A 128,090-nucleotide genomic window follows, 5' to 3' on the forward strand; every position below is an offset into this window, starting at 1 on the left:
AACTACAACCAATTCAATCCCATTTGAACCCAAACCATCCTAACCTGTGTACAATATTTATGTTCACTAATTTTGCAGATAAAATCTTATTCCCATCATTTTAGTCCAACAAACAAGGGAATCATTGATTAAGTTGGTGGATTGGGTATAGAGATATACAAAATAAATTGATTATATATATATTATATATATATATATTTAAATCCACTAGGAAATGGATCATGCATAAGGTGATCATTTTTCAATTCAATTGGATTTTCATCCTTATAGTTTTCTTTCTTAATAGAATAATATATTATTGCAACAAGGGCCAAATGTTGTTTTAGAAAGAAAAAAAAAACTTTAACATCTTACTTGGACTTGCAAAGCTGCAAGTCCAGTGAGAGGGGCCTCGTTAAAGTTCAATTTGCAAAACCGAAGTTTAAGGTCATGGTAGCAAATGAGACTTTCATGTATTTCTAATAATTGGAAAATACCATATATTTGGGATTTGGTATTGTCATACTAGTCGATGGGATATGCTTGAAAGTCTACTTTACTTTGGACTTTGGTTTTGGAACCTGGACTTGAGGACCAGATTGGAGCTACTTAGTATGTTTTTTCAGGCCACCCATTTAGGTGGTACTTATGTGTCAAGGAACTCATCTTTTCTACTAAATATTTTTTTTATATTTTTTATTAATTAATTTTTTTAACTTACTATATTGAAAAAAACTAGTTTTAGTATATTTTTTAATCAATATCTTCAAAAATACTTGAAATTACATGTATTTGTTACAAATTCATTATTTATGCATACACTCTTATAAATGATTTCTTATTATATGTCTACTCTTAATGTCACAAATCACTTGATATTTTTTTCAAACAAGTACTTGATTAAAAAAATTTATATGCACGGTCTTATAAATAGATGAAATTGTATCTTATTCGTGCGAATCTTCTATCTACGTGTATATCTTTATAATTATTATTTTTAGATCTTGTTGAGGTAAGGGTGTTTCAATTATTTCAATTATAAATAATTTATTTTTTTTCAAGGTCAGCATGTTAACAATAGGATAAAAATGTAATATATATATATATATATAAAGATGTATACGTGAATAGTAATTTATGAGGATTTATATAATTTTAGATGCTTATAAGTGTACCGCTGAAAATAAATAAATAAAAAAAGCTTTAACATATTTGGGCAAGCCTATTCCAGCCTCTATTCCTATTACTCACTGTCGCCGAGCTCCGCGGTCCTTCCTCAGCCGCTAAGCAAGCCCTCGATTTCAAGCACTCAAGGCCCCAACTTGCCGCTATCTCCCTCCCTCTCGAGCTGTTTCCAGGTTTTCCCCCTTTTCTATGCCTTTCTTTATTCTATCTTTTGTTTGATCGAGTTCCTCCATTTGTATTCTTATTTTCAATCTGCGAAAATTTAAATTTCCGGTTCTTTCGCATCAAGTTTAGATTTTTATGGTGCAATGAGATCAGACATGCGGTCTCCATTGATCGGGGTATTACACGAATCGCAAAACTTAAAGCTTTCTTCTCGAATCTGGGATGTTGGGGGCACGGGGAGTTGGGGGTGGGGGTGGGGGGGTTGTGGATCCTTGTTATTAATGAAGTGGAATCGAGTACAAGTTCCTGCTTTCTGTTCTTATGGTAGTATTTTATTTATACGTTGCTGGTATAGGCCTCTACATGGTGGCTGTAGAGAGGTAGGCACAGAATCGGGAACGGATGGTGGCCGAGGGCTTGAAGGGTATGGATGGTGCGTCTGGCCAATCTGGCGAGGATGTTTGAACTGTGACAGATGAATGCTCGAGATGCTTTCTCGTTGTTTGGGAAAGAACATTGATGATTTCCCACCAATAAAAAAAAAGAGGGAACGTCCATGGCAAAAAAATCTTCTGATGACTTTTTGGTGATCGTTGCGTTGAGGTTGTTTTGTTAGCATTGTGAACCAATGTTGAAAAATTCAGTGACTTCTTTGATATTCATAGTATTTGTTAGTAGTTTTGTTTTCTCAAAATGTAGTATTAGATGCCTTCTTTTTGGTATTGGTTTGCATGCCAGACTTTGGGGTCTTTTTGGGGGTGAGATATCCAGAATAGGATTCTAATTAGGGTATTCAGCTCCCTTCGGGCTCGGGAAACATTAGGAGCATGTTTAAGATCCTGGTGTGGTCAGGTAGAAGGTTTCTAGGGAAACTGGAGTCAACTGATCCTCAAATGTGGGATTCATGACTCCTGTCAATTCTTGTCATTTACTTAATATCTATCTTCAAGTTACTTGCGGGACATTCCTATGGAAGGGAAAAGGTTAGAGGTTTGTTGTATGTAGTAGAAGTGAGATGAAGTGCATCTAGCTTTAAAAGATGTTCGGGAGATAAACACGGCTATGCCGACAAAATGACAAGGAAGTTTGGAGAACTATAGGAAAGGTGGTGCCATTGGAGAGTGTGATTATGATTGGATTTGTAAAGGATACTGTGTCAGAATATACACTCTATAAGTAGTCTTATATTCATTGGAAAGGTTGGAAGGTTGGGAGCCTTATCTGGTTGGTGCTAGTCTTTTAGCGAGTAAATTGAAGATGATGGGGTGTTGGAGGGGGTTTTTGGTCGAACATCCTTGAGGGTGTCGCTCCACATCTCTTTTCTTGCTTTGACAAAGCAGACTCCAGTTGTAATCATTTTGAAGCAAGAACATATGACAAGGCTTTGGTGCCTTCCAACAAAGAAATGTCAATGAAGGTGAATACAGAGACATTTTGCATCTGTTCATTATCACATAGGATTTCCTTGAGTTACTGAAAGTAGAAAACAAGGATATTGAGATCTTAATGAAGGGAAACTTGTCACTGAAGTGTTCTGTTGCTTTCCTCATGCTAATAGATGTTTTATTCACAGTTGTAAAATTTATTTTGGGGCTTAAAAGGATGTATCAGCAATATTAATCGATATAAAGTATAGTTTCTCTGCCTAGATTTTTTTGGGGCGGCACTCAGGGGCAGTGTACTTGCACTATGCAGGATGGACATATGTAGCTTATTCTTCATATGCAGTTGTTTTCTTGGTGCACAAGGCAGATTGTTATAGCAACAAAACATTCCACTCTGAGACCAGGTTCTCTGGGCTAGCAATTCATGTAGTGGAGGTTATTAGGCACTGAAAGAGAAACGTTAAATGGGTCCTCATTCTCTTTGTAACCTGATGGGAAGCTTGGGTAGGAAAAAAATTTTGCAGATTTTTTATTTCAAAGAGTGGAGTATTATTTTCAGAAATCTGACAAAATGTGGAATCACACATATGCTGGACAGTGTATTCTAATATGGTTTGAGGTTCAAAACGATTCATAGGTTAATCGTGATCATGATATTTTTCACTTCTTCAGCTGTTGTTTGCTGCTATTCTAGTGACTTTTGTCGGTCTCTTGAATGTAGGGATGTTGACCTATAATACTTCTTTCTCATATTGCTCTTTCAATATACTCCCAAGTCACAATTAGTTCTTTTGAGCATATTATTGTGTAATGAACTAGTAATTGCAGGCTGGATGTTCATAACAATATATGATCGTATGAGTCTGCACACTCTAACTGCTACTTGTTTGTATAAGTATATCATTAATCTTTACTTTTGTTCTGGAACATATCTGTTCAAATGAGAAAGTGGGTCATATAGATGCATGCTTCATTATTCAAAGACTTGGCATGGGAACAGACACATGTTTGTATGATCTCACCGCAATTCGCAAAGTCATGACTGCGAATTGTAACTCTTTCAATTTCCCTTCCAATCTGTTGCTTGTCTAGTGTGGGGCTTCCTCACATTGACATGTATCTCTTTAAGCTCTTATTACTATATAATGTTATTTTTTACATAGTATTTTGTGCCTCGATGTTATCACCATTAGTTAACATATTGTATATTGAGGTTCTGGACTCTTGCTGTCTCATATGTTTTGTCTTTATCCTACATGTTTAATTTCATTGTGTATGATATGTAGGCGTCAGTGTCTGGATTTAATTTGCCTAGCTGTTGATTTCCTCGCCATCTTATGCAAGGTACTTAAGCTTCATGGATTACCATCTAAGCGGAGTTGTACCTATAAGAGCAGAAGTGTGAAGATCTACTGTTGTTGATCCAAAGTTGTCTATTGATGCCTGAATGCTGGAAGTTTTTGAGAACACTCTGAAATGCCTTGAAAGATGTACAACATTGAAATCATTGCAGCAAATACACGCTCAGGTTTTTTTGAACGGTCTTAGCCATGAAAATTATGTGGCAGTCAAACTTGTATCTTTTTGCAGTAGAACACTGGGAAATATAAGTTATGCCCGCATGATATTTGATAGCCTCATAATATCTGCAAATGTTTTCCTTTGGACAGCCATGATTACATCTTATTCAAATTATCAAACTGAGGCAACCAGAGAGGCTATTTTGATCTATAAAATGATGCATCAACATGGACCTCATCCGAACCATTTCACCATGTCGTCTGTACTTAAGGCATGCTCGTTTCTAAGGGCCATAAGCGAAGGTAATCAAATTCATGCTCATTTAACTAAACTTGGATTTAATTCGTCCATTTACGTGCAAACAACATTGTTGGACATGTATGCAAATTTTGACTGGATTCACGAAGCAAGAAAGTTACTTTGGAATATGGCCGCAAGTAATGTTGTGTCATGTAATGCAATGATTGCATGCTATGCCAAGGTTGGTGACGTCCAAGCTGCTCGAGAAGTTTTTGATAAGATGTCTCATAGGGATTTGATCTCATGGAATGCCATGATATCTGGTTATGCGGGTCATGGAAATACATTGACTGCTAGGGAACTTTTTGATCAGATGCGGGAGAAAGGAATTAATTCTTGGAATGCGTTGCTTGCTGGGTATTCTCATAAAGGAGAATGGTATGAAGCTATAGAACTCTTCAGGGCTATGTGCTTGGGGCCTGTCAAACCCAATCATGTTACTATGGCTATATTGATGTCTGCTTGTGGTCAACTGGGAGCTTTAAAAATATCAAGACATATTCATGGATTCTTAACCAAAAACTGCATTGACATGAATTGTTACGTGTTCAATTCTTTAGTTGATATGTATGCTAAATGTGGCAGTGTCGATGAAGCTTATAGAGTGTTTTCTGAGATGCCTGTCAAGGATGTGGTGTCATACAATGTGATGATTGCGGGCTTTGCCAATCATGGACATAGTGAAGATGCCCTCAAGCTTTTTCCCGGGATGCTGGAAGAAGGGATCCAGCCTGATGCAGTCACCTTTCTGGGCATCTTAACTGCATGCAGTCATGCTGGGCTTATAGATGTAGGTTGCCAGTTCTTTGACTGCATGAGCAAGGACTATAGAGTGGAGCCATCAGTTGACCACCATGCATGCATGGTCGATCTATATGGTCGAGCAGGATTAATTGAAGAGGCGTATGACTTGGTAAAGACCATGATGGTAGAACCGCATGCAGGTGTCTGGGGAGCCCTGCTCAATGCTTGCAGGGCATATTGCCGTACCAAGGTCGGCGAAATTGCAGCAAGGGAACTATTTAGAATTGAGCCAGGAAATCCTGGTAATTATGTTCTCCTATCTAATATGTACGCTAGGGCTCGTATGTGGGATGGTGTTACAGAGGTTAGAGGCTTGATGCGAAGAAAGGGGGTTTCTAAAACAGCAGGATGCAGTTGGATTGAGGTGAATGATGCAGTTCATAAATTCTTAATGGGCGACGCAACTCATCCACAGCGCGAGGATATCTATGCAGTATTGAGGCATCTGTCTTTACTTTTGATCTAGGAAGGAGGTAAATATATTCAAAGTTCAAGGTGACTAGCAAGGTACGGAACTGAGTTCATTGGTTATTTACCTGATTTTCTGATGCAGCTGTATATTAGTGATTAGTTTGTAAGGAACTAGCAACTAATAATTTTTGGAATCTGGCTTGCAGTCTTTGTAAGAGTATAGGCATTTTTCACACTGAACTGTGATATTTTGGTTGCTGTTAAACAGGATTACAGCCACAAAATGTGATCGGTTATATCCAAAGCAACCTTCAGCATTCTTTCTTATCAGAAACAGGTTATATATGTGGGAGAAAAAACTTCTGAATTTCATAGATGGGCAGGATGAATAATGGCACCAGCCAGTATCCTCATGAAGAAAATGTATAGGGGTTATTTGGATCTGTGTTGTAGATAATGCAGCTCATCTGTTTCAACTTTAGCTATCAGAATGAGAAATGAGTTCCGAGGGGTGGTACAAGAAATCACAGCAATGAGCAGTCTAATAGAAATCTTAGGGAAATCATGCAAAAGCTCTGGAAGGAGTCTTCTAGTCAATCTTGATGGATGGGGTAACAAAAGACTCATTAAGCAAACTCTGGAAGACAGAATTGATTCGATATTGACAGTCTTTTTAGGCACCAAAGGTCTCGTACTCTGATGTTGAGCTATCCCGTGATTATTTCAAGTAAGAAGTGAACATATTCTTAGCAACCTCCAAACAACATAAACTGTGGTCTTTATTCTCACTACCTACCTTCGAGAAGAGCATTCATTTAGTTGGTTGACATGGCTCTATATGTTCGTGGGAGATTTATGAGGGTAGCTTTGTGGCCTATCCAAACTGGTGCTGGGTGCCATCAGGGCTGGTAAAAGAGCAACTGCCTGATAACTTTTAGAAGTGTTGGCAGACCAATGGCAAATAGCGACAGTAGGACAACAATTCCATGCAGACTATGATAATAAATAAGGCTACTGATGGGTTGGCCTGGGTTTGAGCCTAAAAACTTTAATTTTTGAAGGACTCGACATAAGAGTGTAAAATTAGATTTTATTTTAGCCTGTAAACATTCATTGATTCATACTGTTAGATGCTCTATGGGAATATTTTGGAAACCACAATGCTCTATGAACGCTGTGACTTCATATATTGCTGCACAAATGTAAACCACCCTGGTTTAAATGGTAATGAACTCTACATTAGTGTCATATGGCAATGCTAAGTATCTTTTCATACATAGAGAGAAAACCAATAGATAGTTTAACTACTAGTTTTGCTGTTAAGATTATCTGGCAGTGACTCATTTAATAAAGTCTAAAGATTTAACAAAAATTAAAGATTTCCTATTTACTGTATTTTTCATTGAAACATAGCGAGAGCTTCCTTAAAAAAAAAACACTCTGTGCTTTGCCTCGACAGAATAATCATCTGATTTCTTAGGACATGGCTTAAGACATCAATGTTACACTATGTGAAGCAAAAAAACAGTGTTTGTTAACGCACTTTTTGTTTCCTAGACTGATTAAGTGTAGGTTCCTTCAATTTTATAGTTCTACCAATGTAACGTTTGCTCAGATTAATGATTTGAAAAAATCATGAAAATGATGCTTGCATTTAATAATGAGTTTCCATTTAACCAATGTTCCCAGCATGAAATTCAACAGGTCCAAAAATTCAGGATATATCATGTATAAAATGTGCTTAAAACATTAAATATTTAGTTGACATTAGCATCACTAATCAATTTATACATTCACAATATATTTCAGCATATTGTCAACCGAGCAGGGGCCATAAGATGGTTGGACATTCGCAATATGTTTAAGCTACAAAATACTATAGCTTTGGGAATATTTTGGAAACCATATTTCAGTGTCACTTTAGAGAAAGTTTTAAAGGAAGTCGACAACCCTAGGATCGATTAAATACGTTCAGCTGCACCTAAATCAAGGATAGATTCAATTCTATTTGGATTGCTACACACCTACTGCAGCCAAGCATGGATAGTTAAACTGCCAATTTACTGTTAAATATATTAAACAATCACCATCTAAAATATTAAAGAACATTAGTTTATTTTCTTTATAGGAAAACCTACAAAGAAAATATTCATGTGCTTTCTCCTCAACAAAATAAGTATTTGATTTTTGTTGCGTATTTGATCTCCTAATGCTTTCTTGAAACATTGTTGGCTGGGAGCAACGTAGGCTTGCGCAAATGAATGATTAAAATAACAATAAGAGTGCATCTTGCAATTCGATAATTACGAAAGGCTTGCCAAACTCTCCATTAACCCATTAAACAACTGCTGTTAAACAAGAAATTAAGCAAAAATCCAATAGTTCATGCGAGCATATCTATAATATACTCAATCCATCATATAATTAGTAAGCCATTTGTAATGTAACTTTATCGAAGTACATATCTACATTTGCAGTAAATTTGAAGTTTAGAATACCATGAAGGTGAAGGTGGGATGTCAACTTTAAGTCGAAATCAGAAAATGAACAGGTGCCCGCTAGAAATTGCACGCAACCAATCTTCTTTAGATACATAAATGCATGTTTGGCTTCCTGAGAGTAATACATAAAGTGGGTCCTCATGGCTCACTCCCCTGACCAGCAACCAAATATCAAGAATGCTATAGACTTCAGTTAAAAATGATTTTGAGGGGATTAACATATTCAGAGATAATCAAAAAAAATTATTATTATTTTTTTACTTAGGCAAAAGGGGTAGGGGGGAGGAAGGGACCAGCCCACCCCCGCGTAGCAGCCCCCACTGGGCTCCCGCCCTGCCAGAAGAATGTTTGTTGCGGGTAGACATCCTCCCCACCCGAAGGTGAGTACGTCACATATGGCACCACTCAGGTATAGGGGAAAGAAAAGCATAACTGCCAACAAGCCATCCGGGCGTGGGGCATCCGGTCTCCGAATTTAATCGACGTCCGTGCGTTTCGAATCCGGATAACTTGGGTAGGATTATTGTCCCGTTACTATCGAGCTATCATCTTGGTGGCTCAAAATATAAAAATTATCGGAAATATAAAAGAACCCACCACTTGGATTTTGACAAATTTAACACTGCAGTAATTTAGTTAAAAAAGAACAAACGCAAGACATTCCTTTCAGTTGCTCTTTTGTTCGGGCCCAAAACTCCAATGAGTTTGAAAGTGGATTGGGACCATCACTGCCGGACATTGAATGCTCGAGCTTTAGCTGGGGTTGGTACTGCCTGAATTATTATTGGTGGCATCCGTCCAAAAATTGAGGCCCAACTCCCACGGGCTCTCCACAGTACCTTCACATGAGTTTAGAAACAAACGCAAGCAAAAATTAAACTTATAGTTTTATAATCCAAATAACTGTGTACCAACCATTCTAGCTACATTGATCTTGAGAGCAGGTTGATCTTTAGTTATATATGGCTTGATTTACTGAAAATTTTACCAAATCAAAGCCGGACTTGGTGGTTTATTTTGCAGGCTAGGGGGAGTCATATTACACCAAATAATTTTTTCTCTTGTTAGAAGAGAAAAATATTTAATTTCAATTTTAATTCTATGATTCTAAAAACATTACAAACTAGACTTCTTTTGTTATATTTGTTAATGCCGATTTTTTCTTCATTTTCTCCTTCAACTCTCCTTGCTTAATTATAATTTTGAACATGGCTGGTTGAACTATCAATCTTGCTAGGGGTGGCAATATATATCCTGACCTGTCAACTTGACCCACAAATCATTATTTAATCTGTTTGAAACCTGCTTAACCTATTTAATCCGACCCGCTTAACTTGTTTAATCTATTTAAATCAATTTAAACCGTTTAAAACCCATCTAACTCATTTAACTTGTTTAATAAATAGGTTATGTGAATCAAGTTAGGTTACCTATTTAATAAACAAATCGGATTTAGATTTGAAATTGTGACTTGTTTAATAAATATGTAGAGTTTGGATTGATAAATTTTTGATCCGACCTGCATCCAACCCAACCCATATCTGATCCAATCCAATCCGATTGCTACTCCTAAATCTTGAACTTCATGTTTAAATCATCGTAAGCAGATTTAAGTTTGAATTGCTATACGTTTTTTAGATCTAATTGACTTTCCATGTTTCAATAATCTTGACGATGTACACGAAGGCAGCATGTACTTTCCTATTTTTCTTTTGCTCAAGTAGAAGTTTAGTTTTTTCTCTAATCATCCTTATATTGTGTAAATGTAGCCAACAAGGATGACAAGCGGAGCAAGCAAGATGGTAGGAATGACATCTTCTAGTGAGAAAAAAAATGATTTTGAAAACTACAAAAACTACTCATTTTAGCTTTTTCTAAATTATTAAGTTTAAATAATAGAAAGAGTAATAGGACCAGGGCAAGTGAAAGCCAATTAATTATTGAACAAAATCTCAATTAATAATGTAATTAGATAATTTATAAACAATTATATTTTTCTATAATGTAACTATTATGATCGATACTAACTAAAATATACTAACATTCACATATAACAATTATCGAGTGCTGGTTCCGATAATACTATCTCTTATCATCTGAGAACAAAATGAGATTTCGATTTTGATTCGAGCCAACTTCAAGAATTAGATGGATATGGAATAGAAAAAAATAAGAATCAGCCTCTCATGGTATTAAAAAATCCACGTGTAACAGCCATAAAGACATTATTTGATCATATAAACTTAAAAAAACAACAATATAGCATTAATGTAGTAAAATAGCGATTGTTTAAAAATATTAAGTTGATATCATCTAGATGCAAAATATCTAGACTGCTATTACAAACTTACACATGTTAATAAAGCCATCTCATTCTCTACCTAAAAATGAATGAAGTCATCTCAGAAATTCTACCAATAGATTTTTAAAAAGCTTTTTTTTTTTTTGTCACAATAAACTATTTCAAGGTCCTTCCACCTTCTCCTCCTCCTCCTCCTCCCTGTTTCTCTCTGCGCGTGCGTGCGGATGTAAGTTCTGAGCTCCTCCTCGAGGACCTCCATTGTCCGATCGGCGTCTCACCCGTACTTCCCGCGTATGGGCTCGTGCATGTCGTCCCAGTCGCCAGGAACGCCCGCGGCAGCGGCGTACGGCGGGACCAAGGCCGTGGCCTCTGCCTCCGCCGCTTCCTCTTCCGCATTCGATTGGAAGAACTGCAGGGGGTGGAGGAGCGAGAAGAAGAGGAGAAAAGAGGAGGAGAGGAATGGAGGAGGAGCAATTGGTGGCGAGCTCTCAGATCGGTGGTTGGCGAGCTCCGGCGGTGGGGGGCTGCTGGAGGAGGATATCCACCGAGTGCCCGGCCGGAAGTTCCTCAACGGGGCCACCGAGGTCGCCTGCCTCTTCACCCAGCAAGGGAAGAAGGGCTTCAACCAGGACGCCATGCTTGTCTGGGAGGTACCAAATACTGGACTTGATAAACTTTTCTAGAGCTTAAAATTAATTGTACTTCTGATCGTGGCAATGCGTGAATGTCCCCTGATGATGGTTTGGCTGGGGGAAAAAGAGGATTTTTAGGATTTGATAGCTCCTTTCAATTAAACCCGGTCTACCCATTCACAAATAGCTCATGTAAAAGAAACAAATTTTAAATAGCAGGAATTGATTCTTACCATTTGTTTTCTGTTGATGGAGTTTTTGAGTGAAAAGGAACGATATTTATTTCGATTAAACCCAAGATTGCCCATTTGAGGATGTAGCATTGTTGTTGATAATGGAGCGTTTCATTGGTTCCAGGTTATTGTGTGGAAGAGTGCAACTATCTATGGAGCATGACCGGTTTTCCACTTAATCGTCAAACTTATTACATGCCATCATGCGATCATTTCTCTCGTGCCTTACATATTCCCCAATAATTTCATCTCCTTTAAATGTTTCTTTAGGTGCTTTTATCTTCTTTTTTTTATGCATAACAGTTTAATTCATGTGATGCTTTATTAATCCAGCAGAAATGTAAGGATCACATAGCACTACAGAGATACCCGTGCAGGTTATCCAGTTTTAATGCATTAAGACCTCTTTCCTAATATAATCCTGAGGTTATGATTATGTCATAACTAACTGGATTTTGAATATTTGGAATTGCCCAGGTGTACTTTAATCGTACACTTTTTTCATAGCTGGGTTGGATGACATCAACTTCAGCTAGATTTCTTGTTTTCCAAGGGGAGGAGAGTTGTTTTGGTGGCCCTAAAAGCATTGATCTTGAGTTTTAATGACCCATGTCGAGCTTCTCCATCAGTTGGAATTCTTTCCGTTTGAATTCTCATTGTTTTAAATTAGGAAAACCAAAGAACATCAAACAATAATATTCTAAATTTACTTGTTTCAGATTTCTACTAATTTTATACCATTAACTTGTTCTGGAAAATACTGACAATGTGATTGTTAAGCTGAAGGTTGTGATTTGCGACTAGAAGAACCTCCGGCGAACAGTTTCAAAATATCCTTACAAACCCACCGTGTCGCTACTTGCTATTAAGCTGTCATCTTTTATTTCATAAGCTTTAGCTACCTCTACATTTTGTGAACTATCAGCAACTATTTATATTTAAAATTGATGCAACTAGAAAGTTAATATGTATTTGTTCAGAACTTTTAAAACAAAAGCAAGAAATATAATATTATATAAATATATCATAGTATGTTCTTCTTATTAATTAAAACAATTAGCTACAACATATGTTTTGAATATCTTAGATTATTTCATATTCTTCTATTATAATGGTTTCTCTTCCTCTGAACTTTTATTATTTTATTATCATTATTATGTTCAATTACATTGCACATGCTTACTAGTTTGTAATAAAAGTGAATATTGTTAAGAATTTTATAATTACTTTACTTAAAGTAGGTCTGTTACTAACTTCTCTTGATGCACATTCTGATTTTTCAGAAGTAGAAAATGTTACTTTCATTCAAGTCGGCATTTGATGGTCCTAAGTGGAGACATGCAATGGGTGAAATGAAACCAACATTAGTGGGAATTCTGTAATGTGTAATCACTGTTTCTTTTATTTTTTTTTATATATTGCAATATGAGAACTCTATTATAATTAAATATTGTGATTGACAGAATACATATAGGAGAGCTTTAACATTATTGCATTTGGAGAAATTGTACATCTATAGATTAATAGATCAGGTAGCTTCATAGTGAATAGATTTGTGAATGGAGTTGTAACTGTATAATCTATTTGCTGAAGACTTCTATAGGTTAATAGGTGAGGTAGCTTCATAGTGAATAAGCTTGCGAAGAGAGCTGTAATTTCTAACCATACAATCTATTTGTGGAAGATTAATTAGTGAAGTAGTACCTGAGGAGATTTGCAGTAATTATCGGTTCTTATATACACAAGCTTGTAGCTATATATCACTTGTTTCATTTTGTTTCTCTATCATGTCTTTCTCCTTTCTGTTGATGTATTTTAACAGTCTATCATTCAGTAATGATTTCTTCTTTAAATATATTGTTCATTCTTGACACCCATTTGAACAAAAAAAAAGGAGCAAACTATTGGGTCTCAGGATCCTTAAAATCATGAATCAGAAGGGACCTAGTGTCGAATTCGTTGTTTTATCTCAGTTAGTGGCTATAGAATAATTAATTGATAATTGTATCTAGTTGATAATTCTTTTAACTGGACGTGGATATTCTTTGTTTTATCTCATTACATTGTCTGTCTTTCTTGTGATACATCAATACCCATCTTTTAAACTTTTTTCCAAACTCATGCCTGTCAAATCATGCATTCAAATTGGTAGATCTGATTGTATTCTGAAAACTAGTCTTCTAGTCCATCTTTGCAACTCAATAAACAACGGCGTGCTGTGATTGTAGAATTTTGCTTCAAGAAGTGACACCATCTTCTGTGGAGTCTTTGACGGTCATGGTCCTTTTGGTCATCTGGTTGCCAGGAAAGTCAGAGATTCTCTTCCTCTCAAGTTGTGCGCCGAATGGATTGGTAATGTTAGTGGCCACAACAGCCCTTCCCAAAATGGGTTTCTGCCTGGGAGTGCGAACTTTGAAGAGACAACATCTGTTATCATTGATGATGAGTGGGCTGAACCCGTAGATGCTGATGAGAATGAAAAGCTACCCGAGATGTATCTTACACTGAAACAGTCTCTTTTGAAGGCTTCCAGGTTGATGGATAAAGAGTTGAAAGTTCAACCAAGAATCGATTGTTTCTGTAGTGGGACTACTGCTGTCACAATAGTAAAGCAGGTGATAACCCTTCTAATGACAGTTTGTTTCCTATTTAGAAGTGTTTGAGAACCTCCCATCTTCCACTTTCCGTGTTCACTTTGTGAAACCATAACAATGTCGCCAATTCTGTGAAATATTAGAAAATTTATTCATACTTAAGAGTTTTTTTTCAAGGGAATAAAAGTATTTTATGGAAAAACAAACCTGTACATACAGGATTTCCAAACTAATTCAACATAGCCGACTGCAAAGGATGTTTTGTTTTGCGTTAACCAAAGTACAGCTGATATAGTTTGCATGACTTGCATTTCTTCAGGGACAGGATCTTGTAGTTGGAAATGTTGGGGATTCCAGAGCAATAATGGGTAGACGAGATGAAGACAACAATTTGGTTGCTGTACAATTGACTATCGACTTGAAGCCCAATCTTCCTAGTATGTTTTTCTTTTGTTCCATGATTGTTAAAGACATCTTTTCCCCAGTTGTGTAAGAGCTTTTAAGATATCAGACATGCTAATTTGCGGATTAACATCATGACATGCTGAAATCCTGCTTCTTCTTCAGCTCATACTGCTGAGGCTGCATGTGCCTACTTGAAACTTTAGTCCTGAAAATTCCATTTACTTCTTGAAGGGCTAGATTGCATCCAGTCTCGTACAAGCAAACCAACCATCTGCGATTATATTCTGAAAGTGAGCAAGTTAAAACAAGGTGTGGAAGTAATAATCTTTTCATTTTCAAACTATCTGACTGTTGGTCCAGAAAAAGTATTTTGTGACTATTCTTCCTGATGGATAGTTAAAAATTTTATCACTTATGAGACGAGCCGTAAGATTCTGATCATGGTCAGTTCAAAGTCTTAAACAGAGTAAAGGCTTATATGAAGGCTATATAATGAAGGGAAGTGACTCAACACCTAATTATTGCCACAAAAGGAAAGCAGGGCAAGCCCTTGCTTGTTGAAAATCAATAGGTTGACAGTGGATGACCATGCTGATTAAGCAAGTCTGACTTCAGGAAGGCATGCGCCTGTTTTATAAGTAATTAAATCAGTAAAGAGATGACAAAAGCTTGAGGTAGGTAGTATAAAGCCTTCTATCAACAAGGCAAATAATGGGTCAATTGTCTTTCTCCAACGATGATGACATTTGCTTTGGATAGAAAAACTTTGCTTTCTAAGATTGTGGGAGATGGCACCTTAGAAGGAGACATTATTATCTTTAATTTTCAAGCCTGTTCATTGGCTCCGGTTGTATTTTGATTCCCCTGGTACTTGTAACTGTAAACAGCAAAAATGTTACATTATCTTGATGCCCTCTAATTCTCACATATCACTTCCTGGCTTCTAACTCAGCATTTATGCGGAAACAGGCCAACTTGATTCCTAAGTAAGATCCTATTTCAAAATATCTTTAAATCTTGTTTATTGGACTTCCAAGAGGTACAAAAGAGCAGAAGGGTTGATGTGAGCGGCACTGCATTTTTAATGATCAGATCCTTGAGGCGTGTCTACTCAATTTTTTGCAAACCATTTCCGAGAAAATTAAGCAGTTAGCAAAGTCTGTTTAGTTTTGAATTTTAACAATCCACTGCATTTCATGATTTTGCCTCCTTTCCTTAAAATCTGCCCTTTTATATAATGGTTACTGTGTACAGAGGAAGCTTCCAGAATCCAACAATGCAAAGGAAGAGTTTTCGCCTTGCAGGATGAACCAGAGGTCGCACGTGTATGGTTACCCAACAGTGACTCACCTGGCTTGGCTATGGCCAGAGCTTTTGGAGACTTCTGCCTTAAAGATTATGGCTTGATATCTATTCCTGATGTCTCCTATCACCATCTTACTGAGAAAGACGAATTTATAGTTCTTGCCACTGACGGGGTACTTTCTCTCCTTATAGCTTAGAAACTTCAATCTGTAGCAAGTTATAGAATGAGCTTGATTTTGTGCATCTGTACCAAGTTTTAGGACAATTTATTCATGCTAGTGTGTTAGGTTCATATCAAGCTATGGTGTGAGCAGACTAAATGAGGGCATGTACCATAATCTGAAAGTTGAGCTTTCATATGGCCTCACTGCCTGGCCTAAGTTTCAACCTCACATTATTATAAATTAAGGAAATGTGGGATCTTGCACATAAGGTATCAGACTTTCATTATAATTTCTTATGTACTTGACTGATATTATAATTGGTAAATAGAATTGTAAAACAATTTTATGTTTTTTGAGACTGGTTTCTTTGTTCATTATTGTGGCTTTGTCAGTTGAAGAGGCATATTTTACTTGACACCACTGTATACCTGGTGTATACTCCCCATTAACAGGGCCCAAGCTGGCTTAATTTCTTTATTCTTGATCATCTAATTTTCACAACTTTTCTGAAGTTCTCCCAAGTTTTTTGTGAAGTATGTACATTTTTAATTTAAGGGATATATATATATATATGCAAAAGAATCCTTTATTCAACTGCTGGATTACTGAAAAAAAAATTACAGTTCTTTATATGTTAATGCAAATTATGGTTGAATGGATATCTTGCTATTTGCTGGTTTTCCTACATAGGAATGCTTAAACTTCCCTGCCTATTGAGGCTCTCATTATTTCCTGGCATGAGTTGTAGGAGTGCGTAACCAACATCCTCCCTTTTATACTTATGACTGTCAATGATGCTTAGCCGCGTTTATTTTTGGAGCATGAGTTTTCTTCAAACTTGATGTCATCAGAGCTTTTGGTCCACAGGTTTGGGATGTTCTCTCAAACAAGGAAGTTGTAGACATCGTGGCCTCTGCACCAACTCGTACAACTGCAGCTAGAGCTGTCGTTGATTGTGCAGTCCGAGCTTGGAGACTTAAATTTCCTACATCAAAAATTGATGACTGTGCTGTTGTCTGTCTCTTCCTAGACCCCCAACTTCCATTCAGTCAAACTCAGGAAAATAACTCCAGGAAGGCACCACCTACTGAACCCGTAGAGACGACAGCCTTGGTCTCAACTGATCTAGATGTGAATGGTCAGGAAGGAATATCTGGATCAGTCTCTGGTGGGTCACAGATTTCTTCAGTCGAACGTTTGAATACTCTGTATGACGCCCGCGAGATTGTCGCAGTTTCTGGGGAGCCCAAAAAAATTAAGGTTCCTGAGAGGTGCCAATCAACAGTGAGCCTGTCTGATTGTATGTCAACCACTGAGGAGGAATGGTCTGCACTAGAAGGTGTGACTAGGGTGAACTCCCTGATGAATCTTCCACGATTCTTATCTGGCAATAAAAGGTTAAGTATTTGGAGAAAGCGGTTTTAGGATCAAATCGACAATAGAGGAGGCAAACCAGTAAACTTGGAGCTGGAATTGGAAGAAACCATGCTGCATGACCTCAGACCGTCTCTGAGACCTTCTGGTGTTTCTATTGTTAAAAACATATATCTGGTTGAGTTTCAACTCATTCGAGTAAGATAGCATGAAAATTTGTGTCTTAGTTCTTTTCTTTTTTCTTTTTTTTTTTCGGGTAACATCAAGTATCTGCTATTTCAGTGTTTGTAGAACAGTGAATTAGAGATGTGCTGTTATTATGTTGGATTATTGTGAGGCGGGCTGCAATTCAGGGGTTTGTTAACTTGTATAGATTTTTTTTTTGTTCAGAAGTGGCCTTTGAATTATGTCCTATAACCTTGCCCGAACTGTATACTACCATCAATGTAGAAATTTTGTGCTGTATTCGCCATGTTTTTTTTCTTTCCCTTTCTACAGTAAGGTGTTTTCTGAGACTTTGCTGATTTAGGGCTGTAGTAACTGGTTAAGCTTGTTGCTGAAATCACTATTTCTCTATTGATGTTAAATGAGAACCTCTCTCTCGCATTTCGTTCTCCAAGATTTCAACATATATTTATAAACTAGTTTTTGTAGCCATGAAGGCCAAAGAAATAGATTCCAAATCAGAAATTGTGTTGAAAGACATACGGAATATTTGGAACAAAAACTACTACTTAAAATTCAGATATTTCCAGTTATAACATAAGAGATTTTGCTCTACATAGTCTGGAAATATGCAAATTATTTAGGATTTGGATGTTTTCATTTACATATCCCAAGATCAAGATAAACTTTCTTTTTTCTTTTTTGTTGATTGCTCAAAATGATAAGTTTTTCTGTGAACATCACATGGATGCTTAGCTTTAACGAACCCATGACCTTTTTAGTTGGAAAAATTATTCAATGACATCAATTAATACAATGTGTAGTCTGACCTTCTAAATTTGTCTGCCATGTTTCAAAATTCCCCTCGGACAAATGCTTGGGTAGTTGGGTATAACCATTGCTTGATTTAACACGGAATCATGCCCTTGTAACTCCCCAAAAAAACAACTCTGGAAAAATTCCAAGCCCTATTTTCTCTGTTAACCAATAATCAATATATGCCAAATTTCGTCGTGCCATGATCAAAATTGAAACCATCCAAGATTAATAAGACCATGAACTACATGGAATTTGCATGGTGTATCAACATAAAGGTCAGCTTAGGGTTTGTGGACTTGTGCCTCAGAGCTATGACCATCAGAATTTTGTTAAGATTAATGGATCATGCAACGGGCCATCTTATTTGTTTTTACTTAATCTACTTATTGGAGTCCTACAATACTACAACACCTGTTTCTGCACCCTCTTTTCCTGTCCATCATTTCAACCCAACTTTCTGGAATGACCATCAGAAGCATGGTAAAAATGTTCTCAGAAACTTTGGAAATTTATGAATCAGTTTGAGCTCAACTGTTCAAATTATTCCCAGTCTATTTCCAAGCAATAAAATCATTAATAAATTTTTGCAAAAGCAAATCATGGATTTTATGAATTAAGCACAAAGTATTTTGACTTACATATAAAAGTCTCATGGAATGCACAAATGAACAATAACACCATCAATCGGCCGAAGTGGTTGTGTTGCTGATGGGGCAACAGTGGTTTCAAACCCTAGATATGGCCTTAGCAAGGTGAAGCACATGCCACTGGACAAGTTGAAACTAATGGAAGTGATGGTGCTGCGATTTGTTGTTGTTGCCTTTGTCACGCTTGTTCGACAAAATGACTATGTAGATATCAAGTCTTCCTTCTTTAGTTTTTATTTTAAAATTTTCTCTAATTTTTAATCACCTGAATTCTTTATAAATAAGCTTACACCGGAATACCGAACCATGTTTAGAAGAACTCCTCTTTTAATCAAGTGTCATCCAAATATTTTTCTGTTGTTTGATGGGTATCTTATAGACAAGTTCATTAGATTCCAATTTTTTTCTAGTAAGTCCTAAGCTTGACTTTATATCAGTTGAACTGGATGGATAGGCTTAGTGAGATGCTTGCTTTCTCTAAAAGGGACCTGAACCGCATTTAGAAATTGTGGTGTTTAGATTGAGAGTAATCCAAGTTTGAATCCTCAATTTAGCCAAGCAAAAAGATGGGATATAACTCATGTCAATTTATGAAAAACCCTATAAGAGGCTTTGATCAAATGAAATGATATAAAGACTCATACCTACCACTGGCCTGCTTTCTTCTATTGTAGGGGAAAAAATTCCTGCACGAGCTTCTTTTTCATTTACCCTTGCATAACCGCAGTATTATTATAATGCCTGAGCTTCGATTCATACAGCAGGATGCTTTTATTTCCAGGTCCCATCTTTACTTTGGCCCAAAACTTGTGATACTTATTATTAGTCACCTTTCGAGTTTTGAAAACCAAGTTGATGCTTTTACTATTAACCAGACTTCAAAAGCTTAGGTGCGCATTGCATGCATCTTTGTTCGATGTTCTATCCACTGTCTGTCATTATTGGTATTACTACAAGCTCATTTTCCTAGTTAAATCAGAGTATATTAATTAGGTTAATCTAACGACCCTGGTTATTTGTTGTATCTCTTCACAATTTCCTTTGTTCCTTAATTTATTTCCTGGGAAAGATAGTTAGAAATAAAAAGAATCCAACAGATTAACATACTAGAGAAGTCCTATAAGCTTAAATCAATGAACTGAAACAAATAACGGAGACTGCTTTGCAACATAGATCTCATCAGGATTAGACTCCGACCACGAACAGATTCTAGTTTGATCTTCCCTCATGTAAACCAAGATTATGTTTTTTCCTTCAACTCAACCTCTCTTACCCTTCTAAGTTTCCTCATGTCTGCCTTTCCTCCCTTGTTAAATACAATTACAGGCAAAGTCAGCCAAACCGTATCGAACCACCTGGTTCAGTCCATGCTGAGCCAATCCGGCAGGAAACCGTGCAAGTTGTCCTATTGAATTCAGGACTGGTTCCAAACCAGTCGCAAACCGGCCGAAACCATTCGGAACTGACTAGCTTCGTTCGAAATCGGTGTGAACCATCTAATTCCGTTCGAAATTGGTGCAGATGACCTCACACGTAAAGTAGAATTCATAGACATATCAGATTCTGAGTCGTATACTAGATACTAGATTTTATTACCCATAGCCATATACAGTCTATGATCCATATGGATACGAATATGGATATGGTGCGTCTGAGGCATCGTCTTTCAGTGGCTACTACCCTAAGCAGGCCAAAGCCTCTTACGGGTTGGATTTTGCTGCTGGTTGATTCGAATGAGCCCTTTCACAGCTGTATTATCAGCTAAAGGACATCTCTCAGAGTCAGAGCTTTAATGAGATATCTGAGAGTACTTATAACTCAGAGCGCGTTCCTTATGGGATGAACATATAAGACTATAATGCAGTTTAGTTAGAGGAATGGGCTAATGTGCCTCCTAACTATGTTAATGATTTGGATATCTACAAAAGGCATCACCACTCGACGATATTTTAGATATTGGTATGTATGTTATACTTTAGATATATATAATTGATTGTATTATTTTATATTTTTTACCTCACTAGTTAATTTTAGGATATTTCACGTTGCTTCTTGTTTATGCAATATCTCACTAACCATTTTATGTTTTGTATTACTTTAAAATAATAAGATGCATCATTTAGCTTAAATCGAGATCATAGAAATATGAAAAAATGCCAAAAAAAATTAAATTAGACTTAAAATTATTGAAAAAAGTTGAAAAAAATGATTATCAATTAATTAAATTTGAAAAACTTAAAAAAAAAATTAGACGTGCCGGTACCGAACCTGTACCATACCGACCCATCCTTTGACCAATACAGATCTTGGTACCAGTTCGGTGAACCTTGATTACAAGTGTTGATTTATATATATATAATAGAGCATAGACCTAATGATACATTATGTGCGACCCCTACTATAATGGTAATAATTGTGAATGCATGCATTTTGCGAAGGAGGAATCTCCCGTGGGGAGACCCCACTAAGAAATGGGAGAAGGAGAATTGAAAGCCCCATCATTCTCCCATTCTCATCCACACCACCTTTTCCCTTCATCTATACCTCCTCCGCTGAACTTTTGTTAATAAAATCCAAAGGCAATGGTGATGGCCACGCCAATCTTTTTCCCGTTCTTTCACTACTAAGCCCACAAATTAATGTGGTGTCACAATCAACTTGATACAAAGGCATCTTAAACATGATCTCCAATCCTTAGGCCCCTGCCTTCTACCACCAATGATACCCACTAGAACTCTTCTGCTCTGCTTTTGATTTAAAATTCCGGAAGATGACTCCGCAGGAAAAGTACATGAGCAATCGTCACATTAGCGTGCGATGCGATGAGGTCCTAAAAGGCAAGATAACTTTATTAAATCAAGTTGAGGGATAAGGGAATCTTGTTAAGTTGTATTTTTTTTGTTCTTGAAAACGATTAAATCTTGGGAGGGAGGATCCCTAAGGCCTGCTTTTGCTGGTTGATGGGAGGCACTGGGGCTATAATAAATGCAAGTGGCGGCAAAGGAGTAGGTTCCGGTTGTTTTTGTGTTTGTAGTTTAAATTGAAAATTTTCAACTTACTTAATGACTTATTTATAGTTTAGAATTCAGATTTTTTAATAATCCCAATGTTGCATCAACCGGGAGAGAGTTACCAAGATAAGAAACCATTCAAAAGAAAGTAGCTGTTATTAGGAATAACATCTGGCTACCCTAACAGGGACAACATTTCTATGCTTCTTCTACAGACCATGATGAGCATTGAGAGGATTCTGTGCCCCTGACTCCGATCCAAAGTCTCCAATGCGAAATCTCATTCCATATTGGAGAAGATCAATTGGGTGTTGAGAGGATTCTGCATCCTTGATTCTTATTGATTTTCCCAATTTTCCAGCATGATGACCCTTCCACCCTAGAGAATCTCTATGTTGTATCCAAATACTTTCCTTTCATGTTGTCAATCTTTCATTATTTAGTTTCTCTACTTGTGAGCTATTGCTTTCTTTATGTATATTTTTTTTGTTGCATATCTTGTCTTATGAAACAATTTAAATTCTTTTACTAAAGCAAAGCCGAACCTTATTTTCTAAATCGACCTATTTCTATTGATCGATCTAATCGGTTTGGCATGCATGCGACCCCATCAGCCACTAAATTAGCTTCCCAAGAAACAATATCTTACTCGATCACTTTTGACTTTTATGTGCAATTCCTTTTAAATTCACTCTCCAAGTATCTCACTTATTCTCTTCTTGGAAGAGGGAAATAGAATCGAGACAATGTACATTAATAATAATAATAATAATAATAATACTTTTTTAATGCAATTAGATTCTTTTGTCCTTAGCTCGTTAGGAATTGCTAAATGATAACTTATGTACATGAAAATAATAAGGGATAGCTAGGTAATCCTACAACCATATGCGAACCTCTCTACTGCACCTCGTCCATGTTCTAAACCTACCTTCTTCATTGTTGCAATGCATTATCTATAATTTATTTATACATTATTGTTATATTTTTAACACATATTTATGTTTTGATGGTAACATCGAATTAGAAATAATGATTATAAGCAATCTAGCATCATCAATAAAAACAGTATCATTTAGATATCCTAGGTTTTCAAAGTTTAAAAAAGCATGTTTGAGATATTATGAGAGATTATTTGACTAGATGCATGAAATTCTAGGCATATTTTAGATATTAAGATATCAGCCTCAGGTGGAATAAATCAAACAATTAAAAAAAAATGAACCTGTGTTGATTTATAGTACTCAAAATGGCAACTTAGAGGCATTTTTATTTCCTGCTATTTGCTTTTAGACACCAAAGAATGAAAACTAAGAAGACTGGGAGATATGTTTCGGACACCCTTAGTTTTTAGTTGTTGTTTGTAGTATTTTTAAATTACTAAAATTTTTAACTTCCGAAGAGAAAACAGAAAACCGTGGGTTTGTCTGCTTTCCTTTTCCACCTAAAGTGAAAAGTCCATGTGGCATTTCGTGGAGAAATAAAAAATAACTGTGACATTACCAAGCAGGCCCTTAGTACTTTAACACTATGATGTTTACTTTGTTTAAGGTTACATTCAAGCAACATTATATTTTGATCTTTTCTGTTTTTTTTTTTTTTACTTATTTGTTCTATAAGAAAAGTCTCCTGTCTAATTCTATCATCGATTTATTACTAGTATTCATATGTTTTATTTTTCTATCCAAAAGACCCATTCTGAGAAAAACAACTAAGGTAACCACAAAATTTTGTGTAAATCTTTCGTCTGAGGCACAATGGGTTTTCCAACATGACAGTCAAAAGTTAATGGTGCAGAATCTACAAGACTGTAACATGAATTCTGATGGTTTTATCACTTTCTATAGAAGCCTTGTTGTGTCCTGAGTGCTTGGGATTGCACCGTTGATACATCCATATTCTACCCATGCTTCTCTCTTGTCCCCTCGCCTTGGAATTTGGGAGATGGCCTCCATGGCTTTTCTAGGAAGGTGTCGGAAATTGGAGCAGAATGGTTGTGGAGAATGATGAGATGGATTGAGTGGAGAGGGGATGGCTTTCATGGAGCAAGTTTGAAGGTACTAACGAGACCGTTCATTGAAGGGAGTAAAGCTGGGGAAGCTCTTGCGAAGATTCTTTCAGAAATCCCACCTGGGTTTCCTTTAAATAACACCCTCTCTATCTATTCCATCAGAAGTCAAACCTGACAAGAAGAGTAGTACTACAGTTTGTTTTAAAGTTTCCTACAGATATGGCTTGGGAGAAGTTCATTCATTGGACTGTCAGGTAATGACATGAAGATGACAAGGAGGACTCTCTTTATGTAAATTTCTATGTCCACTTCATCAGGCTAATTCCGCTTTGCTTTTTGTTAATATAGCACCACCCTTTGGCGCCCGTATGTTCTCGAGTGCGTTCCCTTTTCCTGCCTTCAACTCCACTCCCCTGCGCCCCCCTCTCACTGAGTTCCCTTTTTTTTTTTTTGTATAATTATTCTTTTAGCATGCTTGCCTTTACCGATTTAAGGTATTGTCTTGGGTGAGCGAGTGGGGTGGGGAGCAAAGTTAGGGAATGGGAGCTGGGAGAAGTAAGGTGAGGAAGGACTGGTGATTGAGAGAGAGAGAGAGAGAGAGAGAGAGAGAGAGAGAGATTCTCTCTGAAAAGGGTGGACTTTTGAGAATGTCAAATCAGTGAGTTTAATGTGATGGAGGTAAAACTTAACCAAGAGAGGAGCTTTTTTCTTTGTCAATTTATTTGTTTCGGCATTTTTCTTCTTAGCTCCATATATTTCTCCAACCTTTGCTTCATTTCATCTGTCTCCTTCTATGTTTCATTAGCTTATTCTTGTGCTGCTTGCTCCCATGAATTCCTCCCTTTTCCATTTCCTGATCTGGCCAGAGCGGAGGAGCAGCAGCAGTTCCCTTGCTATTTTAGCAATGAGAAGCCTCCGATTTCCACAAGTTATAATAAGATCTCTCCCACTTCTTGTTAGCTGGTTGATATTTGAGGCAGAGATGTCAGGCGCAACTCCTTTTTGAAGGCAATTTAGATAGGATTGCCAAATTAAAAAAAAGAAAGGCTATTTAGATACAAAGAGAACCTTAAAGGCTATCTAGATACAAAGAGAACCTTTTCTTCTTCTTCTTCTTCTTCACCATCAATTATTGAGAGGGGGAATAAAAGGGAGAAGAACGGGATTTGGATATGTATATTTTTTAAATGAAAGAATCCCCAGTGAAGAAAGGGATCTAAGTGGATGCGATTATGTGGTGATGATGATGACCTCATGAAGTTTCCTCATCTAGGGGGAGTGAGTCTGAGGCATTTCATCCATTTGGCCAGATGGGCTCTCTCTTGGGCTGCAAATATAGCATTTCTTTGGTCGTACCACGATGCCTTGGCTTCACACTGATGTGAGCGAGCAAGGGGGAGAGAAGCAGTGATGACAGTGGCTGGATTACTTGGTGTGGTGTGCCCAATTGCCTTGCAACACTGCGTTTGCAAAGAGAGAGAGAGAAATATATAAAGAGAGCGATGGAGGTAGGGGACCTTCGGACTCTTGAGGAGGGAGGGGTATGGGGAATGGGGATTGCTTGCTCTAAAAGTCCAATTCTCCTGACAACAAGGGAGGGGGGCTGCAAGAAAGTTATCTCAAAGCCATCAATCAAGATCCCACAAGGAGACAAAACAATAGATGGTTGGAGTTGGGTGCGTGTAGTCTCTATTCAGCCATTAAAAGCTTTGCGTGTATAAATTCAGTGGGGGGAGAGAGAGAGAGAGAGAGAGAGAGAGTGAAAGGAATAAAGAGGATAAGAGAGAGAGAATTGTCCATGCTGTTATACCAGATTGGATTTTTTGATGCCTTCCTCCCTCATTTTAGTATTAGGAGCATCTTTTAGATCTCTGAGCCCTGTGTTTTAGTCAGGCTTCTTACTCTCCCTCCCCCTCTCTTTTTCCTTTCCATGCACAGACCCTCTGCCTCTCCTTTCATGTATTGCTGTTGCATGATTCTATCCACCCTCCTTTATTTCTCTCCTCTTCCTGGGTTCCACCTCTTTATTACTCCGAGCCTTTTGTATTTCGCCCTACCTGTACCACCTACTACAACCCCTCTAAACCCTTATAATGTTTTAGATTCCTCGCCCATTCATTTAGCCCCTCCATCATTCCTAAGCTGACAACAAATCAGCCCTCAACGCAAGGGCACAGAAGTCCATCCAAATCCCCAAGGCCATAAGAAAGGAGACAAGAAAAGCATAAAACCCTTTCCCCTTCCCCCCCACTCCCCTGCCACATTACTCTATACACATACAGAGAGAGAGAGAGAGAGAGAGAGAGAGAGAGAGAGAGAGAGAAGGGGTTTGCTGTATAGTGAATCTACATAGGAAAGCTGCCACTTCCTGCTGCTCCTGCTACCACTACTATCACTCCATACTCTGTTTATTGGCAGATGATGTCCTGTCAAGGAAGCTGCATCTCGAGATGTTGTATTAAAGTGAGGGAATGCAAACCCACCAATTCCAATCACTCCACCCTTCCCTCACTCTCTTGTCCTCCTCTTCTCACTCTAAATCAATACTCTTCTCCGTTTCTCTCTTGGCCTCCTTATCCTCTCCTCACCATCACAGCCATCTAGAGATGCTCAGCTCATTGAAGTCCCATGAAGAAGGTGATCAAGAGGACCCCGACCCCCATAACCATCACCACCAGCAGCGCTCCAATCCTCACCAACCCAACCCCCCACATGGCCTCATCTCGCTCTCGGCCCATGCCCGCCAGCTCCTAATCAGCTGCGCCGAGCGCATCCACTGCGGCGACCTCCCCACTGCCCGCCGCACGGCCTCCCTGCTCTCCGCAGCTGCCTCGCCCTACGGCGATTCCGCCGATCGCCTCACCCACCAATTTGCTCGCGCCCTCTCCCTCCGGCTCGACAGCCCTTCCCGCCTCGCCTCTCCCTCACCCTCCGCCGCCTCCTCCTCCTCCGAGGCCCTACAGTCCTCCTACCTGTCGCTCAACCAGGTCACCCCATTCCTCCGCTTCGCTCACCTCACCGCCAACCAGGCCATCCTCGAGGCTCTTGACGGCTGCCGCCGCATCCACATCCTCGACTTCGACACCTCTCACGGGGTGCAGTGGCCCCCTCTCCTTCAGGCCATCGCCGAGCGCTCCAATGCCGACGGCCCCCCGTCCATCCGCATCACCGGCACCGGGACCGACCTCGGCGTCCTTCGCCGAACCGGCGACCGCCTTCAGACCTTCGCTCACTCATTAGGCCTCCAATTCCAATTTCATCCCCTCCTCCTCCCCATCAGTAGCACTAACAGCAGTAGCCCCAGCAGCAGTACCAGCACCAGCATTCTATCTACTACTACTACTACTACTACTAATCTCACCTCTTCTTCCTTCCAACTCCATCCTGGCGAGACCCTTGCAGTGAATTGTGTGCTGTTCCTGCATAAGCTCCTCCAGGACCAGGACAGCCGCAGCGAGGATGACGGCTCGCGAGAACTGAGGGCCTTCCTTCAAGCTGTGAAGGCCCTGAACCCAGCAGCGGTGACCGTGGCCGAGAGGGAGGCGAGCCATAATTCACCGATTTTCTTGCAGAGGTTCATGGAGGCGCTGGACTACTACACGGTGGTGTTCGAGTCCTTGGAAGCGACGCTGCCTCCCCGGAGCCAGGAGCGGCTGGCGGTGGAGCAGGTGTGGCTCGGGCGGGAGATCGAGGACATCATCGCCCGTGAAGGGGAGGGGAGGAGGGAGCGGCATGAGCGGATCGCGCGCTGGGAGGGCCTGATAAGGGGTGCTGGATTTTCGAACCTTCCCCTCAGCCCCTTCGCCCTCTCGCAGGCGAAGCTGCTGCTCCGACTGCACTACCCGTCCGAAGGCTATCAGCTTCAGATGGCGGGGGACTCCATCTTCCTTGGTTGGCAGAACAAGGCACTATTCTCAGTCTCATCTTGGCGCTAGTGCAACAACCATAGAGAGGATTAAAAAAAAAAGAAAGAAATTAAGAAAAGAAAGAAAGACAGTGGAACAACCCTAGTGAATTGATTAATAATTAAGCTCTTTCCTTTTCCTTTGGATGGGCTTGTTTCCTGACTTATGGTGTGTTTTCAAGGACGTTAGCAAAGGCCCGAATAGAGAAGGGGACATAGGTAAGTATGGGGGCATCCTTTATTATGTGATCTTAGCTTGCTGTAAACTCTAACCCTAGTTTGTTCTATAGTCTGCTGGAAGGAGAGGAGAAGAGGAGAAGAGAGGGGAGGTGGTGCACGTTGCATGGGAAATTTTGGAAGTGGTGAACAAAAAAGAAAGGCCATATCTTCTCTCACCATGGCTCTTCTCTTTTCTTGCTACCTTCTTGCTTCCCAAAGCTAAGTCCCTTCCTTGACTGTTCCCATCTGCTCCCTTTCCTTTTTTAAAAAAAAATTATGTTAATATAAACTACCTAGGGCTGTTGCTTACTGTTTGTTTCCTGCTCACAAATTGTTTCTTCTTTCTGCTACTCTGCATATGTATTGCTTCTTATATTCTTGAAATGGATGTGCTTTCGGATGTTTAATTGTTATATTTTATGAAAAGTCTTATAGTAAGACAGTCCATTCTTATTTTTATTGGTCGTGGGGATTGCGTGGCTTTTGCTTCTGGCTGTGGTTCATCTCTTTGTATAGTTTATGATAATGGATGACTCACCTTCATTTATTTTTGTTCATGGGTCCTTTTGCTTGCTTGGCGTTTAGTTGCATTCGCTTGCCTGTTGGTGCTTGATGCAGTGATTTATTATTATTAATCATGTTTGTTCGCTGCTAGCTATGATTAAAGAATTGTTCTAGAGTGGCTTTTATAAGGGCTAGTTGGGTTCTAAGGGAGTAATCATCTCATAGGCTCTTCCACCCTGCAAAAGGACACCCTTGGGTTTGAAATATGCTCTCTTGTCTTGTGCTCCCAGGAAGGGGGGTTTTGTTCTTGTTTTCTGTGCTCATGCCCGAGATATGCTTGTTAGTTGTCTTTTGGGGTGTATCATTCCCCCATTCCCCCATTCCCACCCCCTTAATCCTGCCTCTTGTCCCCTCAAACAAAATCATGGGATTTCTCAAAATCTAACCTTTGGTGACCACCTTGCCCCCCTTTCCTAACAAAACATTCCCTTTTAGAAGCCCCTTTCCTTGGGATCTTGCATGCCTGCTTGGTTCCTCAACAAGGACCCATGATTTCTTTGCTGCCATTGATAACATCCCTCTCTCAAACCACCCCCACTCCCCACAGAAAACACACACACACGCACACACTGAGCTATTGCTGAAGTAAACAGCTGATCTGCCTCCACCTAAGCTTTAGTTGTATTATTGCAAGAGCAACTCATTTTGATCTTTTAATTTACTTGAACATGTCTCCAATAGCCCAAGTCCTTGAAATATTTCATTATGAAAGAAGTTGTGAAGCATTTTGATTCCAACCATATATACATATATAATGCGCCAATAAGTTTCTTTCTTGAACATTTTTTATCTATAATATTATGATATCTTTTCTATTTTTACTTTCACCTATTTAGTTAAAATTATAAGTTGCAGTTGAAGTATGAAAATGAATATACCCATGAAAATTTATATGGTCCACTAGCTACCTTGCTAAATTAGTTTTAGAGGAATAAAGGCCTCCGTGGATGTTGTAGAAGTTTTCTATATGGTATGCATGATTCACCCAAGTAAGTTGCCAGTCTCTGCAAAGTTCTGAAAGCCCAGGAGATGCAGATGGATAGTATTTAAATATGATCACATTTTATTCTTTTTATTCTATCTACTTATTTGAACACTTGAAATAGAGATGAAGACCAGCTACTTTCTCAAAGTAATATTGTTCATGACAAAGGAATTCTTTTACATGGTAGCATAAGTATCAAGTGCCAACATTTTTTTCGGAGTAGTAAATCTCTCATAATATGATCTCATTCCATGACAAAGAAGTAAGAAAGCGTCTAAACCAATTGCAAGTAGCAATGGAACTGCCAGATGGATCGATTGCATCGAGAGAGTATTTATTAATGACATGATACGAGAAAAGAATATGATATGGCACAAGAAACCCACAGGTGCCTTTCCCTTCAAAGCAAAATGATAGGAATATACACATTCAAATATATATATATATATATATATATATATATATATATATATATATATATATATATATTGTATGTATATGTGTGTGTATGTACACATGTATTCATAGACATGCATGCATACACAAACACGTACTTTTCATGAGTAAAAAAAAAAAAATAATATAGCCCATTCACTGGATGTACAGATATATGAATGCTATTTATCAGAGTTATATATGTAGTCTTCTGGGGGGATGAACTATATGTTGTCATTCTGCATTGCATGAGTGTAGATGAAGCAAAGAGGTAGCTTGGCAGATTGGATAAAATGCAAAATGGTGCCAGTGTCATTTATTGCAATGATAGATGAAAACGGGAGACATCAGAATGTCAAGATCTGTCAAAGAGATCCTCCATTTATTTTCTTAATGATTGAATGCTCAGAAATGATAAATTTATGGGATCATCTGCCGATCTACAGGGGCATCTGATTTCCTTTTCCTTTTTTTTTGTGTGTGTAGAGAATAGGAATCGAAGCATATATTTTGTACCACAGATTCTGATTCATTATTGCTGTGTGATAGTCACGACCAGTAATTAATGTCCAAGGAACGGCCAAAATTCACACAATGGTTGTTTCCACTTTTTTATAGTTGTTTCTTGCAATGCTAACCTGAAACTTTGTCATCTAAGAATGAAATGAAGTGCCAGTCCCATGTATATATAATACTCCATCCAACAAATGGATTTTAACTGTTGTGACACTTGACGTCAGTCACAATTACGACTAAAGGAAAGTTGCAAGACATATCATAGTTCCATGCTTTTCTAGGTCTAACACTATATTAATTTCCTTTCCCTCATCCAATCGCCTCTACCCTCGATCAGTAGTTCAGCGAATTCAAATGGCAATAAAAAGGATCTCATCTCCCTTATCCAACCTCCTCTACCCTCAGTAGTTCAGCCAGTTCAAAAAGCAATAAGAAGAATCTCAGGCAGATTTTCTTCCGGAATGTCTGACTTGGGATCATCTGGTGATCTTCTAGCTTTTTTTTGTTTTTAATGAATCCGATCTAGACCAGTAGAAGTCATGGTAGGTGTGAAACCCCTACCCCTCTCCCTCCTCTCCTCTCTCTCTCTCTCTCTCTCTCTCTCTGTACCCAACAGCTGACTGGGAGAATCCATCCATTCAACTCGGGAAGGACAAGCAGCTTGCAACCAATGCATCTCATCTTGGTACCACGCATGCTTTTCAAATCATGTGGGCTCAACTCATATTCATAAAAAAGATAGCTAGATTGCTAGATATAGCTTCCTGTCACCAACCCTTAGCCAAGCACTACTTTCAGGCAACCATGTCACTATTCACAGCTGTGGGGGTACTGGGTGGTGGATGGAACCATATATATCACATAGATTGCTTCCAGGAGAGAGCATCACATATATAAGTCATGAGTGAAGACTGATATGAGATCGCTCGTGGATCGGGAGTACAAGAAGAGATGCTTTCATTCATTGGACAAAAGAGATTCTGAAAGGCCATATAGATGGAGTGAAGTGTTAGGGATTAACGCTAATATTTGTATTTGATGGAGTTATAAGGTGGGTGGAGATCAAAGAGATCAACTTTATTATATATGTAGTAGTGAGCTGTGCAAGCTTGAGTCTGTGAATGGAAATATTCTCTTAAACAATGTGGAAATAGTCGAAGATTACTGACTCCAGCAAGCAGGGGAACATGGGGAAGGCGAGTGCCTGGTAAGACTGATGGGAAAATCTTATATCTTGTTGTGGCAAAAGAGGGTGGGTTTTGTTGAGGAGAGGGGTTGTAGAGGTTAGGGTTGTGTAGGAAGGAGTGGGGTAAAGAAAGAGTATGAGCTGGTAGGTGCAGGTTTGGATTGCTAATAGATAAAAAGAAGCCACAGGCATTTATTTTGGGACACATGACCCGTAGTACCCTTGTTCCATCAGTGAGCAATCCTACTCAAATGATTCAGAGATAGAGATAGAGATAGATAGAGAGAGAGCGTTTGAGCAAGCTAACAAGTCTACATAGGCAACGTATACAAGTTCTTGTATGCAGAATATTCTTCTTTCATGTCCCCTGGTGGGTTTTGGAGTATACAGTTAACCAGTCTCCCCAGCACCAAGGAAAGTCTAAGCTACAAGTGTTAGATAGTTTACTGTCTAACAAGCTGCACGAAGGAAAAAGCTGTCAATTAAGATAAACTATGAGAGAACTGGACAAGTTGATATTGCTCATGTGTAATAGAGATGTAAGAAGATCACACTGATAGTCTCAATATGAACGAAACGATGAGTAAAAGAAACTCATAGATCGAACCAAATTTATTGGGTTTTTTTTGGCCGCATCGATCAATTGTTGCTGTAAGAAGATATATATATGGAGTACGCAAGAATGGCCTCAAAAATATGCATGTTATCCCGAATGATAAGGAAATAAGTGAACACCAACCGCAAATATTTATACCTTGAATGAAGAGTTGATGTGTTATTTTCTGTTTCACAAATCTTAAGCTGTCCATGCAAACATATCTGCCAAACCAGTCTACTGGAGGCTTCGATTCACCAATCTGAAGCTTTCACCCAGATGGCCTCGGGTGAATGAGCACCTGCTAATCTATGAAGAGATTGAGAAACTAATTTGGATGATCTCATCAGTACTATTAAGTAGAGGATAAAGAAAGCAGCAGCGCGTTTGGAATTTCTAATCGCTGCTAACATTGTCAGGACTTACAAAACCCAGCTCAGGTATCAACAAGAAATTTATGGTGACCCCAATTGGATTAGTCACTATCTCGAAATCTTATGCAATCTCCTACGTGATTTGGTTCTAAACTTAAGGTTGAATGCTAAGTTGAACTGGTGCTTTAAAAATTTAGGAAGTAGAGTCAGCCTTTTTTTTTAAACTTTCAGCATATAATTATCACAGGAATTAAGGGAAGACAGAATCTTTGGAGAAGGGTGGTTTGTTGGTTCCTTTTCAGGGGATTAAAAAAAAAAAAAAAGACAAGGAGAGGGAGGACGGGGGGGAATAGCTCTGTCATCAGTCACGTCAGACATTAAACAATGGCAGGGAGTGGCATTTCCATCCATCATTTCCATAGAAATATACAACCATCAAAGCACCTCTCCCCCCCTATCTTATTTAAAATCAGTAGTACCAGTCTCCATGGCATATAAAAGCCACCCATCCACACCATCCAAATTGTTAGGAAAGACCCCTTCACTAGATGAAAACTTTCCTATCTTTGTGTGAGTAGAATGAGAATACCACAATAATTAATCAATGTAAGAACCACCAAAAAAACAAACCACAAGAAAGAGACAAGAATTTTTAGGTGGAAAACCCTCCAATATGAGGGGAAAAAACCACCGGACCTAAGTCCACCACAAACCTCCACTATCAACAATAATGGGCTTACAAAGTATCTTCTCTAGGCTAAGCTAGAGGATCACATACATCAAGGATCTCTTCCTTGGATCACAAACAAAGAGTTTATATGAAAAAGAGTTTAGGCTCCAATAATAAAATGAGAACAATCTCACCGAGTGTAGGTTTGCACAAGGTTCTTCTTCCTCTTGAAATGCCTTGAATAAGATCTTCACCTCCTCCTTGAGATGGATTCCACAAGCACTTCTCCCAAGACGGCTACCTTCTTTTGTTACCTTTATTGATGATCATTCTAGAAAGGTATGGGCTTTTGCTTTGAAATCCAAGGATCAAGTCTTGGATATATTTAAACACTTTCATGTCATGATTGAAAGAGAGACAGGCAAGAAGCTAAAGTGCATCAGGGCAGATAATGGAGGTGAGTACAGAGGGCCATTTGAAAAATATTGCAAAGACTATGGCATTAAGCTCCAAAAGACAGTTCCTAAAACACCGCAAGAAAATGGAGTTGCAGAGAGAATGAATAGAACAATTGTAGAGAGAATCAGATGTATGCTCTCTCATGCAAAGTTGCCAAAACCATTTTGGGGTGAAGCTATGAGGACTGCAGTGGATTTGATCAACCTTTCTCCATCGGCTCCTTTGGATGGTGATGTGCCAGAAAGAGTTTGGACAGGAAAAGATGTATCCTACAGTCATTTGAAGGTGTTTGGATGCAAGACATTTGTTCACATTCCAAAAGATGAAAGGTCTAAGCTTGATGGAAAGTCTAAAGAATGTATTTTCTTAGGTTATGGCCATGAAGAATTTGGATACAGGTTGTGGGATCCAAAAGACAAAAAGGTGATCAGGAGTAGAGATGTTGTCTTCTTTGAAGATCAGTTTATTGAAGACTTTGGAAAGCAAGAGAAGCCGAAGTATTTGAACAGTTCTCCAATTAATCTTGATCCAGTTCCTCCACCTATGGTCCATGATGATGATAGGGGAGATGTGCAGGATGACAGTGAGCATAGTGATACAGGTGCTAGTGAGGGTTCTATAGGTGATAATGGTCACAGTGAAGCTTCAGAATATGGTGAACTATCAAGTCAGTCTGAAATGACAGAACCAGAGGTCAGAAGGTCTACTAGACAGCACAGAGCATCATCTAGATATCCTGCTTCAGAGTATGTTTTTCTTACAGATGAGGGGGAGCCAGAATGCATCCAAGAAGTGCAGAATCATAAGGACAAGGATAAATGGTTTCAAGCTATGCAAGAAGAAATAAAATCCTTATATGAAAATCATACTTTTGATTTGGTAAAGCTTCCTAAGGGTAAGAGACTACTCAAGAACAAATGGGTATACAGATTAAAGGAGGATGAGAGCGGCTTAAAACCTAAGTACAAAGCAAGATTAGTTGTGAAGGGCTTTGGTCAGAAGAAAGGTATAGATTTTGATGAAATTTTTGCTCCGGTTGTGAAAATGTCATCTCTTCGGATTATATTGGGTTTGGCAGCTAGTATGGACCTTAAGATTGAACAACTTGATGTGAAGACAGCCTTCTTGCATGGAGACCTTGAGGAAGAAATTTATATGGAGCAACCTGAGGGGTTTAAAACTAAGGGCAAAGAACATCTTGTTTGCAAGTTGAAGAAAAGCTTATATGGGCTTAAACAAGCACCAAGGCAATGGTATAAAAAGTTCGATTCTTTCATGATGGGCCACGACTACAAGAGGACAAAATCCGATCATTGCGTCTATGTGCAAAGGTTTAGTGATGGTGATTTTATCATTCTATTGCTTTATGTAGATGATATGTTGATTATTGGCCGTGATACTAACAAAATTGATAGGTTGAAGAAAGACTTAAGCAAGTCGTTTGCCATGAAAGATATGGGGCCCGTAAAGCAAATGCTTGGCATGAGAATTTCTCGTGATAGAAAGATCAAGAAGCTTTGGCTATCACAAGAAAAGTATATTGAAAGGATGCTCGAGCGGTTTAATATGGAAAAGGCTAAACCGATTTCCTCTCCACTTGCAAATCATTTCAAACTCACAAACAAGCAATGTCCTACAAATGAAAGGGAGAAAGAGGAGATGCAAAAGGTACCCTATGTTTCAGCAGTAGGAAGTTTGATGTATGCCATGGTGTGTACAAGACCAGACATAGCATATGCAGTTGGTGTTGTGAGCAGATTTCTCTCGAATCCTGGCAAAGAACATTGGGCTGCAGTTAAATGGATATTTAGATACCTTAGAGGTACTTCCAAAGCTTGCTTATGCTTTGGAAATGGAAAAACTATGCTAGAAGGATTCACAGATGCAGATATGGCTGGTGATATTGATACTCGAAAGTCTACATCGGGATACATGATGACTTTTGCAGGGGGAGCTGTTTCATGGCAGTCCAAATTGCAGAAATGTGTTGCTTTGTCCACTACAGAGGCCGAATATATTGCGGTGACAGAGGCATGTAAGGAAATGTTGTGGATGAAAAGATTCCTCCAAGAATTGGGCTTGAAACAAGACAAGTATACTCTTTTTTGTGATAATCAGAGTGCCATTCATCTTAGCAAGAATCCCAGCTTTCATTCAAGGTCAAAGCACATTGATGTGAGGTATCATTGGATTCGGGATGTGTTGGAAGAAAAGCTTTTGCATCTAGAGAAAATCCATACCGATGAGAATGGGTCGGATATGATGACTAAAATTTTGCTTAAGAAGAAGCATGATATTTGTATGCTTAAGGCAAGCTTGGTGGAGCCTCTCACATAAGATGGGAGGGGGAGAATTGTTGGCCAAGTCCCACCTTATGTGAGGTGGGACCCAGCAATTTAAATAAAGAAAAAAAAAAGGAGAAACAAAAAGAGGGAAAAGAGGGGTTAGGGTTAATTATTCTATTAGAGGGTGGATGAGAAGAAAACAAAAGAAGGTAGCCGTCTTGGGAGAAGTGCTTGTGGAATCCATCTCAAGGAGGAGGTGAAGATCTTATTCAAGGCATTTCAAGAGGAAGAAGAACCTTGTGCAAACCTACACTCGATAGGAAAGTTTTCATCTAGTGAAGGGGTCTTTCCTAACACAAATCTAGGCGGCACTCTCAGTCCAGGGCTTCAGCCGGACACCACCTCATGGTCATATTAGCACATTACATAATTATAATGGATTACAATGTTGCTATAACGATATTATCAGAAATAATTATTCAACATAAGCTTATTTTAATGCTAATTACTTGTAACTGTGTTAAAGTAATAAATAATAATGGCAAAATAGGGCCGTTCTGACCATGTTTTTTGGGAAGAAGAATTACCCGACCATATTAATTTTCAGTAGATATTATTTTTTTTTAAAATTTATATCACTAAAGTACAAGGATAGTTACTTGAAGATATTTTATTCGATGAATAATAAAAAGGTTTATTATATAATTATGTTTAGTGGAATCATGCACAAGCCAGCTTTTTTTTTTCCTTTCTTTCTTTGGTTTGGAGTTGCTGACGTGGGGTTATGAATTCTACTTATACAGCCATCATGAGGCTTTACCTACCAATACTTTGGCACCTTCATGTATATCAGCTATTGTAGATTGAATCTCTTTCTATAACTATTAAAAGTTTTTAACAATAAGTTAAATTGGCACTTATGTATTATAATATTAAATTGTTATCTATACCATATTACTAAATGAAAGAGGAATGTTCTATATTTGATTCGGTCTACCAATTTTTTTCACCAAAATATTCTTAGTTCTTTTCTTCATGAATATCTCTAAAAAAATATAATGAGGAAAGTTAGATATATAGCATGTGCCTCTCAATTTTTCAATTTTTCATAGTCATCTCGAGTCATGTCCTTTATAAGTATCTCAATTTTAATATTTTTAATTTTCATACCAATTAATTACTTTTTTCAATTTATAATCATGAATTTCCTTTTTATGACCCCTTCTATTTCGAACTCTTAAATTACGTTCAATATTTATACATTTATTTTTTATAATTTATTATCTCCTTTTGCCTTTTTTTTATTTTAAATCTTTATATTTCCATTTCTTGGATTTTTGTATTTTGGTTTTAATATCTATTTCATTTTAATTTTATTTATTTTATGGCTTAACTTATTTATTATATTTGATTTTATATCATTTTGCTATATTTTACAAGCAATCTATAATTCACTCTTCTATTTTATTTTTACTTTATTTAAATTTTTTACATTAATGCTAGCTTTTTATTTGCATTTCCAAATTTATTTTTATTTTATCTTTTGAATTTTTAACCTAATTTTTCTTATATAGCTTTATCCGCATAATGCTTCATATATATAATAACATCAGTATTTAAGAATCATATAACACAGCAATTCTTCAAGTTACTTCAGCCTCAGGTCATGTTAAAATAAACACTTCCCTGTAGTTTTGGAAACCGTGGAGGATGGAGGGGTTCCTACGTGACAAGTTTACTGGAATAGACGTTGCACACGGTTGTGGCCGTACAGCTTTACCAACATTCCTTCACTAAATTGGCTCGGCTCCGATGGAGATGGAGGGAAATAAAGAGATGGACATGATAATGGTAAGCGACACACGTGCGGTGGCAGGGGGACATGACACATGCTTTTGCGTGGAGATACATTTGGGGCCTGTCTCCTTATTTACTTGGGTTGGTCGCAGTGCATTTAATGAACCACATGGTGTGTATGAGGGATTCCTCCGCCTGGTTGCCGCACCAACCACCGCCATGAGAATTTTCAAGGCCAAGGGTTGCTGCTTCATGATCGCAAGCCTATCATCCCTGTTTCTGTCTGGTAGTATCCAACTGATTTTGGTGTCTCTTTCCCCTTTTTTTTTTTAAAAAAATCTGAAAATAAAATTTTATTTATTTATTTTTTTGGATTTTTGATAGTAGAAAATAGGTTTGGTTTTTTTTTTTTTCAAAAACCGACAATATGACCAGCAAAAGAAAAAAATTAAAAGGAACCATCGAGATAGTAGCACAGTTGAAACGAAACTTTATTTCCAATGGAATGACTCAGGTTCGAAACGCGTGGGCGTCGATTAAATGCGGAGACCGGATGCCCTCCGTTTGGTTTGCCCATTGGGAGGGCTACTGGTCCGCTGATACTGATGTGGTGCTGGAATGACGTACTCACACGCGGATTCACTCGTGCTAATGAGGAGGGTATGAGAAATTTCCTATCTACATTGAACATTCTCTAATGGAAGGAGGATCTAGTGAAGGCTGCAGTGCGAGTGGGGTTAATTCCTCTCCTCTCCTCCTTTTCTAAAGTTAAAAAAAAAAAAAAAAAAGAAAGGAGGGTGGGAGTCCATATTTCCTTTTATTTTAAATAAAAAGAAGAGCAAGCCGGCGACGAGAAAGACGAAGAAGGGATAGAGTCGGGGACATGGTCCATAACAAAAAAGAGCTCGACATCAAATATTGAAGCAGTCGAAAAAACCTAACAGAGAAAAGGAAAATGAGGATGAAGCCGATGATGCAGCTGGGGACGAGTGATAGCTCAAACAACGGATGGAAAAATGGCCGATAATGCACTAACAAAAAGGTGAAAAGACACAAGACCGCATGACAAAGAAGTTGAAGAAAGTATGAACATTTATGGGGCCCATTAGCACAAAAAATTTTCGGGATAATGAAAATCATCATCGACCTGGATTACAATATCGACCTGAAACTGAGGAAGCTTTCACCATGGCTGATTTCTTGATACTTCCACAAGCACCGAAAATATCTCACCATGGCTGATCCTATTTGGACTATTTAAGCATCGAGTACTTTTTTTTATGACAAAGGTGAATCAAATTTAGCCCCCTAATTTTTTTTCTTTAAATTAAAGAAAAAGACAAATGGCAAAGGCTCATATGTATGTTGTGTGTGAGTGGCCGGTGTACCCAAAAAAAATTTGGCGAACATGTATCTATCCTTTTAATTTCCGAAGAACAAGTTACTAGAAATAAGAGGGATCAGGTAATCATAATTTCTAGAAATGTTATCATTCTTAGTTGGATAGCATCAGGTAATTTTTTGTACTTCTATGAAAAAAATCCTAGTTGAGTTATATATTTCAAGAGTAAACATGTCATTTATCGATCTGATTCTAAGAGGCAACCTTATTATAGACATTGCAACTTTTTTTCTGATGAAGATAGAAATTGCAACTACAACAGCACATTCAATTATGCCAAATAAGAAGTTGCAGCCAAACATAAACAGGTATAACTTGCGGCCTGATCATGCAAATAAGCATAGCTTTTATTATACTCATTTTTCTTATTGTTGAACGGAATGCAGCCAACACAAATCCAACACCCACCCCCATCCATTCCCCCGAAAAAAGGAAAGAAGAAGATCCCAGGCTATGAACCTAGCAACTATCTTAGTTGAAATTCAGCTTTCCCATTAACTGGTGGGAGTAGAGTAGGCTTCATTATGATCAACCTCCATCTAATGAAGCAAGAATCTACTGGAAATCTCAAAACGTTTGCATGGTTAATAAAAAGGTCAGGAATTAATGGTGAATAAGCATTCCCAAAGCCAACCACAAACAGTGGACCAGTTTTGTTTGTATGGCTTTGGCAAGTTGCTCAGTATTCATTTGTGCTTGTGACCATATCAACATGTTGCAACAGGCCAGATTGAGGCAGTGTTTCTGTCAGGTTGAGAGAAGGGTGCTTGACCGCTGACCTATTCAACAAACGAGTAATATCTTGAAACCAAACTGATCCAACTTACAAACAAGTCGGATAACAGAGGCCATGCATGTAAGCCATTAAATAAACTAGTATTTAAAAATAAAACCCCATTTCATAAACTAGTTTTGCTTATTTATGAGAAAAAAAGGCGAATTGACTTCTCCCAAACCTTCAAGAAGAAAGTGCGAGGAAAAGAGAAAAATTAAAGTAAAATAAAAGAATATTAAGGTTAGTCTTCAAGAAGAAAATGAAGAATGTAGAAGAAGGAACTCATGCCTGATTTGATCTGAGTTGGCATCATCGGACCAAGACATGCTCCTCTTAGCCCTTAATCTCAAATTCTCTCTCACTAAAATACAGGAAATGATAAATAAGGACCCCAATATCTGCCTTCTTTATTATATCTTCCGGCAATCTCATAAAACCTCAGAAGAGCTTCCAGCTTCTTTTTCTTAGTTTAGATGTGCAACAGTCCATGTAAACGATGCATCAAGAATCTGTTTTCCCCGGAGAGGGAGTGATGGGTAGTGGGGTGACGAAGTACCGGTAAAGCACATCATGTTGCGAGAAGGTGGAACTTCTGAGAGATGACTACAGCTCTACTCTGGGCACAGCCTAGGCAGCAACATGGTGGGATGGCTTCAGCTGGGATATGTACAACTACAAGAGAGGCAAATGGTCAGAAAAAGAAGTGAGACCATAAGCAAAGAGTTAGGAATTCGACTTTGTTTCATTCAAAGATGACAAAATTTGAAGACCACCATTAGATCAGAATTTGGGTCATAATCATGTTGAACGGTCAATAAACGGTCATTTTGAGTCAGCCAGGACAAACCTACAAAACTTATCCCCTCAAATTTGATAAATGAGGTAGCTAGATTGACACAAGTATTCTCAACTCAAAGCTGCTAACCCCATGCTGAGTTGAGCTCAGGAAATGATCTTAAGGATTGCCATGCTTGGTTGTCAAGGATATTTATTAATATTTTTACATTGAGGTATGGTCCATTGTGCTTGCCACTGCCATCCACCTCTCTGGCATATCTGTCTTTTAAATACATTAACAAATGATACCAAAAAAAATGGGTATACAAAACAGAGAGGTAACATGGTTAATTAGATGCAGGGCAGCTGAGTTAAGCAGAGCTTCCTTCCATAACAAGTTGATACATAAAGCTAAAGTATTCATACAGGGAAAAAATGACAAATAGCAGAATGAAGGAGAGACATATTTAGCAAATCAAGATGTAGATTTAACTGGGCTGCCGGTGCAAATTCTTCATGTATTATACCATAGTTTAAAGATGACCCTTTCTTCAAGACAAACCTCTTTGTGGTACTCAAAGCATAAAAATGATATACAAGGACCTCATTGGTCCCATAATAAATTAAAATACATGCCTCATTTTAGTTGCTCAAACTCTGAGATCCCGTCATATGATGCTTCTACCTGACTCATATACCTCTACTATAGCAGACATTTGACTAAATAAGAAAATAGATATGTGTTAGCATTTTAAGGTTTTGGCAGTAGTTCAGTAAAAATGGCATACAAAGTTCATCATAAGCAAGATGCTTTACCTGCTCAAATTTAGATGCTCTACTATTAATACCATGTTGTTGTTCAGAAGAGTGTGTTCATTCCCCAGGGCTATCGTTTTCTATTAGTTGACAGAACTCAGGAACAAAAAAGGCATCCCAGATAGGGATCCCCGCGACTCATTCCAGTATTCCTCCAGCTCCAGAAAGGTCCATGTAGCGGCCCTCTGAGTTAATGATCACTATCAATATCCAGAGAGTGCAAGTAAAGCATTTGGGACAAGATTAAAAAGTAAAGAGCATCAACCTTCAAAAATAGTAGGGATAAATCAGGAATGTATTTAAAGCACACATATATTTAGGAACCAGAGCACTTGATTGCTTCAATTTAAGCCATATACTAAGAACTTCCAAAAATACAAAAATGATTTCAGTTTTTGCCCGATAGCTGTTATTAGTCTGTTTAAAAGGTCTGGGATCAGCTCAGAGAATAATCATTTTGAATCTCTGATTTCATGGACATGAGTGATCCTTGCCTTCATGCCTAGAACTTCTCATGAAAACATTGATATCCAGTGCCTGTTTAAGACCATAAGAAATTGCTTAAGAAAGGAATGTTCGATGTTGTGTAGTAGGCAAAAAGGCATACATCATGTTCAACATGGAGTCAGCAAATTTTCGTCTCATGCCTACCATGTGCATCGGGCATATGTATCAATTGTCTTAGAAAACATGTGTCTAAGTACTTGCGTCCATAATCTGTCAAAGTTCTTTATTTATTATTCTAGTGTTCCAGTGTAACAGCCGGAGAAGCCTACCCTATATTCAATTCAAATCAATGAATTCTTCCCTCAAAGATGTAGTCATTAGAGCTCAACTGAATGATAGCAACCTTGCGTTGACAACAATGAGAATTTTGATTTTAACATGCTCTTCTTGAGAATAATTAGACCTATGATAATTTCTTTGGGGGGCGGTTCATACAACAAATTAGAAGTTGGACAGAGGATATGCATGCATAGAAAAGCATAACAGTAATATACCTCTATTGACCCATTCGGATAGCAACAACGAGTTGTGGCCAAGTCCCATTTGTAATATCTGTGTCCATTTGACACTAAATTTCTAAGACACTGATGCCATAGATTCAACCCAGCTAAACAACAAGAAGAGTTGATATCAAAGAGTGGCAAAGACTAAATTTGGGCACATATCAAGACTCATCAAATACAACTTTCCAAGCAGCAACTTATAAAAGGTTATTCTTATTAAAGAAAGATTAATGACTAAACTAACCTGTATGTCGACATTTTCATCACCTTTTTCTGCAAAAATATGCTGTTCCATCTTGCATCTACAATCACGTATTCAATGTTTGTCACTTTCAAAGAACCCAAGAAGTTGGAGCTTTGCTGGATGGAATAGAATGACAGCATGGCCGCTGTCAACAAAAAAATGTATTAAGCTAGACAAAACCCTCCGTGGTCGCCCTGCAAGACAGAACAAATACCGCAGATCATAAATTATTTAAGAAACTTATGCATAAGCAAAGGTTTTGTATCATTCTTCTAATAATGTTACTGCATAGGACTGTAACCATGAGTTGGACTGGGTAGGTCAAGTCAAAGGCTTCCCATATCAAGATTGACAAAAGTTAATATCTGAGAAGAATACGTACACATGACGAAGCGCTGAACTGTCAATGTAGAAAAGCACAATTTGCAGCCAAATGCTTCATCTAATTTTGAGTCAGTCATTACTATTTCGTACTTCTAGAGAAAAAAGAACTTGCATATTATGAGAAGAGCTTATTCGTCAATGCATTAAATATTTGTAACAATCAAAAAAATTAGCACATAACCTGATGCTTTGAGTTGGATAGCGCACATGTAGTACGTGATTAAGGAAGTCCTTAGGTGGCGGTATCCCAACCTTAAGCATTTGTGTTGACACGTCATGGTAAAATCAACCATGAGCTACGTCGTTGTGATCTAAATAGTCCAATGTCTACAAGATTGATCCAATTCACACATCCTACCTGATCATATTACGAGCTACAAATATTTATTTGATGAAACAGCAAATATTCTTTAATTAAACTACAGCAGAACAAATGCAGCTAAATGTAGCCGATGAAATTTAATGCAAAAGGTATTTAAATTCTAAGGTAAAACAAAGAAAACCTATGCCTAAGCTGAGTATACTTTACTGTTCTAGATTCCATAAGCCTTCACCAATTGATTTGAGCTACAAAAGATGAACACATGGGACATTAAAAAACAAATCAAGCTAAACAAAGAGGCAACACAATTGGTAGCCTGCATCTCCTTCACATGCCACCAAATCCTTTGAAAAAATGCTGCATGGAACTGGCCTGGCCTGTATTGCCCACATCGCAGCTTGCACATTGTCCTATGAACATGTCATAAGGTATACTTAACATGCACATGTGCAGGAAGGTCACATCTGAGACACAAAGAACGCCAAGGTTATCAGAGAAGATGTACAGTAAAAATTAGGTGATATGGAGGAGAGGGGAGAAAGGTCTGTGGAGAAATTACGCTTTATCACTCAAATATAATTTAATTTTCAGCTCTCACCATTTAACTCTATCCAAAAGACCCTCCGCAAGGCTATGTATAGAGAAAACAAGCAAAATATTAACCTAAATCTGAGACAGAAAGAACTACAAGGTTATCAGAGAAGAAGTACAGTAAAAGCTAGGTGATATGGAGGAGGAGAAAGGTCTGTGGAGAAATTATGCTTTATCACTCAAATTTAATTAAATATTCAGCTCTCACCATTGAACTCTATATCCAAAGGACCCAACACAAGGCTGTGTATAGAGAAAACAAGCAAAATATTAACCTAACTCAAAAACCATTTTGACCATGGATTACAGGGGCTCTTGGAAACCTCAACATCACAACCACTAGTCCTAAACAACATCCCTAAACCCTATAAATTACAACTCAAATCTTGCAAAATAAAGGACTCGAACCACTTTGTGCCTAAATCCCGCATCAGCAAAAAAAATTTGTAATATTCAGAAGATTCAACATGTCTTCAATAAAGAAAACTGTAGGTCCTCTGCCTGAACCCCAATTCTCACGATTCTTGAACCATTGAACAGTTTAGTCAATGTTGTACCAAAAAAAAAAAAAAGTTTATCAATGTCAAATCTGATGGTGCTATTTCATCTTCCAATTGTTTACAAATTGTAATTAGTATTTTCCCTTACTACAATTTCATAACAATTGTTCTTACCGCAAGGCTTTCCATCTGATGTTTGCATCATATAAGGACCTCATCAGAACTTTCATGCATGAAATCTTGACTTGTGAGCCCATTTGCTTCAACTTACCGCTTCAAACGTATGGGCCCCATCTCAAATCAAGCTTCCAAGAACCCAAATGGGACTCACCAATTAAGGTTACTTGACACAAATTAAACAATCCCAAATGGCAATCTGATAGGTAAGGTTAGAAATATGATCTATGTCGCTCCTGTTGAAGTTTCCTCTTGGCCTCAACTTTGGGCTACATGATGGAATCACAAACCAAGCAAACAACACCAATGTGGTGGTGGTAGCTAGAATGGCATGTTGGGTCCTTTATCACTTGACAAATCCAAGGGGTCATAACCACCTCTAATAGACAAAGGGGATACTCATCTCCCCCAACAATGTGGTGTGGGTAAACTAGGAAGGCATGTTGGGTCCATAATCAGTTCATAACTCCAAGGGGTTGTAACCACCTCCCCCCCTTATGCATAGCAAATGAGGTTAAAAAGGACCTTTACAATATAAGAGTGTCCATAATGCAAACTGCATCTAGGAGAAATATTTCAATCCCTCGATCGAATATGGGCCAACAAGCCATCAAAATGTGTGAAAAGCCCCTCATTGCACATAAGAGCACATAAAACACTCATGCTCCCCCAACTAAGATGAAAGGGGGAGAAGGCCCCATTCTTCAGGCCTACAGTCCAATGAAGCATCAGGAACTGTAAATGTAGCTCAAGAAAGCCCCTCCAACACCTGTTCAAAAATTGATGACTGATCATATAATTAGCTGAAGCACAGCATTGGGAATATCTTTTATAAGAAATTATGAAGTCAGCATACACAAGCAATGCCAACTTCATCAGCTGATAATAGACCTTGATTTCATATAAAGTGCCTTAGAACTTCCTCAAGTAAATGAAATGATAAGGCAAGCCTCCATATTTTGAAGTAATGATACGAATCTGAACATCTGTAAACTAACAAGATAAACATCAACGTACAGGATCTTCATGTCCGGAAACTAGATCAAACCCAAGTCCCTAAACTAGATAGGATTTCTATATCCTTAAATTGGTCCTCTTCATAAACTCATTTCTCTTTATTTTTCATCTTTATCAACTAAGGTTAAAACCTTGGCCATGCCCATGGTAAGCCATGTTAAAATGAAGATTAAAGAACGATAACATAAATAGACAAGCTACAGATCCAAAGCTCAAGCCACTCAGTCAAAGTGGAGAAGAGCTTTATTAACACAAAATCAGCTAATCAAATGAAATGGCAAAAGGATAGACTGGCAGATAGAAATTATAGAATTGGGAAAATTCTGGAACCTTACCATCCCAACTGGGTTGAAGGTGAGACATGGAGCTATGGTCTTAAATTTGCTCAACTCAGCAGAGTTAGCACCACTTTCTCTTTCACTGTCCTGGACCTGAGGAACAACTGGAAACTGATTAACCTCATACAGTCATACCAAGCCTCAGTAAGGCCCCTATTATTGGGAAAACTGAAGCTGCAAAGGAAATCATAGCTATATGAAAAGATAAAGTACAATTAGATAGGAGCTATAGAGATTGACAAAGATATGAGTTACAACCTAGTATAGGTAACATTCAACATGGGTGTTTGGCTCTGATACTGTCGTTTTTCATACTCTGAATCTGGAATAGTTGTTAGTAGTGCTACAAAATTTGATGGAATAGTTGTTAGTAGGCCATCCGGTAAATGTAAACCAAGGAAGACCCTACAAAACCCCTGTTCAAAATTTGATGATTGGTCATATAATCGGGTGGAGCACAGCATTAGAAACATCTTCTATAACAAAGTATGAAGTCTACATACCAGGCAATGCCAATTCCATCGGCTAATAACAGATCTTGATTTACTATAGAGAGCCTAAAGTACATAGGGAAAAGAAAACTGCTTATTTGCTGGACTTTTCAATTTGTTTCTCCCTTCAATCGGAAAGATTAGAAGATATTTTATTCTGGCAACCAAATTAGTACTAAAAAAATCCATAGCATTATTATTTTAATTCGGTTACTGGAGAGCAACTGTCTGGTGCAATAATGAGATCGACTCAAGAAAATGGTTATCGGGCTTATCAACTCAGGAAACAGTTATCTGATAATTCATATGTATAATTCAACCAATGCTCATGGCAATTGACTCAGGAAAATGGCTAACAACTCAAGAAAATGGGTCATTTCGGGGAAAAAAAATCAAGAAAATGGCTGTTAGAAATATGATTATTGAGAAAATCGCTATACTTATGGCAATTGACTCAGGAAAATGGCTATTAACTCAAGAAAATGGCCGTAGAAATATTACTATTGAGAAAATCGCCACCAACTGAAGAAAACAGATCAACTCAAGTAAATAGCTATTGACTCAAGAGATCGAAACAAAAAAAATGGTTCAACTCAAGAAAAGCCCCTCTCTAATATGAAAAATAAAAAAACCCTCAAGAAAAGAGATGAATTCAAGAAAATGGCTATTCGATGATCGATATCTAACGTGTAATTGAACCACTGTAACGGACTAGAACATGTCAAACCGAATTATAATCGTTTCTTTCCATCAGCAATCTGAGTTAAATATGAAATATTTTTCGCTAGGGTAACAAGTGACCTACCAAGAACCCTTTGATTTACCCACATTCGTAAATCTACGGATCATATCTTGATCCTTAAAGCCAAACCCGTTACAGATGGATTTAGGGCTTAAGGTTAAAACACTCTCCCGATAATAAATCCAAGGAAAGTTACCGGGTTTTAAGAAATCGGTGAAAAGATAACACGGAAGCCATCAGATTCGCAGTAGAGGGCGAAAAGATTCTTTTTCTTTTCCTTTTTTAAAAAAGTTATTATCCAATTCTTGGAAAACGGATGGTTCTTGAATAATTCACCTAGAGAAAGACAACAAAAGCGAACCGGAAAGCTCGGATTCTTGAAAGGGAAAGAAAATAATGAAAGAAATAAGGGATCTGGGCTTTAAGAAGAGGATCCAACGACGGTGTTGGCCTCGAAGAGGACGCACCTACCGATCGAATCCTCCTACCGCTCTCTCTCTCTCTCTCCCCGCGGCCTTGGTCTCTTGAGGACGAGGAGCTCGCTAGTGGGTATATATAGAGCCACGAAAGGACTCTCTCTCTCTCTCTCTCTCTCTCTCTCTCTCTCTCTCTCTCTATATATATATATATATATATATATATATATATATATATATATATATATATATATATATATATATATATATATATATATATATATATATATATATATATATATATATATATATGTGTGTGTGTGTGTGTGTGTGTGTGTGTGTGTGTGTGTGTGTGTGTGTGTGTGATGCGTTTGTTTTTGTTTTTTTTTTGGTACATGCTCACATCGCATGAGCACTGCCGATGCGAACTCTTTCAGAGGCTCAAGTTGTAACTTTAGTGTGAAAGAATGATGGATCGCCAATCTTCTTTTAGCCATCAGCGTCTTTTATCGGTGTTGAGTTCCAGTTGCATTTTTCGTACGATTGATTTTTCTTTTTTTTTTCCCAACATTGATCATTTAAATTGTATTATGCAGATATCTCAAAACACTCCAAACTCACTCGTTCAGACGGCGGCTTTATTTATTTATTTATTTTTGATGCATAAGTTTCATAACCTATGACTCAGACATTTTTTTATGAAAATTTTATAGGTTCAAACTCGATACCAAAGCGGAGTATATTTTTCCGACACTATATATTTTCATATTTTCTTGATTTTTTTTCTCTGAAGTATTGCTACAATGCAATAATTTTTTTGAGTAAAACTATGGGGCTATAATAGCAAAGACTTCTCAGGGCATTTGATGATATAATATCATACAAACCAAGTATACGAACATATTCATTGTAAGAATGACATTACTGGTATCCTGATAAGCTTTCGTATTATTTTTTTTAATCATATAGTTTAAGTTTCACCATACAAGTTTTCGCACTAGTATTAAATACATGTATGCGAAGGTGCTATCTTGTATAGAGTATCATCTCACCTATATATTCATATATATTTAGTAATATATATCTTTCTTCTGGAAAAGGACTCACTTCTATATTCCTAGTTGTAGACCGGATCATCTTAGAAATGATGCTCTTATGAGATGCCTCCAATAAAAATAGTACAGTGTGATGTTGTTTGTGCATAAGAGCAAGCGAACAATTGGTTCTTATTAACGATATATTTGATTTGCTTGAGCCCCGGTAGCATTCAGATGGATGACTCCATCTTGGAGATGAGGATACCATCACTATCAGCATATTGCCACTCTCCTTCTTGGACCATCAGACCTCCAATGTTGGCCGGCGCGTGCTTCTCACCAATACCTTTCTTGTTTGATTTCATGAAGTTGGACCCCAAGGCTCCAACTCCAATGTCGCAGCCATTGATTTCATCAACGTCTCTGATGCAACCGTTCACAATGATACCAGCCCAGCCCATGTTGTGGGCCAACAATCCCAGGTTCCCTCCAAGTAAGGCACATCTCCCTTCCAACTTAGAAAGTTTGGCACAATCAATCACAAATCAATCAATAGTCATATAATGATTCTAGCATCTCGGACCAACACATTGTCCTCAAACACCTTGAGGGTGACTACGGGGAAGAACTCGCAGCTCCCCCTTCGACAGAAGGGATGGGTTTGCATCGCAGACTTCAGCAGTTGGAGAAGAAGCCATCTAAAATAGAGACATGCCAAATACAGTGTCCATGTATTAATCTCCAAGTGGTCAAGTCATAGAACCTGTGCGCTTTTATGATATCACTGAGAATATGTATTCAATAGCATACCAGGAAAGAAAAGAAGATAATAGCTGCTGTATTCGAAGGAAAAAATTCATGTTACGTAAAAATACGTCGAAGAGTTAGGTTCTATTTCTACTCTATCTTTCCTTATGCTTGTTGGTTCAGAAATGTCAGTGACATTTAGATTGCCACTTTGGTGAAATCGCCGAGCAATCCTTCACTGCTGCAAGAGAAGATATTTACATGCAGGGAGAGGACCATTCTTGACAAATTCCTCCTCGTACTTCAAATCTAGCTTACACTACTTCTAATTGATATAATAACTTCATTGTCATAATTGACTAAAAAATGTAAATGATAGCTTAGCTATGTGTTGTAAACCATTATTTAAGACATACCTCATATCTGCAACACATATCCATCTCACCGTCTATAGCCTCCTAAACTTCTTTCCTTCTGATGGATAATTGGTACCTTTCAGCTAAGAATGACAGAATTCTTAATTGCTTCACATCTTATAATGACTATCCTTGGGCCATCACCTAATTAACAAGCAAACTTTGTTGATCATCTCAATTTTCCCACAAGTTTACCTTTTTCTTTTGAGCGTAATGGAGGGACTAAGAACACCAACTTTTATTCAGGATAGAAAAAGAAAAGTAGAAAAGTTACTAAAGTTAAAACAACCCTCAGCAGAAGGGAAAAGAAATGCATAAGATAGCTAGGGAGAGTGTAGTAGCAATCTCATAACTTCATCACAACAGTGGGATAGATTATTGCTGCTACAAAGACCTTCCACTCTGAGAGAAGGAACAGAATGTCACGAAGGACTGAATGAACAGGAGCCCTCTGGTTCAAGAATATCCTATTATTCCTTCCACAAGCATAAACACAAAGGTCACCCACCAATGCAGTTAGAATCAACAAAAATAGTATAGGCTCCACCTCAATCTGAATTTTGGTTTTTTTTTCTTGAAAAAAAATTTACTCAACATGAAAACCTGTTTTGTTGAGTTCCTTGAAGCACCGTAGAAGCCTCTACAACATAACATATATTGGTGGGTGCAGGAAGTTCAACTGATGAATTTCAGTTCTTTGAAGATGTTGCATGGTACTCTGTGAAACCTATATAAAATCCAGAAGAGGAATCTGTTCTTCTTATATCTTCCTTCTCTTCAACTTTCACATCTATTCCTCTTTGTTCTCAGTTCTTTTGCATCAACATGTCCATCATAGCAAAGTTGCAAGTTCATTCCTCATTAAGCTGTATGTCTGCAAAATCGCTTCACTTCCTAGACAAAGAAAGACCCCTTGCTTCACAGATCTATCTTTGGTTTCTGGAGGAAAGTGGTCTAGTCATTCCAGTTCAGTAATCACTACCAATATCATTATTGTAGAAGCTCCTACACTTTTTAAATATTTAAAACATTCCTTCCAAGTTTTGCCACATTTCCATCTCAATATCCTCATTACTGAGACATCATTATTTGCGCATCCAGCCCCTAGAAATGCAGCAAGAGGAATTACAAATTTGAAGCTTCTTATTTCTCTAGCTTGTGATGTATGCCTCAGGCGACAAATGCATGCAAATGTCAAGCAAGGATCTGAAAGATCTCTCATCGAGTGCATGAGATACAGGTTCTGTCAGAAAGATCAAAAGGTATCATTTGCTTATCTTATAAAGCATCTAAACATTTGTCCTCCATGTATCTCCAGTAGAATTGGATACAATGGCGCTCACTCCTTGTGTAGAGACGACTGAATTATGTTACTTACCGTCTAGTAAACCAAATAATATAGTAGAAAACATATGATGTTGATGAATTTTGGCTCCAACAAGCTTACAGATGTGGAAGTGCAATACAAGCAACCTGGGATATTGTTGCACAGCAGCTGCTTGTACTTGATGTGTTGATGAAAAGCAATGAGTACGAAGCTATGAAGAAAAGCGCTGCACTGTAAGCTCGATCACTCGATATCGATCATTACCAAATAAACTAAAAATGTTCCATTTTTCGAACTAATGCATCCAACACATGAGTTCTCCCATACAACCATATCCCTAAGGTATCATGAGAAAAGAAAAGAAGTTACTCCCAATCAATACATTACCATGGTCCAACACTTGAAAAAACGGGGAAAAAAATGACACAACCAATTCATTTTATGACAATTATCATTAGAACAATACCAAAATAGTAAAGGTGATCTGCTCTCCATTTTATTCATAATTCATCAGAACGTAACCCAATTGAGATTTTAAATTTACACCTGAAAATCCCAAAACCAAAAACAGAATACGACATAAAAACACGGGCAAATGAATCAACAAAAGATCTGATCATGAAGCAATTCATGTAGACAAAACATCAGACAACCGAAGTGCAATGACAAACCACAGAATTCCGCACTAAATATCGGGAAAACCCGCGATTTTGGGACATACCTCGGAATAGCATACCAACCCACCAAGAGAAAGGATGGGGTCTATCCGGAATTCATGTGATCCTCAATGCAAAACCATCACAACCCCATCAAAGTTTCCTGTTGGTTTTTGTGCCCATTTGCGAAGGGGGGGATGAGGTAGAGCGTGGAGGTGAGGCGGGTGGAAACGGCTCGTAGACGGAGCCAAAAGCATCCAACGGCGCCCGGATTTTGCCTCGATGTCGTCAAAAGGAAGGGAAAGGAACCGAATGGGAAACGATATATGGAACATGGACTCGAAGGAGAATCGAGAATTTAGCTAAAAAAAAAAAATCTAGAGCCACTTCAATCAGAAAAAAAAAAAATCTATCAAGAAAAAATAACTTTCCTAAAGCTGCAAAATCTGTAATTGGGATATTAATATATTATTATATTAAGGATTTCTTTTATCCTTTTTTTTCGGTGGGGGTTGCTCGATGGCCCATTTAGATCCAAAGTGGGCTGCTTGGGCTTAGTCTATATTATCCAACAAATTTGAATAAAACAAGATAAAATGAGAATATATAGATAAAGATACGAGAAATGCAATAAAATTGTGCCTGGTAGTTTAGATTGGCACTTGGTAGACTGAAAACTTGGGTGCACATTTGTGCGGGGTGTCAATTCGTTACGTTAAAATGAGTCAGTATAGGCCCAACATCTGTGCAAAGTATGGGCCTAAATTTTAGGCCCAATAGGGTATATCTAAGTAGGTATAGAAGTGTCTTTGATTGATTCCAACTTAGAAATGGACCTGATCCTATTAAATGACATATGGTCAATAGTCTGGATCCAAGCCTCACCCATCTACTCAGGCCATGTAGTTGGTTGAGTTTTGGACTAAATTGGATACATATATTTATATATAGCCAGATATCGACATTTCAGTTATATTTAGTTGGTTCTATTTGGTTATAGTTCAACTTTGGCCATAATCAGAGACACAAGTCGAGGTTCGGATTTACATAAAAAAAAAAAATTTGGTACAGTCTACGTAATTCACTTTCACCTTTATGGAGAACTTAAGAGTCCATTAGGCATCTTCATGCATAGTATGTGTCCAAAAGGATTGCAGCCAAATGAGAACAGAGAAAGTGAGAGGTAAAAGCACCAATCTTTTCTCTCTCTTTTGTAAAAGCATCAATCTTTGAAACCTTTGCTTTTCCCTTCAACGTGGTAATGGACTTTCCAAGTCTGAAAGAAGACCCATTATTGCATGGACCTTCCAAGCTACGTGCCCCCTAACAAAATGGGCTACAGCGAACCTTATGTAGTCTTTTTGGACCACATCCCTGTGCATACTGTGCGAACACAATGTCAATATGGGTGGCTTGGAATGCGCGTGGAATGAGAATGGGAATAAGAACTTCTTGGAAAAGCAAAAGGAGCAATGGAAAATCAAATGCATTTGCCCATTCTCATTCCACGCATAAGATTTTTGCTTCTCCTCAATCATCTGTGCTTCCTCATGCATTTTAGAAGCTCTTTCAATGAAATTTCCTTTCAAGGTAATCGAGACACCTTTTTCTTCTCCTCCTTCTCTTCCTGCTTCTTCTTCGAAGAAGACATAGGTTCAAATGGTGAACTTACCCAAAGCCAATAATACTTATGAAAACATATCTTAATTTTCGAATCTAGAAATCTATTTCGAGGAAACCATATTACTACTAGGTTGCTACTTAATTGCAATTCATGACTAAGGGGTATTGTGAGGCCAATATTGCAGCCATGTTAGTGGGAATATATATCTTTCTAGTTTCAACAGCTTGAATAACATTTCAATGAATCTCACAAGTTATATTCATTTCAAGTTGCAACAATATAGCCACCATAAGCTGAATCAGCTAGCGATTTTTATTCTCTGAACAAAAATTGTATCCAACTTTAAGTCTAGCCGTCGGGTGGTAGTTGTTACCCACCATAGGCCATAGCGTATTTGCAACGTTAGCATTCATCACGCATACCTTATTGTCATCTACTTTGTACACAAGGGTTCATAAGTACTTCATTCCTTTTTTACAAAGACGGTGTCCATCCACTTGCTCAAGACTACGGTGGGAGATATGGTTGAATATTTGAGCAAAAAAAAAGTAGTTTCTCAGTCTCAAAATTGTTTCCTGCAAATTAGTAAAATATATTGTGAAGATAGTTCTTGGTGAAAACACTTACATATAACCCCTGATATTACCTGCAAATTTTTTGAAAGCATAAAATCTTTGCTTCCCGAATGAAAGAACTTTATCAAACATATTGTTCAACCTAGTTTATTTTTCTTTTTTGATTTTTTGTAAGGATCCAAACGGATATGTCATTAGTCCCATATTATTTATATATTAGATAGATCTTGAGTACTTATACAAGACCAACTTATCTAAATAAGATCTATCATCTAGCTATTTTGAATAAGATCCTACGTTGTTACAAATAGTATAAGGAGAATCCAACCCATAATCTATATAGACTAAGAAATATTGCAGTACAAGCCTATTTACATCGACCATGGGCTGAATGTGGTATTTATGATTAACCCTTAGTTTCGCACGGATGTTAGAGCTCAAATAGGAGGAATATATAAGGACCGATGTTGGTGTATGTTTAGTCTCATATCGGTCATGTGCTGGGTAGATCTTGTATACTTATATAGAAACTAAAGAATTCAAATAACATCTTTCTAGCTAGTTTTTTTGGATGGTTTTGAATTGTTACATTTTGGAAAATAATAAGGAAAATAAAAGTGATATGCAAATCCAATTTTTCTGACCACAATAATGCCACCATTTTCTTAGGGTTTTATATGTGTTTCTTGAAGTTTCTAGAATACTTTTGACCATGTATCTGTCTAAATGCAGCTACAATGAGGAATATTTTTTTTTTGACCCTTCTAATTTGTCACAATTCTCTATTAGGAGATGTTAATAAATTCATTCCCGGGAGAGAATGAGAGTAGGACTGGTATTATGTAGCCCCGAGAGCATAACATACGTAGTTCCTGTCATTCATTTCTGCCGGCCATGCACCAAAGCACCCATCGCTGGTCGGCCATAAGCCAAAAATTTTTCATCGCCATGGATAACTAAACCAAGTTTTAAGTCATTTTGTATCTGTACCGATCAAAATTGTTAGGTCATGGAAGAAAATTTTTCATTAATCTCTTCCATTACCGTTCAAGTTTGGAACACTATGACGTATACGAGACTAAACAATGCGGATGAGGCACTCTTATAAATTTAGTATATTGGAGTGTTGGTACTCCTAACCATTTACGCCAAAACCAAGTCTTTGCATCGGTTGCACCCTCTCTCCTACAACCCTCAGACATTTGGTTTGCCAAAAAAAAAAATAGAAAAAAAAAACAACGAAAAAATAAAAAAAATGCTTTGTGTTTGATTGGAGTTTTCAAAAAAAAAAATAAAATTTCTAGATTTTATAGAAAAAAAAAATTCATGTAGAATATAGAAAATTTCAATTCTTATCGACCAGAAATTTGAGAATTTTTTTATTTTTGCCAAAAATACTCTGAATCTTTTAAATAAAAATAGGAAAAAAAATTTATTGAGGGCATAATGCATATTTACATAACTTTCTCAAAAAAAAAAAAAAAAAGGTAGATGCTCAACCAAATAAAAGTATTCTGTAATATGTAATTTGTTTATAGCCAACTAAATATGCAATATATATATATATATATATATATATATATTAAGTATTTTATGTATTGGTGTTAGTTTTTTATGAAAAATATTTAGAGAGAAATTTTTTTTTGAACTAAACAAATAATTAGAGAGATTTAAAAAAAAAAGAGAGAACGAGTTTCACGTCACATCTATCGCCTAAAAGAAATTCATCACCTTCACCTCTTCATTAAATATTCTTAGCTAGAAATCGTTAGCCGCGTGAATTGCTAGCTCCGTGAAATTTAGACATCAATCATTTGACCACCCCACTGTGTTCAGATATAGCTAGTGGGGAAATTATATTTATAGTCATTTTCATGTTCTGAACTTTTGGTTAGCACGGTCCTGTTAGTCTTCCATATTTTACCGACATTTGTCGTGGCAAGAAGAATTTCTTCAATCTTTAATGGTCTATTGTCATCATGACTAAAATAATACATTCCAAGCAGCAACTTGATCATTGCCGTACGATCAAGGTAAAATCAAACATTAAGTATGTTGGGATCAAGTCAAGAAAATTTGAAACAGATTAAATTAGAAGTACACAGATTTTCCGCAATGCCGAATTATAGGAATTAACTCAACAGGTCTACCTCACTCATATAACTAGTTAGGGTCTGAAGTTTAAGATGTGGGAAAACAATGCCTACACCTAACTTGTATAGAATCAAGCCATGCACTTCTCCATTGGATCTAGTGAAAAATGGCCCATGCATCACCTGATGCATACTTTAAAGAAGTCTAAATTTTGGACCAATTCCTAACTTTATGTGATCCATATTTCATTTTTTTAAAAAAATATATTATATTAGATAAATATCATTTGTGTCTGGTCCACTTGTGATTTTTTTTTGTTTTTTTGCGCAAATCTCAAACCTCAATGTAAACAGAGTGCTTGCAAAAGTTACAAATATTTGAACCCACCCAATTAGTAACAGTAAGATTGCAACAACCTGGAACCTCACTCAAAAAGGCTGACCGAAAGGTATTTTTTAGGTTCCTTAGTTTTATATAAATGCCTAAGATATTTCCGACGAATAACTAATGTGGGACTCAACACACATCTGCATGGATCCTCACATATTCTCTTTGTTTAAGTCCTAATATCCTCGTCTGGTTAAGGGTCCAAATCCATTCAAATTTTATTACAAGCACCATGATCAACTTATAGTCAGCCTCAATAAGTCCACGCTGCAGTGTCTCCTCGTCCACATAAGCTATAAGCTAAGTCAGCGCTGGTACCATTTATAATATTTCAGGACCTCACTCAAAAAAAAACTAGCGGAAAAGTAATATTTGGATTTTTTGGTCCTATATAAATTCCAAAAATCTACTCAGTGCATAACTGATGTAAGACTAAACACACGCCTCCACGAATTTTTACAGAGATATCTTGCAACTAAGCTTGCCATACTTCGTCTACTTAATGGAGTTCACTACAATTACTCGGTGCTATCATAGCAGATTTGATAAAATTCACCAACATATCCCATCTATGATGAAAGATTGTCATGAAATTGGAGGTATTGTCATTGGTGATCCAAAGGGAGGATCCCAATGGCATCAACGTATATTTTATCAAAATGGAGGAAGAATTGGGGTTCAGAGGTGAGGAATAGGAATAGCAAGCTAGTGCTCCTTCTACTCCAGCTAAACTAGTAAAATATAGAATAACCAAAGAGTAGCATGCAAGAAAACGCTATTGCCATGAGATGCAGCCCTGAAAAAACCCAATGCATAGCCAAGACTATAAGAACAAAATAGGATAAAAATAAAATACTATTCTTAGATCTCCGTTTCAAGACAAACACAAATTACAAGATCGTTTGGATTTATCCACTTGATTTTATTGAAAAAAAATGGAAAAAGACTGCCTCACTCAAGCAAAAGCTCGAACATTTCATGCCCCAAACTCATTTATTTTGATGGAAATGCCACAAGAAACACCAACATTCAAGCCATGGAAAAAGTCTAAACAGGAAATGGGACGGCCGGACCCTTTCAAAGTTCAAAGCCATGAAAGCATTCGGACTTAGATAGCATTGGGAAAAACACACTTCATGTACATAGTTATTCATTGAAGTTTGTGATGGAAGAGACTCGCTCTTCTCCATCAAGGAATCATCCCCTCCCCCAGAGTCCTGTCTACCTTGCCACAAAACAAATACATAGATTGAGGGGACAGCAGCTGCTTGTAAGAATGCCAGAGTTTATAAAATATGGGGAGGGAGGATTAAAAAGCACACCTCCCACAACCATCTGCACTTTCCTCCGGTGTGAAATCATGGCGAAGAGCGTGGGAGTCCGAGCTAGTCCAGGCTGCAACTTGTCGTTTAACTCGCAACCATTTGCCGTGATCCCCGCACGCTGCTTTCGTGGTTCGAACGCTGCGTAAGCGGTCTCAATTTTTTTCAGAAAACTATAATTTATATACTTATCGAGGCTGGAGGATACTATTGAGCGTGACTGCCTAGGCGAGCGTGACTGGTGATCGGTATAAGAAATTAAGGATGAGGATGGCATATTAAGAGAAGTCCGTGGGAATAATATACTATTTCATGATCAGAAAATTGTTGTTCATTGTGTTTGATTAGACTCTTGGATTGTGGTATGGAAACTAAAAGAATTCGTTGGCTTATTATGGTTAATAAAAAAAATATTTTATATTTGATTGAAGTAAAAAAAAAAAAAAAAAAAAAAAGTAGCTTTTTCATAAAAATAAATTTCTCAAATTTAGTGAAAAAAGTCTATATGGATATAGAAAGGTTCACTTTTCGTCAACTTAAAATTAAGATTTTTTTTCCAAAAATATACTTAATTTTTAGATAAAATGAAAAAAAGATCTTGGCATAACATGTATTTTACATAACTTTTTTAAAAAAAAAGTAGATGCTCAACCAAACACGAGCCATTCTGTAATGTGTCATTTTTTCATAGCCATATAAACATGTAAAAACTACTTTTTAAGACATCATACCAGGCATAAGCTTTTCAAAAAAAAAAATTATTCCACCAAGAAATTTTTTTTTTCGAAAACCAAATGAGTCATAAGAAATTAAGGATGAGGATAGTATATCAAGAAAGTCCATGGAAGTAATAAATCATTTCGTGATCCAAAAAATGGTGTTCAATGCCACCGATTACGTTCTTGGATTGTGACATGGAAACTATGAGAATTGTCGTTATCCTAATATTTTTTCTTATATGATAGTAGGCAAGTGAGGAGTAGATTGAATCAAATACTCCAAAGATGTGACACCTATGTGCATAGTCTTGGACTATAACTTAGAGAGGTTATGCAAGTATTCATGCAAAATAGGATATATGGGCCACATTTGTCTTGGATTTAGAACTGACATGCAAAATTGGAGTGAGGTGGATTTTGGTGATGTTGTTGTTGTCTGGACTCGAAAGTTTAGTGTTACAAAGCTACTCATTAGCATACTTACCGTTCTGCCATCAATAATACGATTGTTGTAACCCGACAGATTTGTTAAGGGATCAACATACGGCTGGTTCGATGGATACGCACCCGTGGGGTTCGGTCCCACATGATCGTATGGTCTGCATTTCAGTCTTTTCTTGCACTCGAAATATCCTACGTGGCCTCGATTTGGAAAATGTTGAGATATAACATAATGGGCAAGGATATATAGTTATATTCGTCCACTGATGGAGATAAATGGAATTCTAATATGTTGAAATTGGGATGCATTGATAGGTTTGTGTTTGATTGCTTGGCTGGCAATGTGATCTGATGCAAGTTGGTCAGCAAAAATGGCTGCAAATAAAAATAAAGATGCAAGCTAATTGTTGATAATGGCTTCATGAATACTCCATAGTTCTCCATCATGCTAAATTAAAATTAATTTTAGTCGGAAAGTCTGTTGAACTTTTTGCATCCGTATTTCTTGAAATTTCTGATTTTTCTTTAATGAATCTATAATTTTATATTTTGCCCAGATGTTTCTTCAATTAATCTTTTTTTTTTTTTTGCTCTAATACCCTCGCCGCTCGCTCCAATTGGTAGTTGCCAACCTAAATCATGAGCAGTCTTTTTTTTTAATTTTTTCTTCAGAAATTATACAATTTTAAGTTTTAGCAACTTCTTAATTGCGATCCCAATCTTTCTTATCCCAATCCTGACTTGGGGTAAGTTCAGGGAACGTCCTTGGACGGACAGGATTAGGCATTGGGCTTAATGTTAAGGTCATCTTAGGAATAAGGAAGGTCCTAATTTGGGCCGCTTGTGCACCGAGAGGACCCCACGATCCAGTGGGCAGAAGATAAAGCGCTCTCGGCCGCAAAACGACGGCCCAAAGTCGGCGGTCGATATCCGAGGATTCCGCTCTCCAAACGGTAAACTTTTGTCCCTTGCGGAGGAAACATAGCCTCTTAGGCCTGGCTCGAGCCACGAGCCGCCACCTCCAACCCCTCTCCCCCCCTCCTCCATACCCAAGCATCACTATTTCTTTATTTGCTTATTTGTTAATTTAATTTTTTTTGCATATAAGTATCTTGTAAATGACCTATAATTGCGATCCCCATTGCTAATTAAATTGGTTTATTAGATCAATTCATCCATCTCATGGTTGTGATTGTGTCGTTCGATATCTGGTGCATGTTGCTTTCAATGTGACCCCACTTGGTAGATCATTTTTCAATGTGACCCCACTTGGTAGATCATTACGTACTACAAGATCCATGAAGTTGGGTGGCTATTTCAGCTTCCATTTTACTCAAAGATAAAGAAGTCAATGTCAAGGAATGAAAACCTCAACAATTTTTGCTCAGAAAAAAAAAAAAAAAAACTACAGCATTTTGATTTACACATGTAAGTAAAATTAATTCTTTGAATTATATATGACTAATTACTCTTAGATAGCAAGACTTGTTTTGTCTTAATCAATAAGAAACTGCGAAGTGTATGCTTGCATTTTGCATAGCTCGTTTGGAATAAGCCTGCAAAGCCTTTGAACAGCAACTTTTTCAAGGGAAGTTACCAAGAAATGCATCGCATACAATCATGTAGTTTCTCAACACTTTTTGACTCCTCCACCGCCAAAAAGAAGGTAATTTTCACTTGATTTTGTAATGATACGCATTCTAAATAAAATTCACTAATAAAAAGTTTCATATTCTTATTATTTTATATTTAATTAATTTTGTAATTCAGCTTGAAACTTGGAAAATTAAAATTGGTCCGGCTTGTTTAATTTACAATGCATTAAATTGGTTCATGTTTTATTTATTATAAAGTTAAAGATCAGTTCTTTGTATGGCCTTATATTTGCTCGTTTATAAATCTATTTTTAGAAAATCTTTCATTAGATCAGCACAATAAGTCATGAAGTATATTTTGCTCAAGAATTTCTATGGGATTTTATACAGTAATGGGCCTAAACATTTCATGATTATCTTAATTTCTGTTTAATGCCTTTTAATCTTTTATTATCCTTAAAAAAAAAGGTTCCTGATACTTTTTTTCACCCTTTAGCATCTTACGTAATGTCAGGCCAAAGTGGAGCGTGCAATAAGAAAGCTCCGCGTCTACTGTGAGATGTTCTCTGTGAGGGCAAATGTGGCACTTAGTCTGCTTGTGCGATTGTTGCCTACGTTTCCTGTGATGTAGATACCCACAACAACAATAATAACAAATTAAAAAAATTATACATTATTTTTTTTTTTTTATACCGGAGGCTTACACAAATCTTATGATCTAGCATAAGCATAGTCAATTGATTTGAGAAAAACAAAAAATGCTTAGCGGCAGGGATAGGTTTAGAAATTTTTTTCGAAAGATTAAACAATAAAAAAGATAATTCAGTAGGCTCAGTGGAACTGGGCGTAGTCTTCTAACCGTAGGGTTCCAAATTCGAATCGCCCCGCGTATCGATTAAAATGTGGTGATACTGCTTGGACTTGGGATCTAGAAGTGCTTATTGGTCCACTGATAGCTTTGATAGCGCCAGATGTGACGTACTCACCTTCGGATGGGGAAAATATGAATAAAACTGTGTCTACCCGCATCGAACATTCTTCTGGCGAGGTGGGGGCCTAGTGGGGGCTGCTACAGGGGTGGGCTTGACTCTTCCTTCTTCCTACCCATTTTGTCTCAGCAAAAAAAATAAAAAATAAAAAGATTAAACAATAAAAAAGATAATTCAATAGGCTCTTTTGTTTGTTTTTTTGATATACATGAATAACTTTAATTTATTATTATTATTTTTTTACCAATTCTATGGCAAAATAGTAAGTAACCAAGTCGATCCTTCAATCAGCCCGGACTTAACGACAAACAAAAAGGATCATTAGGAGGCATGGTCAAGAAAGCTTTGTAATTGAAAATCCATTAGTGGGAAGAAGAAAAAGTTGAAATGACAGAAGGGGAGGAGAAAGTGGGGGCAGAGATTTGATATATTTTCTAATTTTTGGGTTGGGAGGACAAAAAGGCACCCTCCGAATAATCAAACCCCTTGTTTGACTGGACTCCGGACTGGAGATAGCGAGGAGAAATATTTGTATATATATATATATATATATATAAAACTAAACTTGTAAGAAGCCAAAAAAGCCCCCCTAAACCCAATGATTAAAAACTAAAGCCATCTCTCAATTCCGTCAACTTGGGTTTGTTGGGTTCCCTCACCGTCCCTCCCCGTACCTCCCCCTCCACCTCCACTTCCACCTCCTCTTTCTCTCCCCCCACCTTCTGTGAATCCACTTCTCTCTCAAACCCTTCTATAAAATAACCTTTCGAGAGATTTAGAAGGTTCCTACATCCCATTTCTTCCAAAAGATCGCATCAGATGGCTGCCCGGAGCTTACAAAGATAGTTCTGGCCGCAAAGACGCCAGCTTTCCATCTGTTTTCCTCTGCAAATTCATCTTTTTGATCTTGGTTTATTTGGTTTTATCCAGAGATTCTGTTTTCTTGGGCAAACAATAAAGCCAGGTTGCATCAAAATTTGATCTTTCTTCTTCGACGACGGCGATTTTGAAACCGATTCGATAGAGGTTTTGATCAGTAAGTATTTTATCCTTCTCCTTTTTTTCATCCTTTGGTGCATCCATCCAAATAGTATCAGGATTGATTGAAAAAAAAACCCTTTTTTTTGAGAATCAGTAGAGCTCTCTGTTTCCGTTGGAGGCCTCCGAAATGCGAGACCTTCGGCAACCAAGGAGAAAGAGTGCAGCAGCTGTAAAAGAAGCCTTTTTCTCCCTTCTTCTAAGCTCTTTCCACTGATTTCAAGCTATGGAAAGCGTCAGCTCGGCCTTCTTCTCCATCCTGCTGATGCTGCTGTATGCTTCCCCTTCTTCCATGGCGGCGACCGACGAAGCCTCCGCTTTGATCTCATTCAAGTTTTCGTCCGTTAAGCTTGACCCCAGAGGCTTCTTGGAGAACTGGGCTGTTAACGGCAGTGCCGACAATCCGAATTCGGACGCCCCGTGCTCGTGGACTGGAGTGATTTGCTCGCCGGCCGACGGGCGGGTGCGAGGCCTGAACCTGAGCAACATGGGCCTAATTGGCCGGGTTAGCATTCACGAGCTCATGGCGCTGCCGGACCTCCGCAGCGTTGATCTCCACGGGAATTTGTTCTACGGCAATCTCTCTTACAGCAGCACAGCTTCCTCTCTCCCCTGCAGCTTCGAGACCGTGGACTTGTCGTCGAACAGCTTCAACGAAACCATTCCGGGGGACTTCCTGGCCTCCTGCCCAAGCTTGGTCTTGCTCAACCTATCGAGGAATTCGATCCCCGGCGGCATTTCTCCGTTTGGGTCTTCCATCCAGGTGCTCGATTTGTCCCGCAACAGGATAGCCGACCACGGGCTGTTGAACTACTCGCTTTCGAGCTGCAACAATCTGAACTATCTCAATTTGTCCGACAACAAGCTCACCGGGAGGCTGAGGAGCCTGCCATCCTGCACCAATCTCAGAGTCCTCGATCTATCATATAACATTATCTCCGGGAACATTCCGGCGAACTTCATATCGAAGTCGCCGGCCTCGCTGCAGCAATTGGATCTCTCCCACAACAACCTCTCTGGTGGATTCTCAAGCTTCGACTTTGGGCGCTGTGGTGGGCTCTCGGTGCTCGACTTGTCCTACAACGGCCTCCATGGCAGGGGGCTGCCGCCGAGCTTGGCCAATTGCCGGCAGCTCGTAAGGCTCGATCTCTCAGGCAATCAGTTTGTAAGTGAAATCCCCGTATTCTGGCAGAACTTCCCCAAATTGAAGCACCTATCTCTGGCCAGCAATGGTTTTAAAGGTGAAATCCCGCCGGAATTAGGCCGGACATGCGGGGCCATCGCCGAGCTCAACCTGTCGGGAAATCAGCTCACTGGCGGGCTACCGCCGACTTTTGTCTCCTGCTCTTCGCTCCAGGTACTCGACCTTGCCAATAACCAGCTCTCCGGTGATTTCCTCGAGCTGGTGATCAGCACTCTGCCTTCTCTGAAGCTTCTCCACCTTCCATTCAACAACATCAGCGGTCGGGTGCCATTTCGGGCGCTGACCAACTGTACATTGCTCGAAGAGATCGACCTCGGCTCGAACGAGTTCGCCGGCGACATTGAAATCCCATCTGGCTTCTGTTCATCTCTTCCTTCCCTCCGGAGGATCCTCCTGCCGAACAATTTCTTGATAGGATCCGTGCCGTCGGAGTTGGGCAATTGTACTAATCTTCAGACCATCGACCTGAGCTTCAACTTCTTGAGCGGCCCGATTCCTTCGGAGATCTGGTCGCTTCCCAAACTCACGGTTTTGGTCATATGGGCTAGCAATCTCTCCGGCGAGATACCGCAAGACCTCTGTTCAAATAGCGCGAGCTTGGAGACGTTAATCCTCAGCTACAACATCATCAGCGGAAGCATCCCCTCGTCGTTCGCCAAGTGCGCGAACCTTATATGGGTGTCCTTCTCCGGCAATCGCCTTGTCGGGAGGATCCCCAGCGGCATCGGCAACCTGCAGAAGCTGGCGATCCTCCAATTGGGCAGCAACTCGCTCTCCGGAGAGATACCGCCGGAGCTCGGCAGCTGCCGGAATCTCATATGGCTCGACCTCAACAGCAACGCCCTGAGCGGCTCCATCCCGCCCTCCCTCGCCTCGCAGACGGGGCTTATAGTCCCCGGCATTGTGTCCGGGAAACACTTCGCGTTCTTGAGAAACGAGGGTGGCAACATTTGCCCCGGCGCCGGCGTCCTGTTCGAGTTTGAGAGCATCCGGCCCGAGAGGCTTGCGAGCTTCCCGCCGGTGCATTCCTGCCCCTCTACAAGAATATACACCGGCACGACGGTCTACTCCTTCGCGAGCAACGGAAGCATGATCTACCTCGACCTCTCCTACAATCTGCTCTCGGGGACGATACCGGAGAACTTGGGAACCATGTACTATCTCCAAGTTCTGAACTTGGGGCACAACAGGCTGACGGAGAGGATACCGGAGAGCTTCGGAGGTCTGAGAATGGTCGGAGCGCTCGATCTCTCCCACAACGATCTCGCCGGTTACATCCCGGGGACGCTCGGCACGCTGACATTCCTCACCGACTTGGACGTCTCCAACAACCGCCTCGCCGGCCCGATCCCGACAGCGGGCCAGCTCACGACATTCCCGGCGGCGCGGTACGAGAACAATTCCGGCCTCTGTGGGGTCCCTCTGCCCCCTTGCGGGGCTAATGCCGATGACCACCATGGCTCTCATCCACAGCGGTGGAAGGTGTTCGGCGGGAGCATCCTGATTGGCGTCGGTCTATCTCTGCTCATCCTGGCGTCGCTCATGCTGGCCCTGTACAAGATGAAGAGGCGCCAGAAGCCGGAGGAGCTGGGAGGTGCGTATGTCGAGAGCCTCCCGACCTCCGGCACCGCGAGCTGGAAGCTTTCCGGCGTTCTCGAGCCTCTCAGCATCAACGTCGCCACCTTCGAGAAGCCTCTCAGGAAGCTGACATTCGCGCACCTCCTCGAGGCCACCAATGGCTTCAGCGCCGGCAGCTTGATCGGGACCGGCGGGTTCGGAGAGGTCTACAAGGCCCAGCTCGAGGATGGGAGTGTCGTCGCCGTCAAGAAGCTGATCCACGTCACAAGCCAGGGGGACCGAGAATTCACCGCCGAAATGGAGACGATCGGCAAGATCAAGCACCGGAACCTTGCGCCGCTGCTGGGCTACTGCAAGGTTGGCGACGAGAGGCTTCTGGTCTACGAGTACATGAAATTTGGAAGCTTGGATATGGTTCTCCATGACCGGAGGAGCAAGGGTGGTGCTGTTCGACTAGATTGGGCGGCGAGGAAGAAGATAGCGATCGGCTCGGCCAGGGGGCTCGCCTTTCTGCACCACAGCTGCATTCCCCACATCATCCACCGAGACATGAAGTCGAGCAACGTCCTCCTCGACGAGAATTTGGAGGCCCGAGTGTCCGATTTCGGCATGGCGAGGCTCGTGAACGCCCTGGACACCCACCTCAGCGTAAGCACGCTTGCAGGAACGCCGGGCTACGTGCCCCCCGAGTACTACCAGAGCTTCCGGTGCACCACCAAGGGGGATGTCTATAGTTATGGAGTTGTGCTCTTGGAGCTCCTATCGGGGAAGAAGCCAATCGATCCTTTGGAGTTTGGCGACAGCAACCTCGTCGGTTGGGCGAAGCAGATGGTGAAGGACAACAGAAGCAGCGAGATCTTCGACCATGAATTGCTGGGAAAAAACTCGGGGGAGGCTGAGCTATACCAGTATCTAAAGATTGCTTGCGACTGCTTGGATGACCGACCGCTCCGGAGGCCGACCATGATTCAGGTGATGGCGATGTTCGAAGAGCTTCAGATCGACACCGACAGCGATTTCCTCGATGGATTTTCCGTCGGGAGAACCATCATCGATGAATCAAGAGAGAGAGCGCCTTAAATCTGCATGGAGTTCGTAGCGTGATCACAAATTTTGTTGCATTTGGAATGGAAAGTGCTGGTTGCTGCCATTTCGAAGGGTTGAATTATTTTTTAGACATACTGATTGCAGCATTTTGATTACTGTAAATAGCACAAGAATGTTTAGGAGAAAGAAGAGAATATTGTAGATTAAATCAGAGAAGATCTTTTGTTGTTCGATGGGAGACCGGGAAAGGAAAGAAAAGGGGTCTTAGATTAATTACTTCACAATCCCATGCGCACTTTCTCTTCTTTATATATATATATATATATATGCGCGCGCGCGGGGGTTACATCACAGTTTTCTGTGGCTTTTATAGCTATCTAGTTCATGGTTTATGTATTTGCGATGAGTTGAGTTCGTGCTATCGTGTAAGGCTCAATCTTAGACGCAAATATGGCCATGCAGATTTTTTTTTAATGATGAGTGTTACTGGCGACTTGCATCAAAAAGAAAGTGTCGTTGGCAACTGAGTTGAAATATTTAATACACATGTATTTTGGTATTTCATTGCAGACATAGGACGGACACTGGCTTGAATAACCTCCATCCTTTCAACCAAAAATAAAATAAAATATTAACCTCCATTTTAGATTTGCTTACTTTTCTTTAACCATTTTTACTGACTTCTGAATCACCGTTGGGCTAAAAAAACGATGCAAATTGTTCGTTCTATTGGATTTGGAACTCAACTGTTATCCGTTGAGATTAAAATATTTACATCTCTTGTTCCTCTGAATCCTTTAGTTTAGCTGCCCATTGGCATTGAGGAGGAATCCTTTAGTTTAGCTGCCCATTGGCATTGAAGGAGGTTTAAGCCCCCCACCCCCCAATTCTTTTTTTTTCTAATTTTTTAACTAGAAAACTAACCTGGAGCTCTATCAAGCTCACAAAATGAGATAGATTTATTTATATATTTTATATTTTTTTATATTTTGCAAGGTCGGAGATGTTAGTTGCTATGTTCTTGCTCTTATTTCAGGGACCAAGTAGAATTTTATAATTTATCCCACCTGCCAGTGGCTGCCACCTATATATGAGGCTGGCTAAAAAGTCCATCTAATACACGCAACATTAAGAGAACCATTAATTTACCGATCAATCGATCCATAATCTATAGCCAAGTGCCATGAAACTAGTAACGAGCATTGGCATCATTTTCTAAAGTAAACTTTAGACGAGGAAATGGGAAAGGGCAGCTATCACTGTCTATATCACTGTTCATATGTTTCATGGGCAGGTTAGGTATTTGGTGACCAAGATTGGCTGCATTGGCCATGATGATGCATCCCTCCATGCACGAGTGGGTCATGACGTGGGAGCTGGCTAAATATGATGAAGAAGTAACGAGCAAAGGACAAGACAACGGTACTCCTCCATGAGTCAAAAAAAGAGGCTTTGTAATATTAGCTTGGGGATGGAAGGGTTTCTTCACCATCAAGGAGAATAGATTGGAAACGTGTGCAGGCATGCGTGGGGCAAGGGCTGGGTGGGGGGACCTCGGAAGACAAAGACCCTCCTCCTTAGTGGCCCCTCTTGGACAATGACTCCATCCTTTTGTAAATGGAGTTTCGAGGAAACCTCTCCAATGACAGGGAAATGATGAGAGGATTTGCCGTCTCATTGATCTACGTTCATATATAAATAGAATCCGTGATGTGTTATGTCGACAAGTGGAAGGAAAACCTACCATTTGGTCGAGGCCTTGGATCTTTTCAGCGTGTTTCCATTGAGTGACTCATAATCCTGACCAAATCCTAACAAAGGGATGTTACAGCTACTTTTTTTTTCTGTTTTTAATTACAATTACACTCAGTAGCTATCAGAGGTGGAAAGTTGGTGTCTGACCGAAGGTTGCCGCTTCTCTCTCTCTCTCTCTCTCTCTCTCTCTCTCTCTCTCTCTCTCTCTCTCTCTCTCTCTCTCTCTCTCTCTCTCTCTCTCTCTCTCTCTCCCCCCATTGAGGCTTTGTTTCACAGAAGTATGATAAAATGGAGAGAATATGTGGGAGGTCGAAAAATATATAAATGGTCACTTCGAATTTATGTGTCTTAGTTTAACAAGGTCTTAGTCATAGGTCCAGAAATGCTGGAATTGTAGGGATGGGATACAGTTTTCATGAGCTTGCAATCTACAAAATAATTCTTCATTCGTTTACCTGGTAGGCTGAAGAGCTTAAATAAGAAGGCCTCGCCCATCTTCACAACAGACAATGGGCCAAGCTTTGTGCAAGAGCATAAAGCCAACAGTTCTCAGCTGGCCTAGCACATTAAAAATTATGCAGACCAATCCGTCATCCAAGGTCAAAATAGTAGACCATGACTGCACCAACAGCGGGCCGATCAGGGGAACCTCTGGCTAATGTTCTCGCCGGTATCTAAGGAACAAAAATCATATGGGGTGGGTACCAGAGAAGAAATTATAGGGCGGGCTTGTCATGTTTTTCTTATTTAGGTAAATTAGTCATTTAGCAAACCAATACACTATTTAGATAAATCGATATATAGTTTCTAAAGCATAGTATCCGCCAGTATACAGTACGCGACTAGATAATATATATTTAATAAATTAATCATCCAGCAAGTCAATATACTTCTCCAAACTAATTGATACATAGTTTTCAGAACATCATATTCGTCAATACATACTACATAGTCAGGTAATACACGTTCATCAACTTTTTGATACATACTGCAAGCTTCTTTAATATACATCCAACAGTAATCAAATACACATTTCGAGATAAATAAATACACACAGTTTTCAGACTAGTATACACAACATGGCTAGGTGTTACATGTGAAGCAAATTAGTCATGTAGCCAGTCAATATATACTCTAGATAAATCGATATATAGTTTTCAGAATATAGCATTCATCGGTACCAATACATAATTTTCCTTAAATCATACGGGCTAGGTGTTTTGGGAAGAAATGAACAAAAGATGATTAATGTCCAATGCAAACTCTAAATTATAATTGCTCCAATGCAGACTCTAGTAGAGATGAGACAAGATCGTAAGCCAGGCATTCGTAGGCGACCTTATGTTATGCTCCAGTCCTACAAACAGGGTGGAGGTCATTCAGTCACAGTTGCCTCTTTTCCTCGCAATTACCAATCTCAACAACATATGTTGTTGCCACCTAGCTCGTGCTTTTCTTGGGGGCTTGCTTACTTGTTCTGAGGAAGGAAAGCATGGAGATTGTGGAATGGGGGATTGAAAGAGTGATTTGCAGAAGCTATTACAACGTGTACGAATCCAGTTTACTCATATTTGCGTCTAAGTTTCTGAAGTCAGGATTCATGGCACTGAAAGGTAAGCCCAAGGAGGAGCCCCCCTCAGAGCCCAGTCGAGCCATGCCTCCATCAACCATCTGTGTACATAAGAATAAAATTTTGGTTCCTTCTTACTTGTACAAGGAAGGCAGAACACAATTCTTTCGTTGCAAAGCTCTGTTTACATCTTCGTTCCTTGCTTGTACACATCTTTAGCAGGCCTCTCCAAAGGAGCTTCAAACTCGATGACCAAAAAAGAAAATTCAAACTTTAGATGGGGTCTAACCTAGCCTGCATTCGAAGTCTATCCTGAGATAAAAGTACTCTTCAGCTTAAGCTTGTGCATTGCCTTAGGCAAGAACTAGATCTTAATTTGGACTTGTTCATAGGTTTAATTCCATGAAGATATGGAATTCGAGATAATAACCCATCTATTCTGACAATGTAAGAGTTGTTTGTGGGCATAAAATTTTCATTTCATGATATGCTGGATTTCATATTCGCATTGTAAGATAATAATACATCATTATCCGCATGCATAATCAGATTCTGGAATAATTTTTGATAAATTCTGTATTTATATTCATATTTAGGACAGATGGATATATGTTTATGCATATATATCCAGTGAATACCAGATGCAAAAGCAGATATAATCAGATTACCTGTTTGGAACTATACTCTCTAGACCAGAAAATTTCATGGTGGCAGGCTCTCGCCCAGAAAATTTTTCCTTGATGCAGCACTAGACCATGAAATCATCACATACATTCACAATATTCAGCCATCTTCCCTCTTTACTAGGAGGCTGCAGGCAACAGATGGAGATTGCAAGTTTGTGGCTTCATCCATCTCTTCCCCTTTCTTTTGTTTTTTTGAGTAGAACCCATCTCATATTATTTATAGTCTTCAAGCAACTCGATATGCTAAATATTGTCCTTGGCATTAAAAGAATCGTGCACAAACATTTCATCATTTGCTTCAACCTGTTTTAGCTTTGGATTCACAACACTAGACCCTGGTTAGTTTCTAGGATTTTAAAATAACAGAGATTAAATAATCTAACTGTAATAATTTACCTTCTCCTTATAACAGACTATCAGAAGAATTAAATGCACAATTCCTTGGAAAACTAGCTAAACTGAAGGAAAATAATCAGAACCAAAAGAAGGATTTCCAGATATAGATAGAAATAATCAGATCTTATCCTGTCACAAGTTATATTAAACGAAATTGAGCTAGGTGTCTACACTAGGTGAAAACACAGAAAAGAGAACTATCTTCTGAAGTACAACTTGATGTTAATTATCAGACCAAAACTTGTTTGGTAATTGAGCCCAACAGGCTAAAGCCCTTCGCAATGACAGAATAATTCATGCATTAAGCCAGCTCAGCACAAGCAGCCTCAGCTCTGTGCATGATCATCCCGAATTATTTCCGACAGTATTTGGATCCAGAATCTCCAGAGAAAAAGGAGGCTATAACTGATTTGAGAGCTTCACTGGTTAGTTCGAAGTCATAAAAGGAAAATGCTACAGAAATACTCTTGTTCAAAAGTAGGTTCAATTGTGGGAGATTAATCGCCCAAGTTTCTGGCTTTCAAAACCCAGCTGGAAAATCCAAGTCATGGTTGGACAGGTTTTTTTCAGCCCTGATGCAAACACCATTACCAACATCACCTGCACATTCACTTTATAGCATCCTTTTTGTGTAATCTAAGATTTTCTTCCTTTTTCCATCACACTTTCTTTTTTTTTCCGGTCTCAGAGGGAAAGTAGACAGTTAATAACCTGGTTGTACTCATGAGCCAATTTCATCATCCAGCAACCAGCAGTAGATTATGGTCGAAGCCAGCCACTGCTTGCAGAACCTTCAACCCATCCAAACACTCCACAAATGCTGGCTCCACCTCATCCACTGAGCTTCCTAAACCAAGTCGGCCATTTCGGCCAGAGCCCCATGCCCAAACCTCCCCCTTTGAAGTGAGAGCAATAGAATGCACACGCCCGGCTGAAACAGACATCAGTTTTTCTCCACTTAGACCTTCAACCATCCCAGGGACATCTTCTCGTCCCTGGCGTCCAAGTTGGTAGCTCTGATTCCATCCCCATGAGATCACACAGGTGCCCCATACTGTGGCTCCCTGTGATGTAGCCTTACATAGAACTAGAGAGTGACCAAGGCCTGCTGACACAGAGAATGGACGGACATTTATGCTGATTGGCAGCATTTTCGATCCTTCAGTGTTCCTGCCCAGCTGACCATATGTGTTGTCTCCACAGCTCAACAGAGTGCCATTGCCTGAAATTAAATATCAAAACTTAGGGGAACATCTAAACATCTGCAGTAACAATTTTCCCAAAAGTTCATCATTTCCTTTTCACTTAAATGAGAATATGCACAGCTGCATCAGTTCACTTATTAAATAATGACACCATGAACCAGCCTGTGAACCTCAATTTCCTAAGTACTTTTTTCTTTACAGACACATGAAATGGCTGCCCAAAGCATGCGGGCAAAGGAGAGACTATGCATCAAGAAGATGGACTGCAATGGTTCATAGTTGGATTTGAGTTGAAAACTGATAGAGGTATCGAAAAGAAGTAGATAACGATGTTCATAGTTGGATTTGAGTTGAAAACTGATAGAGGTATCGAAAAGAAGTAGATAACGATCTAGGGAATGAATACTCACCGCATAGCACCAGGGAATGATCAAGACCACAGGCCACATCAGAAACTCTAAGAGCACTCAGTTCGTGTACTATGCAGGGCTCCCAGATGATGGGCATATTCTTCTCTTTCTCCATTTTTTCTGCAACTTGTTTCTCGACGAGGTCCAGCAAAGATGCACACTTGTCCCAAGGTTTATGAGAATTTGGAGGTTGTGTAAGTGGTTTATCTAATATTTGCCCCATTTCTCCCAATCTTCCACCTTCTGAGTAACCCCAACCAAATAGTTTTCCATCCTTGCTCTGTGCCAATGCGTGGCCCCATCCAAATGAAACCTGTCCGTTTATGATAAATAGCAATTTAACTGGGAAACAAAATAATCTCCATTCATTGTGAACAATGGAAATATCTGCACTGCATGTAGGTATACAAATCCAGTCTTTGGCTATGACATAAAATATAATAAAAAATAGGGAAAATTACAGAGACACCCCAAACTTGAAGGGGTGTCTCTGTAATTTTCCCTTAAAAATATTTATGAATCTTAGGACATTTGTGCTGCAACTCATGTGATATTAACAGTTCTTTGAAAGTGCAGTCAGAGTCACTGACATAGGGAACAAATGTGATAAATCATCTCTAACAAAGCATGAAGACACAGACTTGACTCAGAAATCAATATTGACAAGTTGGAAAGCAAAAAGAAATAGGTTGTCGAAGTGGAAGTTTGCAGTGTTTACAGACTGAATCACACATCAATAGTACAAAAGGGCTTCACCATTTGTAGTATCACATATTAGAATCAAAATCGTCTCAACCAGAACATTTATTTCTGGACTCTTCTTACAGGTAATCTTTTTTTTTTTAAAAAAAAAGGCCCATTGTGTGCACTAATAATACTCTTGACAGAGTGAAGAGATTTTCATTATTTTGAACAAAAACAATGATTTTTCTTTTCTAGAAAGTCAAAATCAGCACCTTTATTATTTCATGCCCTGCTAGTGCCTCAACTTTGGAAGGTCTGGCAGCTTCTATGATACCTTCCCCAAGACCAAGTTGGCCGCGCTTGGATCTTCCCCATACCCATAGAGAACCATCATATCCAACAGCAGCGGAAACTACACCAGATGCAAATGCAGCTTGAACTCTCACATGATCCAACCCTGCCACCTTTTCTGGTTTGCTCCATGTGTCTCTGTCATTTAAAATTGCAAAAACATAAGAACAGACCCATTGATCTTGGCAACACTGACAGCTTACTTGATATTTCAATGACTGCATCGTCATCGGGAAAAGATGAGTGATTGGTTGAAAACAGCTTTCTATCATTTCAATTTGTAGGGTGCCTGTTCAGCAGTTGATTTGTTTTCACTTGTGAACTGTTCTAATCTGACCAGATGAAAAGTTGTTTTATTGCAGCACTATGCAATAAAAACTTAAATTTTGTTTTATTAGCAAAGACGGTCAGTTTCTTCTGACAGTGAGCTTCTTAGAATTCTTGCAATGGCTCTTATCTAATGGAGGTTTTGCTAATAATTATTTCTTCTGCAAAAGCCCATCCAGTTTAAATCCGGAACTTGACTTTATTCCCTTCAGTTTCAAAATAATAGAGACGTTATCCTGTAAACAAAATGTACAGAAGGGTAAGTTCATATGTCTAGACTTTAAGCAACTTGGCAGTAACAAATCAACAAAATACCTTCTCTCAAAACAAATCAACAAAATACTTATCAACAACTGACTGTGAATTTTAATCTGGAAGATGGACTAGGTTTCTGCAAAATCTCATTCAATAATCATAAACCCTCGAACTCGAGTCAGTACTTGAAGAATAGAGAAATTTATTTTGGTCAGTAAGAACACGCCGTGTTCTTAACCATTAATTTTGCAAAACAAGGAAATGCTGAGGAGTTCAAGAAAGAAATAACCTGATATTAATTCCTGGTATATCACATGTGAAGAAATTTTACGAAGGCATTACTCAGCTCAAGTTAAAGGTGTATTGAAAGGTTGGATGTTAAATATACAACTTTTTAGACTCCAGGAAACCCTGCAAACTTCAAGAGGAATAATAAAATTCACCTTGCAAGATCATTAATCACAGATAGCTAGCATCCAATAGAATTACCAGAAATTCCAATGGTACCAAATTGTCGCCAACTTAGGCAAATTCTCTCTTAAAAAACAAAGAATAAAGAAGAAAATACACGAACTTAAAAAAGTATAAAAGATCCGCAGCCACGGGAGGGGCCATTGGACCAAGACAGCTTTCCAAGCCATCACTAGGAAGGTAAGCCACCCAAATTAGTATCACTACCCAAAAATTAGAACTTCAAATATATTTGAAAAAAACTTTCGAAATCAGATAAAAGCTATTGATCAAATAATTACTGAACAAATTCCAGAACTAAAAGGCATTTTACCAGAATTTTATTCTTATTTGGAACAATAGCAAAGATCATAAAAAAGAACCTTGGACACTAAAGATAGAACGATTCCAAGCCAGCAACATTAAACTGCAGAGAGAGTTTATTACTGAACAAATTCCAGAACCAAAAGGCCTTTTACCAGAATTTAATTTTTATTTGGAACAATAGCAAAGATCATAAAAAAAAAAAAAAAAAACTTGGACACAAAAGATAGAACGATTCCAAGCCAGCATCATTAAACTGCAGAGGGAGTTTAATTGTCCAACCAAATCTCCCCCAAGAAACAGAAAACAATTGCCCTAAGCACATCCCTAGAACATATTTGAAGGATTGGCCATTTCCCAAAAGGGGCGAAATCAAGCTATAAAGGAGGTTAAGGAAGGACCTTGGAGCAGCGGCGCCCCTCCCGAGCTGGCCCTCCTCGTTCCGCCCCCAAGCCCACACCTCGCCGTCGGTGGTCACGGCAAGGGAGTGGTAGTGCCCGGCGGCGACGCCGGCGATGCGGGAGGGGAGGGAGGGGACCTTGGTGGGCTCGTAGGCGTCGGCGAGCGGGAAGGGGAGCCCGAGGGCTCCGTTGCTGTTGTCGCCGAAGCTCCAAACGGATGCCTCCGGTGGCGAAGCCTCGGCGGCGGCGGAGTAGGATCTGGCGGCGGATTTGGGAAGAGAGAAGGCGCGGAGGAGGAGGAGGCGGAGAGAGGGCGTTCGCGGTGGAGACGGCATCGGGGAGAGAGGCTAGGGCGGTGGTCACAATGGAGTCCCCTCGGTCGGTCCATGTAAGAAAAGTTACGTGGGATGCAGGTGATCGTCAGAAAGAGCGAATGGACGGACTCCTTGTAAACGCCGTTATCAGGTTATTCAGGTTACGGTGGTCCTCCATACTTGCCATGTACTTCGGAATAGTTATCGTATCCCGTTGAATCTTGCGATGCCTTTGTAAAGTCTTAAAGCTCGAATGGAGGGGCGTTGCCTGTACTTTGTAGGGCACCACGGGACGGAGAGCTTCCACGCTAACCATATTTTTCGAGAAGCCAATAAGATTATGAATTGGATAGTTATTTATATGGCCAGTCATTTCGGCAGTATCTTATGGACGGAAGATGGAGAGTTGCCCTGAGCACTCTGAAGCATTTTATTTTCTGACTTTATTGAGTGTATCCGTACTCGTCAGGTATGATCTACCTGCTTTAGCCAAAAAAAAAAAAAAAAATGAAGGGCACTAACAGCAAATGGGTTAGGTTAGACAAAACATCCCAAGCGCTGGTCTGGCTGGGTATCATATTAGTTGATTAGATTGGATCTGACTTAGATCTATGAAAAAAGTTTTTGATTGATAGAATATCTACGATGCTAACCTGACTCAGTTTCATATTCGAGTCATAATTTTGGATCCAAACCTAACTCATTAATTGGTCTGATCGAATCGAGCTAGATCCATTGAAAGAATTTTAGACTCAACAGTTTATTTAAGTCAAATTGGAATTAAGTCACACAAGACCCCAATCCAAAGTATTCACGTTTGGGTTGAGTTCGTTTTGCAATTTGAACCAAGCTTCTAACTATTCTTTTATAACTAAAATATAATAATTGAGAACTAAATATAAAATTATTAAAAAAAATTAAATAAAATAGAAGGAAGCAACTTAAACTTCAGTTTTTATTCAAAAACTTTTAGTTTCAATGAAGTAAGTAGTTATTCTTAAATTTACAAACTACACTTTTTAATACACAAACTTCACAAGCATTATAAATAGAATCCACCAAAATAAATAAATAAAATTAATATGTAAATATAATGGAGTAAAAATAGGTGAAAAGATATATAGTTGTTCAGATTAAAAAAAGATAAATTAATTTAAACAAAAATTTATTCAATGAATTGGGAAAAATATTGAGAGTTAAAAAGAAGAAGATTTATGTGATTTGGGTTCTTAGGTTGGAACAGATCAAGTTCGGGTCTAGTTAGAATTTTTATTGGCCCAAATTAGCTTTGGACAATATGCACGCTCAATTGGGTCAGGTCGAGTTGAAATATACAAGATCTAAATTCAATTTGAAATTTAGATCATATCTAATTTTTGAATCTGATCCAACCCATAGTTAGCGGAATTTAACAGATCAAATCCACATATTTAGAAAGCAAACATGTGAAACAACGAAAAAAATATGTCAGCAAAGAATAAAATAGCATGATAAGATCAAATCAGAGCCGTTCTTTTGTTCTTCATATGCTCCGTGTAAACGAGTTCAGCCAAATGAAGGCCCTGAGACCATTATAACAGCCATTATTTTAAATAATCATGAATCATTAGGAGTTGCTGAAATAAAAAAACGTCGACTCAGTGGTGACTGTAACTCGGTGGCACGGATTTCGGGGTTTGGTGTATAAACTTAGCCCAAATTGAACTCGATCTCGCCCCCCAAGGGTTAAAACTAGGGAAATCAACTTTCCAGGGTAATCAGCGAATCTCTGATAATGGGACTGGCCGACTTCCACACCTGCCACGTGGGTTTCAAAATTCGTGAGCCCCAATGGAGGGAAAATTATATTCTATACAGTATGCACCGTATGATCGTACACGCTCCCCATCACAACATCTAATTTCTTCAATAATGTATCGATATGAGCACCTGATAAATGGAACTCAGAAATAAGCGTGTTTGTGCTATGTTTGAATGATTAAAATTTTCTAAGTAATATTTGATTTTGGTATTTTATAAAAATCCAACATCACTAAATAAAAAATATTTACTGAACACATAAATATATTATAATAAAAATATTGATATATTTATTACTAATATATTTCATAAAAATATATTTTCAGTCCTATAAATTATTAATCCTACAAATTATATTAATTGTTATTATAGATTAATATTTTTATTTATATATAGTATAATATTTTTTAATACATATATTTATTTTGATTAAAAAAATAAAAAATAGAAGTAATATATCAAATAATTTTATTATAAAATATAAAGTACAATAATATATGTCTAGTGTAATTTAAAATTATCATTGAATGATAATATGATAATAATATGATTAATAATATACTATAATATAATATCATTTATAATATCTATATAAATTATTCATGGTATATTAATATATATTTTTGTTGGACTGAAGGACATTTTTTTTTAAAAAAATCAACCCAAGTTCACCTCTTCGGGGGGTGAATTTTCGCCCAAAAACTCTCTGCCTTGGTCTTTGCATGTGACCTCTTTTTCACCTCCTTGTCGTCCACCTCATGGTTGGTTTCCTTAGTGGGCAAAGCCACATGTATATGTTGGAATTTTGATATAAAAAATGTAAGAAATATTTTTTATTAAATTATAAAAATCCTCTTGAGATTGAGAATAAATTATACTTTAATAGTTCGAAAAATTTAAGCTTATTCCTTTTAGACTTATTTTCATCCAACATTCTAATTTATAGCTTAACGAAAAAGTTAGTGAGATCGTTAATCTTAAATGAGACTCGAATGTCACATTAAAAAAAATAAAAGATAATCAAAATAATCTTAAGTTTCATAATAGCTATCTAAGAAATTAAAAAAAGATGCGCATTCTTCTTTCCGTCAAAAGACAATTTTGATTTTTTTACATAAAGCACAACAGCTTCCTCTCGAGGGGGTTTCCGAATTTAGTCCCACATCGACTAAGTAGCGGAAAGGTCTGTTCCTTATAATGAGGAGGCTTAAGCCTTTCCTCTCGAGGGCCCTTTTGTGGAACAAAACCGTGAGGGGCGTTGGCGGGTGATCCCTGTACGAGCTTCGCGCCCAAAGACATGTGCGCCCCCTGCGCGAGCTTCGCGCTAGCAAGGCATCCCCAAAGCGGACAATACCTCGGGAGCGACGCAGTCGCTTTCGCTGCTCGGATCGGTGGGGGGCTATGCTGGTGACGGGGTGCAAATTCCGCATCAATTAACACCGTAAATTTAATTTAATATAGGCGTAGGTTTTATTAACATGTAATTTTAGAGGAGTTTTTGTAATTCTATTTTTTTTTCTTAACGGTGTCGGTAACGTGCTTGCCCACTTCGAGGAGCACCCGGGTGTTTCTGAAACGGTCGGTACCATCGAGGGCATATGAATTTTGGTGGGGTTTTTCTTTCTTCTCTCTAGTGAACACCACGTACGCAGTGGGACCCTTGGAGGATTGCCACGTGGAACAGGATGTAGCAGGCTTTCATCCGCAATGGAGATGCCTTATTTTTTTAATTGAATATTTTATTTTATCTTCTATACGAATATATCTTTATTAGATTGTTTCAACAAATTTAATTTTATTAAAACAAAAAAAAAGTGAAAAAATAGTTCCAAAATAAAAGAGACGCACCGAGCAACCACACCATTGTGGTGAAAAGGCGGAGCCACTTTTAGATGCATCTATGATGTAAATAAAAAGGATGAGGAATCCGCAAGATTCAGTTGCTCAAGGGGGAAAAAAAAAAAGGAAAAGAAAAGAAGAAATCTTTATTGGGGAATGACGAAACCCGTTAGCTTCACCTTTTCCTATGCATCAAAGTTTCTCGCCACCCATTAAGCAGATATTGTCCCTGGGCATCCAAAATTTCATATCTAATAATATTTTATATTGTTCTATTGTGCTATATGAGCATGACTTACATATAAGATAGTTTGAGAGTAAAGTAACGAAAGAGTTTCAAATTGGACCCAGTAGGATTGCATAATTTTTTATATAAATAGAGTTAAAAATATGTATTATGTTTTTTATTATTTAGATGCTTTGACCATCTGAACCCTGCATAAAAGATGTTGTTCAAGAAACTGTTTTGATTACATCAACATGAGGAACCAATTAACCTTGCAACTTGGCGAGGATAACAGCGACGACGATAATGAAGGAGTTGCAATTTATATGTGAAGTATGATTTGTTGGGTTATGCTCCACATCTAGATTATGCTTTTCTATTTTGTGTCATAACCTAAATTTTTCTTCGTCATGTTCATGTCCAGTTAAATTTATCGGAGCCATTCCCGCAAGAAAACAATCCAAACACCACATTTGTGAATGCTTCGAAGCCTATGCAAATAATAAAAGACCTATGTGAATTTTTATTTCAAAATAACGAAGGCATCGCATTCGTAAGGATCTATGCTCCTTTCTTTTTTGTTTTTTTCTTATAGTTTGTCTCATCTATCTTACTGTAATAAAATCTTTATGATCAATTAAAATATAAAAATTATTTTATTAAATATTATATATCTATATATTAGTTTTTCAAAAAATATTTTAATAAAAAAATTTATTTTTGCGAAGCAAACGAATCCTTCCGGATTTTAAATTACCTCACACCGATGGCCCCCATGCGACCATACGTACTTCCCGCATCCAGATGCAATCCGTGATCTAGCTGGACGTTACTAGATTTTTTGAAGTAAAACGGTAAAAGTAGATTCTCCGTCACAGAGGGGACATGTGGACCCACATCTACCGTCCGCGTGCGCTACCGACAAAATGGGTTCCACTTCCATGTGAGAATGCCCTTACAAGGTTTGCCTAATTACAAATGAACCTTGAATTTTTTTTCTTGGCAGTTCAAACCCTCCAATTTAGATTGTGATCTCACAAGAAATTTAAACCTTATCAAATATGTGGGGACTCTAAGCTCATGCCAGAATCATCCATGGATGCTCTTATTATTCACTTTCTAGGGCAGCATTATTAACTTTTTAGCTGTATTTTTTTTATTGGTATGAGTCAAGAAAAATTTGTACATAATAATATTATGTTGTAAGCCTATCTATAATGTTCTTTGTTGCTCAACGATTTTTTTAAAAAAATATTGAAGAATTTTCTTTTCATCTTTTCAATCCTTGATCCTTTATCAATCATGCAAAGCCGGTTACTGCTACGCAAGTCTCCAAAAAAAATATTATATATGAAAGCGGTAAATTAGATAGTAAGTGAAAACCAGCTTGCACATCCATAATCTATGAAATTCTAAGAATTAAGATTATGACTATCGAGATGAGACTATATGAAAATTTATTTTATATGTTGATGATTAATATTTTTAATTTTTTTAATATTTTTAGTCATAAAAATTGTATATCCTAACTGATGGGACTGTAATATGCTTTTACTTTTCTTCGGAGGCATGGTATTATTTAAAAGTCACATCATTTTTTTCCTAAGACATATTATTCTTAATCTCAACCAAAATATTTGATGTGTATCAGCATCAGACTTCTATATATACTATTTTGATATACATCTCTTGTGTGATTCATTATTAAGAAACTCTTCTCGCCAAAAAAAAGAAAAAAACAAACATACAAATTATTCATCATGACCAGGGGAAGGAAGGAAGGGTATGCTCATAGTTTAACTGAAAGGTAAGGCTAAAGCCTAAAAGTACCCTCCCCAAATAACACGACGCCAAAGAAAATAAAGCTGAGAACAAAAAGGGAACTGAGTAGAAGAGCAAGGGGACGAAGAAAAAGAACAAAAAAAAAAAAAAAAAAAAGCTCATAGAGCAGGTATGGGATAGGACAGCTCCTGAAAACCCCTCATTTCCCCTCCCATCTTCCTCCTTTCCCCCTCTTTTGTTTGGGTTACTGTTTAATGTACGATATTCTGCTTTTGGTGGAGAGCCAGATGCCTTTGATGTGCGAGTGAGTGGGTGGTGTCTTCTTTTCCCCAATATTTGCTCTCTCTCTCTCTCTCTCTCTCTCTCTCTCTCTTCTCTTCTGTCAAACCCATCTTCCCCTCCTCTAGTCTCCTTTCGGCACCCGAAGAGACACTATGATCTCATCTTCCTCTTTTCCGAGCGTCTCCTCTCTTTTTCAATCCAGCTGTAGTTCGTGACGGGGTAAGGATAAGAAGCAGGAGATTCCTAGGGGTTGATTTTGTGGTTATTTTTCTTGGGTCCTTTTCCCCTTCATTTCTTCCTCTTACTTTTTTTTCTTCTTTTTCTAGATAAAAATACAGGAAATCCTTTAGACCTCTCTTGCAGAACAAAGGCATAGGATTCTTCTTGTGTTACTGCGTCCAGCTAATAGCAGCATCCAGGTCCGAGTGGGCTCTCTCTCTTCCCCTTCTTTCTTATCCTCCTCTATCTTTTCTTGGATCCAGGAGTTATATGGGGTCGTTAGTATCTTCTAAGAGGGAATCTAGGATGGGCGTCTTAGATTTGCTTAAGATTATGCCTATGCGGCGTATTTCGTTCGAGTGTCGTCTGAATATAACTCCATTTTCAGAATAACCCCCTCTTCTTCTGCACATGCACCGGTACGAAGCCATCGAAACGAAGTTGAAATCTAAATCTCTTGCGATTCCATTGCCTCTCCCCCCTCCTTATGCTCTCTGCTCTGTCTCTACTTCTTTGTGCATGCAGCCTATAAGCCTTTTAGCCTTGTTCCTAACAAAACTGGCCAGGGAGTTATATGATTTGCTTCGGGCTTATGGGCTTGTTCTTGCCTCTTCCGGCCCCTGTCTCTCGTTCGCTCTCCTTCATTCGGTTCTGCATCGTTTTCTTTGTCGCATAAACCGATATTTCATGTGATGGCATTTATGTGGCTGGGATATTTTTTCCGTTCCTCTCTCTGATTTCTTCCTCCTGATCTTTTGGGTTAGCTATTTTAGTTTCCGGATCAGTTTGCTCCCAAGTTCTATTTGCACTTATGGATTCCTTCGCATTTTTGGCCACATAAAATAACACTCCTTTGCTTTCAACTTCCGAAGGAGTCCGATCCAACTCCATCGGTTTCCAAGTCCTCAAATCTCTCCCAAGTCTTCTGGCTGCATCAAATGATGTTCTAGAACGGACCCTCCATCTTCCTTTCCTGGCTTCATATTCTTCTTCTTCTTCTTCTTCTTCCCCTTGGAAAATATCTGCTTAATTTCTTGGTGTATGCAGTCTAATTTCTATTTCACTGATCTTTTGCAGGCATCAAATCAGGTGAGGGGAGGAGGAAAAGAAAGGTGGTCTGGTTCGCTGTGGGGTTTGGTGCTCTCATATATAGCTTGTCCTTTTTTTTTTTTGAGGGGCTGCTGTTTGGAGCTGAAGTCCTTGGTTGGTTATGCTGGAGGCCAAGCATAAGAGCAGGCCCAGTTGCAGTAAGCCTCTTGGGGCTAATACTGTTGTAATTTCGAGTAGCAGGAAAAAGGAGGCCGCCTTCCTCAGATGTTATCCATTGAAAACCTCTCAGACTCCTCGGTTCCCTGCAAGGCTTCAGCACTGAAAAGTGATGAGAGGGCTTCTAGTACGCTTGCCTTCCAAGAGGCAGCAGATCCTATAGGCCTTGCTGAGACCCAGCCCCCTCATTTTTCTATAAGGTAATTACTACTGTTCTCTTCTCTTACCACATAAAAAGCCTTGTCATGTTATGGACTCTTCCTTCCATATGAGAGAATCTTATACTAGCTAGGACCGATCCGATCAGAGGCTGAGTTGGTGTCCTTCTGCAAGACTTAAATTGCCTTTGTTTTCCTCATATCTCGGTTCATCTCTTGGCAAAGGGGCTAAATTTTATCCGGGTTTGTGCTTTCAGGGCTTTTATTCTTCATGTCGTTCATGGTTTCTGAGAACTCCTTGCGAGAACCCTTTTTTCTTGAGTTCCATCAGAAGCAGCTTATGGTGGCTACTGTTTGCCAATCCAAAAAAAAAAGAGAGGAAATTTTTTATTTTGAGCTTTCCATATCTTTTTGCTCCCAATTCACAGATCCGTCTGAGTCGAATTGTTGATTTCTATCGTGATTTCATGTCTTCTCCTTTGAGATTGGAAGCGTATGGTATTGGTTGCTAGAATTTTGATGAATCCTTCGCTTCTCCTCCGGATGCGTCTGTCCTTTGCTTATGGTTCTGATTCTCCATTCATGTCTCTTAAATTTTAGTGTTGAAAAGTATGCTTCTTTCTTAATGGTGCGACCAATTTGGTGGGCCTACCGATCGTGCGATCCACGTTCAGTTCCGTGGTTTATTTGGATTTCCAATAATACAAGTTTACATGTGATAAGGTTTTAGATAATTCATAGTAAAAGTTTGCTTGAAATTTCTGAAGCAAAAAAGAGGGAGATGAATATGATTTTTGGATATTTGTGTTAATTTTATAAGCAAAGTTATGAGATTGATGCAGAAGATTTGTGGTTTGTGCTGCAGGGATTATGTTTCCACTTCGCGGAGCAAAGACGTTGCGAAGAATTGGCCTTTTCCTCTCAAACTTTTGCAGCTTTGCTTGGAGTATGGTGTTAATGATATATTGCCACCTTTTGAACCGCCTGATTTGGTGAGAGGCCAGTGCTGCAGAAGAGGAGTAGAATTCGAGCATCCAATCGCATGTTCGCATGGTGAACAAATCTCAACAGAGGTCAAATCACTTGAAACTAAAGATGTTGGTCCAATTGATGAGGAACCTGATAGCATCAAGCATGAATTCTGTTTGCCTCCAGATCAGTTGGTTGTAGAGTGTTCGGATCAAGCTCAGCACTTATTATCGAAGTCTAGAAAATCTAAGGTCGATCGTGGAATCCTTTCAGATGATGAACTGATAGGTGTTGAAGCTGAACCAGTCTCCACCATTACGAGTCACGATCAGATCGAGAGAATCTCAGGTCAGATCGGCGAGCTTCCTTGCACAGGAAATGTAAACAAAAGTGCCTCAGAAGTGTCATCAGAATTAGAGGTCGAGGAACCTCCTTTACTGCCGGAGAAGCTTGAAGTCAGATGTGAACCATCAGAGAAGAAGAGCAGGTTAATTGTAAAATCGAGCAGCACATCCGAGACCATCCGGGTGGAAGATATAGCATCCACTTCCAGCACTGTTTCAGATCCCATGGCTTCAAAGGTTTGCCCTGTTTGTAAGACATTCACATCCACATCAAACACCACTTTGAATGCTCACATCGATCAGTGCCTCTCTGAGGAGTCTAATACTAAGCAGGTCGTGACCAAGCTTTCAAAACTCAAAGTGAAACCAAGGAAGAAAAGGTTGATGGTGGATATCTATACGACTGCACCCCACTGCACGATCGAAGACCTTGATAGAAGGAATGGCACAAACTGGGCGGTAGATTTAGCTTTGGTGGCACCAACCACTGAGGTTAGCAGTGAAATCAAAAGACCAAAGCTGTCGATATCAGGTGCTGCAAATGATGGAAATGAAGGGGCTGTTTATGTTGATTCGAATGGGATGAAGCTTCGGATTATATCTAAGTTCAACGATGTACCACCAGTGAATTCAAAGGAGAATTGTAAGCTGAGGAAGCATGTGAAAGGCATTAGAGCAGACAGGAGTTCTTTGATCAGCAAGAAAAAATGTTTCAAATCGAAGTACTCAAAGTGTATGAAAACTAATCAACAGAAAAAAAGATTGTGCTCATTCAAGCTGTTTATAGGCAAGGTATGGTACATTAGTTTTTCCTTTTTTTTAAGTACATGCAGTACAACATGTTGCTAAATATGAGCAAACCTAGATTGAAGCAAGCCTTATCCTTTTGTTGAACTCATGATGAAGCAACATAGTGCAGCTGTTTGGTCTCCCAAAACCAGTAGAATGTGGTCCGTAGGAAAACTTTGATTTAGAAATTCTGTCGTCTGGAACATAACAAATTTATCCTTCAATATGTGTTTGTCTTTCTTTCTTTTTTAGAGCGTTATAATATTTCTGTCAGATTTTTCAAAATCTGGAATTAAACTAGCAAAAGACACTGATTCTGAATCATGAAATGACCAGGATCTTTTTTTTTTTTTTTTTGAAAAAAAAAAATGTTGGCTGATATTTGATCTGACTATTAGCTAATAAGCCATGAATGTGACTGCTTGACCCTGCATTGCGGGTCTCAATATAGTTACAATATTTTCATGTCCATGATATCATGCACCTTGCTTATGCTTACTATTCAACTTTTTCTTATTTTGAGAGGTTTTAGCCTTGCAACTCTGGTAGCATTTTGCTCTCATAACGTCCTTTTTATATGGATACTTCTTATGAAGTTAAATAGTAAACAATTTTGGTACCTCGGCATAGCTTTACTTATTTGTTTGAGTTGTTTTGGTCTTTCATTTTTGTAGCATGATATCAGATGTGATAGCATGAGTATCTCAATCTCCTTTTACTTTTTGCCAACCAGACTCCAGCGACACAAATTGGAGATTGCCATTCAAATACTTATGACGACAAGGAAGAATCCCTATCATGCATATTAAATGCTGAAGACGAGGTCAAGAGTTGTGGTCCTGGAACATTAAGACAGTGGGTATGCTCTAAACGCTCGGGTCCCTCGAGAAAACTCTACAAGAAAGGCACCCACAAAAGCATGGAAAGCACTGTGCCCAGCAGTCTGGACACTTCTGTGGAAGGTAATCAGCTGGATCCAGGTAATCCTTCTGTTGTTAAAAGCCATATTCTGAAACTTTCAAGGTCATCTGAAGTCTTGGCCTCTTCTCCAAAAACCAAAAGAGTGGATGTTCTATCCAATTCTGTCCATGCCACTCATAATTGGAAGACAAGACCTCCAGAACTGCCTGAATCGAATTCTATAATATCTCCTGAAAACACTTCTTTGGCTAGTGGCCTTATGCTGAAACCATCAAGATCATCTGGGAATTTTGTTTCCTCACCAAGAAGCAAAAGAGAAGAGATACAGTTGGGTACCATACAGAAGTCTGATAATTCTTCTGGCATTAATACAATACCTTCTGAGTGCTGTAATCCCTTGATTAAAACCAGAAAAAGGTTGATGTCAAAGAAGAATGTTTTGCTAGGAAAATCATCCTCTTTGGTAGAGAGCAAAGGTGATGAAGGCGAGAAAAGATTGACCATTAAGAAGTTCCGTAAGCATAGATCCATATTAGTCACTGGTAAACGGAGAGGAAAGTTACCATCTGACATCAACAAAGGACTGCATGGTTCTACTGAAGATTTTGGCCTTGATCATTCTCCTAGAGCTAACGAGACGAGCAGTGCCCATCAACTCAATTTATCTGAGAACTTAACAATCTCCAGAGTTCGAGAATCTGAACAAGAAAGAGAAGGCTTCTGTGCAATGGTTAAGCAGGAGCATACTAAAAAGAGATTGCATTTGGGAGCTAGAGCTGACTGCTGTGTTTCTGACTTTGAAGCTTCAGATATGCAGTGTGAGCCGCCCTTGGGCTGTGAGTATGCTGCAAATGAGCCTTCCATGGATAAAGCTGTTGATGAACGTGGTGGCAGTGAAAATCTAATTATTCAACATTTGACACCAGCTTCCAGTCCCAGATTGAACCCATGGCCATCTGAGCAAGAACATGGAGAATCTTTCTGTAGATCTGAAGCACCTGTGGAAGGTGGACTGAATGATGAGCAAGTTGTGCAATGCGATGATTTTACCAGCAACAAAATCATCAACAAAAATATTGAACGGGCGGCCGAGGAGGGAAACTTATGCATAGTTAAGCAATCAGAAGACCAAATAAGTACTTCCATCAAAGTGTCTTCTACTTGTTTGATCGTCCCTATGGACATGGTTCTTGGGTTTCCTCGGGAGAATTCATCAATACCCATGGTAAGGACGACGTCGAGTCAAGATCATTATTTGGCTGGTGGTATAGAAACATCTGGTTCTCCTGCTCCAGCTTCCTCAAACATCATCTGTCCCTCTTCTCCAGAACTTTCCCAGTCAAAAGATACCGCTGCAAAACAATGTGTGAAAGATGCTGCTGACCAAGATAAGTTGAGCTCAAGCTTGTTAAATAACTCAGAATTGCCATCCGTTGCAAGCACCAGAGGAACTGAAGGAGTGAAGGTGAGAAGAAATCAAGAAGTTAAGGCAATTGCAGCAGCAAAGGAACCTAAAAAATTGTCAGATGATCAACCTTGCTATTGCTCTCGCAGGGAAAGCCTTTCACAAGAATCTCCTCAGCCCTTGAGACAAAGTATCATGACTAATTCAATGTTTCCTTCAAAAGGAAAGCAGATTGTATCCAACTTGCTCATTAGGCCAACCATCTGCTCGTCTTCTAGTGCTTTTCATTGTTTGAAAACTGGTGAAATGTCCGCCCGCACCCTGGAGTCACCAACTGAAGCCATTTCAACAGAAGTTTCTTCAGATTTTGCTTCTAAACTCCCACCAGGGAGTGATTTTGGGTCGCCAAACTCATATTCTCAGGCTCAGGGTCAGGCCACTTCCAATCCAATATTCAGGCTGATGGGTAAGGATCTGGTTGTGAAAAATGATGAGTTGGCACAACTTCCTAAAGTTCTTCCTTCTGATTCGGACTACACCTCAACAATGAAATGTCTACCTCTTGGATTTACTTCCACCAACACTGGCTTGAGCAAGGTTAGCTTCTCATACGAACAACATCAAATTCCAAGAGGCTGTGCGACCCGCACCCAGGATTCATCAAAAGCTAAGCTGCAGGTAAGTGGCTTTGCGGGGGTTCCTTCAATAAAGTCTCAGCAGAAGAGAGGAAAGAAACTCCGTTGTCCTCTGCCATGTAGCATAGAGACAACAGCTGCATCTCAACATCACCAAAAGCCTACTTCTTCTGCTCAAGCTCTCTACAGAGATGTAATTGTAATCGATGATTCTCCTGAAGTTGAGGTTGAACCGAGCAGAAGCCTACCTAGTCCAGCACTAGCTTTGCCACCAGCTTTTCCAGGTTCCAATCTTATTCCTCCAAGGCCTTTCTCCTGCTTCCCACCAAAGAGCCCATATGTGTCGAGAGAAGTCCTAGGAATTGTCAGGCCTTCCTACTCGATGTCACACCAAATGGCTAATGCTTATACCCCTGTGAAGCATGATAACACTTCAGAAGGCTCGGTCCCTCGCAGCTCTTATATGTTCCAATCAACTTCAACAGCCCATCTGACACCATCATTGTGCTATAGCCGGACCTTGCAATGAAACTATCTGATAATGGTTGAAAATTATCTGGGACTCGGGAGGCTTACATTTTGCTTAAAATTGGCAATGAAGCCAGGACCTCCTGTTTTGTACAGAGACTGATTGGTCATTGAGATGCAGTATGCATGACCTGTGCTGAAAGCATGACAGTGGAAACACTGAATTCTGGAGTTCTGTAATTGTTTGAAGTTCTAATGGGACTGTCTTTTCAAAAGTATGAAAAATGATATCAAATGTTGTCATTGCCTTTCTGGAATGCCGGTCTTCATCTTGTTCAGAGTGTGTTTTATGTGTAAGCTCAGAATAATCCATGAATCCGATCGGTTTCTTCACTGAATGAAAAAAGATGTCTTCCATATGGTTTTTTTAAAGAAATCCGTAGGACTTTCTGTTTAGGAAACACTGCTTAATTGAGGACTACGCCAGTCCTTTTTTTTCATTTTTTTGAAATTTACAGCGCATGAAGTAATAAATAATGGCTTGTGGTAGTAACTGTGTACAAATATCGAGGTTATCAGAGCATGCTTGAGATAGTCTCAGAGGCAGCTTCTCTCTTTAGAGAGCAGGCGATGCAGGAAAATGGTCTTGTGAAAAGAATTTTAGTTGTAATCATGGCAGATAAATTGCATTTTAACTTATTTCAGTTAGTCCTTGAATCCTTCCTTGGTGTTCATTCTTTTCTTTTTAAGTTCTCAGCTATTTTAACTACCATCTTTTTCAAATGATTTGTAGCATTTGAAAAAGAAAAAATTGTCCAAGTTGCTCTCCTTGGTATGGTGCCTGAGCTAAATAACTTTGGATGCATGCAGGTTCACACAATACCTGATTTTATGTGAGGATAATTTAGAAAGTAAAATATATCCACGTTATCGTGAACTGTCTCACATTTATACGCAAAATAAGATTAGTAATACAATATCTTAATGCATGCAAAACAAAAGACGACAATTTTTGTAAATTGAAAGTGAAGTTATCAAGGTGGAAGATGTTTAATGGTAATTTTAGCAAACTCTTCACTAAGTAGCAGTATAGATTATCAGCTGGCTTTCTCCCATTCTCATTGGATGCAATTCTGATAATATAGCGAATATAATTATTTGAAATATAGTATATATGATTCTAACAACTTAACCAATTGGTATTGTCATCAAAGCCTTATATTTTCACTAAATGACACTATAGATATTAGCTGGCCTCTTGGCAACCTTACCAGATGCAGGTTCAGGGTTATATTTGATGTGCTTGTGTTAAATCATACTATTCTCTATATCTCTTTTATTTATATCAACTCCATAAATTGAGCCGCTAGATTTTGGGTTGAGGTCGGACTCCACTCGTGGTCGGTTGAAATCGAGATAGAAGGCAGAATCAATCTGCAAAGAAATTTATTATTGGAAGGTTTTCGATAGGAGACTCTCTAATGCTTAGATAAGAGATCTAGAGCAATAATAAAAAAAAGAAAGAATGAGTGAAAAAGAGTAGTATATTATTCGTATAAGATGAGAGCAGTGTTATCTGGTTTAGTAAGATCTGTCATAATTATACAATAATAGTTGATTGCATATTAGCAGCATGATAACGTTCCACATAATTAGCATGCGGCAATAATCAAATCGATCGTGCATTTACTGTTGTACAAACATGACAATCGATCCTTATCGCACTTAGCAGAATAATATGTCGGTTTATTTTGAAATTATTCATCTCGATTATAGCCGAGAAAAACGAGAGCGGCACAATGTCGGGACGACCAATGTCCTCCCCATCAAGCCGTTTGGCATCTCTTTTCTCAACGCTTTTGCTAAAGAGAGGTTTTGTTTATAAATTATAACACCTCATGTGACCGTTAATGATGGCAATTGAATACAACGGCACCCCGTGGGCAAGTCTGAACTCTGAACCAACGAAGGCGTTCTTACCAGGTAATTCTCAAGCTCTTATATCGCCGTTTTCACTTCCCCGTCCTCGTGCTAGCTTTTATGAGCGCGTTATGGTAAATAGGAACGTATGACCTCACAGAGAGAGAGAGAGAGAGAGAGAGAGAGAGAGAGAGAGGGAGAGAGATTTATGGGAATATATCAATTACAAGCAACCCCACTTTGACTTGGAGAAGTGTGCACCACCTTTGTGTTATTTTGAGTTGCGGGTAGTGATGGGTTTATTTCTGGGTCCTCGATTCTTCGGGGGCTGTTACAGGGCCTTTGGAGTTCGTGCACCGCTTGGAGCGAGCGCGGCAACGGCAAGCCCCAATAAATCCAGGAAAAGTGGAGGCGGTGGCATGGTCCAATCGTCATCCGCCACGTATGCGAATGCCGAATCCGTACGGGCCCATGTCCCAATGTTCGCGCTGGGAAAAGGATCCGCGGGTCCCGCCAGTTTGAATTTGATCCGCGGCTGCGGCCAAACTTGAACTGGAGCCCTCCACACTTTCTCTCTCTTTCTCTCTCTCAAATAAGAACTTATTTAGTATATTATCTTTTCTACTTTTGCTTATATTCAGTAATTTAATGATTAGGGTTTTGACGTTGTACGGTAAAAGCTCTCAAGAAAGCTTTTGATTCCAATCGGTCTAATCTCTTGACTATGATAAAATAGTGAGCTTGAGCACCAGCAGGGGAAGATTGGATCATAAATTGACATTATTTGGATAACAATTATTATTTGCTATTTTCAGCCAATTCAGTTCAATTTGGGTAGGTCTGCGAGTTATTAACAGAGCTTAGGATCATAACTAGTACAGAGGTTACAGCTTTTTCAACATGCCCACAGCTAATAACACACCATTCATGGGAGGAAACTAACTATACTGTTTTGACTTATTATGTTTCAAGTTATGGGTTGAAGGGGATTCAGGTGTTATTATCTCACTGTTGAACTCGCCACGTAAGCATAGTCTCTCTCTAACCCACTATTGCATGATATTTTTTGCTTGCAGGCGCACCTTATTCACTTTTATAGCTACATGTATACGAAGAGCAGGTAACTCACTAACTCAGTAGCTTACTGGGAAGCAACGTATTGGTTACTCTTTTGACTTTGGCTTATGCCGGTTTTGTATCAAATAATAATAATAATAATAACACACCATTTACAAAACCGTAACCCTAGTGGAACATTAGGCTGGTCAAGATGTCATCGTTGACTGGGTCAGCCAAGTGGTCCAATAGATTCTGATAGGTCCCCATCCAGTGACCAGGCCCTGAACAAAGTATCCCAAGATTAGCCAGCATGGCCAGCCGCCCGTTTGTTGTTTGCTTTTGTTTTGTTTTGTTTTGTAATTTTTTTTTATAATAAAACGGCTGCTCATACTACTATCGCACAAACACAACCAACTACATTACTATCAAAAAGACAGCCGTCCGTTCTTCAGCTCCTCTAGCTTCAACTCCCTCCTGGACTTGTCGTCCTTCCAAGCCCTGAAGGGTTGAACGAGGGACCACCTGGGTATGCACGGTCCCCGGAACCACCCAAGAACTTCTCAAATCCTAGAAAGTATAGTACGGCTTCCCCATGAAGCCTGGCCAGGCCCGGTCCTGGTATCGCCGGTGCTCCGGGGGTATGATGCCGGTCTTGAACCAGTGGAGGGCGGTCTCGGCCGGGTTAAGGCCGAGCTTGCCCAAGATCTTGGGTGACAATTGCACCGGAGGCGCAGAGCATGGCGAAGCGGCCGTTGATGATCTCGCCGTAGGCCAGCAGCCATTTGAGCTCGATGAATCTGCCGGTGCTCGCAAGCGTGTTGATCGAAGCCATATTAGTCACCGGCCGGGGAGGCTGCAAGAGAAAAGAAGCACGACATGGCAGGTAATATATTTATCTGAATTAGAATTTATAGTATTACCTTCCATCCAAGCAAGAGGGCGACTGTTTGGATGCAAACTATAGCTGTCCGTCGGTCTGCTCCTTGCTGTGAGGACACGAAGCAATTCATATTAGCAGTGGATAAGGACCTGAAAGTTTTGCTGAACTTCTCTTACTATTTATTTTGAAGACTTTGGAGTTGTTATAGTGTTCGCATGCAGAACAACATGATTTTTTTCCAACACATCCTTATGATTTTTGTTCTTTGAGGTGGATATATTACCTGCCACATGAGGCCTAAGCATTGTGTCCAACAGAAGTGTGACACATGGCAAGGGCAGCTAGATAAGGAAGAGTTTACCTGCGGTCCTTGGCTGAAGCCCCATTACCATGTGGAGAGTGGGACCCAATGGCTGAGATTTTTGAGATGGGCCATTCGTTGAAGGAGCTGAAGTCGTGCCGCTGAAATCATGGCTCCAAAAGAGCCCCGCCAGAGACCGGAACATCCATCTCAAATAAGATGGTAGTCATATCAACCTTGCAATTCTAGTTTCCACTTCGCATCATGCAGGCCTAGAGATAAGGCCATTCGTCACTGCATGAACCCCCGATCCCAAACAAATGCTGCAGAGGCCATCATATGCAAGTGCTTGAAGATTATCAGAGTCATTCCTCATCGCAACCTCATATGGAGAAACCAAGCCAACAAACAAAAATCTCTTGTCCACCTGAGCAAAAATATTTAGGCCTGAAGTGCCTACAACTCTAGCATAAGATGATCATTGTACTGCAATAAGTAAGACCGCAAGAATAATGTCAATGCACAAAGTGTAATAATTGTATGAGCCTAACAGTATGCTAAGTGCTTCACTTATTAGCTAGTTAAGAAGCAGCTGCAATGCAGTTTGAGCATAGTTTGGAAATCGATGCTCTTGTATAAAAGAAAGCAACGTTCAGTTACAAAAAGAAAGGTGATTGCTTGCATTTAGAACGGAGACATTTAACCCTCAACAATTGAAGACAGATGACGATAATTCAAATGCCTAAATACACCACTGTGTGTAATAAAAAGATAGCCAAGCTTCTTTAAAGCACAACCAAGCTCTACAGTGTGGTTCTTCCACATAAAACCAGGCTACCTGAGTCTATTCTCTGCCTCTGCCTCAGCCTCTGGAAGAGGAGATCTTCATTGTGCTGCAAGGCCAGGTACTCATCCATGTCAAATTTAGACACTCCTGCTCCACCATCGGAACTGATCCAGTGGTTTCCTACATATCCAAGTCTGCCACTGTTTTTATCGCTAGAAATCTTGCATTCAGGGCTCCAACTCCCAGGATTACTGCTGACGAGTTTCCCGCTATCAAATCCAGCATTGGCTTCCTGAAATATAATATGTCATAGAGAAGACATTAACTGGCAAATCAACCAGCCAAGGAGAATCCGAGACTTCAAAAGCAAAATGGACTCGGTACAAGTAATAGTTAATCTGTAAGATTATAATGAGCAAATGTCTGCATGCATCAATTCATGGTAATATATGCATAAATTCTCAAGAATATAATATATGCATAAAACATCTCTCAGAATGCTTGGAAAACCAGCAAGTGGAGATTAAAAATAAGAGTAGATAAATACCAGTCTCAAACAAAACCATATCTACCATTATAGGTTTAGAACTGAGTGACAACGAATATTGTATAACAAGTTGCAAATATTGAGCACCACATTTATTGCCTTATTGTCTCATATAAGTTATCAAACTTACAAGATCTGAAATATCTAAGATGCTTGTCCAAGAAATACTTATAGATCTCACCATCACATTCAAAGAAACGAAAAACACTCGAGAAAAGAGTATGGACAAAAATAACCACCTGTGCTGAAACAGGCAAAATATTTCCTGATTTCACTGGCACCTCAGTCTTAGTTTTGCATGGTGACGGAGATGTATCATTACAGGACTCCCACTGCAACCAAGGAAGTACAACACCATCTGCCTCAACAAACAGTGGAGCAGCTTTTGTCAAACTTGTAGGTGTTTCTGGTACATTATTATGCACTATCAAGTCTCTGAGCGTGGAACTTGTATCACTTATTTCTCCATCAAAGGAAGATATGTCTGTGTCTTCAACATTTGAAAGGAAATCTACAAAATATCTTTCCGCCTCTTCTGTCAGACGTTTAGACATCCTTGTTCTATCATTGCTCCTCTTGATACATGTTCAACCAAAAATGGTAAGTCATGAAAAAAATGATGAATTCACTATAAACGATGCTTATGAGGAAGCTTACTCTTCTAGATCGTGAGGGTCCTTCTGGAGCAGCAGCTTGTTTTGGGGAAGGTAGCAACTCTCTCACAATTTTCGTAAGCTCCTGACCATGCTGCTCCTCTGCCGCTAACTCTGCCAGCAATTCTTGCTTCCGCTTCTCTGACTGGAAAAATTAAGCAATAAAAAATGTACCTTGACATATGCCGCAAATCATAAAAGTAGATGCTATTAATTTAGAGGAACTTACTCTGAATTTTCTAAACAGTATCGCTCTTTCTTTTTTTTGGCCATCATTTTTTTAAAAGAAATGAGTAAAAGAACATAATATTATCAAAATTCACAACATATAATAGCAAACTGTGATGATTAAGAAAAAGGGCATTTCAAATGAAGCAAGATATTTTTGATTAAAACAATGAAAGACCAAATAAGGCAAATACTGATTGATGCAGGAACCTGAGTGCTGACCTAAATGACCAGATGAAATGTAGTGGTTTATTAGTCTTAGGCGACTTCAAGTTCGTAGAAGAATTATGGTTTGGTTTCCTCAGTATGATAAGCAATGAAGGAAGGAGATTAATAGTGGAAAACAGACGTAATCTGAAAACCAGAAAATGCTCTTGGAAAATATAAAGGAGCACAGAAGATACAAGTAAGAAATTATATCTTCTAGTGCATGTCTAGCCTAATTTGTCTCCCAAATTCCATGCATTTCTTAGACATATTCTCAAAAACGTAATACACAAACCAATTTGTAACAGGATATATACAGGCATGACAGATTATACAAACCAAGGTCCGCCGTACCGGTACCGGTCGGCATACCGGTAGCGGCTCGGACCGGTACGAAACCGGTCGGCGTACCGGTCCCGTACCGGTTCTTCAACAATAAACTACTGGTATCCGATTCCACGCTGATCCGATACCGGTCCCAGGCCGGACTGGTACATACCGGCCCGTACCGGCCGGTACGGCAGACCATGATACAAACTATTGCATTTTAATGAATTATCACAATTAACTACACAGGCTATTGAAAAACTTCACCGAATACTACATTCCCACAAGTATCAGAAAGGATTCTCCTCTATCATGCCTGTTCCAATTTGGTGGTGTAATTCCTTCTGATATCATTAATAACTTGGATAACATTCGAATTCTTTGCCTGGTCCTCATTGTCATTGAGAATGGCTGTGGGTTCTGTTTTCTCCATGACCTGCATAAACTACAAGTTTCATGAGTATAGGAAAGTAAAGGATGATTACAATAAGCACAAGATTTCCCTACTATTTTGGATTAGAAGCAGCTGTAATTAAAGTTAAGATGAACAAAATTTTTGTCAGCTAATGAAAATTGAAACATGAATTAAGTAAGAATGCGAACCTTCTCAAGCTCTGTCTTGATCTCTTCTACTGCATGTCTCACTTCTTTGCGCATGGCTTCATATAATCCAGTGCCCTCTCCATCTCCAGTGGGATGTTCCATCTGAGAATGCAATGGGAACCACAGATGTTTGATATTGCAGGCTGAACTGAATAAATACGACTAATTGATTAAACTATATGCCTTAAGATATTACCACAGATATTGAACACTAGCTCATTCAGACTGTTGGTCTCAACTAGTAAAACTAACCTTTTCCTGGGCATAAACTGCCTGAATTGTTCTCTCAGTCTCAATTTTACGTGAACAAACTTCCCGTGCTTCATCATCAGTTAGCGAAGAAGACTGGCTCTAGTAGAAAATAAGAAAAAAAAAAAAAGAAAGTCACGTAAATTCAAATTTTCCAGTTGTTCGAGATTACTTCACCAAACCAACACTAAAAACAAAGAGTGTGATAATCAGTGTCAACTCATTTTAAGTGAACTTATACTCAAGAAAAATCAATTCTTTTGCATCTATTTGTATGATCTCCTATCTCTATTATTCTTTTCATCTAACATGCATAGAACGTCCAATAAGAGGGGAAAATGCAAAATAATCATAGAATTTTAGATTAGCATAGTTACCGAGTAATTGTCATGTGACTGGAAGAAATCCTTTTGACTCATAGATCTTCTTCTCAAAGCATGTCCTTGATTTGTTGGCTTTTGTGATGAGGGACGCTGGGACCTACCACTGCCAATGCTCGTCCATTTGGTTTGACTGATGGTGTTGTTATAAAGATCCAAGTCATTCTGTACTCAGCAAAATACAATAATTAGCCTTTCTACTTATTATCTACTAGAGGAATAATAAAAATCTGTATGTCACAACCATCAGCAGGTGGCCAGATCCCAAAAATTCTCATACCAATTGGACATTTGCAATCATTTAAAATATGGTAAAGTGCAGAGATGAGGATAGGTTGTGTCTATGACACAAAATCTCTTAGCAATACATGACCCCCTTATGAAGCGAAAGATAAGTTGCTGATAGTGTTCCACATATTAATAGAGACCAAAATATGCCATAACATATATCCATATATATAAACTTACCCCGACACTCCATTATTTGGGTTTCTAGAAGTGACAGCAATTTTCGACACTTTGACATGGCACATCATGAGACAACTGGACACTCCATTGCTCCATTCTGAAGTATCCTGGTAATGTCAACAAAAAATGTCTGACACTTGGCACTTTTCTGTGAAGTGTCATGCAGGAGACTTTCAAGTGACGGAGACTTTAAGCAAAATACTTTATGTTTTTAATATAAGTTATGAAAGTTATATGGACACTTCAAGCAGTGTCCTCATGTTTCAATATAATATTACCAAGGTTATATGTAAACTTCAAGTGAACTGTCCTTATGTTTTTAATATAAAGTTATCAAGGTTGTATGGACATTTCAAGCAAAGTGACCTGATAATTTCAATATAAAGCTATCACACCTATATGGTTACTTTAAGTGAAGTGTCAATATATATATATATATATATATATATATATATATATATATATATATATATATATATATATCGTGTTCCTATGCCTAGATTTATTTATTTATTTTTAGATTGCCATGTTCGACACTTGAGGACACTTTAACACAGGGAGCGCATGTAGATAACACTGTGTATACCTCCTTGGTAAATAAAAAATTTGAGACACCAATATAGATTGCAGCAGATGCTTATTCTACCTAACGTTTTTCCCAAATATTTTCTTATTTGAACATACAATATGTCATGTTAGTGTTAGATTGTTTTCTAGAGACACTAATACAATCTAATACACATACTGACCATCGAACTCAAATGACATAGTTAAAAAGACACTGCACATCAATATAAATTCATAATTGATGTTAGTCTAATCCAAAGTTGTCTTTTTTTTAATATTGTCCTTTTATATAAATGTGTGAGTTAGTGCTAGTTCATTTCCTGGATACAGTAATATTGTTTAGAAAGGGCTAAACTTTCCATGGAAACCAAAACATTTCTATTGTAATCGACTGATTTCAGTCAAACCAAAGCCAAATAGACCCCACAAAACTTTTCAGTTAGTTTAAGGGTGACCAGTTTCAGTGGTTCAATTCAGGTTTGATGTAACCAATGGCAAAAGATCATGAATGCTCGATTTAATTACTATTTGAATGTTTGTAGTCAGCTTACCAGGCCACATTGACCCCACAGACTTGTTTCAGTTAGTTTAACATAAAGATAGCCCGTTTCAATAGTTTCACTCAGTTCTGCTGAAGCTAATGGGAAATGGTCGTAGGAGGTCGATTTAATTACTGTTTAAATGTTTGTGGTTAGTTTTGGGTCATTTCTTCATTTAATTAAGCACATTTCACTAGCTCATGTCAAATTTGACATTTTCTTTTATGTTTGAAGAATATATGCTTACTCATGTGCAATATAACCTCCAAGAAGAATCTGCTTAAGAACAAAAACAAACTTACAATTTTTGAGAACCTCAGAAGCATTCGGGAAGAGAGTCAACTTTTCTTCTAGATCTAAGAGATGTTTTCAGAACTTTGGAAATAAATTCTAAGGGAAAGAGGAGAAAAAGGGCAGAGTAGATCCCCTACCCACAAGTTTACAAGATTTGAGCTCAAATCATATAAACATTAAATGAGGTGTTTCTAATTGCAGTCTTATTGATAATTTGTTGGTACTTGGTATCTCTTATGATGGCAATAAGTAAGCGAAGTTTTATGCTTGTACATTAAAATCGTATGTAATTGAATGAAATGTTTCAGTTTAGATTGTGTGTAAAATGGTTTATTAACATTTTCACTGGTTATCAAAGATTTTTATAAACTTTGATGGTTTCAGGTTTTCATCTTAAACCACCAAGACCATATATCCAACAATGCCAAACAATAAGCAATCTAGAAGTATGGGATATATGAATCTGGCTTCTTTAACTTCTATTTTGTTATTCTTTTCTCTCTGAACTCTTTTTTCTTTCCTTATTTGAATACCAAAATTTCTAAAATCAAAATTCAACACAATCAACAAAATGAAAAACAAAACCAAGTTTCCAAACAACAATGTCTGAGATGCTTGATCATTATATCAGTATTTGCCATGCTAAGATTATTGAAGATGCTTTAGAAGTTCAGCACATGCTTGATCATTATACAGCTATACAAGTAAGTATATCAATAAGCTTCCTTCATATTTCTTCTATGCTTCTAAAGTATCTATTACAAGATTCTGTGGTTTTACATGCTAACGTTTGATAGTACTTGGTACCCTACAATGCCCTGATCGGTGTGGGCATGGTATAAATAGAACTTTGTTGTAAGTTGCCCAGATCACTCTCTGGACACCAATACTTCATGCACATATGTCCATCTACTAGCATGACATTTCATTAACTCCTAACAGGAATTAATGGACAAAACTGAATACGACACATAGCTACCACATATGCTCGAAGACTTATGATACACAGATATTACTTGCCAGTACCTAACTAAATGAACTATTTCACTGCCTGTCTATTTTCAAGTATTCAGGTATCGCTTTCCCCTTAGATACTTTTCTTCTCTAGAATGTTATAGAAAAACGCTCAGATGTTTGCGAAGCCCTTGAAGAATTTTAAAATTTTCCAAACTATAAGGCCATGTAACCACAACCTTCAGAGTCTGATTGTCATATCATGCATGAAACTTGCAAAATAACAAACTTCTTCCCTAGGGCAATAAGGATTTGATAACATAACCTCAATGTTGCCATCCAACTACAATATGGATGCAAACAAAGAATGTTTAAACTAGCTGTCTCGCACACAATTATACATGGATGCTGCATAAAGATTGAACAAAAATGGTTATACGGCCAAGAAATCGGCCCCACAAATTAACAGACTCTGTTTCTCTCAAAGGGAAATTAGTTTTGACCTGATAGCCCAAAATTAACAGTACCTTCTAAAACTTAGCTCATTTTTTAGTTATTGAAACAATGAACACATTACTAACAAAAAAAAAAAGAAACAATGAACACATAGGAAAGAATTAGTTGAAGCATTACATGATCAATGTCAGGAGCATACAATAATTACCAAGACAAGGTTTTCTTTCAATTTAATATATTATTTTCTCATTAACAAGCGAATGTTTCCAATACAGCATATCCTAAAAATGCCATAACAAGTTAAGATGGAGGGGAACATAAGTGGAGAACTTTGATCACGAAAACACCAAAAAAGGGGAAAAAGAAAAGATTTCTAGGCACAAAAAAGATAACAAACTAATATGGCAATGATGCTAAAGTAATGGAGCTCCACGCAATCACGAAAATTTCTTGACTTCTTTCGAATTACCAACGTAACCGTCCGTATCCTAATGCCAAGGAAAAAAAAGGAGAGAGAAACTTCAGGATTCTATGTCGAGAAAAAAGAGCAAAGGTACCCCCGAATCACTACACCGATGCCGAGCTACTGACATGGATCGCTGCCGTCTCGAGTTACCACCAGTGGCGGGCTTCCCGTCCACCGCCCCCCTGTCGGGGGGCCTCGACACAGACCTCCCCCGCCGGCGAGACGACTCCGTCTCCATCCTATAACTAGCGACGGAACTCCGGCGATCGGATCTGCGGGCCGCCGGCCTGCTCTCCTCCTCCTCCTCCTCCTCCGACTCCTCCCTCGCCCGAAAGAACTCATCGGCAAGATCGTCGAGGCTGATCTCAAGGAAACCGGACCCCCTCACCTTGTTGACGAATCTGCCCCTCGGCGTCGAGAAATCGTCGGACTCCGGTGGCGGCGATGGGAACCGGCCGGAGTAGCGGCTGAGGCTCCTCGACCGGCGGAGGTCCCCGCCGCGGTTGGAGGACCCTGCGTCGTCGACGCCGGTCCGTCTCGAGGTTGATCGGTAAGCCGCCGTCGCCATTTCCGGCGGGAATCGGAGGATTAATTAGGGTTTCAAGGCCTGCGATCGAGGCGGAAAGGGTCGGAATCGATCATTTTTTTTAAGGGTTTTTGAGTCGAGACGCGAGGGCTTCAAGAAGAGAGGAGAGAAAAAGGAGAAAGTTGGAATTCGCGAGAGAGGGGGCGGAGGGATCGAAGATTCGGATATTTTATCACGATCATAAAAGATATATACACTCCATTAATTGCACAGGTTCACTCCTCGTACTACTTCTTTTCCGGAGAGACCAGGAAGAAAAGTTTGTGTTTTCTAAAACAAAGGAGTGCCATTATAGGTTTCGTCATTTTAATGGAATATTTGAAGGGCGGTCTGAAATGCATGGATTTAACAGCGGAACGTTCAAATCGTGAGTACGGTCACCGCCCACACGTCTCCAAACTGGCGCAGCCTCTCCATCCTAGACGATTTAGCACAAGTAGAATAATATAGAATAGAAGTATCACAAAAAAATATTTTCATTTAAATTTCTTCACATTTTTATTTAAATTTCTTCGCCCTCACTAGCAACAAAAGAAAAAAAAAAGGGGAACAACTACATCTCAAGTCATAGCTTCCATCGTATAATGTTTCGCACATATGAAATGAACAATTATGCCAGACCTAAAAGAAAAATGATAGATCCAATGATCTTAAATTTTGGTTTTGTCTTAAAGTAGTGCATTGTATTTGTTTGTCCAGTCATTTTTTAGGATATCTTTAACATCACAAACTAAACTAATGTCTTGTTGCAGGATCATTTCATGAAGTAACAATTATTCTAGATATGAAAAAAGAAGTTCAATAAAAAAATACAATATGCTTACTTTATTTCATATCTTGAATGATTACATGTATCCAATAGACCAATCCAATAGACCATGCTGGACTAAAAAATCTTGTATATTATATTAAATATAGTTGTCGAACTAAGTGATGAACCGTCTGAAAATAATTGTGAAGGAATGTTCTACTTGGTTATTTGAGCTTTTGGAGCTTCATTTTATTCAAGTTCTCTTCTTAATAATATTTTTTTAGAAAAACTCAATTGGCACTTTCTTATGACCTATACGTGCAACTCGTTATATAGTAGTAGGTGGAAGGCTTCAGACCAATCGACTGATTTTTTTTCCAAACAAGATTTTTAAGCTACTTATGTTGTTAGCTTTGCATGTGCCATAGCCTACATGAGTAGTATTTATATTATTTAATGCAATCAACATAGATTAGCTAACTTATGTGAGATCCATTCTTGGTTGCAAATAAAACCTACACAAAGCTCTAATTGAATCCCATCAGTCTCGTATTTTCGATACCTTTCCACAAATAGAAACATTCAAGAATCAGGTAATGAGTTTACCCAAGGTAATTATATCAATAGGTATTGTGGTCTCTAGAGTGGTTGCTATCATCACCTGAGGTGCTCTAATGATCACATTATAATTAAGCAATAGTGGTCCACTATCAAGTTTTCTTTTACTAGAGATGGACTTCGCTCCTCCAAAGGAGAGGATATTTACCCTTCTAGACTCCAAAATTAGTAGTGGAATATTCAAATCGGAGATTCATATTGTTGACCAAGATTTTTACCAATAAAGATATCCAAAAATAAAAAATTATATATTTTAATAATCTCTAACCTATACATAATCATGGGCACAATAATAAACAGCTTTTATTATACTATTATGCTAAGATACATGGTAAAATATTTAAATTGAGAATTTATCCTGTCGATCATGATCTACATATATTAAATATATATAGATGGAAAATCAATAAATTTTGATACTAAGATCATAACAAAAATCGATACAACCAATGTTTGTTACAAGATATTTTTAGTAATGAATATCATGATTTACAATTTGCGTGCCCTTCTTGATTTTGGAGTGGAGAGTAGTAGATGCACTACTCTTTTAAAACAAGCAAAGTCCATCTCTTTTTGTTAATCTATATACAGCTATTCTTGTAAGGAACCGTTTGATTCCTTTCAACCATAGATACATTACAATAGAAGTTCTATGCATTTTAAAAGCAATTATAGTGGCATGCAATTGAAATTTTTTTTATTTGGGCACGAGCAACTACAGTTGTTGCAACTCCATTCCTTTTAGTGTTCCAATTGAAAATTGCAAGTATAAAAAGCTGTCATGATTGGATAACATAGAACAGATGTTTTCATCATCTAAATAGGAAGGTAATGTTACTTCCATCACCATGCTTATTTTGAATCTGAACATATTGTCGTCCCAGAAACAAACCAACATTAAAATTAAATAATTTTACTGATAATATCTTATGTATCTGTGTCAAGGACTGAAATTTTAACCATCCTCCATGGCTACATGCCTGATAATTATCTCAAAGAATTTAATGACATCACCCTCGACCATTTGGTTGAAGAATGATACTTTCTTCAGACTAGACCCCTCAATCATGGCCGCCAAAGCTATTGTTTTTTTCCAAACGACTCATGCGCACGAGTTGCAAACGAGGATGTTAAAGCCAGCACCAGATTTAGGAGCACGGGCGTGGATCTATCCGTCTTTTTGGAGGATCTTACCGAGATTGAATATGCTCATGTTGGTGTACGCAGAGAGGATGCCTACCATGGCGACTTCATCAAGCTAACCACGCCGAGACAAAGCACGCACAATTAGTCCGATGCTCCACGATGGCATTTTATCGAACAATTCCCGCACATACGCTGTGGAGACGATAATGTTGGAGCGGCGGCCGCCATACCTAAGGGCAAGTGCAAGAGCAAGAAAGCAAAAGCAGGCCTCAAAGGAATATGCCTGAGTTTATTCATAACCAATTCTAAAAACACAACAGAAGTGTGGATTGCATATATCATAGGTAGATAGAAGGAGAAGGCTTCAATTGACCTTTCCACCATCCTTAGGGACATAAAAAATCGTCACAACTAAAGAAAGAAACCAGGACCATGGAAGAGAAACCAACAAAATTTAGTAATCCAAAACAAGCTTCAGTCCTCTCTTATTGTCTAACAGTCTAATTCTGAATAATTCAATCACAGATTTTTTTTTTTTTTTTTGACTTATTTGTAACTTGAAACGGCAATGCACACTTCCATCTTTCCTCCAAGCCCACGTCCTGCGAGCTATTCGGCGTCTTCGGGCGGTGCAGGCTCATTGATATCGATATCTAGATAACGATGTTCTGCTTTTGGAGCATTCTCCGATGGTGAGGAGGGTTGGGTTGCTTTTGTAGCATTCTCTGACAATGAGGAAGTTTGGTTTGCTTTTTTACCATTCTTTGATGACGAGGGTGCAGCAACATTCTCGGGACCCGTCCAATGCTTCCGCATGTGCCCACCAAGAGCCTGCCCCGTTGGGAATACCAGGCTGCAGATCTTGCACCGATGCTCGGAGACTTTCATGGCCGAACCACCACTTTGGCCAATCAAATTACCTTCAGCTTGTGCTAGCTTTGCTTCCTCAACTCCTGCATTGCTCTTGCCTTTGTTGTGGCTCGCTGTATGACCCCCGAGTGCTTGGTGAGTGGAGAATGACTTGTTGCAGGCGGTGCACAAATACTGCTTCTGGTCTCCGGCCAACTCGGTCACTATTTCCAAATCATCTTTCTTCTTCGTTGGCTTCTCGCTCAACATGTCTACTGTTCCATTGCAGTCGATCACCGAACTATTAATGTTTTGATTCGAGCTCTTTTCAGTCTTATCTACATCCATTTTTGCAGTAGTGTTGATTTTCAGATCGTCCTCATTGTTCATCACGTTTGAAGCATATGGTACAGAGTTCCCATTTTGTTGCTGCCGTGCTGGGGTTGAATCCAGAGAGAAACCCCCATTGGCCAAAAACATAAGATTCTTGGCAGCATTGATCAATGGATCCTCCGACTCTTCTTCGGTCCCGGGATGGGCAGCTGTTTTTGCTTTCCTAGGTCTCTTTGCATTCACGGACCAATTCAATGGTGACAAAAATATATTGGAGCTTTTGAAATCCGCAGCTGGTATTGGCACCAGCGTGTTCACTTCAGGTGGCGGAGTAAGACCTCTCCAGTTTCTCTCATGGCTTCTCATATGACCATACAATGCCTTCATCGATGGAAAGTTTTTCCCACAAAGCCTGCAAGTGGCATCATCATCCATATGTTTCCTTTTTCCGAGATTATGAGAGACTGCTTGATCGGCAACACTCTCTTTAGTGCTTGGAGGAAATCTATCACTAGACTGTTGTTTCGATGCAGCATCAGCCTCTGGGCTTCCAATAATTCCACCTTCTTCAATGTCACTCCGAGCTTTCACCTGACTATTTAAGGCTGCTAAACTCCGGCCTGAAGATAGAGTATCACACGCCACATCTCCATCGCGGTCTTTAATCTTTCGATACTTCAATTTCCTCCGCAGCAGCGCTTTTACTGTCAGCTTTTCAAAATCACTTCCGTCACCCATCTAAGAAGCAAAGAATTGTAAGAAAACGATTTAGCACACCTTTCCCTAGATCATCAGTTTTCAGTACCATATATGCAGCCACAAATCTAAGAAGGAGTTACAATAACAACTTGCTGTGAAAACAAATCTACAGGAGAGGAACAATATCAGCTTGTAAAAACTGCGAGTAAAAGCAGTGGGCATGTTTGGAATTGCTTGAAAATTAAACAACTCCTGATGGTTTTTTTTCGAAATGTTAAGAGGTTGCTTCTTTGGGTTGATTGAAACTTTTGCATGAAACACGAAAAATAATGAGTGCGCCTTGCTAAAGAACAAACAAATTGGAGGTTTTGAATGAACTGCGCAAAGTCAAATTTAAATCACCCTTATCATGCACCCAACCAGAATCAAAATAATAAAATAATGGTCTTACCATGTCTTTTATCTACACACGAAGTTTAAGCCTAGCTACAACAGTGTGATTCAGCCTTATTGACACAATTCAACCCTATGGACACCAAAAAAACAATGACAATCTGCTACCAAAAAACACCAGCCAACTGAAAAAAGCGCTTTCTAAAGCACTTTCTCAGAAGCTTCGAAGTTACAGAAAACTACATTTTTTGAGGAAAAAAAAGCAATGCCAAACGTAGCAGACCCGATCTTCTTACGCCATGTATTTTAGAGATCTAAAAGGAAAGTTAGAGCAGAGATTACCTCAGTTGCAACTTCTCCACCGGTGGTCTCTTCTTGCAGTCACAAGATAGCTCTTAGGTACGACCTTTATAATCTTCCACTCCAAAATCATGACAGGAAACCAAGTGATCTGGTGTTAGAGGACAATTAAACAAACTAGAAGAAGATCTTCACGTAGCTCAATGATAACAGCACGGATGGAGAAAGAGAAAACTTTATAACGTTCTCAAGCGAGAAAGCTCCCTGGGAACGTTCTCGCTCTCACTCCGAGAACAGGATAGAAACGAAAAAAAAAACCAGAGGAGAATAATCCTTTTGTTTCTGGTTCTTCCTTGACGAGGTAGCAGAAGCTCGAGCTAAGAAACTCTGGCAGTGGAGAGGTCAAAAAGAGTTCTGATCTCCGAAGGCGTCGATTTCGGGGAATAAGCGGACACGGAGTCGAATCTCCGACTCCTCCTAGCTTTTGATAAGTCTCCAAGTATATGGAAGGTGGCAGTTGGCAAACCGGATTCTTGGGGGTAAACAGAGATCGTTTGGAGATCCAAATCCTATAATCATAGTGCAAATATAAACTTTGACCATATCTGCTATAGAAATCCTAATTTTACGGTGTTTCAAACTCTTCCTTACCTTTTATGGATACACCAATCAAAACCGTCAAGGAGTGCCGTACCTTGTGGGACGATTTATTTTTGGTTCTCCACGTATGTGCCAGATGGGCCTGGGATGCCAGCTTGGGAGGGAGAACGGTGATCCAGCTGCCGGGCGGAAGGAAAGACAGGTGCCCGGCCGCTTGCCGCTAAAACTGTCACCACCGCTCAAGCCGGAGGCCGCTGTCGTGGTCGCAGCCGTCGACGCCCGGAGGCCCTTCCTCCCCTCCCTCGGGCACGGTGAGCTCGGCCGCCACCTTCCTTGGTCGCGGCGAGTTCGGCCGCAGCCGTGGGCCGCGCTGGTGGGTTTCTTTCCCCCACCGCAGTGGGAACGAGGGAGCCGTCGGCTCCGACCGCGAGCTCGGCCGGGGACGCCATGGGCTCGGCCTCCGGGGCTCGGCCCCTCCGGAGATCACCTTCCTCCCTTCGCGGGAGAAGAAAGGGGGAAGGAAAAGAGGGATCGGGAGAAGAGAAGAAAGGGAGGAGGAGGGAGGAGAAAAGAAAGAGAAGAGAGGGAAAGGAAGGTTCGGGAAGAAACAGGGAACAAGAAGAAAAACAAGAAAAAAAAAAAGAATGGGTTAACGGGTTTGGTTTGGATTAACGGGTTGAGTTCAAATTGATCCAATCCGATTTCAAGAAATTAAAATGGATTTGGGTTAGCTCGGGTTGGGTCTGATCTAAATCCAACTAGATTCAATCAGATTGAAATTTAAATTGATTAACTCGAACAAATTTTAAATTGGGTTGAGTCCAAATTTAATTGGATTTGAATCCAATTAAGTTGGACTGTGCAATGATTGGACTCGCGCTGGCCATGGGCCGAGCCCAAAGTATTTAAAATGGTGGATTAAATCGGATTCAGTAGGCTCGAGCCGACTCTAATCCAAACCCATATCAACTGCTTAAAAACCAAATTAGCCGACTCTGATTCAAGCTCAAATAATTTAAATTGACCCTTAGACCCAACTAGATTTTAGACTGAGTCCAATGACTCAATTAGAAGACCAATTTGATCCAGAAAGGACTAGACCTAATCCCGAACCAGGCCCAATCCTGTAATTAAAGACCAAATTGGTCTATGTGGGCTTGATTTGATTTTAATCCAAGCTCAAGTAGTCCAACAGTGGGTTAAATTGAGGTGGAACTAGCCTAAAATTGAGTTCGGAAGCCTTATGACTCAAATTACATGAAATTTGGCTAAGACCTTGCAAAATAAATAGATAAGTATACTTACTAAATAAATGTTCTCTTTGACATGATTAGGTAATCAAAGAACTGATTAACAAAGGAAGGGAGAAAGCTTTAAGCCAATTGAAAAGGTAAGTATCTTGTCTTAATCTTATTGTAGATTATGTATCACAACAAATAATATTCATGCAATTTGAATTGTGTATATTATTTGTGAAAAAAAGAGAGTAAGTAATCTTGCACTAAGTAATCTTGCACTGTGGAGTGATTGATTATACCCCTATTTGATTTTGATGAGCTCAAAGCATTTGAGTATATTTCATGTTGTACTAATGAATTCAATCTAGTGTTTCAGGCGAATATATGTGAATATATCTTTAAGAGTATCGAGCCTTAGCTCAAAGTAACTTGGCTAAGTGTTGAACTCAATTGAGCCAAAGTCTGAAGCTCGAGTCGACTCCGGAAGATTGCGAGTCGACTCTAAGTGTTTCAGAGGTTCTGGCACAAGCTCGAGTCGACTCCGGTACACTACGAGTCGACTCCGACTGAGAACAGATAGAAGGACAGAAAGATGAATTTCAGACCCTGTCATCGAGTCGACTTCGAAGATTTCGAGTCAACTCCGATGCTTGCCGAGTCGACTCTCGTCGGTTCTGAGTCGACTCCAAGGAGTAACAGACAGAAAGACAGAGAGGTGTTTTCTAGATCCTGTTACCGAGTCGACTCCAGAAGGATGCGAGTCGACTCCAACGTTTGGCGAGTCGACTCCTAATCATGCCAGAGTCGACTCTCAGAGGAAAGCGGACTGAAAGGCAAAAAACCAAACTCAGTGACCCTGTGAACGAGTCGACTCCGAGAATTCGAGAGTCGACCCCAAATCAGCCGAGTCGACCCCAACAAAGTGCGAGTCGACTCCGAGGCAGCTCAGATCAACAGATAGAGGATCGATTTTTCGGGGTCTGAGAGCCGAGTCGACTCCAAGAGGATCCGAGTCGACTCGAGAGAGAAATGCAGAAAAATAGATCTCTGGAATCCTGAGAACGAGCCGTCTCCAAAATGCCGAGTCATCTCCAGATCTTGGCGAGTCGACTCCAGGATTGAACCGAGTCGACTCCAGATCGAGCGAGTCGACTCCAACCCCAACGGATACATTGTCAGGAGGTGCAGACTGTGCAGAACGGCTACAAATCAGTGTCTAACGGCTATTTTTCAAAAGGGACTGGTTAAATAGCCCGAGTAAACAGTAATAGACAATAAGAGAGTTACTCCATCTGTGCATTAAGGCATTTCCAACTACCAAGAGTCCATTAAGAGAAAAGACAAGCAAAAGAAGGAAGAAACGCATTCAATTCATTCCTAGAAGTTTTTCCTTCGCTTTCAAGGCTCCTCTTCTGACATCAAATCTTCAGTGCACTCAAAGAGGAGACTCAGAGTTCGAGAAGCCCTTTCTTCCTCTTCCGAAATCTGTTTGAGGGCCTCTAACTTTACTCCATTCATATTGATTCATATTTGCTTTTTAAGAAGCTTTCCTTGTATCTTTTCCCAAACTGTTTTTCTTACTTGATTCAATCAGGGGATTGAATCAAGGGTTGTAAGGTTTGTTGGTGAGCCAAAGATAAACCAACGGTGTAAGGGTTTGATTGTGATGCCGGAAAAACAATCGGGTGGTTCTAGTCGGTGAGCCTGTGAAAACTGACCGAATTCGTTGTGATCTCGCAAAAACAACAAGTTGGGTTGTGAACTTGTAAAATGACCGGCTGTAATCCAAGGGATTATAGTGAACTCCCAAGTGAAGCTTGGGGAGTGGATGTAGGAGCAAGGATTATTTGTCTCTTCCAATCTCCTCATCAAGTAGCTTAATTAACCTGCTTGCATTAGATTTAATTATTTACTTATCATAGTTTTTAATTTGTCAATAATTAATCCAAACCTAATTCACCCCCCCCCCCCCTCTCTCTTGGATTGTCTCTTTGGGCAACATGCACTACTCTTATTGTTTTATAAATCATGAAAATACCTTGTTTTTTTTATACTTTCAATTATAGGATCAAGCATATGCTAGTAAGCGTGCATAATTTACCAAAGATAGCATGGCTCAATTATATTATGCATTCAATGAAATATGGTGTTATAAATGCATTAAAAGATATTTGTAGCATGATCATGAAATTAATGATTTGAAGTGTCATTAATCAGTTTTCAAATGACTTATAAAGTATGATTTATGAAAGTTATAATTTATGAACTCTCAGATGCTATGCATGGGCCCCCGCCAGTGGGTATAATAACTTGGCATGCGCATATGGCCCCCGCCAGTGGGTAACAATAATTTGGCATACTAATCCTTACCGTGGGAGTTAAGAGTGGCCATAGCTACACTACTATCTGAGAGTATGGATTTCAAATCATAGAATAATGGCATAATTTTTATGATATATAATCATATTTATGAAATTACATGATTGAACATGCATCGATTTATAGCTCAATTTGAGTATATTGTATATATGAAAAATTGTATTTGATGTACATGTCAGCTTCTCAAACTCTGCATAAATATGTTTAGCATTATGTTTGATCCGGTAAAATTATGCATGATTACTTACTGAGCCATGTAGCTCATAGTAGTTTATTTACATTTTTTTTGTCAAGTCACCACCAAAGTTAGTAGCAAGAGACTTCTTGCATCAGGTTCATTTTGGGGGTAAAACAAACATTTTGTGTACATAAACTGTTTTAGTAGCTCTGTATTTTGGGTTATCCTGAAAGTTATACTCGGACTGTTATAAATGAAGATTGACTATTTTGACTACCTTATTATCCTGATATGTGGCTTCGTGCTATTGGGGGCGGTAGTCGGCAATAGCACGGCCGTGTCACGGATTCGGATCCGGGTCGTGACAACGTAGAAACATAACAAGGGCGAGCCAAGTCTGATTCAATGTTTGATAAATAATGCTTGAACGCAAAACTGGCTCTAAATTAATTTCCAGCCAAGTCAAAAACAAAATGATTAGGTTTGATCAAGCTCGGTGCAATATGACTCGAATATATTTATATTATGTATATACTATATGGTAATTGATCATTGGAACAAGGCTTTATTTAGCATCTTTATTCTTTTCTTACTTCAAAACGATTAAATGTTAAAATAGGCTTGGACCAAGCTTGAATTAAACTTAAAAATCAAACTTTTACCAAAGCTTGAAGCTTGAATTGATCTCAAGCCAATTTAGAATTATCGATCTTATCAAGTAAGCCTAGCATAATCATGAACAAATCAAGCTCGATCCTAAAGTTTAAGATCAAATTAATTTCAAACCAAGCCTTATCAGGTCCAAGCTCAATCATCTCAATTATACTCCTAGTGTCACCAATTTGTTATGCGCGACTAACCTGCATAACGGAGCCACTTTGCTGCATCAATATTTTGATGGACCACAGGTTAGCTCGGACTCACCAAAAGCATTGATATAGCGGGAGGTCAATGGCACAGTACAAGCAGCTCCCAATTCAACTACCAATATTTTTGCATACATACTCTTACAACTAAGAAGAAATCCAATTCCCTAGCTAAACAAAGTTCATTGGATCAAAATCTCGGTTGGCTCTCATGCCAACTCTAGGCGCCAGCTCCTCCTTTCTTTGAGATAGAGATAAACCATAGAATCACTAGGAATGGGATCTTCTTCAGAGCGATTTTCCATACGGATCAATAGATGCAGAATAATTATTATTATTATTTTTTGATGATAAAGGTTATGCTTCTTCTTATCTTTCTCTTCTCTTAAGAATTTTTTTTTTTTACTAAGACAGGTATTTCATACATTACAAGTACGAATACACTCAATAAGGTCAGAAAACAAAAGGTCACAAAGTGCCTGAGACAACTCTCCCTCCCCGGCCCACATGGTGCCTCCGAAATAACTGGTTACGTAGGCAGCCACCTAATTCGCAGCCCGTTAGCCTCTCTAAATACATGTTTGGCCCAAAAAGCCACCCTATTTCTCACAATCAATATCTTTTTTTTTTCCTTTGTATTTAGGTTGGTGGGATTTGGTAGAGGGACATACTATGATCCTTGGATGGGTTAAGATTTTGGAAGCGCGCTCATCAGAGTAAATTTCAAGATGTTTAGGAAACTATTATGATAGATGGTGTAATGATAAATGCATTTTGTGTTGTAACCTACCAACGCAATACAACTAAACGCTGTTCAAGCAACATTGGTCAGTAAAATCTAAGCGACGGCAATTCTGCAGTCTGCCTCCACAACGTCCAAATCACCTCATAAGATAACGCAATTTCATAAGACCTGCATATTTATATCACCTCATAAGATAAACACAATCTCCACCAGAGTATGGTAATGCCCAGTGGGCTAGCGTTACCCAAGCAAGCAGTGGCTACTTTCTTCGAAGGCCTTCTGACTCCCCACTTGATTGCTGGAAAAGAAAGTTGTATGAAAAATATGATCATGAAAAGCTCATTATGCCTAGATTAGCCAGTTTTATGCCTCATCTCCACAAGTTTTACTTTCATCATCCAAAGAGAGTGCTAATGTTCCAGGATTTGAGATATGAGCAGCAGGATGAGAGGTAGCGACAATTGCAGGCAATGATGAGAGTTTTATACATGGATAATTAAGACACTGGGAAAAAAGCATGGCCGGCATAGAGATCACAGTGCTGAAATAGAACACAAAGATTCAGAAGCCTACCAGGAATTAGTTCCATTCCATTCAAGTAACATACTCGGGCTTGTTGCTTTATCTTCCACTGATATTTTAATTCCCTTTGGCTGGCTAATTAACCAAATTAAGAGAGGGAGACCAGCAAAGAAAAACCCAACATACAAGTCCTTTATAATCTTTGGTAAATTATAGCACGACATCATGACGGTACTAGTATGTTCAGTAAACCAACTTTGCCCACTTTCAGATGAATGGCGGAAGGAATTCCAATTCAAGAACCCTGCAGGCTGCAGTAATGATAAACAATGGTAGATATTTAACCTAACGAATATTGTACCGATTCCCACATGCTATGCATCTTGATAGCTTTCATCAGCCACAAACCCCTGTTCACATATTTTATAATTAGAATTTTTTTACATAAATATCAAATTTTATATAAATATCCTCTTAAAATTGATATTTGCATGTATATCCTCGTAAAATATTTGTTTTACTATTCTATCCAATTTTTATCCTTATCATATATACCCACATCATCCAACGCCAATAAAAATTAATGGTTTTAAATTAAAATGATTAAATATTCTTAATATGTAGATGTGCAAAAAAAATTATCAGACGATCGCGATTGAAATCAAAAAAATAATTTCAAAATTTTATTTTATTTTTAATTAAAATAAATATAGTTTTTATTAATGGTGTTAGAAAAACTGTCATAGAGGTATTTGTGTGTGTAAAAAAAGTGTTTTATGAAAGTATAGAAATAAATATAAATTTTAAAAGGTATTCACTCAAATTTGAATTTTTAAAAAAATATTCATACAAAAAAACCCTTATAATTATCACTTTAGGAAACTGTTTTTCTCTATTTTTTATCTGATTCTAATATAATCCTATTAATGTTTTCTTCCCTTTAAAGCTTTCCCCACGTTCAGCACCCAATATAATTGCCAGTCTCCGGATCTTTCTCTCACTCCTGCCCCACCCTCCGGTCCCTTTTTTTCCATATTTGTTCACTTCCCATATGCTTTAATATTTGTACTACGCTCCTTTTCTTATATGGATAAGGCAGAGTTAGAAAGATTGCAGTTACATATACTGATGTCTCTGTAACAATCTTTGATTCTTAACAATGTCCTCGTTAAAGCTAAAACAAATACAAAACTCACCCCATGGAATCCCCATCCTTCAGGCAGTCGATGAAGAGATTGCACTGTTTTAGAGGACTATATAGAGCGCAATGCTGTAAATCAACTAAACCTTATGACCAGATCTAATTTAACCAAACAGAAATTTTCATGGTAATCCAATAATCTACGACCGTATTTAATCAATAAAACTAATGCAATCTACAAAATCAGAGCAAATAAAACAAAAGAAATACCAAGAAGACTCGAGTTGAGTCATGAAAATAGCTAGTTCAAAGACATACTTAACGCTTTTGACGCCAAGAAATACCTGCACCACATGTCAGGTGTACTTAGTATAGAACAAAACCAACACAAAATTCATATAGGTCACAGTGATCCAATTCCACAGTGGTATACAGAAACAAGCATGCAATGCCAAACTTCTTATCATCTGGCAAAGCCATCTCAAGCATCGTAAGATAAAAGGCTAGACTGTCTTGGTTCTCACAACATGATGTTCTTTTACCTCGCAATTTTGTTTCCAGATTGGAAGATGTCAGCCCATGGCATACTTCTGGGTCCATGCTCTGGCCGTCTCCTCATAGCGGGACCTTTGTGTCTTGTAGATGTGGGCAATCTCAGGGACAAGAGGGTCATCAGGGTTGGGATCTGTGAGGAGAGAGCAGATAGATAAGAGAACCTTTGATATGGTCAGGGCTGGGCTCCACTGTTCCTTCAGGATGTCAAGGCAGATGCTGCCATTGGAGTTGATGTTTGGGTGATAAACCTTCACAGCCCGATACAGAAAGTCAAAATCTTAACATCAAGAATGCAGAATATCTTCTTCAGAGAGATGCAAACAGATAGCAGATCATATGTACTAATATAATGTATAAAGACATTCTAGCAATTATCATCCATACTCTGAAAGAGGCTAGAATTTAACAAAGATTACCATCTGGTAGCTGAAGTTTCAGTTTATTCCTCAATCAAATGGACAATAGTTTAGCTGAGAAATTTTTATAAACTCCATCCATCACCGAGAACATGATCCACTTTTTACGCACTTAGAAAATTGTGATTCATTGCAAGCAAAACGTGGACAAACATGACTTGGAGTATGCCACTTATTGCAGCAATCTCGTTACATTATTTATGTGAGACTGTTTCAAAGTTAACCAAGAATAAAGTGTCATTCCCATCCCCAGCATCAAGTCTTTGACGTGCAATAATTCTAGTTAGTGTACGAAAGAAAAGATATTAATTTCATGCAATACAGATCCCCAGGTAAACTCTGAGGTAAGTAGCTTAGTATCATCAATTTCTCAATTTAATAATGATAAAGTGAGTTGATCATCAACTTAACCTATAGGTCATCTAGAATCCTGGTGATGTTGAGAAACAAGCACCTTATGAATTTTTAAGGTGACCATTAAAGAGCCTAAGGGCCTTGGATTTTAAGCACTGTTAAGTATCCATTTTCAAAAGAAAACTTGGACCTAACAATAATCAATAAAAGATAAAAGTTATTCCAAAATTCAGAAGTGGCAGGTCATGCATCAGTTATACTTTGCTCTAACAAAATACACCACAATAAGTGAATGCTGTTGAGAAATAATTAGTCAGAAGGAAAATATGATAGCACCTGATGCAGGCTATTTGCCAGCATAGCCAACCAATAAGTGGTAATTCTCTTGTGGGGATACCAGACTGGACAATTTCTCTTAACATTTAGTTGTAGAAGGTAACAAGGAAAATTAAAATTTAGCATAATTGTATCGAATTTGAAATATCAATATTTGTTTACAATGATGATGTACTAAATTTGGTGAAACCTATTAAGTAAGATTTATGTATCATAACTCTTTCACAGATGCTAAATTGAGTAGCAGTTAGCCAACAAATAAGCATATGTGTGTGCACGCATGCGTTATTAAACAAAACTACACAACACTGCCATCAATGTTTTAAAGGACTCTAGGCAGTAAAAGGGCAGCTAGGTGGCCACCTAGTACCTAGGCACCAAGCATACTCCTAGAAGCCAAGGCAGCCCAAAAATAATAAACTAGAAAAATAATAATTACAAAGAGAATCTAAAGAAACATAACGAAACCGAGACATATCACATCGACTAAGACATGTTATAAGTTACTGGGAAGGATCAACTTGACAACATTTGATACTAGTTCATGTATCGGGTGGTTCATCCCCCATACTCAAAGATGATGCAATATATAAAGGTAAGAATCTAGACCGGCCTTCCTAGGAAGCCAATGCTGGCACCTTTTAAAACATTGGCAGATAACATATTGATATGCTTCAGTTCTATATTTTATTCACCAAGGTATTAGTCTTCTACAACCCAAAAAGCTATGGAAACTGTATATGAAATACAAGCACCATAGATTCAGAACCAAGAAAATAAAAAATTAAAGCATCATTAATTTAGTTCTGCAATTTAACTAAACAATTGACGTAAAGAAGTACTGTGTCTAAAGGCTTCCAAAGAAGACTGCAAAATGCTTCTAAAATGATATTAATCTTCTCTAAGCTATTAGTAGTTAAAAGCATGTTAAAAGTCAAATCATCAGGTAGCAAGATGCAGTCATTTGTTTACAATGTATTTATAAACTTCTACTTGCAAACACTACCCTTTAACAAACTACCAGGACAGATAAATTGACAACTGTAAATTTTACGCAAGAAATTTCCAGCCATCTGCACCACCTTACACAGTTCAAGTCACTTATATGCAAAATTAGGCATCTAAGCCATTGCCATCATATTATCAAATATAATCAATTTCATAGCAAAAAAACAATCTCAAATTCTCAATTCAACAGTCCGAAATATTTAACCATCTTATTAGTTTGTTAATGCAGTACCTTGTAGATTTTATTTAAAAAAAAAAAATCATAGACAACAATTTGCATAATCACAACCTTCCAAGATCTTATGAGGCACATGCATTACAACAGAATATAGCAGCAGTCAATAAAAATCTGGTAACAGAAAAGGCAAAAACATAGAGGTACTGGAACCCTTGTACCTTGGTCTGGAAGTTGACCTTGGGAGGCTTGAATGGATAGTCAGGAGGGAAATGAATTTTAATAAAGAAGACCCCTCCTGAAAAAGGGCTGTCAGCAGGACCCATTATCGTCGCCTGCCAATGGAATAGATCCTCCCCAACAGGTCCAGCACTGCACGAAGTTGGAGGATCTTTTTGCAAATCCAGAAGTTCCTTTTGAATTCGTTTGCTAGCCATAATGCCTCCTGATTCAAAAGGAAAGAAAGCAAAAGGAAAAACATCTTTAAAAATATTATCATAAAGAAGATAATAGAAAATATGCAATGGGTAACCTTAATCCTGAAATTTCAAGAACGCCGCAAAAGAAGCCATATCTGATAAAATTAGAAGACAAATCATTATAGATAAAACAATCAATTTGGTACACAATATGCCACACACTGTTGTAAGTACACAGGAAAGGAAATAGGGGTGAAATTTTAAATGACTGTTCTGTGTAATTCTACATGGTTATTTTCTGTAATTTAAATATTCAATAGAAAGAATTTGGTGAGATACTAGAAACTTTGAAGTTTGATCTTTCAACCAAACATGACGAGTGTTCTTTGAAATTTTTGGTTGAGTTGAGATCATATATGTCTTATGGCCCTTTAGTTAGGCCCATTCATCTCATTTCTCAAGTAAAAGACATCAGCTAGCTATAGACTTGCCGGATTTGGCAAACATTATGGGGGCATTTGGTATGGAGTGATGATCCCAAGATCAAGGATGATATGGGTAGAGATAACGGGATCACCGCATTTGGTTGCACCCTAGTGATCTTATGTGGCAGTGATCCCAAATCACCTCCACTCCTAAAATCACCATCCAACCCAGTGATCTTAAAGCCAGCCTTAAGGATGCGTTTCCAAGATCACCGCAGAGCAATAATTTTGGGCTGAAATATAGAGGAAAAAAATGCCCCTCTATGCAAAGAGAAAACTTGGTATATCAATACACCATTATTATATTATATGAATATTATATATATAGTATTCATGATATATAACATATTATTAATCCTATTATCATTCCATTATACTTTCATAATTATAATAGAAAGATATTATTGCACTTTAACACTATTTAATATATTACTTCTATCTGCCTTATTTTCCTAATCAAAGAAAATATTAAGACTAAAATAATAATACAATAAGTAAAAATAAAAATATTAATCTATAATAATAATTAATATATTCTTATAGAATTAATAATTTTTCTGTTAAATTATAACAGGTCTCTCCAAACAATTCTACATATAAATTGTATGGACCTACTGCCTGTTCATCGATGTTTTCCTATAATTTATTTGAGAGTTCTGTTTAGCAGTTGCCAAATATATGAAATATATCAAAGTAGTTTTGGTATATATGGTCAACGATCTTAGATTCCCATGGCATACGAAATAGGTTACTTGTGAATAACTAGAGATCTTTAATCATTGGAACATAGCATAGCAAACACGATGATCTTAGATCATCAAAGATCATATTACTACCAAATAAAGATCACCTGTGATCTAAGTTCACTGTAGTGATCTCATTTGGGTCACCAAATGCTACCTATAGTTGTTCCCGATTACTCACTACATGCAAATGCATATATGCATAGAGAACACACATACATATACAAGCACAACATGCAGGAAAAACACGAGCATGCACACATTGCATAGATAATAGGAAAAGAAACAGTACTTTGCAAAACATAGTTAAGTCGTTGCTGGAGATTTTTGTTACAGGAACAAGATTACCAAACTTTAAAAGCTCGTTAATTTAAGCAATTATAGAAAATTATAAATTACCATAAGAAGACTTTTTTTCACTAATAAGATATACATATACATATACATATGCCAGTGTAAAGCATATCAGAGGGTTTTAACATTTGCAAGGTATGATAAACAACATTAACCTCAACAGTCAATGCATGGTAAGATATCCACATCAATGATCCACAATGTCCATGATATGCATGAAAAAAAATGCCCAAAACCAAAATTTCAAATGCTTCTGGACATGTTACCTATGCAACAAGCAGTAATCACTTAATCTAACTTAGTAGTTGGTCTTTCAATAAAGAACAAATATCTGTTTGAATGGTTTAAACAACATTTATAATGGTGAGGCATACTAAATTATACATTTATGACAACCATTAGCTGCTAAAATTCCAAATCAATCTAACAACAATATAAACAGTTGCAGAACTAATGTTTGCTCAAAAGTCAAAATTTAAGCATACTACATATTAACAAATCATGTCCTTTTTATATGGTGCCTCCCATATGTATGAGGCATGTCATTTAATCTAGAATTGATGTTTCATCATAGCTATTTTATCACATTTTTTCAAGCCCTTTTTGTTCAAGTCTTCCTAGTCCCCTATTCAAGTCTTCCTTGGCCTCACCTTCCTCCTCCGACTATCTGATCCAAATTCGAGACATCAAATAATAGGGACTGTCACTGGCCTTTGCAGCACATGACCTAAAAATCTTCATTCTCATTATTGGATTCGCCATTTCTGCTAAATATTTCATTCATGATTTGAACCACATACAAGTAGAAGCATCACATGTACCTCAATGTTCTAACCACCATCACTCTATGCATATGTTCCCTTTTTGTTTCTGGATTATCCACACGGAGCAACTGGAAAGAGGGGGGGGGGGGGGGGGGAGACCATCATCAAAATTTGAAAAATAGCATTCTCCACAATCCACATCAGACCCTTTCTTTCTAAACCTTCTCATTCATCTCCAACTCTTTCCATGTAAATATATTGAAACCATTTCTGGATGAACAGGTCATTAGATTTGGAACAAAAGTTTACAAATTTTCCACTAAACTTGCATTACTTATAACTAAAAAAAATCATAACTCAAATTCAAGCAGCTTTGTGAGCATGACAAAGTTATACTATAAACAAAAATAAATCAGAAAAGGCAAAGCTGAGCATCTAAAAAATCTAGAAATTTAGTACCAATTTAAAGGGCTTTTCTTTGAGAACGTATTCTAAATTTCACGGGAATCGATAGGAGACCGGGAAAAAGAAAGAAAAGGGGGAAATGGTAGAGATCCAAAAAAATATATTAGAAAACAAAGGAAATCCAACAAATCTAATGAAAGGCTAAAGGATTTCCAATATACCATTAAACAAGAGCTAGATCAATAAAAATGAAAAGAAAAGGAAGAAGAAGATAGATGCACAAAAAATAAGGATCAATAAATCATAAAGTACTTCAAAAAACATCAATCTTAAACAAAGTAGAGTTCTGAATTCCATTTCAATAATAAGTGTCAGAAATAGAAGAATATAATAACCAAACCCTAGATTCTTTATATCAACAACAGTATCTGATTAAGATCCGAACGAAAACCACATCGTTTCCATCAAATAAAACCCGATCTCAATATAATCCAACTATAAGCTCGTCTTTTGATCTAGAATAGAAAATCATTCAAAAAGATAAAACAGAAAAATATACAGAAATATACAGAGAGAAAGCGTGAAAGCAACCGATCCGAAACTACGAGGACTAAGCCAAATCGATGATGAAAAGGAGAGATCTGCTTACAAATGGGAATACTTCGATCGATATGAATGGCCGGCAAGAGGAAGAGCTCTCTCTCTCTCTAGACGGAGACAGAGAGAGATAGCTCGTGGGATATGATAGCGAGGAAAGGGCTAAAAAATGGTATGCTAGAATATTTATATGAGGGATCGTGGATCCGGTTACCTCCTAACGAAAGCAGAGGGATTTCCGCGCCTTCCGTGGGCGATGAGGGCGTCACGGCCGTTGTTGGCATTGAGATTCGCGTGCAGGATGAGCCTGTGCACTGAGATTTGTGCATAAGGAGAGTAAGAGCAGATGGAGAGATCCCGTGCACAGTGGCTCTCTAGCCCATAGAAATTCAAATATGAGGATGAGACCGCGCTTCTTTTTCTTTTTTGGTTGCCCTAGGTTAATCTAGTGTGAGTGCAACTAATTGAGTTAAAATACAATATATGGCATAAAGACGGAAGTACAATACTAATTCATAAGACCTTTCCAGAGTGATGGATAGCAAAGGAGGTAATCTAATCAACCATTCTGTTTGCCTTCCGGTACACACGAGCAGCTTAAAAGAAGATAGTCTCGCATCATCCGTTGTATATCGCTAAGGAGAGGATGACCGTCAATCTATCGTTCAACATTCCGAATCCAATCGATCACCATAGTAAAATCTCATTTTAGAATAATCTCATCAATCCCTATAACAGTCTTCGCATAAATGATGCCCCTCGATGCCGCCCTGAGCTCCACTCCTATGACTGTCGTGTCATAGATGTGCCACCCACTCGTAGCTATCCGACAGAAATTGTGATTTCGTGAAATCACAATTTCTGCCCTTTCTTTGTCTTCTCCTACTAGCACACTACTGTAGAAGTTTACAATATTAACATCCTTGGAAAAACATATCACTGGGGGAAGCTGTACAACTCAAGAGAAAAATATGTATTGTAACATAGAGATATCGCACGACAATTGATATGTTCTTTTATTACTCTTGTCATCGGTAATATATATAGTGATAACTAGAAATAAAATGTTAAGAAAGTTTTGTATTAGATGTTATCACCAACATGACTATTTATGGCAGTGTTTGTGTGCAGGAGAGAGATTCCTATCTTATGATAACTTTTTTTTTTTATAATAACTAAGTCTGACATATTTATTTATCACTCAAGCATTTCGGTGAGTTGTAAATATGGATATGTATTTATGTAGTATCACTTTCCCTGGGCTCTTATATTTGCTTATATAAACCAGATGGCCTTACAAGGGTAATATAATTGATAGATATGAAAAGTTTATTGCATGGCCCAGACATATAGTTCTACAAATTTGCAAGCAATTAGGAGTTTTAAAGGCTTATGAGTGTATATATTAAAAAATATTGCATAATAAGTCACTTGACTAGCTCCTACCTCCATGGATTGCTTTCTCCAATTGTTGATAAATTGGAAATACTTCTATTTTACAATATATACGTATACATGCTCATATATGTACACATGAAGATGATCAGAATTTCCATCCATGATCGGAATCCCCCGTGATGGGGGTGTTTTTAGAAGCCTTGTGAACGCTAGAGGATCTCCAATTCCCAGACGGACACTCAGACGCAATCTCTAGCGGTCGGTGACGGGATCCAAATCTCCCGATAAGCGGAGAAATCCAGCTGGATATCACGTGACCGCAGGAGAGATAAGTGTGAGGGCCCTTATTTTTTTATGAAAGAAAGATGAGGGACTCTCGTAAAGCGAACCTAAACGAAAACTCAGCCTCATAACTGAGGAACCCGCAAAGCCAAATAGATCAGACTAGCAAATGATCGACTTTGGGTTTTTTTGGGGGGGGCTTCTTTCTGGTGGCCTTCCGAAGGAGTGCTGTCAACATAAAGGCCCGCCATTAATATCTTGCAACAATTTGACGTGGCACTTTTCTACTGGCGGCGACCGCAGGAAGCTTATTTGACGTGGCACGTTTCTACTGGTGGCGACCGCCGGAAGCTTCGAACTGCAACATTGATGACAGCGCAACGTCGGCGAGAGTATTCTTCTACCGAAAGTACGCCCGAAGACTTCACTTTTGACCTCTATGTCCTCAGTCTGCGCCGCCGACGGCATGCGAGGTAAGTACAGTGGCAGCGTCCACAAGTTCTTTACCGGCGTGCCGGACGGCTACCGGCCCAGAACGCTTTCTAGATTCCTGAATCCAAACACGATGGCACAAAAAAGGCCGCGTTACGAAACCGATCAGCAGTCTTGGAACGGCGGCATTCATGGCTTCGATAGAACTTGTGTTCCAAGATATTGAAATGAATTCCAGAAAGATTAATATATGCGGTCATAGTGATCGACTGAATTTAGAAAAGTATTGACAAGCATAGTCGTCTTGACATGCACCTATAATTTTGGGATGTGTGTGAGCTCGTGGAAGGGCTTGTAGCTTTTCAGACCACTCATGTCTATCAAAGACGAATAGTTTTACTGATTGGGTTGCCTCTTTTGTTGAACATCATTTAGGAGAGTACCGTTGGAAGAGTCTTGAGTTTGCTCCTTCCCTTCTCAATCAACTTTCTTTTTTTTGACTTTTATGGATGTACTCATGCGCATATGATGTGAGTTACCGTTGTATGAAAGAGACAACGCACGGCTAATAACAACTATAGAACAGAAAAAGATGTGAGTTTGGCATGCAATAGTGATGTTGGAAGGATATCGTAGCCACAAGGGTATGTTTAAGATGAATATAGAAGGAAGCTAGTAATTCTAGAGAAGAAAATTGGATGCTGCGTAAGGCTTATATAATCCATGTCAAGATAACATGACGGCATACTGTAGGAGAGCCTCTAAGGTTGGATGCATTCAATTGGGGTTCAAAGTCAAGAGCAATTGGGACCAATTAAGATAAAACAAGATGTAGAAATTTCCAAGTTGAAGGGGGAACATGTAACAGAAAAATGATCAATGAATGGAGATTAAACATTTATAGCCGCAAAGACAGGCCTACACCACATCCATTTGAGTGTGCCAATCAACACCAGGACCATTAAAGTCCATGCCTTCAAGAATGTCACTCATGCAATAGCACTGAAAAAGAATGTAATTCATCTAGAGACATGAGAATTACTTTTGAGAGAAAATGAGGAAGGACAATAGATCAGCTTCCTTCTAAGACACCCTAATCCAATCAATAATTTCCCACAGTATTCTCTATATTGAGAATTACTATCCAAACCAAAGTTCACCATCTCGATACGAAACTCCATATGAGTGCCACGCTAGCACAGTATCAATAGGATACGGTACGAAATTTTTTGGCATACCAAGTGTCGATACGCCACTTATACCGAATATCGGTACCGAACTGGTATGGTATGGTACGTTTTGTACTGTCTGATTCAGACCACAACGACATACTATGATTCAAACTCCACATAAGGACATTGAAGAACAAAAACATGGAGCCTATTTGTATTTCATATTGTAGCATGAAGAATCTTGCCCATGATATAGAAATAAAGGCAGCATTTTGTGAAAAATGGCAGTAAAGCAGAATGACCTTAAAATGCATCCATAAGCTGGACATAAAATAATTCTAAGGTCTACATGCAGCTGCCCAAAAGATTGCAAGGGTCAGTGTGCAGATACATTGGTGGTAAATGGTCAATGTATGAACCTTATTGTTGCTGGAATTTGGACCCGGAGGCGACCGCTAGGCCAGAAAGGGGGAGCTCCGGTGGGAATCGAGGATGAAGGGCGGCGTCCTCCTGAAGACCTGCAAGAAGCCGGTGGCCGGGCTGTCCGGCGCCGGCCCTCCGATGCTTAAGTCAGCAAGATGCCGATATGAGGAAGAAGGTGGAGACAGAGCGAGAGAGAGAGAGCCAGCCCCCCCCCCCCCAAGTGGAGGGATTCCCCTTTTATAGGGAAGGCCGGGTTACCTGTGACGTGACCAAACAAGCCATTAGTCGTACAATTGGTCATTAATGCTCGATCATGTAAGTCAATGCAATCAATGTAGGAGATTAGGCCGAAGCCCAAGTTGTCGCGGAGTCACGCCATCATTTGTAGGCATGCGGATTTGCCGTGAGACTCGATGTCCATGGGCAGCGGAGGCCATACGCTTTAATTGTTGAGTAAGCCGAAGGCCTGTAGGGGCCATACGCTTTGATTGTTGTGAATCGGGTGTCTGCACGACCCATACACATTAATTGTCGCTGAGCACGAAACATAATCTTTTGACCGTGCCGCGGGAGGGTGCAGTCTCAACGTGCAACTCAGGCGTCCTCAAGTTGGTTAGATTATAAGTATCGCCAAGCCGGAGGTTCGCTCGGTCGGCCTCTGCTTGAGGGGGTCTGCTCGGTTGGCCCCTGCTCGGAGGGGTCCGCTCGGTTGGCCCCTGCTCGGAGGGGTCCGCTCGCCCAATCGTGGCGACACTTCCCTCAACACTTATAATTACCATGAAACCTCAAAAAAAAAAAAAAAAATTCAAGATTTCAAAAAAAAAAATCAGGATAACTTCCTGGTAAGGCAACAAGAATCAAAACCCTAAAAAATTAATAATGAAACGTATGTCGAAAAGAGAGAGCACATATTTCCAAACCCAATTCGTTACATTTGACCCCGAAGCAGAGATTGCACTAAAAATTATTTAATTTTTTTTCTTGACTGTTTCCCTACGGATTACTGAGATACCAATACAAGTCCTCACAGTTGGGTCCAGACAAAGAGATCAGAAAGAAACAAAATTCAATTTTTTCGGTGAAGATTTCTAAGTTCCAAGTTGAAAACCTAAAATTGGAGTTCAATCGCAAGATTTAAAAAATCTTTCACACCTCTCCAAGAGATCGCGAGACTTCTAGGTGAGAATCCGCATCGCCATAAATCAAGATAGACATGTTGTTTAACATTGAACATTCTTCAGATTATTGAGATTGATTTCTCCCTCAGCTTAACCACCGTCAAGTAACAATTACATAAGAGAGCAAGTAGAGGATGTTGCCAACTAAAAGCTTTAAGCTTTGAATTCATTGCCGAAGCTACTTGTAATGATCTTGGCTAGGGCGGTAGCTTCTTCATCAAATCTTTAATATTTAAGTTCATTGTCCGTCATCCAAAAAAAACTAATTGAAAGGTGCTATTTGAATTAGTAGAGCAACATTTCTAAAGACCTAGAATTTCATCCAAAAAAATTAATCAGAAGATTTTATTTGGGTTCATCGGCCTTATAAGATTTACCTCGTTTATAACAAATGTGGGATTAAACACACTACGAGTTTTCACATCGTTAATAGGCGCTAGATCAAATGTGGGATTTGTTAAGTAAGTTTTAATATAATTAACTATGTGCAAAAAAGATTTAACTATATTCCAAGATGATTTAATTATATGTCAAACTAGATTAAGTGTGTTCTAAGCTTACTTAACTATGTGCCGAGAAGATTTAACTATGTCAAGCTAGATTAAGCGTTCAAACATTGATTAATTGCATGCTAAGCTTACTTAAATGTGTGTCATGCTATATTATCTGTGCACCAAGCTTATTAACCTGTTGTGGTTTAAATCTGGTCCGAGGGTGACCACGTCGGTGAAGCTGAGGGAGCTGCCAGTGCTGGAAAAGGGAAGACGGGAGCCGCCTCCTGCGCGACAGCTGCAGACTTGCACAAAGCCTCACCAGTGTTCCCAGTGAGGACCCTCCGACGATCAAGTTAGAGTGGGCAGATTTGGTCCAGCCAAAAAAGGTCTTTAAGGAATTACCTGACCGAGCTGTTTATAACTTCGGTAGAGTGGCCTGGATGACAGAGGTAATGTCAGCCCCCATCATTAGGGGGTATGGCTCTGAGTCGGATGGCGTGCAGCCTAAGTAGGCAAGTGACGTGCGGTACAGCTCGTTCTTAAGAACAGTAAGGTGTTGACAGTCATAGCAGGGCATGGCCGGAGTAGTCAAGATGTCATCTGACTGCTGTTGGCCGGTTATGGAGAGATGACGCGGCAGTGTGGTGGAGTACGGCCGCATAGGTGGGCATAGGCCTGCACACCGGTGCGGTCGCTGACGAGGTCGAACTCGTTAAGTAGCCGCGTCATGCATTTGACGAGGTCGGCCTGGCGGATACTGGGAGTAACTCGATTTCGTGGGTTCCGGGGTGTGCTCAGAGGTGCGCCCCGAGCTCGAGGATTGGAGCGTATCGCTGGGGGTTTGGCGTCCCGAACTTGGTCGAGATGGGTCCGTGTTTGTCTGGAGGCATCCCGAACTTGGTCGGCGAATGTCCGAAGTTGGTGAAGCTTTCGGCGAAGTTCCGAGGACGAGCTAGTCCTGAGCCAAGGTGAAGATTCATCTGATTGTTGTTGGTGTTTACTGGGCCGAAACTGGGCGGCATTTTAGCTGTAGGCTGGATGACCCGTTTTTTCCTCTATCATAACCGAATTGCAATGGTGAGTTAACCGTGTTCGAGGCTATATTAATTGAGTTCCAAGCTTACTTAACTAATTGCAATGGTGACAAATCCACTGTACATATTAATATTATAAAGATCATATTATTTGCCACTCACTCATTATTTTCTTTTCTTTCCTTTCCTTTTTTTTTTCTTTTTTTCTTCTTTTTCTTTCCTTTTCTTCTTTTTTTCCTTTTCTTTTTTTTCTTGTTTTTTCCTTTCTTCTATTTTCTTCTCCCGTGAGGTTGCCCTTATCTAAGGACTAGGTTATGGAACGTTTCCCCCCCAACCCCCTCGGGGGGAGTCCTCCGTCTCGTCTTTGCCAGGGTCTGTATTGAAGTTAATAAAGCAAAAACTCCCACCCACCCATCTCTATCGGCACTCCCATACACATTAGCATCTCCATACACATGTCCGCCTGCATAAGCCAAGTGGACATGAGGGGGTTGATGGGGGAGACAAGATGAACCTCGTGGTGCCAAAAGGGGGTCGGGCCATGGCGGCCACAAGAGGGGGCCCGGTCGCGGCGACTTTATATATTTTATTTATTTATAATTTTTTTTATTTTATTATAATATATTATTTATTTATTTATTTATTCATTCATTCATATATATATATATACACACACATAAATATTTATTTATACATTTATTTATTTATTTATTTTTCTTTTCTTCTTTTTCTCTTCTTTCCTTCTTCTTTTCTTCTTCTTTTTTTTCTCTCTTCTTCCCTCCTTCTTTCGTCTTTCTTCTCCTCCTGCGAGGCCGGCGACGTTGAAAGAGGGCCGGGCCGCCGCCGTCGGCGGCCGTAGTTGGTTAGCGGAGAATTCTTTTTCCTCTCGCGAGGCTGGCGACGCTG

At 38.9% G+C, this 128,090-nt stretch overlaps 8 protein-coding genes, 3 long non-coding RNA genes and 2 pseudogenes across 39 annotated transcripts; 5 read left to right on the forward strand and 8 right to left on the reverse strand.

Annotated features, from left to right (window-relative positions):
* Positions 1-1,197: 1,197 nt before the first annotated feature.
* On the forward strand, positions 1,198-6,908 carry LOC103702333 (pentatricopeptide repeat-containing protein At1g08070, chloroplastic-like). Of its 4 annotated transcripts, none has more exons than XM_089926227.1 (4): positions 1,205-1,337; positions 4,001-4,242; positions 4,385-5,846; positions 6,019-6,908. In XM_089926227.1, exons 2-3 carry the CDS (start codon positions 4,203-4,205, stop codon positions 5,803-5,805), a joined length of 1,461 nt encoding a protein of 486 aa, XP_089782353.1. In that variant the 5' UTR covers positions 1,205-1,337; positions 4,001-4,202; the 3' UTR covers positions 5,806-5,846; positions 6,019-6,908. The 4 variants fall into 4 exon arrangements, with proteins under 4 accessions (XP_017697131.4, XP_089782352.1, XP_089782353.1 ...); XM_008784714.6 differs by having other exon boundaries at positions 1,216-1,337; positions 4,059-4,242; XM_017841642.5 differs by having other exon boundaries at positions 1,198-1,337; positions 4,059-5,846; positions 6,019-6,153.
* A 3,756-nt stretch (positions 6,909-10,664) lies between these two features.
* LOC103702334 (putative protein phosphatase 2C 66) lies at positions 10,665-17,732 on the forward strand. 3 transcript variants are annotated; one of them, XM_008784715.6, is made up of 6 exons: positions 10,699-11,203; positions 13,647-14,033; positions 14,332-14,449; positions 14,649-14,726; positions 15,672-15,895; positions 16,754-17,732. In XM_008784715.6, the coding sequence occupies exons 1-6, from the start codon at positions 10,847-10,849 to the stop codon at positions 17,309-17,311; spliced, it is 1,722 nt and encodes a 573-aa protein (XP_008782937.3). In that variant the 5' UTR covers positions 10,699-10,846; the 3' UTR covers positions 17,312-17,732. The 3 variants fall into 3 exon arrangements, with proteins under 3 accessions (XP_008782938.3, XP_008782937.3, XP_088563671.2); XM_088707545.2 differs by having other exon boundaries at positions 10,875-11,203; positions 13,724-14,033; XM_008784716.6 differs by lacking the exon at positions 14,649-14,726 and having other exon boundaries at positions 10,665-11,203.
* Positions 17,733-25,480: 7,748 nt separating this feature from the next.
* Positions 25,481-28,449, forward strand: LOC103702435 (protein MONOCULM 1 pseudogene; annotated as a pseudogene). Its single transcript, XR_015971461.2, has one exon. The product of XR_015971461.2 is annotated as a protein MONOCULM 1 pseudogene (transcript).
* An 11,734-nt stretch (positions 28,450-40,183) lies between these two features.
* Positions 40,184-48,090, reverse strand: LOC103702335 (uncharacterized). 13 transcript variants are annotated; one of them, XR_015971464.2, is made up of 9 exons: positions 46,759-48,090; positions 46,514-46,671; positions 46,253-46,348; positions 43,309-45,669; positions 42,927-43,120; positions 42,674-42,786; positions 42,072-42,209; positions 41,673-41,857; positions 40,184-41,576 (listed from the first exon to the last, which is right to left on the reverse strand). It is a non-coding gene; the product is annotated as an uncharacterized LOC103702335 (long non-coding RNA). The 13 variants fall into 13 exon arrangements; XR_015971466.2 differs by having other exon boundaries at positions 43,309-43,402; positions 43,492-45,669; positions 46,514-48,069; XR_015971471.2 differs by lacking the exon at positions 42,072-42,209 and having other exon boundaries at positions 43,309-43,668.
* Positions 48,091-51,690: 3,600 nt separating this feature from the next.
* Positions 51,691-52,818, reverse strand: LOC149751664 (uncharacterized). Its single transcript, XR_016397843.1, has 3 exons — positions 52,153-52,818; positions 51,898-51,977; positions 51,691-51,768 (listed from the first exon to the last, which is right to left on the reverse strand). It is a non-coding gene; the product is annotated as an uncharacterized LOC149751664 (long non-coding RNA).
* Positions 52,819-57,606: 4,788 nt separating this feature from the next.
* Positions 57,607-58,471, reverse strand: LOC103702337 (uncharacterized). Its single transcript, XR_603297.5, has 2 exons — positions 58,090-58,471; positions 57,607-57,988 (listed from the first exon to the last, which is right to left on the reverse strand). It is a non-coding gene; the product is annotated as an uncharacterized LOC103702337 (long non-coding RNA).
* A 3,995-nt stretch (positions 58,472-62,466) lies between these two features.
* Positions 62,467-66,984, forward strand: LOC103702338 (brassinosteroid LRR receptor kinase BRL1-like). Of its 3 annotated transcripts, none has more exons than XM_089926228.1 (2): positions 62,467-62,869; positions 62,963-66,984. In XM_089926228.1, the coding sequence occupies exon 2, from the start codon at positions 63,098-63,100 to the stop codon at positions 66,731-66,733; it is 3,636 nt and encodes a 1,211-aa protein (XP_089782354.1). In that variant the 5' UTR covers positions 62,467-62,869; positions 62,963-63,097; the 3' UTR covers positions 66,734-66,984. The 3 variants fall into 3 exon arrangements, with proteins under 3 accessions (XP_089782354.1, XP_008782942.4, XP_038983899.3); XM_008784720.6 differs by having other exon boundaries at positions 62,969-66,984; XM_039127971.3 differs by having other exon boundaries at positions 62,972-66,984.
* Positions 66,985-71,186: 4,202 nt separating this feature from the next.
* On the reverse strand, positions 71,187-75,958 carry RUG2 (Regulator of chromosome condensation (RCC1) family protein). The gene is made up of 4 exons (XM_008784721.6): positions 75,515-75,958; positions 73,679-73,895; positions 72,723-73,035; positions 71,187-72,329 (listed from the first exon to the last, which is right to left on the reverse strand). The coding sequence occupies exons 1-4, from the start codon at positions 75,847-75,849 to the stop codon at positions 71,845-71,847; spliced, it is 1,350 nt and encodes a 449-aa protein (XP_008782943.2). The 5' UTR covers positions 75,850-75,958; the 3' UTR covers positions 71,187-71,844.
* A 5,551-nt stretch (positions 75,959-81,509) lies between these two features.
* LOC103702340 (uncharacterized) lies at positions 81,510-89,248 on the forward strand. 5 transcript variants are annotated; one of them, XM_008784722.6, is made up of 5 exons: positions 81,610-81,976; positions 82,084-82,176; positions 83,054-83,442; positions 84,266-85,505; positions 86,236-89,248. In XM_008784722.6, the coding sequence occupies exons 3-5, from the start codon at positions 83,291-83,293 to the stop codon at positions 88,990-88,992; spliced, it is 4,149 nt and encodes a 1,382-aa protein (XP_008782944.4). In that variant the 5' UTR covers positions 81,610-81,976; positions 82,084-82,176; positions 83,054-83,290; the 3' UTR covers positions 88,993-89,248. The 5 variants fall into 5 exon arrangements, with proteins under 5 accessions (XP_038983898.3, XP_089782355.1, XP_008782944.4 ...); XM_039127970.3 differs by lacking the exon at positions 82,084-82,176 and having other exon boundaries at positions 81,510-81,779; XM_089926229.1 differs by lacking the exon at positions 82,084-82,176 and having other exon boundaries at positions 81,510-81,644.
* A 72-nt stretch (positions 89,249-89,320) lies between these two features.
* LOC113462427 (chlorophyll a-b binding protein 8, chloroplastic-like) lies at positions 89,321-92,907 on the reverse strand (annotated as a pseudogene). Its single transcript, XR_015971480.2, has 2 exons — positions 92,831-92,907; positions 89,321-92,763 (listed from the first exon to the last, which is right to left on the reverse strand). The product of XR_015971480.2 is annotated as a chlorophyll a-b binding protein 8, chloroplastic-like (transcript).
* Positions 92,908-93,702: 795 nt separating this feature from the next.
* LOC103702342 (uncharacterized) lies at positions 93,703-101,700 on the reverse strand. 2 transcript variants are annotated; one of them, XM_008784725.6, is made up of 8 exons: positions 100,908-101,700; positions 97,070-97,237; positions 96,696-96,794; positions 96,444-96,545; positions 96,157-96,276; positions 95,083-95,223; positions 94,665-95,000; positions 93,703-94,170 (listed from the first exon to the last, which is right to left on the reverse strand). In XM_008784725.6, exons 1-8 carry the CDS (start codon positions 101,382-101,384, stop codon positions 93,895-93,897), a joined length of 1,719 nt encoding a protein of 572 aa, XP_008782947.2. In that variant the 5' UTR covers positions 101,385-101,700; the 3' UTR covers positions 93,703-93,894. The 2 variants fall into 2 exon arrangements, with proteins under 2 accessions (XP_008782947.2, XP_088563675.1); XM_088707549.2 differs by lacking the exon at positions 100,908-101,700 and adding an exon at positions 97,541-97,792.
* A 2,479-nt stretch (positions 101,701-104,179) lies between these two features.
* LOC120111295 (zinc finger protein ZAT9-like) lies at positions 104,180-107,694 on the reverse strand. 2 transcript variants are annotated; one of them, XM_088707552.2, is made up of 3 exons: positions 107,186-107,694; positions 106,534-107,060; positions 104,180-105,837 (listed from the first exon to the last, which is right to left on the reverse strand). In XM_088707552.2, exon 3 carries the CDS (start codon positions 105,835-105,837, stop codon positions 104,527-104,529), a length of 1,311 nt encoding a protein of 436 aa, XP_088563678.2. In that variant the 5' UTR covers positions 106,534-107,060; positions 107,186-107,694; the 3' UTR covers positions 104,180-104,526. The 2 variants fall into 2 exon arrangements, with proteins under 2 accessions (XP_088563678.2, XP_088563677.2); XM_088707551.2 differs by having other exon boundaries at positions 107,143-107,694.
* Positions 107,695-114,427: 6,733 nt separating this feature from the next.
* Positions 114,428-121,071, reverse strand: LOC103702343 (ubiquitin-conjugating enzyme E2 28-like). Of its 2 annotated transcripts, none has more exons than XM_008784727.6 (3): positions 120,824-121,071; positions 117,226-117,449; positions 114,428-114,963 (listed from the first exon to the last, which is right to left on the reverse strand). In XM_008784727.6, exons 2-3 carry the CDS (start codon positions 117,439-117,441, stop codon positions 114,733-114,735), a joined length of 447 nt encoding a protein of 148 aa, XP_008782949.1. In that variant the 5' UTR covers positions 117,442-117,449; positions 120,824-121,071; the 3' UTR covers positions 114,428-114,732. The 2 variants fall into 2 exon arrangements, with proteins under 2 accessions (XP_008782949.1, XP_089782356.1); XM_089926230.1 differs by lacking the exon at positions 120,824-121,071 and adding an exon at positions 119,827-119,903.
* Between the last annotated feature and the right edge of the window lie 7,019 nt (positions 121,072-128,090).

The sequence above is a fragment of the Phoenix dactylifera genome, chromosome 11 (assembly GCF_051530095.1).
Source record: "Phoenix dactylifera cultivar Ajwa chromosome 11, Ajwa_hap1_PhDact_Kaust_v1.1, whole genome shotgun sequence".
In the NCBI taxonomy this organism is placed as follows: domain Eukaryota; kingdom Viridiplantae; phylum Streptophyta; class Magnoliopsida; order Arecales; family Arecaceae; genus Phoenix; species Phoenix dactylifera.

What these genes read in the sequence shown, in the direction of transcription:
- LOC120111295 (XM_088707552.2), bottom strand. Translation starts at nt 105,837, where the DNA reads ATGGGTGACGGAAGTGATTTTGAAAAGCTGACAGTAAAAGCGCTGCTG.
- LOC103702343 (XM_008784727.6), bottom strand. Translation starts at nt 117,441, where the DNA reads ATGGCTAGCAAACGAATTCAAAAGGAACTTCTGGATTTGCAAAAAGAT. An exon ending in AGGTCAACTTCCAGACCAAG is followed by an intron (nt 114,964 to 117,225) that starts GTACAAGGGTTC and finishes CGGGCTGTGAAG; the next exon opens with GTTTATCACCCAAACATCAA.
- LOC103702338 (XM_089926228.1), top strand. Translation starts at nt 63,098, where the DNA reads ATGGAAAGCGTCAGCTCGGCCTTCTTCTCCATCCTGCTGATGCTGCTG.
- LOC103702334 (XM_008784715.6), top strand. Translation starts at nt 10,847, where the DNA reads ATGGGCTCGTGCATGTCGTCCCAGTCGCCAGGAACGCCCGCGGCAGCG. An exon ending in ACGCCATGCTTGTCTGGGAG is followed by an intron (nt 11,204 to 13,646) that starts GTACCAAATACT and finishes CTGTGATTGTAG; the next exon opens with AATTTTGCTTCAAGAAGTGA. An exon ending in TAGTTCTTGCCACTGACGGG is followed by an intron (nt 15,896 to 16,753) that starts GTACTTTCTCTC and finishes TTTGGTCCACAG; the next exon opens with GTTTGGGATGTTCTCTCAAA.
- LOC103702333 (XM_089926226.1), top strand. Translation starts at nt 4,162, where the DNA reads ATGCTGGAAGTTTTTGAGAACACTCTGAAATGCCTTGAAAGATGTACA.
- RUG2 (XM_008784721.6), bottom strand. Translation starts at nt 75,849, where the DNA reads ATGCCGTCTCCACCGCGAACGCCCTCTCTCCGCCTCCTCCTCCTCCGC. An exon ending in CAGGGCATGAAATAATAAAG is followed by an intron (nt 73,036 to 73,678) that starts GTGCTGATTTTG and finishes ATAAACGGACAG; the next exon opens with GTTTCATTTGGATGGGGCCA. An exon ending in TCATTCCCTGGTGCTATGCG is followed by an intron (nt 72,330 to 72,722) that starts GTGAGTATTCAT and finishes ATTTAATTTCAG; the next exon opens with GCAATGGCACTCTGTTGAGC.
- LOC103702340 (XM_039127970.3), top strand. Translation starts at nt 83,291, where the DNA reads ATGTTATCCATTGAAAACCTCTCAGACTCCTCGGTTCCCTGCAAGGCT. An exon ending in CCCCCTCATTTTTCTATAAG is followed by an intron (nt 83,443 to 84,265) that starts GTAATTACTACT and finishes TTTGTGCTGCAG; the next exon opens with GGATTATGTTTCCACTTCGC. An exon ending in TCAAGCTGTTTATAGGCAAG is followed by an intron (nt 85,506 to 86,235) that starts GTATGGTACATT and finishes TTTGCCAACCAG; the next exon opens with ACTCCAGCGACACAAATTGG.
- LOC103702342 (XM_008784725.6), bottom strand. Translation starts at nt 101,384, where the DNA reads ATGGCGACGGCGGCTTACCGATCAACCTCGAGACGGACCGGCGTCGAC. An exon ending in AGTCACATGACAATTACTCG is followed by an intron (nt 96,795 to 97,069) that starts GTAACTATGCTA and finishes ATTTTCTACTAG; the next exon opens with AGCCAGTCTTCTTCGCTAAC. An exon ending in TCAAGACAGAGCTTGAGAAG is followed by an intron (nt 96,277 to 96,443) that starts GTTCGCATTCTT and finishes TAGTTTATGCAG; the next exon opens with GTCATGGAGAAAACAGAACC.